At 54.5% G+C, this 127,338-nt stretch overlaps 11 protein-coding genes and 1 non-coding gene across 16 annotated transcripts; 8 read left to right on the forward strand and 4 right to left on the reverse strand.

Moving 5' to 3' along the window:
• Positions 1-1,981: 1,981 nt before the first annotated feature.
• PALD1 (phosphatase domain containing paladin 1) lies at positions 1,982-24,543 on the reverse strand. The gene is made up of 20 exons (XM_075423169.1): positions 24,436-24,543; positions 16,868-17,065; positions 16,630-16,732; positions 16,268-16,447; positions 16,030-16,194; positions 15,731-15,891; positions 15,490-15,565; positions 14,793-14,941; positions 14,612-14,708; positions 14,416-14,520; positions 11,323-11,418; positions 10,978-11,112; positions 10,219-10,335; positions 9,953-10,132; positions 9,033-9,230; positions 8,538-8,678; positions 8,008-8,079; positions 7,692-7,832; positions 4,328-4,483; positions 1,982-2,924 (listed from the first exon to the last, which is right to left on the reverse strand). Exons 2-20 carry the CDS (start codon positions 17,050-17,052, stop codon positions 2,775-2,777), a joined length of 2,607 nt encoding a protein of 868 aa, XP_075279284.1. The 5' UTR covers positions 17,053-17,065; positions 24,436-24,543; the 3' UTR covers positions 1,982-2,774.
• Positions 24,544-28,996: 4,453 nt separating this feature from the next.
• Positions 28,997-32,465, reverse strand: EIF4EBP2 (eukaryotic translation initiation factor 4E binding protein 2). Its single transcript, XM_075423170.1, has 3 exons — positions 32,272-32,465; positions 31,507-31,680; positions 28,997-31,427 (listed from the first exon to the last, which is right to left on the reverse strand). Exons 1-3 carry the CDS (start codon positions 32,408-32,410, stop codon positions 31,396-31,398), a joined length of 345 nt encoding a protein of 114 aa, XP_075279285.1. The 5' UTR covers positions 32,411-32,465; the 3' UTR covers positions 28,997-31,395.
• A 67-nt stretch (positions 32,466-32,532) lies between these two features.
• TRNAE-UUC (transfer RNA glutamic acid (anticodon UUC)) lies at positions 32,533-32,604 on the forward strand. The gene has a single exon. It is a non-coding gene; the product is annotated as a tRNA-Glu (tRNA).
• A 474-nt stretch (positions 32,605-33,078) lies between these two features.
• On the forward strand, positions 33,079-41,731 carry LRRC20 (leucine rich repeat containing 20). 2 transcript variants are annotated; one of them, XM_075423172.1, is made up of 5 exons: positions 33,079-33,264; positions 34,452-34,601; positions 36,242-36,409; positions 37,726-37,772; positions 41,145-41,218. In XM_075423172.1, the coding sequence occupies exons 1-4, from the start codon at positions 33,183-33,185 to the stop codon at positions 37,770-37,772; spliced, it is 447 nt and encodes a 148-aa protein (XP_075279287.1). In that variant the 5' UTR covers positions 33,079-33,182; the 3' UTR covers positions 41,145-41,218. The 2 variants fall into 2 exon arrangements, with proteins under 2 accessions (XP_075279287.1, XP_075279286.1); XM_075423171.1 differs by lacking the exon at positions 37,726-37,772 and having other exon boundaries at positions 41,145-41,731.
• Positions 41,732-42,857: 1,126 nt separating this feature from the next.
• Positions 42,858-47,767, forward strand: NPFFR1 (neuropeptide FF receptor 1). The gene is made up of 4 exons (XM_075424180.1): positions 42,858-42,973; positions 44,561-44,857; positions 45,688-45,787; positions 46,131-47,767. Exons 1-4 carry the CDS (start codon positions 42,931-42,933, stop codon positions 46,924-46,926), a joined length of 1,236 nt encoding a protein of 411 aa, XP_075280295.1. The 5' UTR covers positions 42,858-42,930; the 3' UTR covers positions 46,927-47,767.
• A 160-nt stretch (positions 47,768-47,927) lies between these two features.
• On the forward strand, positions 47,928-59,248 carry PPA1 (inorganic pyrophosphatase 1). The gene is made up of 11 exons (XM_075423174.1): positions 47,928-48,038; positions 48,228-48,292; positions 51,032-51,085; positions 51,530-51,649; positions 53,622-53,708; positions 54,019-54,145; positions 54,666-54,793; positions 56,330-56,415; positions 56,635-56,704; positions 57,852-57,891; positions 58,914-59,248. Exons 1-11 carry the CDS (start codon positions 47,975-47,977, stop codon positions 58,943-58,945), a joined length of 873 nt encoding a protein of 290 aa, XP_075279289.1. The 5' UTR covers positions 47,928-47,974; the 3' UTR covers positions 58,946-59,248.
• A 225-nt stretch (positions 59,249-59,473) lies between these two features.
• On the forward strand, positions 59,474-64,432 carry SAR1A (secretion associated Ras related GTPase 1A). The gene is made up of 7 exons (XM_075423179.1): positions 59,474-59,576; positions 59,780-59,854; positions 61,019-61,138; positions 61,682-61,747; positions 62,378-62,481; positions 62,989-63,120; positions 63,777-64,432. The coding sequence occupies exons 2-7, from the start codon at positions 59,797-59,799 to the stop codon at positions 63,891-63,893; spliced, it is 597 nt and encodes a 198-aa protein (XP_075279294.1). The 5' UTR covers positions 59,474-59,576; positions 59,780-59,796; the 3' UTR covers positions 63,894-64,432.
• A 677-nt stretch (positions 64,433-65,109) lies between these two features.
• TYSND1 (trypsin like peroxisomal matrix peptidase 1) lies at positions 65,110-67,055 on the forward strand. Its single transcript, XM_075424181.1, has 4 exons — positions 65,110-66,110; positions 66,188-66,315; positions 66,395-66,580; positions 66,671-67,055. Exons 1-4 carry the CDS (start codon positions 65,116-65,118, stop codon positions 66,880-66,882), a joined length of 1,521 nt encoding a protein of 506 aa, XP_075280296.1. The 5' UTR covers positions 65,110-65,115; the 3' UTR covers positions 66,883-67,055.
• Positions 67,056-67,564: 509 nt separating this feature from the next.
• On the reverse strand, positions 67,565-72,085 carry SPOCK2 (SPARC (osteonectin), cwcv and kazal like domains proteoglycan 2). 2 transcript variants are annotated; one of them, XM_075423175.1, is made up of 11 exons: positions 71,862-72,085; positions 70,377-70,451; positions 70,133-70,178; positions 69,749-69,863; positions 69,561-69,663; positions 69,372-69,480; positions 69,171-69,290; positions 68,866-69,084; positions 68,493-68,555; positions 68,246-68,383; positions 67,565-68,149 (listed from the first exon to the last, which is right to left on the reverse strand). In XM_075423175.1, the coding sequence occupies exons 1-11, from the start codon at positions 72,021-72,023 to the stop codon at positions 68,004-68,006; spliced, it is 1,296 nt and encodes a 431-aa protein (XP_075279290.1). In that variant the 5' UTR covers positions 72,024-72,085; the 3' UTR covers positions 67,565-68,003. The 2 variants fall into 2 exon arrangements, with proteins under 2 accessions (XP_075279290.1, XP_075279291.1); XM_075423176.1 differs by lacking the exon at positions 70,377-70,451 and having other exon boundaries at positions 71,862-72,084.
• A 1,743-nt stretch (positions 72,086-73,828) lies between these two features.
• Positions 73,829-113,513, reverse strand: ASCC1 (activating signal cointegrator 1 complex subunit 1). Of its 2 annotated transcripts, none has more exons than XM_075423178.1 (10): positions 113,460-113,513; positions 111,383-111,507; positions 110,001-110,100; positions 108,982-109,079; positions 107,344-107,522; positions 99,848-99,984; positions 97,510-97,629; positions 91,941-92,065; positions 89,996-90,075; positions 73,829-74,169 (listed from the first exon to the last, which is right to left on the reverse strand). In XM_075423178.1, the coding sequence occupies exons 2-10, from the start codon at positions 111,492-111,494 to the stop codon at positions 74,053-74,055; spliced, it is 1,068 nt and encodes a 355-aa protein (XP_075279293.1). In that variant the 5' UTR covers positions 111,495-111,507; positions 113,460-113,513; the 3' UTR covers positions 73,829-74,052. The 2 variants fall into 2 exon arrangements, with proteins under 2 accessions (XP_075279293.1, XP_075279292.1); XM_075423177.1 differs by lacking the exon at positions 113,460-113,513 and adding an exon at positions 112,803-113,116.
• Positions 113,258-120,154, forward strand: ANAPC16 (anaphase promoting complex subunit 16). 2 transcript variants are annotated; one of them, XM_075423180.1, is made up of 4 exons: positions 113,258-113,343; positions 115,027-115,184; positions 117,363-117,437; positions 119,301-120,154. In XM_075423180.1, the coding sequence occupies exons 1-4, from the start codon at positions 113,288-113,290 to the stop codon at positions 119,414-119,416; spliced, it is 405 nt and encodes a 134-aa protein (XP_075279295.1). In that variant the 5' UTR covers positions 113,258-113,287; the 3' UTR covers positions 119,417-120,154. The 2 variants fall into 2 exon arrangements, with proteins under 2 accessions (XP_075279295.1, XP_075279297.1); XM_075423182.1 differs by lacking the exon at positions 113,258-113,343 and adding an exon at positions 113,647-113,791.
• A 2,975-nt stretch (positions 120,155-123,129) lies between these two features.
• On the forward strand, positions 123,130-124,446 carry DDIT4 (DNA damage inducible transcript 4). The gene is made up of 2 exons (XM_075424182.1): positions 123,130-123,228; positions 123,326-124,446. The coding sequence occupies exons 1-2, from the start codon at positions 123,132-123,134 to the stop codon at positions 123,784-123,786; spliced, it is 558 nt and encodes a 185-aa protein (XP_075280297.1). The 5' UTR covers positions 123,130-123,131; the 3' UTR covers positions 123,787-124,446.
• The last annotated feature ends 2,892 nt before the right edge of the window (positions 124,447-127,338 follow it).

Here is a 127,338-nt window from a genome sequence, read left to right on the forward strand (position 1 = left end):
GAACAAGAAGATGGGGAGAGCAGAGTAACAGGAGTATAATGTGGTTAACCAAGGGTCAGAAACCTGCAGAAAAGCAGTTTTCATGAAAATCAATGAAATTAATCAATGAGCGCTCCTTCCCTGGGCTTTCCTCGGCCAAGAAAAGCCAGCTCTGAAAAAGCAGGGTAAATAGGAGTCAGAAGTAATAAAGAGGTGAAATAAATATCGAGGTGAAACAAATAAAGGATTGTTTTGCTCCCTGAACCTCAAGTCAAGCAATTTCCAGTGCAAAGGTCAGCTAGCAGACCCAGCCGCCAGAAAATAGCTTTTTTTTTAAATATAAAAACACCCTTTGAGTTTCTTTTTGGTATTTGTGTCTGCAGACCCCCTTGCTGATGCCTCCCTGGGGTGAAATGCTGCTCCTGGCAGGGAATATACACCAGCGAGGCTGGCAGTAAGCTCATTAACCCCCTCTTACTAACAGCTACTCTTTTAATATGTATTTTTATATATATATGTTCATGTATTATATAAAATTTACATTATATATTTGGTATATAGAATATACCTTATACATTATATATTATATAGAATAATTACAGAATGTATATTATATATTATTATATATACTATATATCATACATTGTATTTTATATATCATATATATATTATTTATTATATACTATATAGTATAGTATATAGATTTTTAATATAATTATACAATAATATATAATATACATCCTATAATTATTCTATATCTATAACATATGAGATATATATCCCCCTGTTTGCTTTGTCTCAGGCTGAATGCTTTCAAAATTGCCGATCTTTTCCTTGGAGCCGCCACTTCAGCAGGCAGGGCTGAGTGGCAGAGCTGGGGCAAGCACCGTGCTGGCACCCTCGGCGGCCCCACGAGCCTTTTGCCACTGGTGAACGGCAAAGCCATAGCTCGGAGGGGATGCACTGAGCCTGCGGAAAACGCTGAGCATAGGAAAGCCCTACGGGTCAGGATGGAGAAGCACGGCCAGGTATCTCAGCAGCACTTGACGGTGCAACCACGGCTGGTTGGAATGATGGGAAGCAGTGAAACCATGACCTGAATTTGCAGAAAATCAATTTCCTGCAGCAATCAGGATGGGAGAACTGATGGGACCAGGTCACCCAGCGTCATTGAGGATGCTGTGCCCAGTCTCCCAACCATTCCCCCCACACTGGGACCCCCCCAGGCTCCCCCTGCCTTACACTGAGAGCTTCGACTGGAGCAAACCCCTCCAAAACCCAGTCAGAGCCAGGTTTAACTTATCATCTGCGAGAGGGAGCTAGGCTTCTGCCTTCCCAGCCTCAGGAAAAGACAAAATAAATACGACACAGTTGATTTTTCATGTTCAAACACGTTCCCATCTCTAAGGCTTTTTTTTTTTTTTTCTTTTCCAGGCAACTGCTTTTGCCCCACATTGGAAATTGCTTGTTAGGATGGTGGGAAAGCAGAAAGCAGCCTTTGAGCCCCTTGTCCAGGTGATGCAAAGCTCCAGCCTTCATTACCAAGATTAAAGGGGTTGGGATTTCCTAAGCAATTAAAAACCCTGCCTAATTAAGGCAGGGTTATTAGGCAGGACTTCCAAGGGTTGCCGCCAAAGGCAGGAGAAGGGGATGGGTCTGCATCCTGGCTGAAAGCAAAGGAGCCTGCACGTAATTTCTTTAGTAAGGCAGAATAAATGGAGATATACTGTGGCTCTGGAAAGATGGAAGGCATGTGCTCTGTTAAGAAAAAGAGGAGGAAAAAAAAGCATGAACAATCTCCCGCAAATTGCTAAGTCAACTGTCCTACTTCATCAGTGGCAAATTATCCAAACAGTGAAATACCCGGTGAGGGACAAAATATTCAGGCAGATATTTCTGCATTAAAAAAAAAAATAATAATTGAAAAAATTAAACCCAAAATGCATTTCCCCATCGCCCCCTCGGCTGCCAGGCTCCTCTCTCCCGCTGCGAGGGAAAGGGGGCCATTGGAGACCTCATTTGCATCTTGTTTTGATTAACTTTATTTTTCACTCTTCCCCCTTTCTCTTTTCCTTTAAAAAAACAAAATCCTTACATTAATTATCCTTTTAAGTCTACTCTTTGATGAGCAGCAAAACCCCCCCCAGCATCACCTTAGCAATGAAAATGCAGCTTTCCCCAGCTGCATGCACGACTGAAAAAGTAGGGAAGAGCCAACAAAGATGCCCAAACCTTAAAAACACTCAGGTCTGCAGTGACCGGGATCACTGCAAGTCCTAATCAAAGCTACAAGTGTTTATGGCTCTATATATACATATATATGCACACATGGAGACATAAATACATATCTCTGTATATGTATATACACACACGTGCGTATATATACATCTATATATGCATATATTTGTGTATCTATGCACATATATACACATATGCATGTATATAAATATATATATTTGTGTGTGTATGCTGTATTGTTTTATGGAGAAAATTAGGATGGACTGGAAAAATCTGGCATGATTCCCTGCATCCACCAAATTCAAGCGACAGCACCCCAGCGTTTGAGAGCTGTTTTTCAAATCATACCCTGCTCGCAATTAAGCACCTGCCTAAAAGGACTGATTTTTAATTTACAATATTTTTATTGCGTCCAGAAGAACCCCAGAAATTCTCCCATTTAAAGGCAGTTTTGGGGCTCACCCCTCCCTCCCCACACCCCCAGATTTTTGGGAAAACAGTCTTTTTCCTCTCCCTCCCCAGGAGAAAACAGCGGGGGAGCCCCCCGCACCCCGACCCTACACAAAGTCCCCTCGGAAAGGGCGGGAGGTGCCCCCCTGCGCCTGCCAGCGGCCCCGCAGGGTGCACAGGCGCTTGCCCTCCAGGCTCTCCAGCTCGGGGAAGCCCAGCTGGTTCAGGACCTCGTAGACCCCAGCCACCGCCGCCACCTGAAAACAGAGGGAGAAGAGAGATTTAACTCCCCCGGCATCCTCCCGGGTGCAGAAGCGCGGGGAAGGGCCCCAGCATCGCCCCGCATCCCGCAGCCCCCCAGCTTTCCTCCAGCCACAGTTTATACATTTCACAAGCCGCTTCCTCGCTGCTGGGGTCAGCCATCGCAGGGTTTGTTGGCTTTGGCAACCCTTCTGCCAAAAAGCTACAATGGCGCCTTGTTTTTGCTAAAAATGCAGGGATTATGCAGAGGGAAGGGGCACTTCTGGGGTCAAAGGCTCCTTCTATCTGCAGGTTGGGTGTATTCGCCCCCCCGCCCCCAGCAAGCGGGGGGACAGGGGGCAGGCGTAAAGCCATGCATTAAGGATGCAGCATTAAGGACGCAGCGTTAAAGATGCAGCATTTAAACCCATGCATCCAGCCAACAGCAAGCATCGCGCATCTCCACTAAAAGACGGTCCGTGCCGCTGGGCAATGCAAACACCGGCATAACCGGGATGCCACGCCGGGGCGGGCACCGGCCACCCCCGCCTCCTCGCCGCGGCCCCTTCCAGCGAGATGGGGCGGGGGGACGGTGAGCGGCGCCGGCAGCCACCGCTTTCATCTCCCGCCCGGGGGATCAAACACGCCAATACGAATTAGCGGCGCTGGCGGAGGCAAGCGAAGGGACAAGGTTTTTCCCACAAAGGCAGGAGCTGCCCGCTTAGCAAACACAGGGAGAGAAAACCTGATCTCTGCATAATAAAAATAAATAAATAAATAAAAGCAGAAATACAGAGAATTTAGGGTCTCTCACCCACCCTCCATTTTTTCAGCTGGCTCCCAATTCTCTCGGATGCGCAGCACCCGCATCCCCATCATCCTGAGCCCTCCATCCCCTGTACCGCCCACCCCGGGCAGGCAAGGCAAAGCAGGGCTGCTTTTAATTATTCTTTCCTTTCACTCCCTGAACCCATTTGGCCAGGATATTGTATTTTTAATACACTGCAAAGAGACCAGAAGTGGGTCTGGGTGCAAGGAGAGCCAGCCAGGTGGAGGGGCCCGGGGCGGGGGGGAGATTGGCTGTGGGCCTCCCAACCCCGGATGCTGCAATCACAACCGGCAGGTTGAAATAAAACCCTGGGAAACTCAAAAGAGGAGAAAAGGGCAGGTTTGGGATGGGAGGAGCACCCCATCCATGCAGTGGGATGCCACCCATCTCCAGTGGCCTGCCTAGCTTTCCACGAGAACCACCAGCCCAGTGAGATGGGAGCTCACCTGCAGCAAAGGGACTGCATACAATGTCTGCAACCACCATTCGAAAATCATATATAAAATGAAAAACAGTGGTCTGCTTCCCAGCCCCCTGTACATACAAGGTGGAGCGAGGTCTTGCTGGTGGCTTAGGCAGAAGAAGCCTCACCTCGCACATCCAGAGGCTGAAGGGCCGCTGCCAGGAGTCCTTCTTCTCCAGGTGCAGGTAGGCATTGAAGAGGATCAGGTAGATGTAGCGTTCCAGGTACTGCAGGCTCCTCAGCTGCAGCATCCGTGTCTCCTTCTCATCCTTGCCCGACTTCCCCTAGAAGCAAGAAACTGGCTGAGGAGAGAGCATCCAAGAGGCAGCTCCTGCACCCAGTCCTCATCCACGGTCCTGCTCTCCATCCCACATGAGAAGTTTGGTGGTGAAGAACCCACAAGGACCTGTTGTGCTAGAGAAAAGCCATATATACTGCTGCACATCAGCTCTCCGACCCCGCTACCCTCCTAGGAGCCCAGCCCAGCCTGCAGACCCCCACCTGGCCTCCAGCCGAGGAGGGAGGACCCCTTCAGGGACCAAAATAAGCGCACCCTTCCAGGCCACTCCCACTGTGGCTTGGCAGCCCAGGCTCTCATTACCTTGTGGTTTCCAGCGTATAAAAACTTCCCCTTCACCATAAAGACCTCAAAAATAGATGAAGTATTGTTAAATGCGTGGGGTGTGTGCCCAGGAGCCAGGAACAGACGCCCAGGTGCAAACTGTACCCAAACACATGAGCGCCTGAACTGCAAAGCATTTCCCCAGGGAAAAACAAGGCCCTTTCCAGCGTCCCCCAGTTGGATTCAGCCTCCACCGCTGGAGAAGAGGTCATGGCAGCCACACAGCAACCCGCTCCAAGGCTGGTGGCCATTGCATCTCCAATTGCTACATTATTTTACCAATGTATATATATTATTTTATTATTATTATAGCTGTTATTTTAAAGAACAGATGAGCCCTGAAGTGATGCCCCTTCCAGGTAACCAGCAGGAATTAATAAATAAGGAATAAACAGCCAGCCAGTGTAAGAGCCCTAATCCCATAGTAAATCCCACTGCGATCCCCACTGCTGGGGATGAGCTCAGCACAGACACAGCCTCACATTTACATTTTTTACATTTTGAAGCAACAAATTAGCAGAATTTCAAAAGGATTCATGTAAACGCAGGCTCTGGTAAGGAGCCAGGCATTTATACGTGGCCAAAAAAAGGCCATATGAAGATGGCTAGGCTGAGCGAGTTTGCAGGTCCAGCTTCCAGCCCGGGTGGAAAATGGCATTTACAGAATCCCGAGCAACACGGAGGAAGGAAAACAGTTGCAAAGCAGACACCGAGCATCTCTACCTGCTTATTCGCCTTTTGCGTCCTGTGTCTCCTCCAGGTGTCAGCACCAACCCGCCCTCAGGGACAAGCCTGCTCTGCTTTCTCTCCATCCTTCCCCAGCTGCTCATTGCCAGGGCATGCAAACATTTCCACCCATGCACTTGGAAAAATCGGGCTTTGCTCAACCCATTTGCACCCCTATTCACAGCAGCACCAGGCAAGCGGCTCTGCCCTTGGAAAAGGCATCTCCTCCACCCATACCAGTGTTTGCAGAGAGCAGATCCCATTACCCTATTATTTATCATGTTATTATATCCTCCTATTTATTTTTATTCTATTATCCTATTATTTAGCATTTTATTACCCTATTATTTCTCTTTAGTCCTATTATTTTATTATATTCCCTGTTTTTTCCTCCCACTTAGGGGTGGGAAGGGATAGGAACAAACCCGAGGAAGTACCAGAGCACCTTTTCCTTCCCCCTCTTCACCCAAACGCCATGTTTCTCTAAAAACTAACCACAGCTTAATTAAAAGTCCATTAGGGCAATGCCTAGACTATAGAATTCCCATCATTCTCTTCTTCAAGCTGCCCATCAAGGGGGAAAAAACAAAGATAAATAAAAATTAAAGCATTTGCATGCGCATCCCCCCAGCCCCGCCAAATCCAACAGGATAGATGGAGCAGCCGAGAGGGAAATGCAAAACACAGGCGGTGACAAAAGGCTCTTCCCAGGGCAGAGGGTGGAGGGGGAGCGGATGACTCCCTCCTTATCTCGCTTTCCCACCGGGCTGCCAGAGCGAGTGGGATATGGCCAGTCCGGAAACAGGATACAGCCCAGGAACACCCACGTGCTGGTTCCTGACCACCAAGCACCGGGATGAGGGGCAAGGAGGTCGCGGGAATTGTCTCCAGGAAAAAAACCCCACACCAGGAGCAGCCGGGCGATGCTGCTCCACCAGAGTCTTCCTCTTGGGCCCCCCAAGGCTGAGCCTACAGACACAGCGAGCAGGAGCCAGCAGCAAGGTGGGCAATCATTCAGGGTCACCGGAGAGCATAATTAAATCCATAAGCAGGCAGTCGCTCGTTTAGCACGGGAGGTTTTTTCTCTGTAGCAGCAAAGCATGCAATAAAGTAGGTGAGACTTCCCACTGGCCACCTGGCCACCTCCCCATCATGCGTAAAGAGGGGGAGGGGGATAAAATAAAATTACTTGTGCCCAGTAATTTCACAGCAGCTGTTGCTGCAAATATTCAGTCCCCAGTGACTCATCCCACGCAGCTCAGGTTTTCCCCTCCCAGCCCCAAAAAAACCACAGAGGTCGCCACAAAACAAGAGGCAAAGCCCCAGGAAGCTGCAGATGTTACTGGGTGATTAAACGCTTCGGGTTTTCCTCCCCTGGTCAATGGTTCACAGCCGTTCATTGAAAACAAGGGTCGATGGCAGCTACGGGCAAGAGCATCGCTGGCAGGGACATGGCTCGAACCATCCCGGGCAGGGACGATGCCGAACCCTGAGCTCAGCCCTTCTGAGGCCCCACAAAATAGTTGCACAGCTTAAAAAAACCCACCCAATTCTAATAAAAATCATCCTTTCTCCCCTTCACCAGCTGCACAGAAGCTCCCACCTAAAAGCAAGCTGCGGCCCACGGGCTCGGCAGGTCACAGGATGCCTCCTGCGCGGGTGAGGATGGGTCCCCTCCCGAGGATGGGTCCCCTCCTAAACTCGGAGGAGCCGGAGCGGGGCTGGGAGCGGAGCGGGATGGACCGGCCCTGCCCTCTGCCGGCTGCGCGCCGCTGGACGGCCGGGATGCGGGATGGTGGGATGTGGGATGGTGGGGGATGCGGGATGGCACCGGCCAGGCGGGATGCTGGCCGGGATGCTGGGTGGGATGCGGGACGGCACCAGACAGGTGGGATGCAGGACAGGATGTGGGACAGCATGGGATGCAAGACAGCACTGACCAAAGACCAAAAGAGCCCTGGCACCTCTCTGGTGACATGCCAGAAAGCTTCGGCCCAAGAAACCATCCAGCTTCAACAGGGCTGGTCCCAGAGCCTGGCGGCACCCCCCAGAATCAGGTGCAACGGGGTCCAATGCAACGGGTGCAATGGGCTGATGCATCGGCCCCGCGCCAGTCGGGAAGAGGACACGGAGGCACTGCTCACCTGCCGGTAGGTGCAGATGATGATTTCTCGGAGGTGGTAATGCATGGGCGTCATGGTCTCGCTGACGGTGTCCAGGGCCATGTCCACTTCCTTCTTCATCCGGTGACCGTCAGGCAGGAGCTGGACCACCTTCATCACCACCTGGAGCATGGGTAGAAGGGGCAGAGGCTTCACTGGGTGCCTGCTCGCCTTGACCCAACTGCTCCATCCCTGCCTGGGAGAGGACCCGGCCCCTCCAAACAAGCAGCTGTGGCTAAAGTAGCAAGGAGTGGGTTCAGCGAGGGATCCCAAAACAGAGTCAGGCTCAAGGACTCACCTCGAACTCCCCTTTGGTGTACTTGGCGTCAGGCACACTCACGATTTCCTCCTCGCTCATCTCGGGGATGCCCTGGGGCAGTCAGAGAGGGCCAGGACGTTAGGGGCTGCGTGTCCCTGTTCCCACTGCCCAACAGCTAGGCAGAAATGCAGGCCCCAAACACAACCCACCAGAACCCAAGGCATCCTCCACGTCCCCTCTGCATAGGCAGAGAAGCTCAAATTTTGCGCCCATCTGCTCTGCAAGGGGGTCCATATCTCTCCTGCCCTTAACCCTTCGTCCTGGGGTGGGAGCTCTTGGGAATTGGGTAAAGGCTCACCAGGGATGCACCCACACTTCTCCTGGAGCTTGCTGGGGGCTAGGTACACCAAGAGGCCAACGAACGGGCATCCACACCCCACAGCCCACCCTGGCCCTTCCCACGCTCCTTTCAATCCTCCCATTGTGCCACGGCTGCTGTGGACTGTGCTGAGCTTCCCGGCAGCCCCTGCTCCAGCCTGACCCCCAGAGCTGCAGACCCTGGTACCCACGTTGAAGTGCCAGAGGGTGAGGACAGCGATGACCATGGCCGTGGTGGTCCTGCCTCGGCCGCTGGCGCAGTTGAACACGAAGGCTGCCTGCGAGTCCTCGGCCAGGGCACTCTTCATTGCGTCCAGCAGCCGGTCAAAATCCTGCCAGTAGCAAAGCCATGGGGTTTTATGGGTGCAGCCCGCCTCCCTCCCCTACCATGGGATCCCCCTTGTCCAGTAGCCTCCAGGCTAAAATCCCCAGCTCATCCGTCGCTGCACACGCTGGATCCAGCCCAGCAGCCTCCCCTTCATCCCCAGCTGGCTGAAGACACCCAGCATCTCCACACAGCATCTCCCATGGGACTCTCCCTGCCCCAGCAAGCACCCTGCACTGGGCCTGGGCACACCACCATAATCCTGGGGCTGGGTGGCACCAAGCATCCAAGTGACATCCACCCCACAGCAGCAGGGATAGCTTGGGAAGGAGGTGACAGCACCGTCCCATTCCCAGGGTACCTGCTCCTTAGGAGCGCAGAAGTCGGGGATGGGGATGCGGTGGTAGGTCAGCCCCTGGCAGGAGTTCTTCTGCTGGCTGAATATCTCCTGTGTGGTGAGGCAGCTCTTGAACATCTTCATCTGCTTCTCTGACTCCAGGTACACCTCCAGCCACTTCTGGCACTTCAGCAGGTCACCCTTTAGGGTAGCCTCTAGTTTCTGCAGAGGACAGAGAAACCCTCACCATAAGACCCGCTCCTCTTAGTTTTTTCAGGATTTTTATTGTTTTCTTTAGATGCAGGCTAACACCCCTCTCAAACGCCCTGCAGCCAATGCAAAACCCAACACCAGGTCCTGGCCACCACTTCTGCCCAGGAACATGGTCCCCAACGACGCTTGATGTGAGCCTCAGGAGCATCATCTCCCACCACTCTGGGCAGCTCCTCCACGCAGCCATGCTGCTGCTGGCAGCCAAGCTCCTCCACTGCTTATCTTCTCCAGAGACCCAGCTGGGAACATCTGCTCTCCTTTGCCCGCGTGTCTTTTACCCTTGCTTTCAAGCTGTGCTATAAATTCTTCGGGGGAGGATCTCTGCTTTGCTCTGCTTTTGCAAACTCTTACACAGTGACAGCGAAGTCAGGAGGACTCCTCTATTTTTGCAGTACAACAAAGAGTGGGTGGACCGGCTGCTTTGATATCAGCCGGGCTGTCCCCAGCCTCCAGCAGACACACAGGGCACGAGCCAAGCGTGGCACCTGATACGACCGCTGCTCCCCACTGCCAAATATAAAAAAAACCCAAAACAAGCAGCTCCAGGGGGTGAGGGACTATAAAAGCCTGTGGACCGCCCACGAGGGCTCCTGGGAGGGGGAGACCAGCCCTCCCTGGATGGTCAGGAACGCCCGCCGCCCCCAGCACCTCCCCAGTGGGCAGGAGCTCACCTCCAGCTGCTGGGGCGAGGTGGTGGGCACAGGGATCAGCTCCTCCAGGTACCCGGGCTCCCGCAGCGTATAGATCTGCTCATTCCCCTCCAGGACGGCTTCTTCCCGGAGGTTGATCCAAACGATGCGGGCGTGCTTCCTCTTGGCGTCCATCAGGTAGCGCAGGACACTTCCCAGGGTCTAGGGGAAGAGGTGGCCAAGGGTGACAGGAGGGCTGGGAGACCACTGCAGGCGACCCTGCCTGCCGCGGGGTGCATGTTGCTCACCTTGGAGCTGGGCTGTGCCGTCCCGTAGACGGGCATCTTGGGCACCCGTCGGAAGTTGGCCACGCTCATCTCCTTGGCAGTGCTCAGCACGTCCAGGCAGAAGCGAGTGTCTGCCACCTGCAGCGGAGCAAAGCCTGGGCGAGGGGTGTCCCTCCGGCATTGCAGCTACCCCCTCCCACCCACAGGTTTGCAGGGGGGTTCCTAACACACCACAACACCCATGGTGCCCACTCAGGAGAAGTCCCCAAACCTTTCCAACACCAGCCAGCCAGGGCTCAAAGCCACACAGCTGCATTTCAAAGGTGGGAGATGCTCTTCTTGCAGCAAGACTGTGCCAAAGCAGCAGTAAGCCACCAACAGCTCTGGCCTCCCTCACCCCACCACAGCCAAGAAGCACCAGGAACGGTGACGCTGCAGCTAGACTAGCAGCTTGGGCTCATGTTAACGGGGCACTGCAGCATCTCAGTACCCAGGGTCTGCGGGGCCATACACATCTGTGTGCACAGGGAGTCTCTGGCCACATGCCCACCCTTGCCGAGGATGCAGGCAGGACATGGACCCACGACCCCAACACGGAGCTAGAGATGTCAACATGGACCTGGACATCCCAAGACTCAGCACCTGCCCTACAGCAGGGAAACGCCTCACCTCTCCCACCCCACCGAACCTCTTTGAGGGCAAGCATCCCAGCAAGGTGCCATTCCCAGGGAACAATGAGGAGCCACCAGCCCCTTCCCTACATCCAGGACGGGTACTCACCAGCACTCGCATCCCCTTGGTGATGATATCCCCAGTGACAGTCAGCTCTGACGAGTTCATCTCCGCCTGCAGCCGGTAGAGCTCGGGGTGCCGGCACATCCACCTGCTGAAGCTGAGGGCAAAGCCCAGGGGGTACTGCCGGCGGGGGGCCGGGGAGGACGCGCCATCAGCCTGGGCTCACACCCCCTGCCCGGACACAACCCATGACCCCACCGAAGAAACCTATATTTGCTTGGGAAACTCAAAGGCGGAGACCCCTTCCCTCCCACTACACAGGGAAACAACAACAAAAAAAAAATAAGAGCAAAAGAGGGGTTTTTGGGTTGGTGGGGTTGTTTCTATTACCTGCTCATGAAGGTAGTAGTTGAAAGCAATCAAGTAGAAATAGCGTTCGAGGCTCTGCAAAGTCCTCTGGAGGAAATACTCTTTGGTGCTGCTCCCCTGAAAGCAGAGGCAGGTGGGATTCGTGATGCCCAGCGCCCACCGGTCCTGCCACCCCGAGCAGAGCGGGAGGCTGGGCAAAACGCACTAAACCAGCTTGTTTGTGGCTGGCTTACAAGAGAGAGAAACAAGCAGCAATCAAGCCTGAGGCATACTTTTTTTTTTTTTTACGCAGCAGATTTTGGGGGAAAAGGGGCAGAAATGGTGTTTAAGCTGCCCATTTTTTTTCATATTCATGCTAACTTCACTAAACTCTTTGGAAAGAAACCACTTCCAAATGAGAAGTGGGGGAGAAAAACCTACAAAACCTGATCTGGAATAGTTTTCTGATGCTTTTTTTTTTCTTTTTAATTTAAATGAAACATTTCAAGTTTTCTGTATTAAATGATGTTTAAAGACATAAGTTTGCATTTTGGCTCAAAGAAAACCTTCCCCTTAGCCCAAGGACACACCGGGAGTAGTTCCAACTGGACCCAGGAGGCGTTGCTGTCCCGGGGGAATACACTGTCCAGATGCTAACGGGAGACTCAAACCCAAGGCGAGGAGGCTGGTTAATGCCAGGTCCTGTCCCTGCCCCAGCCACCTCTGTGGCCTTCGGCCGGGATGCTCAGGCAGCAGAGAGGTCCCCATGCCAGCAATGCCATGGGTAGGGATGTGGGCAGCCTGCCAGAGACATCGCCCCCCAGCCCCGTGCTCCGGGTAACACAAGGCACTGCCAGGGACCTCTTGGGGACCTCCCATCTGCCTTCAGAGCCCAGCACGACTGGCTCCAGGGTCAGCATCTCACGAAGGGTGGCAGACCCCAGAATGAAGGGTAATGCGAAACAAACTCCAGTAAGAGCAAGACAAGCTTATTAACTAGAGACTAAGCCACACGCCCTGTAATATCTTCCATTTCCAAGTGTCTCCTCTTTCCCTTCATGCCCAGAAGCGCCCCAATGCCTATGTAGCTGGCTTCAGGCAAGCTCTCCACCTCCTCATCTTCATCATCACCTCCCCAAACCATGCAAGTGCCCCAGCACAGCCATCTCCTCCTGGGGAGGCAAGCTCAAACCTTTGGAATTTTCCACAATTCAGAAACAGCCCCATGCTGCCTCAGGGCAGGGGTTTGTACACCCGAGCATCCCATCCAACAAATTCACGTGCAATGCCAACCCAGCACGGGGTCTGCAAACATCCCTGGAGAGCCCGTTGGAACCCCCTCCCCAGGGCGCGATGGAAAATCCTGTAAGATAGGGCTGTATGTGTGCAGTGGTGGGCTTGGCAAGTGGGGTTTGTGCACCCTGACATTATGTGGTTGACTCATGAATATTTGCTTGCTCTCCACAAGAGAAATCCAGCCTGCTGTCATTTATCAGAGGCAGGGCAGCAGGCTTTGCTCTAGACACTCAAAACAAAGCCTGCGAGGATGGAGCCATGCCGGGTTTGCCAGAGGCACTGCCATCAGAGCAACGCTTCTCCCCAAGCTCTTGGGTTCCTGCTATAAAAACTAGCCCTGCGCTCTCACCCAAGGTAAATCTCTGAATATTCCCCTTAAATAGGGTTTTGATGAAAAGGGGGACAATCCGCTCGCGTTTCAGCCAGCTACCATGAGGTCCAGCTGCAGCTCAGCATCCGATGCCGGGATGCACCTACCCCTGCATCACCATCACTTGAGGACTTAAATCTCCACTTCTACCCCCAACACAGGGCAGAAACCCACAGTCCAGCCTGAGATCATTCCTCCAGGCCCGGAAAAGCCCTTCCTCTCCCCAAAAGCAAGCAGGGCTCCACCGGTTTACCCAGCAAAGCTCCCCAGTACCACCTGCAGCCCCTCAGCCCTACCAAGCCCAGGCTGTTTTTTTGATGGCTGAGCATCAGCCCCTCTTCCCTCCTCATCCTCATCCTCCCCCCCCAGCATATTTTCCTGGCCCCTCGCCATTGTTTAAACCTGCTCTCGCTCCATGCAGACTTCAAATAAACAGTCCTCACTGCCAATTTACGGCAGTCCCCCCGCCGTTTGTTTCCCCAGCGTCGAGGATGACACAGAGCAGCCTTCCTCAGGGGGGAAGAGCCAGGGAAAGGCTTTGAGGCAGTGGGAAAATCCCCAGCCCCTTGACCAAGCTTCCCCTGCTATACAAGAGAAAGTATCTGCCATTACACAAGTGGCACCAAATATACCCAAATCCACCAAATGTACCCTAAAGAGGGGGTAGAAATTGGGGTTTACCACTAAACACCAAAAAAGTGCCAGTAAATGCTTGCTTTCCCCCAGGCTTGATCATTTTCATGGTGCTTTTCTGCTCCAGCGTATTTGCTTTGCCTGCCCAGCGCCTGTTTTTCAGATTGCCCTTTACAACTGGCCCCGGCACTTCCACTCCACATTCAGCATGTAAATGGGAAAATTAATCTCCAAAGAGGCTGGGATCAGGGCAGCACTTCCATCTGGGCATCCTCCCTCTCTCTCTCCCTTCCTCCATCACCTGGTGAGGAGCTCCCCGGTCAGACAGGGGAAACTATAGCTTTCCAGCGTGGAAAACCACCTTGATGGCTTTTCAAAGGAAAGGGGGGAAAAAAAAATCTACAGATAGAAAAGCTTGACCTTGAGTGGCTATGTTTGCAGGAAAACCTCTAGGCAACACCCCCTCCCAGCTCCCGAGGACTTTTACCAGCCAGGCCTGTATGGCTTTTCCAGTTTTAGAGCTGACGAAACCAGGGCATGGGATGTTATTTGCCTCCAAGGTCATCTACCAGATGCAGTGGCAAAACCCAAAACAGCCAGCTTTCCCCCAAATCCCAGCCTGCTCCATGTTATGGCTCTTCAACAATTGGGGGAAAAAAAAAAAAAAAAGAGAAGATCCACAACCTTCCACGTTTCATGTCCCTGGGAAACTTCCAGCTCACAGGAAGCTTCAGATTTCCAGGATTTACATTCTTCTCCCCACACAAAAACAGCTCTATAAATTACTCCGCGGAGAGCAGGCGGCTTGCATCCAAGAGATCCTCTAATTAACATACCTGGATCTGATAGTCCTCCCCGATCCCTTCTAGCTTCTTCTTGTACTCGTAGATGGCTTCCTTCATGTCATGCATCTCTGAGCAGGAGGCGATGGCACTGTCCACCTTGTGAAGAGCAAGCAGAAAGCTGCTCAGCGAGCCCTCAGACTCACTCCCTCCCACTCACCCTGTCAGGGGTTTCACCAGCCCCCCTTACCTCCTCGACTATCTGCTGGCCTTTGGGGACCATCTCGATGAAGGTCTGGATGACCCGAAGCCTGTCCCTGGGAGATGTTTTAGATGGCAGGGGGAAGCTGGGGTGGGAGAAGAGTGAGATCAAACTGGCCCCAGGGCCACAGGCATCCCCCCCACCCCAGCTCCAGGGCTGCCCCGCTTACTCGGGCTTCTGGGTGGCTCCTCGGTGGTGGTGGAGGACGAGCGTGCCCATGGCCATAGCCAGGTTGGTCCTGCCCACGCCAGTCTGGCAGCCGAAGAGCAGCGCTGGGGGGGGTCTGCTGGGGTCCCGCAGCAGCAGGCTGGGGCTCTCCTAGGAGGGAGGGACAGAGGGATGGGGACCACAGGGGCATCCAGGAGAGCTGGCTCTGCCATTGCAATGGCCAGGGTGGAGGTGATGGGGTGGGCGGCATCTCCCCTTTGCGCAGGGGACAGCATGGATGGACCAGGACAGCACAACAGGCAGTTCATCCACTATGTCCCATGCTCTCCCCAGCTGCCGTTGGATGTTGGCCTGTCCAGCTCCCCAGAGACATTCCCACCACCAGTCCCCAAGCCGCTGAGATGAAAACTCCCAGGCTAAAAAAAGAGAAGTCCTGCCATCAAAAGCCTTTGCACCAAGTCCAGGTCACTTCTCCCAAATCTGTTTAGGGAAGAGCCACCTGCGCAGGGATGCTGGTAGGTGGTGAGGGATGGTCACCTCCAGCCAGGGGTAGGGACAAGCAGCTGGACAACGTGGACTTCTCCAGCAGGGTCTACAGCGATGGGAATGGGATGCAACCATGGGCACAGGCATCCTCGAACAGGAGCAAATCCCAACCCAACGTGGCCCCGCAGACCGCGTGCTTTTGCTTGGCTCACCCTGAGGAAGCGGATGAAAGCGTCGAACTGCTCCTCCAAAGGGGCTCCTTCAGCGGGCAGGGGCAGCCGGTGGTACCTGCCGGGCACGGGGTCGGCCCTCATTAGGAGGGCAGGGCAATGGGGGAGCTTCGTCCCGAGCGCAGTGGAAGACATGTGGCTTAAGAGTGTATCAAGAGCCTAGCTTGCAAAAGCAAAACCACCAACCACACATGAGGTGGAGGAGGAGGAGGAAGGGCAGCACCTGTAGGAGGGCAGAAGGAAGACGGGTCTGCGGTAGACCTCCTCCGTCACCTGGATATCCTCCTCACACTGCACCCGCACAGTGTGGGGCTCATCCCGCAAGCGCTCGATGTCATTGTAGACGTAGTAGACGCTCTCGCTCAGCTGCGCAAAGTCGTGGATCTAGCAGAGATGGGGACCACCATCAAAACCCGAGGGATGCCCGCTACCTCTGACAATCCCTCTGCTCATCTTCAAGCCGGGGGGACGCATGCACCCCGTTATTGCTGGGGTGACAACCCCCTTCCCATCCCACCTCACCTCCTTACGGATGGCCAGCTCCAGGCTCTCTGCCTGCAGCCTTTGCTGCAAGCACTGGAGGTTCTCATGAAGGTTCTCCTTGCCCCGGGGGGTGTAGGACACAAAGTCCCCCTCCAACCGCAGGAAGACCACGGGCTCCTCGCGGACACAGAAGAAGACGTACTCCTGCAAAGAGGGGGAGAGGTTGCCTGAAAGCTCTCCTGCCTTTTTCTATCCCATTTTCCACCCTCACACTAACCTTGTGGCCCTCTCTCTGCAGCTTCTGCAGCACGAGCTTGAAGCCACTGAGGCTGGGTTGCCCCATGCCGAACACGGCGTAACCTCCTTTGGCTTGTCGGAAATTGGGAGCGCCACAGCTGCCGGTAGTGTTCAAGACATCTAATTTGCCATATATATCCCTGACCATGAAATATTTCCCCTGCAAAACAAGATAGATGGAGAGAAGATGGGGAATAAGTGGATTTGAGCAAGCAGGCTTGAATGCAGCTGGGAAGAAAAGTGGCATTTTATTGGTGATCTTCAAAATTAGCCCCAAAAAACCATGAGGTCCCCAAAGCCCAGGCTGAAATGGGTTTGGCATGGGGTGGCAGTGATGCTCACCTGCACAAGGTAGTGTTCCAGCATGGCCTCAGAAATACGTCCCACCGCGTAGTTGGCCTTCAGCAGGTCATCGTGGATCTGAAACTCCTCCCTGCAGTTGTACCTGCAAAAGCCATGTGTGGACAGTTCAAGGCAAAAAAGAAACGGCGCAGGTAAAGATTTAAAAACCCACAATATTTAGGGGAGAAGGTGCAGAAAAATAGAGGTCTGGAGTTGCAAGAGGCTGCCAATGACTCACGTGATGACCACGGGCGCCACTTTGTTGGTGATGATGGACTTGGCCTTGCTGTTGTGGAGCCCCAGGGTGTGGAAGGAGTGGATGCTGAGGGAGTGCTGGTCCTCCATGCTGCCGTCGCCCGTCGCCCTGCTCTCCAGGGGGGATGCCGAGACTGCCTGCTGTGCCGCGCTGGCGGTCGTACCCATAATCCGCAGGCGGCTGTGCCGGGACAGGGAGGAAAACAAGGAGAGAGGGAGAGGGAGGAGGAATTTTTTTTTTCCATCCACTCCCGTTTTAGGAAAGGAAAATCCTGAGCAGGCGCAGGGGACCCCTCCGCCAACAGCCGGCAAGGAGAGGCCCACTGGGGAAGAAACGCTAACCCATCCCTTTCTATCCCGCTCCTGCAAAGGGCTTTCTTCCTCCCTGTCTGCCGAGCGGCTCCCTCCACCCAGGAGCATCCGTACCCGGAGCAGCTGAAAGTGGAGCTGAGGAGTGGGGAAAAAAAGAAAAGGCAACACACTGGATCTGACCCTCAAAATCTGCTGAGTCAGCAGGTGGCACTGCAGAGGGACACAGCGGCACAGCCCTGAGCCTCAACCTCCGCATTCCCAGCACCCATAAACCACTCCCGGGTCCCTCCCCAGGCAGAAAACACTTGAGCAGCAACTAAATATTGCTAAATATTTAGTAATTTAGGATTTAGGAGCTGCCCAGCATGCCTGGAGCAGAGAGCTCCCTGGTCCAGGCTGTGCATGCATGTGCGTGCACACACGCATGCCGATGCACATGCAAGCAGAGGAGTTGCTGGGAGGGTTGTGAAGTGCCCACACATGATTTCATGGCCTTGGAAGTTGCGGGAGGCAGCAAGAAGGAAAGGTGCCCCCTGTGCAGCAATAAATAATCCTGCAGTGCTGAAAAACCCTCTTGATGGTACCAGAGGCATCAGGAGCCTCGAGGCAGCGGGATGAGGGATTTCCTCCAGCTATTAATGAGCAAATCTGAAAGCTGACTTTAAAGCAGCCGTTTCCCAGAACTGGAGGAGCACCCTCTCCCCCAGGGTAGGTGAGGGACCCCGAAGCAGACCCTCCCCATCCCCAGGGAGCTCATCCCTAAACACGGATGAGAGCAGAAGGGCCAGCCTGGGGAGGGGCTGGCGGCAGCCAGGAGCATCCTGCCACACTCGACCGGTCCAGGACAATGCGCCGACTGTCTGCGCCAGCCAGGGCCAGATCCTGGTAACCAAATGGAGAGATGGCAAGGGGGTAGCCTGGGGAAAAAAAAAAAAAACAACAACAAAAAACCACAAACCACAACTGTCCACCTCTATCCAGGCAGTCCCTGATAAAATCTCCCTTGTACTGATGCTGCACAGGGAATAAGCCCGGCAGCAGCCAAATGGGGATGGTACCCGCTCGGTGGCGATGCACAGTGCTGGGAATGCCGGAGTGGCTTTAACCCAGTCCTACAAATGCTTTTGCAGCTGCTTCTGCTGCCTTGCAGTCAGTACAGGATCAGTCCCTTACTGCAGTCCCAGGGAACGCGATGCCCCCAGCAGCTGCAAATGCTTCAAGGAGGGGAAAAGCCTCCGGAAAATGTGCTATTTCGAGATGGCCGTGCCCCAGCACAGATTTTCCCCTCCTCCCCATCTTCATTCTCTTTCCCCACTCCGCAGAAAACTTGTTGCTCTACTGTGAATTTTCTGCCTCATTAGACAGCCTGGTTTCTTTTACATGGGAGAGAAGGGAAAAAAAAAACCCCAGCTGTTTCAGGCCGGTGCCATCTCTCCAAGTCCCCTCATGCTTTTCTTTCACGTAAACACTGCTGGGGCAAAAACAAAGCAAAAAATATATATATAGTAAGGTTTCAAGTGTTTCAGGGCAGGCATTCATGACTTTGGAAAGCTCAGCCAGCAAGCAGGAGGGAGGTGTTCAGCCAGGATGCCTTTTTTTCTTATTTTCCTCAGAATCGGTGCATCTTTTCAAAAGCAGCTGGCGCAGCCCGATGAGCTGTACCGATCCCTCTGGGTTTGCTCCAGTGTCCCTATGCCAGGGGACAGAGACTTACCCCCCAACCTGCACACAGACACAGGCAGCTTCTGTATTTCCTTCGTCCTTCTCCCCCCCACCGCAGGCATCCACCTTCACCGTAAATCCCCCAGGGATACATTTTTTGCCCGACAAACCACATCAGCAAAAAACAGACATAAAAGATGCCGGGCAGATTTGGAAATGGTCTTTCAAACCACAAAACGAATGGAGAGAGGAAGTCACATTTCAGTTTCTTTCCCCCTCCCTGGCTGGGCAGGCAAAAGCAAGCATCTTCTAGAAAGTACCAAAATTACTCACAATGGGTGCTCAGGGCAACCACGGGAACTGCTCTAAAAGGCCATGGGAAGAGGGAAGCACTGGTGTTATCCGTACAGGAGCAGATATTCACTGGTATCGCTGTATCCGGTGGGAGCAAGAGGGCTTACATCCTCCCAGCGCCCACACTGCAAGCTGGGACACAAAATGGGATGGGTGGAGAAGCAAAACCCTGTCCCAGGAAACCAGATCAAACGATCTGGCCTGAAAACCCTCCAAATATCACTAGTGGCTGCAACGAGAAGAGATGCAGCGGAGCCACCATCACAGGCCAGCCAAGGAGGGGGACCCAAGGAGTCCAGGGACCAGCCTGGGAGGGACCAGCCCTCCAAAGGGCTCTGGATTAGCCCAAATATCAGGGGGTTTTCCCCAATAGTTGAACACAGTTAGCAAACACTAAGCAGGTGCAAAGGCAGGCAACCTACCCTTAAGAAAAAAAAAAAGTAGTTTTATTATTTTACCTGTATTTAAAAGAACCCCACTGTATTCGACTTCTCAGCCCTCAAAAAAACCAGCCGAGCTGGTGGGGCTTTGCTCTGCTTTCATGCCACTACGAGAAGTTAGAATGCTTGGAAGCGATCCGCATGGATTTCAGGATGGCATTAACCATCAGCCAGGGAGAGCCAGTTGCACAATGCCGTATTTAGGGGTTTCCCCTGCATGATGCTGTATTTAGGGGTTTCCTTTCTAGGAGAGAGAGGATGCAAAGACAAAACCCCCTGTGCAGCATCCTTCCCTCCTGCCTGCATCTCCTCCCCAGGGCGAGGGGCGCAGGGACAAACCCCAGAAATACTCACCCAGCCAGCTCATCCCCTCATCGGCACTTGCAGTCCTGATCTCAGGGGCCTAAAAGCCAAGCCCGAGATAAATCATGGCGGTGGCTCATTAACAAAGAGTCCATTTTCTCCCCAGCCGCAAAAAGGACCAACACCCTACAAGAGGGCATCCCGCCTGAACAAACCGGCACTGTTCTTCTCCAGGTGTTTTGCCTAAATTCAAAGCTCCAGCAACCGCACGTTAATAATTCCTGCTGCCTAACGAGCAAGCAGAGCCTGTGGGTGTGCAATGTATAGATGCTTCTCTTTCCCTGCAGACCCCCTCCCAGCACAGCCAGCCCCACCAAGCCCAGGGTGGATGAGGAACACCGGAGGAGCTGCAGACGGTGCCAGGATGCTGCCTCAGCATTCCAAGAGACAGCACAGGCTCTGCGGCCTCTCCCACATCAGTCACTATGATGTACAGCACTAAGCCCCCCACTTTGCAGAGCCGCTCCTCTCCCCCACTGCCCAGCACAGGGGTTATTCCCGCGGCCGGGGACCTGGCAAGGACTCAAAGCCAGAGCAAACAATGGACTAAATATAGCCGGGGACAGCCGGGCTGCAGCTGCAGGATGCATCTGCCCCGGCCGCCGCGATGAGGAGGAAGCATGCACTTGTCCGGCCACCTCATTGTCAGCAGGAAATAAACCAAATAAATCGCCCTCCGTGCATCCCCAGGTTATTTTATATTTCGAAAAAATGAATGCAAAGCCCTTTGGGAAGCAGCAGCAATTGCAGCATCCTCCTAACACATCCATCCCTCCTCTGGGCGCGGGGCAGTCCCAGCACCTTTTCGGCACGGAGCCAGCGTTGATGCATCCACGAGGGACCAGGGGGCACCCAGCACCTCTGACCCAAGCTGGGAGGCAGGAAACACCGCGGCGGCCGGCAGGAAGCCCCAGCGCTGCTGAAGGGGCATCACCAAACCCCAGAGGAAGCGCTGGAGCCAAGCCCCCCGCCCCAGCATGCTCTTTAACCCTCTTTTTCAAAAAACAGTGAAAATAAAACAACACACAAACAGCAAAAGCCCTTTTTTCAGCAGAGCCCATGTGTGTCGGGAGATATCGCGGAGCAGAGGCTGCGTGGGAACTCGGCTCCTGTTGCTCCACGTGATGCCAGAAGGAAGCAGCTTGGCTTATTAAAAAAACATAATAAAACAAAAAGGAAAGGTGAGAAATAACATATTAAGCTGTGGTTTATTTGAAACGCATTGTTCACCCACCAAGCTGCAAAGGTGATATAAGGCAAGGAAGCAGCACGACCCAAAATGCCTTAAACCAACTCAAAAGCACTTTGCAATGTGGAGGAAAAGGCTCTGGAAAGCCAGCTTTGCAGCAGACAGCTCCGATTTTACAAGCCTCGATTGTTTCATTATTTTTAAACAACCACCCTCCATTCTCACGGGCTCCAGGTTCCTCAGAGTGCCAGCACCGACAGCCAAAAAATATAACTAAATCAGCAGCATTTCCTAGAAAGTACAGAGGTATTTCTTAATCGGGCCGAGACCAGCGCTGCCAACCACCCGCATGCCCTGCGCTCCACCGCCGGCATCTGCCAGGAAGGAGGTGAAGGCATCCCACGGACCCCGTTCCACTGAAGCATTAGTGGGATGCCTTCCCCCACATCCAAGCAGGAGCGCCAGGATAACGAGGACCCAGTGTTTCTCACCCCCTCCCCGACATGCTGCTGCCTTTTGGCAGAAAACCGAGCGCCACATCCCTGTCCTCCACGTGACCAACCTGCCTTTAGCTACTTGATTTAAAAGCCCTTACCCTGAGGTCAGGGAAAGCTGTTTGAGACAGGGAGCGGGGGAAGAAAAAGAAGGCATCCAGGCACGTCACACCAGAAACGTGGGTGCAATTCTGCACCCTACCACAGAGGCCGCCACTGATGGGGAGGATGCTGGTACCCCGTGGAAGGTACCGGGAGTGGTACCCAGGCTGCAGCCCCCGCTCCCAAACCTGGTTTACAGTGAATTATTAATCAGCAGTGTCCAAACTTCCTTGCTGAGCAAAGCCTCGGTGATGAATGGGAGGAATTGAGATGTAAACACGTCTCGGCAGCAGGACACAGCTTTTTTGGCTGAGCTGCCTCCGCTTTGCACAGAGCCCACCTGTAACAAGTAACAGCAGCCCAGGTGCAGGATGCCCTTTGGATCAGCAGTTACCACACGCACCCTGTCCCCTCCAAAAAAACCCTTTAATGCCCTTTCTAAAGACCCTCGGCGGGTCCCCTCGCACATCATGCCGGTCCCCAGGGTGCTGCTTCGCAGGACCAAGAGGCGAGAGGCAGCTCACAGACAGGCAGGGGATGCTCAAGGCTGCCTGCTACTGAAGTGAGGGGTTTTATCAATGAGCATCAGCGGAAAGAGGAACAAAGCCCTAATTTGCAAGCGCCAGTGCTGCCGGTTGTTGTGCCAGAGGTTTCAAGGTCTTCGAGCATGCTTACTGAAGAGTTTCTTTTCAATAGTCCGAAGGAAAAAAAAAAGCCATAGAGGATGGAGACAAAGGCCGGGGGCATCTCCAAAGAGACTATGGTCCTGCAGAGGAGCTTTCCTCTGACACCAAATACTCCTCAGGAAGCGCCACGGACCCACACCCAGACCAGCTCCGCCAAATTTTTTCACCCCGTGCTATTTCCACCTCCTCCCCGCAGGAGGTTTTGCGGTGTGATCCCGCGCCAGCTGACAGCGGAAGGGTCCCCAAGGGTGGGGACCCCAGGATGGCACCCACGGTACAGCACCCCGCTCCCCAGCCTGGGAGGCTCAGCGCCACGAGGAGTCCGGCCAGGGCGTTTCGGGAAAGCGAGGGCTATGATTTTGTGCTATTCATAGCTAACCACCGGCTCCCCTCCCGACTGGGGAAGGCTGGCGGAGCAACGGGACGGCTCCATTTACACGGGGGCCGCTTTTCAGAGCCAGGCTGCTGCAGACCACACCTTTCGCAAGACAAGCGGCACCTTATGCGCGCCCGCACCCGCCTTTGCACGCTCCGTGGGTTTGCATGCGGTAGCACACGGAGCTCGGTCTCCCGGGCTCTCTTCTCTGTCACCCCGCTCTCTTAAATAAAGCGAAATCAAGCAAATCCCAGGGGGTATTTGCGCACAACTGAGACCTGACGGTTATTTTTAGGCTCCGTGTCATTCGTGCAAAGATAAAATCACTTCCTGCCTTCCAGGAAGGAAATGTCCCCCCACTGCTGCCTGCCCGCCTGCCTGCTCTCTTCCCAGGCAATGCCTGCCCGCTCCCAGCACAGCCACCCAAAACCTGCTGCCCCCCAACCAGGGGGGTTTAACAATCAGGGCAGCAGCTTGGGATGTCACGAGTGCCACGGTCCTGAGCGCTGCAAAGAGGAGAGGTGGTGTTCATCCTCCCGGAGCCAAAGTGAGTGATGCACTGGGGAAAGGGTAGAGGAAAGGGTCCGGAAAAGTCCGGCAGCCATAACAAATGCAGCCTGGACGCAGTTTCTGGAAGTTTTCAGCCCCCACAGCTACAGATGCTGAGCAGGAGCCCAGCGAGAGCAGGCAGCCTGTCTTCCTAAGAGATCCTCTGCATCTCCACTCCGCCCAGGTGACCCGGCACTGAGGGTGACCCCGTCCTATGAGGGGGCAGGAGCCCACCGGGCTCTGCGACGTACCCTGAATTAATGTGCCAGTGGAAAACCTATCGCTGAGCCGTCCTGGGTTTCCTGCTCCTCCTGTGCTCCCCAAACAGGGGGCTGCGGAGCCAAAGCCCAGACCGGGGTGCTCCCCGAGCAGGAAAGGGACTGCGGTTACATCCACTCCTCTTCCATCTTCACCCTCCGCAGGTCCTCGTTTCAGAGTCTGCTCCCCGGACTGCTTTTGGGAGGCAGACAAGAGACGCAAACCCCAAAACTCACTTTGGGGCACTCCAGCCACAGCGGGCATGGCCGGCACTGGCAGATGGCCGCACCAGGCTCTCCTCCTGGGTCAGCCTCCTGTGGGGCTGGCTTCCAGGCAGCAAGAGGGAGAGAAAAGCCCCTTTTAAATAGCAAACGGGACTGCAAAGGCACAGGAGCTGGGAGGAGACCGCGGGGTGGATGTTGGGCCTCACAACCAGTTACCCATCTGTTTTCTAGAGGTTTGAAGCACAGCGTTGGCTGTGGATGAGCCTTCCTCGCCGGGGTTTGGGCACCCCACGCCCACGCTGCGGGGTTTGCCTTCCTGGGGCAAAACAAAGCTTCCTCCCATCGCCCCCCCATCCCCTTCCCCACACGCCCGGCTGGGAAATGAACACCCCACACACACACTCCGGGGAGGGGATGCGCAGGGGACCCGGCCGCGGGGAGGGGGATCCCGGGAGGGACGGGGGAGGATGCCCGGTCCCGGAGCGGGGCGATGCTCCGTCCCGAGGGGTGTCCGGTCCCGGAGGGGGTGCGGGGCGCGGTACCTGGCAGCGGCTCCGGGCTCAGCTCCCGCGCCGGGCGGGCGGCGCCGCCGGGAGCCCCATGGGGCGGCGGGAGCGGGTGGCGGGAGCGGAGCCCCGCGGCCGCCCCGACCGCCGGAGCCTCGGCGCGGGCAGGAGGAGGAGGAGGCGGCGGAGGCGGAGCAGCGCTGCCGCTCGGCCCCGAGCCGCGCCCGCCGAGCACCGCCCCCCGCCCCGGGACACCCCCACGGCCCGCCCCACCGCCTCGCAGCCCCGCGGGGACCGCCGGCCGCAGCACCGGCACCCTCAGGGACCCCCTGGCACGCAGCGTCCATCCCCCCGGACACCCCTTGGCATGCAGCACCCCCTCACCCACAGCACCCATCCCTTCAGCGACCCCCTGGCACGCAGTGTCCATCCCCCCAGAGACCCCCTGACACGCAGCACCCCCTCACTCACAGCACCCATCCCCTGGCACGCAGCATCCATCCCCCCGGACACCCCCTAGCACACAGCACCCCCTCACTCACAGCACCCATCCCTTGGCACGCAGCATCCATCCCCCCGGACACCCCCTAGCACACAGCACCCCCTCACCCACAGCACCCATCCCCTCAGCGACCCCCTGGCACGCAGCGTCCATCCCCCCGGAGACCCCCTGTCATGCAGCACCCCCTCACCCACAGCACCTCGGGACCCCCTGGCACACAGCATCCCCCAGCCACCCTCATCCTTCACATCCCTTCCCAGTGTCACCCCCCTGGGACAGAGAGGGGACCGGCGGATGCCACCACCCCAGCCAGGTTCATAAGGACAACAGCAGTTCTGGGAGCATCACGGCACTGCCTGCACCTCTCAAAGCCAAAATGTCCTTTTTCTTCCCAGAACTGGCAGAGGAGGGAGGGATGTGTGTGATAGGGGCCAGGGATGCAGCTGGATCCAGGCTGGGACTGGTGTGAGGTGGCCCGCAGGGAGCCCTCGCCCCCTGCTTTACCCTGCCAAGGGGGGATTGCTCCCCAAAACTCACACCAGGAAAGTAAAGGTCCAGCACTTGCTTCTGCAAGCGCTCAGCATAACTTTAAAAGCAGGCTGAGAGCTGAAGCCGACAGAGGAATCTGCACTTTCTGCTGGTTTTAAGCCTCCTTGCAGCCTGCTGGAGACTGAATCCCGCTGCCCAGCCCCAGCACATCTCCTCTCCCCCACGCTGTTGGACAGGCAGGTCCCACGGCTCTTAACCACAGGTAGGGTGGGAAACGGCTGCCCTGAGCTGAGCTGGATACGTAGTGTCCCCTTCACAGCCCCAAACGCAGCTGGCTACAGCAGCCTGGCCTAAGAAAAAGCTGCCTGCAGAGCCCCCCGACTCTTGGTCTTCCCACCTTGCGGGAGGCTTTCAGAGCAGGAGGGAGAGGGGGTAGACCTGGAGGCATCTTCTGAAACATCAGGGTGGCTCCAGGCTCCCAAGCCTCAGAGCAACCCCTCTTTGCTTGGGCCACTCAAATGCCCGTGGAATAAGGCTGCTGCCCACCCGGCTGCTCCCCAGCACGTACGGCCACCGTGGTGGGCTCCTGCGATGGAGCCGCCAGTACCAGCAAGGCCAGCATCAAGGTCTGCTCATCTTCTGCTGGTTTCCATCACAGCACAGAGTACAGCCATGAGATGACTTCAGGCTTCCCTCGTTGGCAGCAAGCACCGCATTTATTCTGCTGCCGCGGAAAGATGCTATTTTAGCTAATCCATTAAAACCCAATTCCTCAGCTCCTAGCTGGATTATCTCCTGCTTTCCCCCATTTCATCTGGGTTGACTCTGTGCCCTCAGAGGGTCCCATCCAGGAGAACCCCAACCCCACCTCCCTCAGAGACCCAAACACCTCAGAGCTACAGCCTTGCTCACACCCAGTGCCATTCACGCCACCACCAGATAAATGTTTATAGGACGCCAGCAGGCCGAAGGAAAAAGAAAAGCGGCATTAACACATTCACCGGTGCTGGGAAGGAGGGCCAGGAATGTAAACGGAGCCCAGAGGCAGTCCGAAAATGGTAACGGCTGGAAAGCAGGGCTGGAAAGTTTGTTAATCGGGATCCTAGATACTAGCCAGGCTCCCGGCCTTCGGCTTAGCCAAAATACCCTTTCCTGAGCTGCTCTGCTGAATTTCACAGCCAAATGCCACAGGGCAGACCCCAGCAGTCGCACATGCAGACAGCAACTGCTCCAGTTTAAAGCTCTGATCAAGAGCTATAAATCCAGCCGAGCTTTCATTCACCCTGCTGCACGTGAAGTTACCCTGGTTTAGTTCATTTACAGCTCGCTATGCATTAAGAGCTTCAGTCCTAGATTTCAGTTTTATCTTTTTTTTTTTTTTTTTTTTTTAATTATCCATTTTTAGACTGCATATCAGCACCTAGAAACTCCGCCTGCCCTAAGGAGTGCACCGAAAGCCAGGGCTCCACATGCACCTCGCTGCAGGGGCTTTGGAAGCCAGGATTGGGGCGGGGAAAAAAGCATCCAAAAAATTCATGAGGAAAGCAGTTGTCGCTCCCTTAAGCTTGGCATTGCACGGGCAGAGCTAAACCCGGAAGAGGGGAGCTCGCAAATGCCTCATCAGCATTTTTTTCATCTTGCTCCTCTCCTCCATACACGTGCTTCAAAATTTGCAAACATTTCAGGATTAACAAAGAGCAACCAACAATCCACCGCTTCAGTGGTGGAAGGAAAAATGTCTTCTTTTTATTTTCTTTCATTCTTTAATAAGCCTTGCTGCCAGTTTCCAAGCAACACAGCCTTCCTCTGGATTTTTTTGCCCAGACAGGCTTTAGGCACCCCTTTAATAGAGACTTCAGGTAAGAAACAACCTGCAGAGCCAGAATTTGGGGAGCCACAGCCGGAGGCAGCAGCGCCTGCTCCAAAGGAAGGGGTTTCCTGGCTGCCTTCTCCACCCCTCCTCCAACACCCCACTTTTTAACTCAGGATCAGGCTGGACAGGAGTGCAAGAAGCAAGAGTATAGTAATGAAGATAATTTAATAGTCATAATTTAATAACAGCCTGGGTAACTGCACAATGTGACAGCCCTTCCCCAGGGTCCCAGCGGAGCAGAGATGCTGCCGCTGCAATAAACGCCCGCATCCATGGGAGGTCACAGCAGGACCACGCTGGGTGCAGCCAAACTGGGGTGCATGAGGGGCCCCCCCAAACGCAGGCACCCTCCGCACTGCCCTCCTGGCTTCCCCCGTGGGACCCGAGCGGGTGCCAGTGGTTTAGGAATGCGGCATGCCGCTGCGGTATTTCACACACCGGGTCTGCATCCCGACGTGATGCAGTTTTAGGGGGGTGTCACAGCACTGTGGGAGGTGAGTGCTGGAAGTTTGCTGCAACACCCACAAAAATAAGGGGCCCTCATGATCTGGCTGCTGCAGCTGGAGGGATGGGACATCCTGCCTGTACGGGAGGGAAAGGATTTTGCGGCTCAGACCCCTCCCCATACAGAGTGGGTGGTATAAAAAAAGGCTGACTTTGCTGCTACTTGGTTTAAACTTAAAAAAATACATACATTATCAAAGGGACAATGGTCCTGGACCAGGACAACCCACCTGCATCAGCACGGCCCCCTACAAAGGCACGAGCCTGGGCTGGGTCCCTCCAGGAGCAGCAGAGAAGAGGCAGCCAAGGCTGAGGGATACAGCCAAGGCAGGGACAGGGCTGAAATGTGCTCCTGGGCACAGGGGAACCGCAGGTGGGGCTGCTCAGGTCCATCTGGGCCCTCAAAGATGAGCCTGGGTGGAGGTGGCTGTACCCCCACACTCTCCCCTTGGTCAGCCCTGATTTGCAAGACAGCTTTGGCTGTGCAACAGCCTTGCAGCCCTCGGCAGCTAAAAACCAGTTTGCACGACAGCCTCAGCACAGCAGCCGACATTTTGGGAACCTGCCCAGTGCTCCCAGGGCAGGGACAGGCGCTGTGCAGCGTCGGCTGGAAGGGGTCACCACAGGCGTACCCCCAGGCTGGCGCAAAGATGCATTTAGCAGCAAAGTGGGAAATTGCTGGGGGGTTGCAATTTAAGCTCAGCTTAAGTTCATGGGTTTCTTTGAACGTTTGGTGTCTGGGTTGGAGATGTCCCAGGTGGGACTTCCTTTGGCATCTCTCTAGTTTCATGCCCAGGTCTATGCAAGTTTTTGCACCCGGTGGCACAGGATAAATGACCAATTTGCAGCAATTTTGTAGGTGGGAGACCTTTCTATGGTAAAATCCAATTTTTCTGTACACGAAATTTTGCAATCAAGTTCCCCCTTAACCCTTGGCTGTTGGTTCTGGTTTTGACCCTCCCCTGCTCTTTGTAGCACTGAGTCATGCCCAGTGAAAGGCGAGGGCTCACTCCTGATTTACCGTCCTTGGCCTGGATCCGCTTTTTTCCAAATTGGAAATTTGGAAAGCAACTCACCTGAAGAATTTGGGAGAAAAACAAAAAAAAAAGCTAAAATAGAAAGGAAGGAGGGGTGACCTGCAAGGGGGGCAAAGCCCAGGCAGTGTTTGCTCCGAAGGGAAAACGCCCCCCTGCACCCCGACTCATTGACAGAAACCTCCAGCATCTCGATTTAATAGAACCAAGATCTTTATTGATCTCACTGTAACAGCAACCACTGGCAAGGTTTTCTCCTCCCAAACACCTGCTTGAAGAGACGGTAAAAAAATCCCAAACCTATACCCTGACTAGCACAGGAGCTGCCCCAGCAAGGCCAGGCACTCCCTCCCTGCTCTTCAGCCCCAAGCCCGGTTATAAAAGAGAACCGGGAGAAAGTTGCTGGGATGGGGAATGGAGACGAAAGGAGGTCAGGAAAGGGGGTGTTTAGAAAAAAAAAAGTGGTTTCCCTCCTGCTCCTGTCCATAAGTTATGTTGTCCTCGGATATTTTCTGGTTTTTTTTTGTTTTTTTTTTTTGGCTTGGAGAGCAGGTTTCCCGAAACAAGTGGCTGTGCCGACAGCGCGGGGTCCCTGCATCCGCAGTGGCCGTCCCCGCTCCGCAAAGGATGTCCTCGCCCCCTGCCCCTGCCGCTCCCTCAATCCGAGGGCCTAAGAGACCTCCTAGGATCTTTGCTTTAAGGAAAATATATTTATTTATATATAATATATATATTTGTGTGTGTCTTATCACCACCCACCCACACGCATATACATATTTCTACTTGCACTCACTCATTCGTGCGCCTACGACAGCCAGCTACATGTTCACGCCGCATCCCACCAAGCGCTACCCATGCAAGGGAAAGGATGGGAGAGGCATCCCATTCCCTCGGCCTTTTTTTTTCTCCTCCCCACCCCCCCCCCCCAAAACAAGTGGCAGCCCCCCCCCGGCAAGAAAGCCGCTAGAAGATGGGAGCTTGCAACAGCCGCTGCGCCGACCCGCACCAAACACACCTAGAGAAATAAATTACCGGACGGAAAGTGCACAAAGCCTGCAGCAGGGATGCCAGCGTGGGGTATACCCATCCCTGGCACGCAGAGCCACCACCCCAGCAGGCGACGGGTCCCCGGGGCTGGGTACCGGGAAGGGGGGACCCCAGCGAGGGAGGGAAGATGGATGGAGCAGGCACTCAGGTGGGGGGGGCTGATAAAATGGCACTTGAGAAGTTTGCAAAGCTGTTGAAGGGTCCCAACAGGCAGTAAAAAAACAAGGGGGGCTGGTGGGCTTGGGGAGCAAGGCACGGCACCGCCGCGGCGTCCCCCGCCACGCACGCCCTCAGCGAACACTGCTCTTCAAGGTGAGAGTCACACCGAGAGAGGATTAAAAAAAACAATCCCATCTCCAAGGGGTTTCAAAATGCTGGGCACAGGCAGGACGGCCACGACGTGCCTGGCTGGCAAAGCTGCCGGTGGCGGGGAGTTTAAGAGGGAAATCCTTTATCCACAGCAGCACGACCCGGGCGAGGGAAGCTCCGGTGCGGAAAGCCAGGGGAGAATGGCAGCGATGGCGGCACCCTGCAACTGGAGCACCCCCAGTGCAGCCACCATGCTCCTGGCCGCAGCATCACGTGCATCCCTGCGGCCTCTCACCCCGCGCACCCCCCAGGCGCCCAGCGGTTCCCGAGACATCCAGCGGCGCCGAGGGATTTCGCTCCTGTATTATTCACATTTTAAAGGGGGAGGGGGGGGGTGTTAAAAAAGAAAAGCACTAGAAAGCACTTTACCGGAGGCGCTCGTCCCCAGCCCACAAAATGAAGCATTGCCGGTAAAGTGCCTCTTTTTAGTACCAAAAAAATAAAAGCAAGGTTTTTTTTGTAACATATGGCTACGTTTCTCTGAGTCCTTGCTGGCAGGTCGGGGACGCAGCCCCTGGTTGCAGGGCCGAGACGGAAGATATCCGTGTAGGAGAGAGATGCGGGCGCGCTGCCCGATGCCGTTGGGGACTAACTCGGAGCCCCGGAGCACCAAAGGGAAGGGGCTGCCAACGCTGTCCTCCACCGAATGCCAGCAGGTCCCGGGGGAACTGGAAAAACCCCTCCCCAGGGTGCAAGCGGGTGCCTGGTTTTAGGAGCGATGCTCTTCCCCTCCTCCCAAGAGGCTGCCCAAATTTTCTGGGAGAAGGGGCAAAGAGGGTGACGCAGTTCTGGACTGCCAAGCTGCCAGCAACAGGAGGTTTGGGGTAATGGGAGGGTTTTTTTTTTTGGGGGGGGGGGGGGGGAGGGGAGCATGAGGCGGCAGAAGAGGCAACGGGAGATTTTAAAAAGCAGCCCGGTGGAGATCAGGCTGCCGGCGGGTGGAGGAGGAGGAACAGGGTCAGATCCGGAAGCGATGCTCCATCCGGCACATGCTGGGACCAGTCACCTGTAAAGGGGGTGCAGCCAGAGCTACGCTCCCCGGAAAGCGGGGGGGAGGCGGGCAGGGAGTGGGACACCGGCGGGGACTGCTGCCGCCTCCACCTCGCCGGGACGGATCCTGCTAAGCCGAATGGGGTATGCACGGGTCTGGGGAGGGGCTGCCTCTCCGTGGTTCCCGCTCAGATATCCATCTCGAACTGAGCGTCGTCCCCTGGCGAGAGGCAAGCAGAGAAGTGTTAGGGGGGGTCACCCCCCACCCCGAATCCCCCCCCACCCCGGGGGTCCCTCACCCATGGATGGCTTCCCGTCCTGGTGGTTGAGGCTGTTGGTGTCCGCTTTGGGCTCCTCGGCCGAGCCGGGGCTGGTGACGCCGGGAATGTTGGGGAGATGGCACGGCGGGGTCTGGGCCATGGGGGAGTTGCGGCGGTCCAGCAGGAACTTGCGGTCGTAGATGATCCGGGTGCCTGGAACGAGGGGGAAGCGAGGGGAGGATGAGGAGGGGGCCCGGCCGGCAGCGGGTGCGTGCGGGAGGAGTCTCCCGGCGGGACCAAGGGCCCCAGGAAAGGCAGGCAGGGCGCGGGGGTGCGCGCCGCCGCTCTGCCCGCGCTTATCTGGGCCCGGCGGGCGATAACTCGGCGCGGACAAACACCCCGGGCGGCACCTGGGCACCAGCTCCCCCGGGCCGCTCGCCGCCGGCCTGGCAAACCCACGGCAGCGGAGGGATCGCGTCCCGGGGAGCGGTGCCGACGGACGGTGTCCCCCCGGCCTGGCGACGAGGGATGCGGCGACCCCGGGGTGTCCAGGCGGGACGGGACAGAGCAGCCCCCCCACCCCCCGCCGGCCCCTCGCCGCCGACGCTGCCCGCGTCCCACCGGGGCCGGCTGCCACCCGCTCCGGGACGCCCCCCGCCACGCCCGGGACGGACACCGAGCCCTGCTCCCGGCGCTGGCTCAGGGGCGGGCGCTGCACGCACACGGCACACAGGCGGGGGGGCGGGCGGCGGGAGGGCTCCCCCGGGCCGCCGCCCCGCAGGCCCCGTCCGCCCCGGCGCTTACCTCCCGGCGTGGTGGAGAAGAGGGTGCCGCCGGGGGTGGTGCAGTAGTCCGGGGGGAGCTGCGCCGCGTCGCTGAGGGCCACGGTGCGGGTGGGGATGGCCCGGCTCTGGCTGGGCTGGCGGCCGCCGGCGGACGACATGGCCCCGCGCTATTGTCCCCGCGGAGGCGGCGCGCAGCGAGCGCCGCCCCCATCGCTCCCCCCCCCGCGCCACCGCCGCCGGCAGGGGGCAGGCGCGGGGGCGGGCGGCGCTGCCCGCGCCCTCCCACGTGGTCTAGCGGTGAGGATTCCTGGCTTTCACCCAGGCGGCCCGGGTTCGACTCCCGGCGTGGGAAGAGCGTTTTTAGGGGAGGGCTTGTCTTCCGCCGGCACTACCCCCACCCACTCCCCTCAAAGTGCAAGGCGGGTCGTCGTGTCCAGGGCTCCTTTTGCCGGAATATTTTGGCTGAGCCGAGCTGATCAAAGTCACCAGGAAAGGGGGTGCTTCCTCATATCCCAAATGTACCAACTCCAGAACTTGGGAATCCCGCTCTCCAAGGGCTACACCATCCCTAGATGGTCAGGAAAGCAGATGCATTCCCATATCTCTAAGTACCAACCCAGAAATTTGGGAATCCTGTGGCCCGAGGGTCACACCAGCCCCAGATCACCTGGAAAGGGGATGCATCCCCTTTCCTAGTTTGGGATACGGAGATGCATCCCCGTATCCCAAACATACCGCCGTGGAAAGCTGGGAATCTCATATGCTGAGGGCCATGCCAGCCGCAGCGCAGCCTCCCTCCCTCCCCTGGGAATGCTGATCCCGACGGTTATTTTTAGCATCCCTCTCCCGAGAGGCCAGAGTGGCTGATTTCTGCCTCCAGCAGTGGATCCCCCTGGCCAAAACGTGCCCCCAGCGGAACCGGGCACCCGCATGCAGAAGAAGATGGGCGAGGCAGTGGCCCGGGTGGCCAGGAAGGTGAACGACACGGTGGAGAACAAAACGGATTCCCTGGGTAAGCCCGGCGCTCCGGCTCGGCTCCCGCTTGGGGCCTGGAGGAGGATCGGGTATCCGGGAGCAGTGGTCTATTTTTTGCTGCCATGGTCTAAAAAAAGCTGTCTGGTGCTGCTTCTGGGTGCTGCACCCGAGGCTTCCACACCCCTGGGGAAGGGAAAGACTCCCCCAAAGGGCTCTCAGCCGCCCCGAAGTTTGAGTGGGTTCCCAGCCATGGCACTTAATCCTGTGGGACGTGCCCCAGGGATAAAGTCCTTTCTTGCCAGTGATGGTGGGAGCCAGACCTCTCTCCACATTGCTTTGTCAGGTTTGTGGTTTTCTGCAATTTCCCTGTTTCCAGCTAATATCTGAGACCTGTGCGCAGTGCATCAAAAGGAGGAGTTGAAAGCCACTCATTTCTATTCATGCTGGATTCCCAGCCCTGGGGTATAAACCAGCATACACTGAGAGTCAGAGCGTCGTCGCTCAGCCTCTCGACGTCCCCCTGAGCGAGACAGTAAACAGGGAAGGACTGAGCTTGTGCAGCCCCTGCCATGGCTTTGCGAAGAGGGCAGGCAGCAGAGCCCAGGCTGAGCGCCACAGGGCTGGGATACAGGGTTTCCATCCGCTGGCACCTCCCAGGAGGGGAAACAGAAACGATTCAGAGCAAAATAAGAACGCCAACAGGTGAGAAGTGCAGCCAAATCCTTTTCCCCTCCCCACTGCTTGCCATGGGGGCTTGCTGTGGGGCAAGCAGCCATCGCAATGAGAAACCCAGGCAGGAGATGCCCAGGGAAAGCCCTGCTCCATCCCCATCAGCAGCAGAGGAGGTAACTCTGTGATGCTCGACCTTCCCCGGGGGGTTAAGGACACAGAGAAGGGGGCTTACTGAAGTTATTCGACACGGACAGGCTTGCTGAGGGTTTGCAGAAGGACATTGCAGTGTGGAGGTAAATGTGATGCGATTTGGGGTTGAATACACCTAAGGCCAAACAGCCTTAGCATTGCTGATGGGAACAAACTATTGGTACTTGTAGAGGTGACTGCAACGATCCCTGCAATGGAGAGGAGTATTGGCAGGGGACATTACAGCATCCATGGGTGGCAGCACCCAGACAGGCAAATCGAGTGTTAAGGGGTAGAAAACAAGATGGAAAGCATTGCTCAGCTGGAGTGCATTATAAGGTGCCTGGGTCTCTCCCGGAGCAGATCTGGCCAACTGCAAACTGATGACCTTCCCTGTTGGCATCTACAAAGCCATGAGGAGTGTCACTGAGGGAATCCACCACATCTCCCTGGCAAACAATGAGCTGAAGTCCCTCACCAGCCGATTCGTCACCACCTTCAGCCAGCTGAGAGGTAAGGGACAGCCCTGTTTCTTCACAGCAGTCACTTCCATACCCCCGGGACCCAGCAAAGAGCCCCCTGGCTTCTGCAGAGGGGGCACAGGACTTGGGAGTTTCCCCACCACAGTTCTTGCTCCTCTGTGCTCACACCTCATTCCAAGCACTAGTTCAGCCCCCTAGAAATCCATTCTTCTTCACCCTTTCCAGCTCTTGCAGGAAGAGGACACTGGTTTTGCTCTCACCCACCCTCCCAAACTCATGCCCTGCCATCTTCCAGCCACTTTCAGCAGTGGCTGGGCTGCTGCAGGGTCACTCATCATCCTCCAGCTCCCTCCGAGGATGGGGCTGGAGTCAAAAGAGGACAGGAAGGCAGCCTGGGCATAACAGTGCATGGCAGAGATGGGGCATTTCAGGCTGCAGAAGGCACGCTGGCTTGCTGCTGGCTAATTAGCTTCCATTGTGAGACATCAGTGATAGTTGCTCACTCTCCGCTTTCTGCAGGAGATGGAGACGGTTGTCAGTTGTCAGCTGGTGCCATGGGGACATGTCCCTGCAGAGCCCAGAGAAAGCAGCAAGCAGCTAACCTGCTAAAACGCGGTCATGCAAGCATCCAGAGCCATGGTTTTGAACCCTGGAGACTGCACCGGGGCTTCGCCTGCCTGCAGCAGTGCCAGGGGCTCTGGCAGCTTTTGAAAGCAAATATTTTGCTCATATAATGTACTGCATGAGCACTACTGTGCTGGGTGTCTGGGGAGGCTTCTCGTGTTGTGCAGGAGCATCATCCATGAAAACTCCTGTAGGCTAGAGAAAAGCAGCACATTGAGCAAAGGAAACTAACTTTCATTTTCTAGAAAGCGCGGTGAGCCCCAAGGGGAAAAAAAGGTCTTGTTTCCAAGAAAGGGCTTTGCTCTACCAGTGAACAAATCACTCCAGTGATGAACATGCCAGGCCTCAGCAGGGCTGTTGCAGGAGGGAGATGCCCCAGGGCTGGGGACAGCTTTGCACCATCCTAAATAAGGCAGGACCTATAAATACCAGGTATTAGCAGGGCAGCTTGCATGGGTATTTATAGAGCAGAAGGCCCTGTGTCACTGGAGAAGGGCACTGGGACAGCAGGATTTGGGGTGTCTCTCCCCACAGCTAATGGCCTTTCATGCAGAAGTGCTGCTCCTGGCTCCACAGGAGCTCAGTTCTGGGGGGCAAGAAGCAACACTCGGTAGAATATATATCTATTTTTTGCATATGAATACATTTCTTCCATCACTCTGTTTATACCTCAAAGGGGTTCAGGCACATGAAGATAGAAAACTAGCCTTAGGCTATGACATATGTCCATCACAGGGGAATTTCTCCAACTTCATTAAGAAATATTGCTCATTTCTACAGCTGCTGCTTGCAAATGCTGGATGGGTTTCATTAGGAAAGCCCAAGGAAGCCAAGAAACTCCTAAAAGCAGTATTCACAACTGGCAGAAGTATGATGGCAAACCTTGGAGACGAGCAAAAAAATCACGTTTTCAGAGGAAATGGAAACCCATTGCCAGGCCTGGCAGCCTATGGGGAACAGAGGTTGTAAATTAAGCTATGCATTAATTATGTTTCCTGCCCTTTCCCTCCCTCCTAAATCCCACCGCCTCTCTCACCTGAATGGCAGAGCTCAACCTGGCAGGCAACTACCTGCACCGCCTGCCCGAGGAGGTCACCTCCCTGCTGCACCTGCGGGCCATCAACCTCTCCCGCAACAGATTTCGGCGCTTCCCTGAGCCCCTGGCCACCGTCACCACCCTGGAGACCATCGACCTGGAAGAGAACGAGATCACAGGTGAGAGGGTCCTTTTCCCGCTGGAGGTGAGGATGAGCATCACCCTGGAGCAACAGCAGTTCGCAGCAGTGATGCCGATACACATCCCCTGGCAGGGAGGAATGCTGGCTTGAAGATTTAACCGTGGTCCACCATCCCCTGCGGATGCAGCCAGGCCAAGGGATGGCTTAGTGATGCAGCAAAAGGAGCATGAGTTTGACAGAGGGAAGGGAACATGGAAGATGCCAAATAGACAGAGCCTCATTATCTGCTTGCTTGTGCTAGTGCTTGTGCTGTCTCCTGGGACCAGGCTGTTGCAGGCATAGAGGGAATCCAGCCCCATTCAGGCTGCCCTGTTCACTGGGCTGGGATATGGCTCTCAAAGGCAGTTTCAGCTGCAACTCAAAAATTGCCAGATTTAATAAAAAATAGACCTGCCTGCAGAAACCAGCCCAAAGGATGCTGGGCTGAGATGTTTGCCACCAGGCAAAGTAGGGGCACAAGGCCACCTGAACATTTCCCAGAGCAAACAGGAGCTGTAACACTACAAAATCTCCTAAAAAAATGAAATTAAAGGAATGGTAAGAGCTGCTCATCTCCTGACCCTGCAGTGGGAGGAAAAATCTTTCATGTGCAAAGCTGAAGCCTTTGGAGTCCTCAAAAGCTGGGCAAAAGTGGCAGCTGTTGCACGTAGATAAAAGGGGATTTATTTAGGAGCAAGCTTTCGAAGAGCCCAGGCTGGAGCATCCCACAGCCCACACAGCTCCCCAGGGAGGCAAATACTGAGTCAACTCAATTTTGCTGTTTTATCCGGGATGGCTTCAGCTGCTGCTGGGAAAGCTGCTCCCTGCAACATGAGTGTTAACAGCGTCAGCTGCTCCCTGCCCATGCCTGTAGAAATGCAAGACATTAAATACTGCTTTTAGGAGAGCCAGCAAAAGACATGGGTTTTCCTCACCCCTTTTTTCTCTCCTGCCTTCTGGAGAGAGCTGTCTCACTCTGTTCCCTCCATCACTTTTTGAGCTTACTTGGCCAACTTCAGTCAGACTGCATGCAGGAGCTGAGGTCTCCAAATTTAATTTCCTTTGCATTTTGTGCAAGCAGGCTGCTGCAAGAAGGGGATACAACTTTTTGTTGCATTTTTCCCTGCTTAAATGCAAGGAGGAAAGGATGCATCAAGGGTTGTACCCAGCAGGATTAACCCCGGGGGAGAGGGCAGCTAGAAAACCCAGCCGCCAGGCTTGGTCACCTCCCTTCAGGCTCCCTTCAACTGCTGTTATCAGATTCAGGGAAAATGACAGGGTAGAAATTAACAATTTCATACTAAAATGTTTCAGGGACATATCTTAGTAATGAGCACGATGCTGTCTGCCTGCAGAAATAGGTAAGATTAACCTATTTTATGCATTTTCTGGGAAGAGGTAGAGATTAGAAAGCCAGGGGTGTTGCAGCCAATTTTTGCCAAGGAAACAAAAGTTTGGGCAATTGCATCTGTCTTGGGTACCTTCTCCAATACCTCCTGATCTATTTCTCTTAATGGCCTGCCAGGGACCAGAGCATCCCAAGAGCTGCAGCAGCTCAAGTCCTTCACATCCAAGGAAAAGCATCTCAGTCCCAGTTTCACCACCTGGGACCATGGTGAAATCTCCTGAATTTGTCCTCTAGCCTTCAAGGCTGAGCTTCCTTGGGGCTGAGCTAGCATAAGGACCAAGCTCCTTCGGAGCTGTGGGATGAGCCTTGGTGCCAATTATCTGCTCATGAGTTTGCATTGATATATATTTGCATTTCTATATGCTAACACAGTTTTTATATTATTTATGAGCTTATATTTATGTATACACCTTTCATCCCACACTAGCCTGGCACAACAGGGTAATCGGAGACCATCAGCTTGAATTTAATCAGCAGAAATTTTTATTTTCCTTAACAGCCAAGCAGAATTTGATCCCTTCACATTCATTTCACCCCAGGAGATCTTAAGCCAGGCTGTAGAATCATAGAATCATTCAGGTTGGAAAAGAACTCTAAGAGCATCAAGTCCAACCATCAACCCACCACCACCATGCCTGCTAAACCATACCCCAAAGTGCCACATCTACATGCCTTTTGAACGCCTCCAGGGATGGTGACTTCACCACTCCACCCCAGGCAGCCTATTCGAATGCCTGACCACTCATTCAGTAAAGAAATTTTTTGTAATATCCAATATCCTAACCTCCCCTGATGCAACTTGAGGCCATTTCCTCTCATCCTGTCACTAGTTACTTGGGAGAGGAGACCAACATCCACCTCACTATGACTGCCTTTCAGGTAGTTGTAGAAAGTAATAAGGTTTCCCCTTCTCCAGACTAAACGACTCCAGTTCCCTCAGCTGCTTTTCATAAGAATTGTTTTCCAGACCTTTCACCAGCTTTATTGCTCTTCTCTGGACACAATGTAGGAGATGGTTTCTTCTCTTTCCTCCTCTGCGTGCATATACAGCTCACCCACCACAGCTAGCTAAGGACCTTGATTTGGCAGCCGAGTCTCAAGAGGAGCACCTGGCACATCCCTAAAGAAGCTGTTGAGGCACCTGAAAGTTCATCCAGGTGCTGTTTTCCAACCAGCCCAGCATTAGAAGGGGCTGCCCCAGCAGTGTAGAAAGGAGCATAGGCTGCATTTTGCTGCCTTTTGTAAGTTGTGATCCAGGCTGCACCGCTTAGCCCAATAACGAGCTGATGACCCTGCTCTGGATAAAAGACCATTAGGCAAGAGAAGGATGCTCTACAGACTGTGGGTGGAAGATAGAGTTTGGGGAGGGAGTGGGGCTTTCTCCAGTAACAAGAAGGTTGTAAATGGTTTGGGTTTTGGTGCTGCTGCAGCCATGCGCTCTGCCTGGTCCAGCTGGTCCTCCTCTGCTCTCTCAGTGATGCTGAAGGAGCTGATAGCAGGGCTGTAAACTAGATTAAAAGCACCTGCGGAAAGAGGGTTGAGTCATCTACTAAGACATTGAACCGGAGATAGTAGGTAATGTTTTCCAGCTAAAGGGAAGCAGGAATAAAAGGAGATTAATTAATGCTTGCCTGGAGTCTGTGGGCTCTGAAAATAGACATTTAGTGCTATGAACTGCCCTTTTCATCTCAACGAGCTCTTAATGCTGGAGTGTAATTATGTATGTATTAATGTCAGTGCTTTTAACTCTTTCCCTGAGTGATAGCAACTTCACATTTTCAGCTCCTAAGTCCATGGTGTTTTGTGGTGCTTGAAGCTTCAGTTTCTCTTTCCTTTATTCCTTGATTAATGGTTTGATGCAGATGTTGAAACAATAAAGAGGATGCTGGAGGACAACAGCAAAGCTGGGCAAGTTGCTGCTGAAGGAAACTATGGCTGATTTTCTCTTCCTGAAGCATCAGAGTGCCACTCTTCATTTGGGATAATGGCATGGAAAATGTGTTTTTGTTAATGGCCACAGAGGAGCCAGCGAGCAGGTTTTCATCAGCAGGTTTGGAGGAAGCTGGCAGGAGCTGGTGGTCACCAAAGGATGTGGGTAATGCTGAAATGTGACCAGGAAGCGGTTCTGCTGAGCTGAGAGGGGTTCTTCCCCCCTTCAGTTTGCAGCTGTTTGTGGCTGTGAGACCTCTGGGGCTGTTAATGTTCGCTACCAGCTCCTCGGGTGTCTCAGCAGCCCTTTCATACCCATCTCCTCGGATGCCTCCCAATGCCTTGGCAACCCCTTCATCTGAAGGAGCTGGGTTTTTCACTCGCTTATTATCATATTCTGATCTGTGAAAATTACTGTTTTCTTTAATCATGAAAAGCTTTTTTTTTTCTCCTTTTTTTGCTTAACTGGTGAAGCCAAGATGAATAATTCAGGCTCAAACGCGAGTGCCTTATCCATTGGGGAGCTGGCAAGAGATGCTTCAGGTTGCATGTGGAGGAGTTTGTGGCTCCCATGGCACAGCCGTATAGCTATAGGCTGCACTGGGTGCCCTGCCTGCCACTTCACGCCAGGAGTGAGTCACTGCTCCTTGCCTTCAAGTGTTGGCAGAAGAAATCAGCTGGGGATATAAAAGCCTATTGCCATTTTGGTGGCCAAATTAAAAAGAAGTTGTTCATGGTAAACTCAGGCAGGTGGGTTTTTCAAGCCAAAAATATTTTGATGCGTAACAAAAAGCTAAACCTGTAATCATTTAATGATCTTAATGGTTAGGTTTTCATACCAGTCTCGTTCCTCTGCTGTCAGTGGATTCACACTGTGACCATCCACAAGACCTGCACCTTTTTTTAATTTAAAAAGTTTCCTCTAGAAGCCCTTTCTAAAAGAAGTCACACGAATTCATGGAAATTGCAAAACAGGAGGGTGTCAGGCGATGGCTGAGAGCCATTTTGCAGCCTGTCCGACAAGGGCAAAGAGCGTGTGCTCTCCCGTTAGTCTGGTGAGGGCTCCTGGGCATTGCAACACTGGGAATAACCTAGGGGAATAAGTCTTTGAATAGCAGTTTAGCACCCCAGCAGGGTACGTTTAGAACTGGGAGAACTAGAGGGCAGTGTCCACATTTAATACAATGTTGTTTGCACCTTGCCAAGGCATTTGCTTGAGTAGTCATATAATTTAATATTTCATTGTGTTTCTGGTTTGATAAAAGCCTGGAGACCAGCAGGAGCAGGATTTACTCCAGGCTGCCGATCAAGTCAAAGCCTTTGCTACCTCTGCCGCTCCGAATTCTCTGGCAGCCGATGCTGGGATGGATGCTCACCCCGGTGCTGTCTTTTGCAGAGGTGCCAGTGGAGAAGCTAGCCACCATGGCATCGCTGCAGAGCCTCAACCTGCGGGCAAACCCTGTCGGCCCCGAGGTGCGGCTCCTGGTCCGGCCCCTTGTCCCCTTCGACCTGCTGCTGTCACCGGAGGAGCCCGTACCTGAAGCCTAAGAGGGTCTCGGGGTGCCCCAGCGAGCTCTCCAGAGGGACAACTGCCTGCGAGAGTGTTTGGGCTTAGGTCAGTCCCTGCTACGCCACTGCTTCTGTCCCAAACCTGCAGCGGGGCAGCCAGTCCCTCTTTTTTCCTTAATAAAAAGCAAAGAGCGGGCTCCTCTGCAAAAGGATGGCTCTGCCTGCTCCCAAGCCGGGGAATCTCCCGCTTTGTGTTTTGCCAGCGCTTGGGGAGACAGAGAAGCCACGTTGCTTGCTAAAATTGGGGGAGTTGGATGCTCGGCTGCATCCATCCTGCCTAGCTGGTGACAGGGAGCATCTGCTACCCTGTTCCAGGGCCGGGGTGGTGGGAGACATCCCTGTGGCCATCAGGGTTCCCCCTTGAATTGCTGATATGGCAATGTGCCAAATGCGTGATTAAATATTTTCTTGTTACATGGTGGATTATTTTATATCTGTCAAATTTGAGTTATCAGTCATCTTTTCCATAGAGAAGCTCCTTTGCAGACCCCTGCGGGTGCTTGCTGCAGCTCAGGCTGATGCCTCTGGCTGGATTTTGCCCAGACCTGAGCGGTATTTCCCTGGATTTTTCCAGGGAAATTTTTTTCCCTGTGGTTTTTCATGATGGAAATCAAAGCTACCCAGTGCCAGCGGGTCCCCACACGCTGTTCATCCCATGGGTGTCCCCACAAGCGTGCACCCACCTCTTGCATGGTGTGGGTCTTCAAGTTGTGCCACTTTCTTTCCAAGGAAGAAATGGGCCATGGGCCTCAGCATATGGCCCAGGGGAGGGTGGCTTCTTGCTGGTGGGGAGGCCACTGCCAGGCACACTGGTGTCCCTCAGCAGCTGGCTGCCTGCAGAAAATCTCCTGGGAGAAATTGCAGGCGTTATCTCACAATGCCTTGTTTAAACATCTCCTGTGTTTACTTCTTCGTGTTTTTAAGGGACAAATGCTTCCCAGTGCTGGGGGCTGCCAGGAATGGAAATATTTGACTTCTAGACTTGCCCAAACCCAACTCTGGTAAAAGACCACGGTAAGAGTGGGCTTGTTGATGTTGACAATGATGGAGGAGCTGGAGTCAAGCCGAGAAGCTTTGGACCAGGACCAGCATCCCTAAGGACCATGCTTTTCCCCACCGTGTGTGTGATTTACACAGGGTGGAGGATGGGGGTGCTTCCCACTCGTGTTGGGGCTCACAGCGTGTTTGGCCATCCCAGGATGGTCAGCAGTGCTGCTGGGGACACCAGCCATCAGCTGGAGGCGAGAGAGGCACCGAACGCCAGCATCAGCGTGGGGACCTCAGGGGTGGCAAGCGGGACACGGACCCCGACCCTCCCCAGGCAGCCAGCCTGCTCCGGCTTTCCCTTGCCTCCCTGGGCTGCCCCTCCGCGCTGCCTCGGGCGTGGGGGGGGGGGGTGTGTGCGGGTACCCCGGTATCCATGGCGATGGGAGGCTGTCCCCCCGCAGCCCCTCCCGCTCAGCTGCAGCCGGCGAGCAGCCGCAACCGGCGCGGCGGCACCGCGCTACCGGGGCTCAGCCCCGGGCGGGGGGGCCCGGGGGAGGGACGGGGACAATCACCCCACCAGACCCCGCTCTCCCGGCGCCAGACACCCCCCCCCCCCCCCCGCCCGCATGTCGGCGATGCAGCCCCCGGAGCCTGGCCGGGCCGGCGGAGGTGAGTACCGAGACCTGATTTATTTTATTTTATTTTATTTTATACGCAAAAGAGATGTCCAGACCCCTGTCCCACCAGCCCAGCCTTCCCCTGCGGTGCTTTCCTGCAGCCAGGCAGGCAGGCGGGTGGCCCTTCGACCTCCCGGCCGGTCCCTCCGCGTCCCCTTGTCACCACGCTCGAGATGTCTGCGCCAGCGGAGTACACCTCCATCCACCCGGCACCCACCCGCGCGCTCGCAGCCCCTGGTTTTCCGTTCCTTGTCTTCCACCTCGCTTCTGAAACCGCCTGTGATTCCCCATCCACAGGACACCCACCGCCCGCTAATGCTGCAAGGCACTGCAGCCCGAAGAGACAAAGTCCAGCAAAGTTTTGGGCTTAATATTGCAGGTTTTGGCCAACCTCATTACAGCCTTTGTTACCGCTTCTGCTAACGAAGGCAGTTCGTGCGGGTTCACCTGATGGCGTTCTCCCAGACGCTCCTTCTCCCATGCCTGCAGACCCTCCCGGCACCTTTCTAAAGCCCCGCTGGAAACGTGTTGGCCAAAATCTTGTGCCCAGGACAGGGCTGTCACGGCCAGGCAGGGCATCCCTGCGTGCCAGAGCCTCGAGGAAGCCGGTGGTCCCGGCGGCTGGGAAAAGCATCTTGGCTGGCAAGCTGAGCACTGGCACGGGGATGGGGGGATGATACGGCCGCCCACCATGCAGTGGCTTTGCAGTGCTTTCACGGAGCAGGACTGACCTGCACGCAGTTGGACTGAGCCTTAGAGAAAAAATATGCCTTTTTCTGCCTTAAAATTGCAGCCCAGGTTTGCCCAGAGTAAGTCCTGTCACTGCTGCAGGCAGCTGCTGCCTGCACCTGGCATCCTCCCGCGGCCCTGCCTGCACAAAGCTGGGGAAACCCGAGGGTGGGTGCTGCACAGACCTGCTCCCCCTGTTAAATCTGTAGTGACAAAATGCCATCCCCCCTCTATCAGCAGCTCTCGGGGTCCCAGACAATGATCACAATTATGTCTAATTGTGGCTTTATATGTAAGGGGAGGGCAGGGTCTCCTCTGCCCCAACACATCTCCCTCGGGTACTGCAGCTTTGCCAGGGAGAAAATTTTAGGGGATCTCAAACTGCAAACCTTGAGTGCAGGGAGAAGCAGCGGTGGACATCCAGGAGCAGGGATGCTGCCAGGCCGCTGTGCTGGGGACCACACAGACATGGCTCCTGCACAGCTGGAGATCTGTGGTCTTGGGACATGGATTTCTCTTCCTTGCATCACCCCTAAAAAAAGATCTCGTAAGACCAGGATGTCTTCCAGGGTGCTTTAATTCCTCATCAGAACAATGATATAAAATAATCATTAAATAAAATAACAATGATATAAAATAATAATTCAGCTGAGGTGCTACAGTACTTTGGGCTGCATAACTCAACCAGGAGGAGACTTGTTGGGGCACTGAGATGATCTCAGCAGGACACGCCCCGGCCAGGCTGGGCACTGGTATAAAAATGAAAACCCACCTCCGAGGGCATTAAGAAGTGAAGGGAATAATCGCTTTGTCCTCTCCCAGCTGCATTTTCCTGCCTTCCCTTCCCTAGGCCCTTCCAATAGCAGCTGTCCCAACTCCACCACAAGCGAGAGCCATCTCCTGAGGGAGAACTACACCTTCTCAGCATACTACCAGCACTCCTCCCCCGTGGCCGCCATGTTCATCCTGGCCTACACCTTCATCTTTCTCATGTGCATGATCGGCAACATCCTGGTGTGCTTCATCGTGGTGAAGAACCGCCAGATGCGGACAGTCACCAACATGTTTATCCTCAACCTGGCCATCAGCGACCTGCTGGTGGGCATCTTCTGCATGCCCACCACCTTGGTGGACAACATCATCACGGGTGAGTGGGGCAGTGGAGGGGCAAGACACAAGTGGGGGAGAGAAAGTGGTGGAGAACATCACCCACCTTCTGCTCCCCACACATGAGGCCACCCCAAGGGTGATTTTTTGGCTGAGGATAAGGGGGGCAGGTGATGGTCACCCAGCCACATGTGATTAAAGGTATAATTTCATTTAGAGCTACTATTTTGGGGGGTAAGTCCTTTTTTTTTGAGTTTTTGGACATTTTTGGCAAAATTAGTACGGCCTTAATGCTGCATTTACATTTTTATTTAAAGTTCACCTGTTCTCCATCAAGCAACACCAAAAAAACCCTCTTCTTGCATCAATCTTCTCCCATGCTGGCTCAGCTCTGCCTATTGGCCATTCCAAAGATAAAAGGTGACATTGGCATGGTTGGCGGAGTTTAGCTGCAGCGGTAGCTGGGGCACGGGGCAGAGTCTGTATTTATTTATTACTGGGTGTGATTTATTTATTGACAACGCCTTAGCGTTGGGGTCAACAAACAAGACGAAAGCCCATCTGATTGAGGATCCCAAGGTCGGTCCCTGTGATAACAGCTCAAGCCCTACGTAAGAGTAGGAAAAATGAAAACCACCATGCTCCTCGAGTTTCTAAGAAGTGTAATGTGCATATTTTAACAGTTTGTTTTCTCCAAGCATCTGTACTGCCAAAGGCCATCTCTGTATGAGCCAAAAATGTAGCCCCCCATTAGGAGCAGGATTTAGCATCCCCCAGCAACGACACGGTGGATGGGGACATCTAGAGTGAGCTGCTGATGGACCCAACTGAGCCAAAGGCACCTATAACCTCTGCCGTGTCCCTTCGCAGGTTGGCCCTTTGACAACGCCATGTGCAAAATGAGTGGCCTCGTGCAGGGCATGTCCGTCTCCGCCTCTGTTTTCACGCTGGTGGCCATTGCCGTGGAAAGGTATGTCAGTGTGGGGGACATGGGGATGGAGCCTCCCCGCAGCATGTTCGGGTCTCCTGTGCAGTTTTCCATCATGGGAAAGCTCCTGGGGACATCAGGAGTGTGTCCCAGCTCTCCAGGAGGACCACAAAGCTGTCCATGGGACATCCCAGCAAGGTGATCTTCCCCACCTTGGACTGAAAACACCAAAGCTGGAGAGACCCCAACCTATCTCTGCCATCAAAGCCATATGTAAAGAGCAACCCACCTTACACTCCCTTCCCACTCCCGAGTCCTGGCCACCCTCCTTCCCCAGGGTCATCACACTAGGTTCCCAAAGCCACGACCATCTGCTCTCCTGCAGGTTTCGCTGCATTGTCCACCCCTTCCAGCAGAAGTTAACACTGAGGAAAGCCCTGGTGACCATTGCCATCATCTGGGTGCTGGCCCTGCTCATCATGTGCCCCGCTGCCATCACCCTGACCGTCACCAGGGAGGAGCACCACTTCATGGTGGACACCTACAACAACTCCTATCCCCTCTACTCCTGCTGGGAGGCTTGGCCCGAGACAGGGATGAGGAGGATCTACACCACCGTCCTCTTCTCCCACATCTATGTGGCCCCCCTAGCCCTCATCGTCATCATGTATGCCCGCATTGCCTTCAAGCTCTTCAAGTCAGCGGCGCCTGACCATGGCCAAGGGGAGCCAGAGGGGAGGAAGGTCTCTCGGAAGAAGGCCAAGGTCATCAACATGCTCATCATCGTCGCACTCTTCTTCACCCTCTCCTGGCTGCCCCTCTGGACACTGATGCTGCTGATGGACTACGGGCGGCTGAGCGAGGACCAGCTCCACCTGGTCACTGTCTACATCTTCCCCTTTGCCCACTGGCTGGCCTTCTTTAACAGCAGCGCCAACCCCATCATCTACGGCTACTTCAACGAGAACTTCCGGCGGGGCTTCCAGGAGGCCTTCAGGGCTCCCTTCTGCTTGCGCCATCGCCACCGCGAGCCCTACGCCCCCAGGAGTCACGGCCGCGGGTTCCTCTTTGGTGCCCGCAACCGTGTCTTCACCCAGACGCGGGCCAGTGACTCGCCACCCGCCTCTGAATCGGGGCCATTGGCGCCACGCCACACCGGCGTCCCTGCGTGGGACGGCTGAGCGTCCACTGGGCACCTCCACACCAAGGGCTTGCAGGGTGGGGAACGGGGATTCACCGTGCTGCGGGGCGTCAGTCACTGAAATAAAGGCGCCGTCCTGCTGACGCCATGCCTCCTCCACTTCCCCCAGCAGTGCCGCCCCAGGGCGAGGGGCAGAGCAGGGCCACCACGTGCCCTTCGCCCATCCAGGGCACGGGGCCGGGCAGCACGGGGAGTGGAGGGAGCAGTCACAGAATCACAGAATCACACAATGGTAGGGGTTGGAAGGGACCTCTGTGGGTCATCTAGTCCAACCCCCCTGACGAAGCAGGGTCACCTACAGCAGGCTGCACAGGACCGCGTCCAGGCGGGTCTTGAATATCTCCAGAGAAGGAGACTCCACCACCTCCCTGGGCAGCCTGTTCCAGTGCTCCGTCACTCTCAGAGGGAAGAAATTCTTCCTCATGTTCAGACGGAACTTCCTGTGCTTCAGTTTGTGCCCGTTGACCCTTGTCCTGTCACTGGGCACCACTGAAAAGAGTCTGGCCCCATCCTCCTGACACCCAACCTTCAGATATTTGTAAGCATTTAGAAGGTCCCCTCGCAGCCTTCTCCAGGCTGAACAAGCCCAGTTCCCTCAACCTCTCCTCATAGGAGAGATGCTCCAGTCCCCTCACCATCCTCGTAGCCCTCCGCTGGACTCTCTCCAGTAGCTCCTCATCTTTCTTGAACTGGGGAGCCCAGAACTGGACACAGTACTCCAGATGAGGCCGTGTGGTGGACAACGTGTGCGAACGGGCTGGCCCACGCTGTGGAGAACCACGCAGGCCTTCGCCAGACCACAGCGTGCTGGGGCGGCCATGCCGGACCATGATGTCTTGGCCACGCTGGACCACGCCACACTGCGCCGGGCTACACAACACCGCCCCGCGCCACGCGGGGGCGCCCCCGCGTGGCGAGGGGCAGGTGGAGCGAGCTTGGCGCCTGCGCAGTGCCCACTCCACGAGCCGGGGGGGCGTGGCGTGTCGCGCCTGCGCAGTGCCGTAGCCGGCCGGCCTGCGCGGGGCACGATGGCTGGTTACAGCGTGGAGGAGCGCGCCGCGCCTCACAGCCTGGAGTACCGGCTCTTCTTCAGTGAGTGCCCGCCGCCTGTCTCCCCCTCCTCCTTCCCCTCATCCCCCTCATCCTCCCCGCCTGGGGGTTGGCGGCCTGAGCTCCTCTGGTGCAGCCCCCGAGGCCTGGGGTGCGGGGCCCAACCCCCCCCCGCCCCTCACCTGAGGCGTCCCCTCAGGCCGGGCCTGACTCGCCCCGCTTGCCTTACAGAGGACGCCGCCGGGCGCTACATCTCCCCCTTCCATGATATCCCCATCCACGCGGACGCCGGCAAGGTAAGAGGGGAGAGGGGCCGCCAAGCCTGGCGTGGCCTCGTTGGCTGGGGGCCGGTGACAAGCCCTGGGCCCCGGGGTTGAGTGTTTTGTCAGTGCTCGTCAGGGAGTGCGGTCCTGCAGGCCCGAAATACCGCAGGGAGGCTCCCGGTTCCTTATGCCGCTTCTCTGCAGGAGCGCCTAATGGAAGCGTCGCAAAGAATGGGTGCCCTTCTCTCACAGTCTCAGCCTTGGGTAGAGCAACGCAGGAGAAGAGAACGGATGATCTCATTCTCGTATTCGTGTCTGAGATATGAGCGGTTGTCTTGAACTTGCCCATGAGGTCACGTGAAAGCGTTTTGGGTTAAAAGAAGCAGTTTTCCATTCAGCTAAACATCTACATCCACTCCTATGGAGATACATGTTTATGCCACGTGGTATTTCAGGCTGGGGTTTTGACTGCAGTGAGGCCACTATATGCCTGCGGTATGATCAGCCACTGAAGAAGGTGAGGATGTTAAATTCTTGCTGTAGCAGCTCCTGGGGACCTCTCGCCTCACAAAAAGTGCAGGTGGGGAACCTGCTGCATGCAGTGCTGCTGGGCTTTTGCATCCCTCCGGCAGCCAGGCAAAGCAGGCTGTTCTGAATCACTGTCTGAAACACCCCAGCTCTAGAAAGCCAAAATGGCTGTGCTTCATTTTTCACTGAATGCTCTTTCAGTGGTAACTTGGGCCCTCTGACTGTGTTCCTTAGCTTTGTAGCCCGTTTTTTCCTTTAACGGGTACTAAAAAGCCATGCAGCTTGAGAAATGTAGTGGATGAACTGTTCTAGCGTTTGTGATAGAGAGGTGTAATTTGAAGGTAGAGAGTGGTTATGAGATAGGGAGAGTATACAGAATTGAGATGAACCTCTAAACAGTAGCTGATTGAGCTTTGAGGTGCAGGTATTGTCAGAATATGCTCTGGAAGATCTGAGGTGGCTTTTGCCTGCTCAGGAGGGAAAAGATGGATTGTAATCGTCAAGGACAGTGGCAAAGCAGTTTCTTTGGCCAACTTGGAAGGCAGATTTCAGACACGGGTGTCTGAAACGTAGCTTGGACAAGGAAAATCCAGGTAACACTACGCTTTGCAGATGCTCGCAGAACAGGGAAGCGAGTATAGGGGTGAGGAGGGTTTCCGCAAACTGGTAATGATTAACAAGGGAGACTGGACTGCTGGTGTGCCTTCAGGCACTTAGTGCTGCTTGCCAGTATCTCCATGCCAAATCATTGAGAGAAGCAAGTATCACTGAAGGTCACAGTCCCTGAAGTTACACAATAGCGCTGATCGCATTAGACTTCCTTCTGTTGCTGGAGTGCCTCTCCGCAGAGATTTTACTCGTTATTTAGCAGATTCATTACCAGCTGTAGTGGGGAGCCTAGCCTGGAGCAAAAGTTGTCTTCCTCTGTCTGGGCTCCTTGATCTTTATCTTTAGACTTCTAAGACACTGAGAGGATTGTGGGGTGGTTTTTTTTCAGTCTAGGGCTGGAATGCGCTGACCTTATCTGTACCTGTGTGTCTTGACATTGCGAGGGAATGACCTTGGGCTGCTCACTGGGTGTCTTAGACCAAGGCAGATCTATCAGTTGGACTGCAAGGTAACTGTGAGCCTAACAAAGATGCACCCCAAAGTCGTCATGTCTGCAGAGACGTAAGCACCCTGCCTAGCCAGTTCCAGTTGTCTCTTTCCTTTCCGTGACTTATTTATAAATAAAAATGGTATATACCTTTTTACTTTTAAGTTGCAAATGAGCAGTGACCCCCTGCAACGAAGGGGATGTAATAACCTTCTGTTATTGAAGGGAGTGGGCAAAGTCAATGATATAACAGCAGTCATTGCACAATAGCAATCTAATTATGGTGCAATACAGGTGCGAGGGATTTTGCAACCCTAATACTCCTTAACCTGGGGATTAGAGACCTTGTTGAAGCTAGGGAGCAAGGTCTGACTTTTTGTTAAAAGCCATAATATCTTCAAACAGCAAATGTTAAAGTTCAAGCATGGAAAAGCTTGTTTTCTTGAAGAGGAGACTCTGGCATTGAACTCTCAAGAGTCCTCTCAGCCCAGCTGGAGTCCACAGATGTTTTCAAGCACCACCTGATACTGCAAAATGTGGTTCTGTGTTTCTCCCCCACATCTTTATCATTGCACCATGCTGCTAACAAGGTCTGTTGGCTTGGAAGGGGTAGCTCAGGCATCTCTCCCTGGTTCAAGACAAACTGGAATATCTGGGAGTGACGTTCTTGGTCATTTAGGATAGTACATAGGTACCCACAGTGCTAAATAGATGGCTTACTCCTGTAAGCCTTGTCTCTTGCTGTAGCATTAAGGGCTTTGTATTTAATAAATATGCCTAAAACTTCATTTTATTATGCCCAGGATAGTTTGTATGCAGCTGTCTTTGATTCGTTTAAAGCTGCTATTCTGTAACCTAGGAACATGATGGAGATGTTCGTAGGTGGCAACTGATGGAGCATGCATGGGTAACCTCAGTCAGGCTTTTGCTTGTGTCTTTCTTGGGTTTCAGCTTTAAGTGATGACAGGTGACTGTCTGAACTGCGGGATTTCTATTGACTGTGTCAAAACTGGCACTGAAAAAAACAGAAAAAAAATTACGGTTTTCATGCGGACTGGCTGGCTTTCATGCTTACTTATTTGTGCGCCCTGGTTTAGAGTATGGTCTTGAGATTCCTTCCCATTCACTGATATTTTTGCTTTCTTCAGAATGTGTTCAACATGGTTGTGGAAGTACCTCGATGGACAAACGCTAAAATGGAGGTAACCATATTACAGTTCTTAGCTGAAGTGCTTGACCTGGCTAGTCTATTAATCTTTGGCTTTGTTGATTCTCTACTTCTCAATTCCACCTCTTGAATCAGAGTGGTTTCTAACTCGTCATGTAATTACTTGCTTAACGCTAGATGTCTAGTGTGGAGGCTGAGACTTGCAGAAGTTGGAATAACTTTGTATTCTTTTGTGGCTTCTGATTAAAGCAGCATCTTATGGCTCTCAACGTGGTTCTGATGTTTCTAAGTCTGCTGGAAACTGTATCCCAGGAGGTGGCAACGCAACAGGAAATGGAGTTGTCCTGTATCTGCTGTTGGCTTCAGGGACAGCTCCTGGTCTCTTGGCTTGTCCATTAGCAGCCAGCTTCATTAAAAAAAAATAGCTTGTTTTTACTTAGAGAGCGAAGTAGAGAGATTTATATAATTTTTCTTCCAGATTGCAACAAAGGATCCCTTAAACCCAATTAAGCAGGATGTGAAGAAAGGAAAACTGCGCTACGTAGCTAACGTGTTTCCCCATAAGGGTTACATCTGGAATTACGGTGCTATCCCACAGGTACTGTTACTTATCTCATCCTTTCTGGTGGGGAGGAGGGAGGATGCCTGTGTGTGTGTCTGACTACCACTGTATTAATGAGCAAAAGGTCAGCTGAGAGTCTGATCTGGAAGAGAGCATTTCCAGCTGCATATACAATCCTGCTAATGAAGAGAACCTGTCGAGAAAGTGGGTGTACTTTTAAACAGAAATCTCAAGAGGCAGGCTTGTAGCTAATGCTGTAAACAAGCTATCTGAGCATAAGCGGCTGCTGCTAGCAAGGTACCTGCTGTGTCGCTTCTCTCCTTGGCCACTCAGCAGTTCAGCTGGATGGTAGCTGGCAGATCCTTGTCTTTGGATGAAGGAAGCTGTTACTACACAAGGAACTGGGCATCTGGCAATGCAATGCCCTCAGTTCCTGCCTGGTGAAGCATAAAGAGTTGAAGTTTTAAGCTAATGGTACAGGATCTTAGAGTATAGCCCCCACGCTGAATCTTTACAAAAGATTCTTGTTGCAGTGAATTAGCTGATTGTTTTAGACTCTGGGTGTGGACAACGAAAATCTAAATATATCTGAAGGCTGTGTCTTTCCTGTTTCTGCCCCCCTTATTGTTCAGGGTCTAAAACACACAGCTAGACTGACATATTCGTCTGCTGGATGGTAGTAGATGCTGTGTTCTCAGTGCTGGATCTGAGAAAGGCACTTAGCAGTCCAGAGACTGTGTGATGTCTAGAGATGTCCGCAGCCACACAAATGCTTTCTCTGAAACAGCTGGCAAGGGGGGGTCAACAGATGGCGACACCTGGGCATGCACTCTTAACTGGCTGGTGACTGCTAGATAAAGAGGAACTTTGAGCAAGGCTGTTTGCCTCTGATGGTCTCTAAGGTTTGAGTTTTCTTTAGAAAATAAATTGGAAGTGGCAGATCACAAGGAAATGTACTGAATTTTGTAATTCTAGTCTTGATAGCAGTGCACGTCAAGTGTTTTCTCCTAGTGGCTTAAGATGATGTTTCAAAGTTGAATTGTTTTCTATTCTGATGGATTCTGGAGCCAGTTCCTCTGTACTGAATTACGTCTTTTGAAGTATTCACTCAGTCACATGTTAGTGGATCAAAGATGTTTATGCATCAAGGGTAAGGGACTGAACTTCACACTTCCGAGTAGAGCAGTGCAATGGTGACTGTGAAGAGTCCTTCAGCACCATCCAGGTTTCAGTACATCTCCCTGGATGCGCTGCATGCATCACGAGGTCTTGACTATACTGGTCATGTCCTGGCATGGAGAGAGTTGGGAAGAGCATTCCTTCTTTCTATATCTCAACAGTCTTAGAGGTAGGTTCTCTTTGTGATGCGAGTAGGCATGGTGTCCTTTCACTCCTGATCAGCAGTGTGTGTTTTAAGCAGCTATTATTTTTGGAGGCATAGCTCAAATGCCTTCTGGAGTCCTGTCTTCCAACTCGCACTCACTGCTTTAGGTGAGATGCACTAGGACACTGAGTAGCAGAGGGTATGGGACTCCACGTTCTTTTCACTGCCCTAGTGTAATAGCGTGTCTTTAGTTGGCTAATCAAAAGGAAGCAATACACCCTGTCTGTCTTCCTTCTCTGTTGGACTGCTATCTGGAGCTCAGGAAACTTCTGTTAAGAAATGAATAGGGAGAGGAACAGGCAGGCAGCCAAATCAGTGACTGTTCTTTATAAGTGTGAACTTCACCTTTACGTGGCTGTGGAATGGGGGGGAAAGTCTGGAAAGTGGGTGAAAAAAGTTTTGTCAGTGGGAGGGAGCAGCTTACCCTTGGCGAGGTAAGACCTTTTAACTTGGATTCAAACTGTAGTTGCAGTGATGTGTGAAATAGTAGCCCAACCACTAGACCTGAAGGCAAGTGTGAAGTACGCCTGTATTTTCCAGGCAGTTGCATGCCTGAAATAAACCTGCTTTTGGTTTCCTCTTGAAACCTGAGAGGTCTTACTCGTGCCTGTGGGTTTTTTGCAGACTTGGGAAGACCCGGGTCATAAAGATGAAAATACTGGCTGCTGTGGAGATAACGATCCAATTGATGTGTGCGAAATTGGAAGCAAGGTAATGCATTCTAAAGGGTAACTGTCTTTTGAAATGTGTAATAAATGTTTCTGAAGTTAATTATCCAGAGACATTATTCAGTTCCTACCTCCTCTGCCTCAAGAATATGATGTTTCCCTCCGCTGCCTCTGGAGATTGTTGATGAGATCATACAGCGTGAGCCTTGTGAGCCAGGCCTCATGAACCACTGATAAGCAACAGCTAATTTTGTGGTGCCCGACTGCTTGCTGAACTCTCATAGCTTGCACAGTCTCCTGTTGTGCATTCCTTGGATGAATCAATACAGACAGTGAGGTCTTTGTCCTTGCAGGTCTGCTCTCGAGGAGAAGTCATCAAAGTGAAGGTGCTGGGCACACTGGCAATGATTGATGAGGGAGAGACAGACTGGAAGATAATTGCTATCGATGTTGAAGACCCTGAAGCAGACAACTATAATGGTAAGTAACAGGAGGGAGGAGCAGGCTTAGTACTTCCCTTTCCCTGTTGAGAGCATGCAGGAAACTTTGAAGTCAGGACACAGGCTTGCTCCTTCTGTGCCACAGTATTGATCAGATGTGATACTGGAACAACGGCAGAACAGGATGTTATCAATCCTATAGCAAAACATTTTACAGCTGTTTATTACAAATTGTCAGTCCTCTGCACAGCCTGGCATCTCGAGGAAGAGGGCGGCTGTACCGCCTGTCCTCTGAGTGTAAGGAAAGGGCTTGTCCAATAAGTCTCTAATCAAAGCTGTTTAAAAGTGTCTATGGTCCTGGGGCAATCAGGGTGTGATGTGAGATGAAACACTAACTTTCCTGCGCAGATATCCACTCTCTGTCTTTACTGTAACCTGTCTGAAATGTTGCTAAGGCTACTTGAGGAGGGCCTGAAAGAAAAGCAGCTCAGAAGAGTGGAGTAGTAGCTAAGTAACTTCTGTCTCTAGATCTGGCTAGCAATCCTTTTCTCCCTGCCTAGATATCAATGATGTCAGAAGGATGAAACCTGGATACTTAGAAGCTACCGTGGACTGGTTCAGAAGATACAAAGTACCTGATGGAAAGCCAGAAAACCAGTTTGCTTTTAATGGTGAATTTAAAGACAAGGTAGGATGGCCTTTCTTTGTCACTGTGACCGTGCAAAGGCACGCTGTCCGAAACCTGAGCTGAAGGTGCGTGGGGACACGAATGAGTAGTCGCTGAGAGAATGGATTTCTAGGGGACTGCTGATTGCTGACTTTGTTCTTCCTGCTGTTTTTCCAGCCTACTGTTCTGCTTGTTTCCAGCTCAGTGCTTGCAGGAATACTGGCAGAAAAAGGTTTTTTGAATTGTTTTCACCCTGCTGCTGTTGGATATTATCAGTTTTTCTTCTAGATGACGTTCATGTGGGATCACTTCAGGGCTGAGAGCCTACATGTCAGAACCAGGATGGAAAACACCAGGTTTATCTTCTCCTGCTCTGGAGCAAAGAGTGCCTGACATCACCCTTTGCCTCCCTTGCTTACTGGCTTTGTTCCTTTGCAGCCTGGTGCAAGTTGAAGTGAACTCAGGAGTTAAAATGCTTCTTCCTTCAGGCATAAAGTGTTCCCTCACGCCCTTTGAGTAAGGCTGTGCCTTGGCAGCGTTACTTCTCTGCCTCTTCTCTGGGTTGGGTCAGATAACTTACTGCTCCTGAAAGGGAGACAGCCTGCTTCTGCGCCCTCCCTCCTGCCGGTACTGGTGTGCGTTGAGTGGGTTAGTGAGGTGACTCAGCTCCAGAGCTGGTGCAGAGAAGGGGAGGGCCTGCAAAGCCTGGTGTGGGAAGGGGAGGAAGGCGTTGGGGGGACAAAGATGGAAGTCACGTGGGAGTGGGCTTGTCCCCTTTGACTGTAGCATGGCGCTAGGTTGGGTGGGCTGCGTCATCTCACTGCCCCTCAGGATGGGTGAAACCAGAATCACGGCCAAGGCGGAAAATAGGGACAAAGAGCCTCGCACATGTTCCTGCAGTGTTTTATTTGGCTCTGTGTGGTATCAGACCGGGATATTTATTGCTGGTGTTCGTGCTAACAAAGAATTGTGTGTACTTCCTTCTCCAGCTGACAGGTTAATGCTTGAGCATATGCTACTATTTTTTTTTTTTGAAGGATAAAAGCTGTGATATGCTTGGAAGCAGATTCATTTTTAAATAGTTGCAAAGCTAGATGAGGTGCGTGTCTCTTCCTGCTGATCGGCACAGCAGTTGAATGATTTGCCTGGAGTGGAAGAGAGCTCACAGACAGGTCGGGATCAGCTAGCTGCTGGAGACAAACTGAGTGGGAAGAGCAGCAGGGTGGAGATGCTTTTATAGTATAGCACTGGCCCGAGACTAAAGTATCTGTGTTCGGTTTCTTTTGGCCTCAAGCTCACGAGGCGACCTTGGCATATTCTCCCATCTTGAAAGTAAAACAATTCATATTGTAAAATACCTGTTGTTCAGCTGTTGCACGCTGGGAGGCTGCTGTTGTTTCTCAAAGGCGCAGTAACGAAAGCAGTCTCTTTGAGTCCCTTCCAGAGTCAGGAGTCAGCCTATAAGTACTGGCCTCTCATTGCATGTAACTGATAGTCTGGAGAAGGCGGTCTAGTGCTTACACATAATGTGATGTTTGTTCTCATCTCCAATTTTAGGATTTCGCCTTGAACGTCATCAGATGTACTCATGAACACTGGAAAGCTTTAATAGCGAAGAAAACTGACGGAGGGGAGATCAGCTGGTAGGTTAATACTTGTGGTACTGTGAGTGTTCCTTTCCCCTGAACAAATAACCCTGAAACTTCCTTTCCTGAGTGCTGCCGTGCTTTCTGCTAGCTGTCTCTGTAGGCCTTGCCCTTCAACTTGGCGACTTTAACAGTGATTCTTAGCGTTCCATTATTTAATGCTCTTGGGGGAGAGACTTGGCTTTCACGTTCTCACAAGCAGCCTTTCTCTTCTAGCACAAATCTGACGGTGTCTGACAGCCCGTTCTGCTGTAGTCAAGAGTGTGCAAAAGCTACTGTGGATGCCGTAAGTACAAATCTCAGTGTCCTACCCCCAACTTCAGTGTCAGGCAAAACGATGCGATTTGTGTGGTACCGTAAACTGTCCTCGCTGTGTGACTAGTGCTTTGTATGCTCAGAATTTTTTGGATGACTGAACGTAGCACCTGTTTCTGGTTAAATAAGATGGGTGTGGAGCAAACCAGACGTTCCTCCAGAGGCTTCTCCTTGCCCATAGTCATCTGGGAGATGGAATCCAAAACAGAGTTTGCGTGAGGAGCTAAACTTCTGAACCGTAGCTTGACTGTCAGCTGTTCAGGGAGTGTTTAAATATTTGGCCTTCCAGGAGCTTCAAAGTACAGGTGCCCCTTTGAGAAAAGACAATCTAATTTCTGAGAGCCTTGCAGCCAGGGACCTTGCACCCTTTGCAGTGAAAAGCTTGAAGTTCCCAGTGTAGTGCTCCTGTCCAGTTTCAGGACTTAACTGCATCTCCCCAGGCTTGTGAAGTACTGCTCTCGGCAACTTGAAAGTGCTTAGAGGAATGGGACAGGAAAATCAAAATGCAAATGTTGCCTCAGTGTATGGAAATGTGACTGGAAAGCAGAGTCTCTCCATAGCCCTCTGTCATCATCTTGGTTTTAAAAGAGCTTGTATCCTCTGGTGGTATCTGAATTACTGTGTAAGTTTTTGAAAGCGTAAGCCTCATGGAGGATGTGTCACCAGCTAGGGACCCTTGTTTGTCTTTGGTTGCTAAAATGTCGGGTGAAAGCTCTGCAGAGAAGTTTTTTGAGAGTCCTTTGTACTTCTATTCCACCATCACATTGTAGGTTTAAAAAAAAGCAGACTGCCTGCAACTGTGTAGACGCTGGAGCGGTAGCTGCTTGTGGTGAGAAGCAGATGGCACTGCAGCCTGCGCTTTGAGCAGAGCACCTTCGGCATGTAGGACATCTACGGCATGAGGAGGCTGTGGGCATGACAGGACTCACGCCGCACGTGAGCTCATTTATGCCCTCACAGCTGACCAGCCCTGGCTGCCTCAGACCAACTCATGCTGCCTAGATCTTAAACTGTGCTCAGTAAGGACTTGTGCAGCTCTCGGTGATGTCTGGTGAGCCTCAGGTGTAAGGTCATCCTCCATCAGCAGTTGCTATCTGCTAATACACTTCTCCTTTCAGGCACCACCGTGTAAAGCTGCCAACCCGATCCCACCCGAAGGTAAGTCTCAAAACCCACGCTTATGTTCTGATGTGGAGCAGAGGCTTCCTCAAAGGAATTACCGATAGGAAAATGAGGGTCTTAACTGGTGGCTGGGTACGGCTCTGGCACTAGGAGAAACGAAGGGCCTTGCTGAACCTCGCTTGTGTCAGTAATGCTGTTGAGTTCCTGAAGAACTTCTGCTGTTGCCTTAGCTCCTTGTTTGGGTATGTGAGTGGTAAGTAGGAGACCTGAAGTGCCTTAGTTTGCTCCAGAAGAGATCTGATTTATAGCAGGTGCTCAAAGAAGAGGACTGAAGAGCAGTGACAGCGGGAGAGCGGTTTCATTAGTTCCTGCAGAACGGGGGTTTCTGTAGTACCCTCGGTGCAGGCGAGCAGAGGAAGGGAATTGCCCCCTGCCCGCACGGAGCAGAGGCAGAAATTCATTGTGCGTTCAGTGCTGCAGTTGCTGCTGAGCCCACTGATCAGAGATCGGTCACTGAGCGAGTGTCCGCTGCGAGCTGGTAACGAGCCTGTTGATGCCTCGGGACACGACTGTAAGAAAACAACAGCTGTGGGACGAATCCTCGCTCGGCTGTTGCCTCTTGCTTCCACGCGAGGTGGTGACAGGTGCCTTGCACGCGAAGCCTGGATGTCTCTGTAGCAGGGACAAGACCTGGGGGCAGGCGCGAGTGTTGAGAGCCCACAGCTGTGCGGCAGGGAGAGGAGCTAGGCTGTCCTTCCAGCCTCTTCGTGGGTGATAAACCTGCAAAGAAACCGGTGTCTTCTGTGTGGGTGTGGAAGTTTGGGGTAAAATGACTTTACCTCCCTGAGCCAGCTCTGCCCTGCTGTCCCCACCTGGACCAAGCAAGGGTGACTTCTTCAGAACAAATACACACACCCGGGTGTGTGGTGGAGCTGTTGGCGGGAGCTGGAGGAAGCCCACGCGCTGGAGGTCGCACCTGCAGTGCCCTGTGGCTCCGTAGTGAGTGGGTGGCTGACAGACGACTAACCCCCTCTTCTATTTTTTCCTGCCCCACGCAGTTGACAAGTGGTTCTACTACCAGAAGAACTAAGGGCTGAGGGCGGGTGACGAGGCAGCTGTGTCCGTCCCACCGAGGAGTCACCACGTGCAGGATTAGGCCAGAAAAATAGCTTCAGTGTCACCGAGGAGACCTTGCCTGTAACTTTGCTGATTAGAATCACATACCTAGCAGTGATGCGTCTGCTGCTTCGAGGTCTTGTGGAGGCTAGAAGATGTAACTTATAAAGTCAAACCACCCTGCTCGTGCGTGGTCGTGCCGTGTGCTTTGTAAATGGCGACAGATCGCTCACCTGGTACGCGTACGCATGCTGGAAATAAAGCCACGGGAACTGGGCGCTGCGGCCTCCCTCTGCTTTCCATCCCCTGCGAAGCCTGGAGCCCGGGGGTGCTGCGGCTTCGGGGGGGGTTGGGGGAGGGTGCGTCGGGTCATGCGGCGCCGGGGCCGGGGGCGGCAGGACCCGCCGGGCGCCGGCCCCGAACCCGGGTCCTCGCGGGGCGGGGCGCCGCGTCGCGTTACGTCACCGGCGTGGGGTCGGCCGCGCGGCCGACGTGGGGAGCCAGCGCGGCGAGGCGGAAGCGGGCGGTGCGCCGGGAGCGACGCAGTTCCGCCGGGGAGCTGGCGGCTGCCGAGGAGGGGAGGCGGCGGCGCGGGGCAGCCGGGGGTGAGCGGCGGCGGGGGCGGCCGGGCGGGCCCGGGGGGGAGGCGGGCGCGGCGGCAGGGGCCGGGCCGGGCGCGGCGGCGGGGGGTGACACGCAGGCAGGGTGGGGGCTGGGCCGCCCGCCCTTGAGGCCGCCTCCCCCCCGGCGCCCCGGCCGCCGTCAGGCGGTGACGCCGCTCGCCGCGGCCGCGGCTCTGTCCCCGCAGGCGACTGATCTCCAGCCATGTCGTTCATCTTCGAGTGGCTCTACAACGGCTTTAGCAGCGTCCTGCAGTTCCTCGGTAAGGCCCGGCGCGTCGGCTCCCCGCGGGCCCCGGGACCGGCTGGCGGCGGGCGAGGCGCCTGGCGGGAAGGCCGCCCGCCCGCCAAGGGCCTGTTACGCTCGGGGGGAGGAACGTGGGGAGCGATTCGGAGGCGTTCGGCTCCCGCTCGGGCTTCCTCCTGCCTCTTGGCAGCCGAGGGACCGGTTAGCCCGGCGCCCTTCCCCGGGTAGACGTGCTGCCTGCCCAGGGAGGGGACCCCCCCTCCGCTCCTCCTCCTCCTCCTCCTCCTCCTCCTCCTCCTCCTCCTCCTCCTCCTCCTCCCCCCCCCGATGTCCGAGCTCACCGGTGCTGCAAGAGCTCGCCCTGATTCCTGGCTGCTGCGGCTGGCTGGCTTGCCTCTCCTCGGACGCTCGCTGCCTGCACCGAGCTGCCTGCCGCGGCGTGCCCGGGGAGCTGCTGGCCGGCCCAGTGCTGTCCGGCTGGAAGGCTGCTCTGCGGAGGTGCTGGCAGAGGCGCTGCCCGGTCTGGGCGAGCTGGGCCGGCTGCCTCGCGAGCAGCCCTTCCCAGAGGCGAGGGCAAAGCATCTGCTGCCAGAGCCGTGAGTTCCGGGGGAGGACGGGGTGCTCGCTGTCCAGAGGGAGGGATGAGGAAGAGCCCTGTTGGAAACGTAAGGGAACTTGCCTATGTGAGATGCACACGTGGAAGTGGAAAGAAAAAAAACAGTTAATCTGAAGAAGATGATGCGTTGTTTCACACTTTGCGCTTTTTCTTCAACAGCTTGCTGCTGTCTTTCACGAGTTTATTCAATTTTCACAATTAAATACCCTTTTGGGGCAGCAGACTGATCCATAACCCACTGCACATAAGTAGCGCTGTGCCGCACGCGCTTCTGCTGGGGTGTATCTGAGGAAAGAACACGTTACTCATAGAAACAGGAGCGCAGAAAATGTCCGTGGTTGTAGACATGACCTTGCGTTGCCGTGGTAAAAGCCGGCTCAAGCTGTCCGGTGATTTCCCTGCCGCCGTGTGTCCATCCATGCTGGCCATGCTGTGAATGCGCGGGTGGTGGCACGGCTCTGGGAGTAGAGTTCGCATCACCCGCAGCAGCGCGCGTCGCAGAGCTCCTGCTCCTGCCGGGATGAGCCTGCTGGAATTTTTCTTGCTTGTTTGTTTCGCTTCCAGGTTTGTACAAGAAGTCTGGAAAACTTGTCTTCCTGGGCTTGGATAACGCAGGCAAAACTACTCTGCTGCACATGCTGAAGGACGACAGGCTGGGCCAGCACGTCCCGACACTACATCCCAGTAAGTCTGCCAGCGACGGAGCCCCGCCTGCCTTGGGGGTGCTCTTTCCTCCTTAGTTTTGGGGACACGGTGTTGAAAGGTGCCTCGGTGATAGCTCTGCATTCGGGCAACAGACTGCAAGAGTCTTCAGACTGCCCCTGGGGCTGCAGGTGGACTTTGGTTGCCCAGGCTGAAGTGAATTTGCGTTTTCCACTGAAGTATAAAACGGAGAGCCCGAGAATTGGTGTGGTTCAGCTAACGCGAGGTGCCTCTCTTCGGGAGGGAGTGGGTTTCTAATGAAAAGTGTCATAAAGTATAATAATTGCAGATTAATTCAGCATGTGCTTAAGTGGGGAGGTAGAAGAAATTGTTTTCTCTCACTTGTGATTTTGTGAAACGACTCCATTTTGGTGACTGAGTTCTACAGGAAGCTCAGGGAATTCCTGAATTCTACGGGATATCTTGTATGAGGAGCCTGGTGATGTTAACTCGAGTCCCCAAGAAATTCCATCCTGGACAGCTTCTTTATTTTCCTGAAACAAAGCCTGTATTTTTGCTTTTCAGCATCAGAGGAGCTGACGATTGCTGGAATGACTTTCACGACTTTCGATCTGGGTGGACATGAACAAGGTAACTGAAGTTGTTGAGCAGGAGGCGCTGAGTGAGGTCAGCCTTCTGATTTCCGCGATGTTCTCCAGCCGCCTTAAGAAAAATCTACCAAAAAGTGATACTGATAGCAATTCGCAGTGCCTGATTATTTGTTGCCTTATGGTCGTGGCAACGACCTCCTGGCTCCAGCATACCAGTGGTTCGATACTTCTGCCCAATCCTGGCATTTTGAAAAAAAAAAAATGCTACCGGTTCATGCTCTGCTGCCTGAAATATCTTTAGCCATGGAAGGCTTGAATGTCACAGGCTTCTCATTCTTGTGAATAATTGCTGCTGAATTTTTTAGACTTTCTAGAAGTTCTAAGAGAAGTTTTTCTGCCTTTTTTTGTTGTTGTTTTTAAATACACGAAAATATTGGAAGAAAGACACTGCGGCTAAAAATCAGCCTTGGCTGCCGAGGCTCGCTTCTGAAAGGAGAGGAGCTGGCTCTCCGAACTGCCTGGCTTGCGGCCTTGGCCAGTCCCTCCCCAGAAGGTCTTCACTGCCTCAAGGGGATCGTAATGGGGAGGGGGCTCCCGCTTTTGGGTGTAGTTTTCCTGTCGCTGCAGGTCCCGTTTTGATGGGGCGGTGTTGGTCGCTTCTGTGTTCCAGCTCGCCGGGTCTGGAAGAACTACCTGCCGGCCATCAACGGCATCGTCTTCCTGGTGGACTGCGCAGATCACTCGCGTCTCATGGAATCCAAAGTTGAGCTCAATGTAAATATACCTTTTTTTTTTTTTTCCCTTTCCTGGGACCTTGGAATAGCTAAATTATAAATAATGTTCTTCTTTTTTCATCTGGAACTTGTGCACGGCGCGTTTTGAGAGTCTGGTGCTCTGGATTTGCATTTCCAGTGCACCTTTTGTGCCAGCGGTGCAGTGTCCAAAGCGTGTGCTTCTAGGAATTTGCACGTTGCTTTATGCAGGGAGCGGATCGGTATGGGTTTGCAAGCGTGCTCTCCCAGAGCTGGGGAAGCCTGGATGCCCTTACTGTGGGTCGACGGTGGGCTCCTGAGCAGCCTTTGAAGAATTTTTGAAGTAGGCGGTGGCTTTAGATGGGAGCTGCTTCTGAGAAACCTTTCCAGAGAGACTCCTCTTCTGCGGGAATACTGGGCCATGCACCAAGAAACAGCCCTCGCTGGTCACAGAGTTGAAACAGAAAGCTCTTCTTCCCGCTGCGAATGTTTGTCCTGCCTCTGCCTAACCCCTCCATCTTGCTTGCAGGCGCTAATGACAGATGAAACAATATCCAACGTGCCAATCCTTATCTTGGGTAACAAAATCGACAGACCAGAGGCCATCAGCGAGGAGAAGCTGCGGGAGATCTTCGGGCTTTACGGACAGACCACGGGAAAGGTAGGGCGGCATCCAAATTTGGGATCGCCTGCGAGCGAGGGAGGGCTTGCATGTTTCGTTGCGGATGAGGCTCCGTCTAGAAACCGATGGAGGTGTTACTGTGAATTTGTCCACAATATTGACCAAGCTGAATTTTTAAGAAGAGTAATAAGGCCCTCGGGCAAGTTTTGAAACTGTCAGAATCGTGCGTAACGCAGTGCCTGTGCAGCGATGGGGGAATTAGGTGTTGAGCTGGGATTTGAACACGTCGTCCGGCTCCTCTGGTTGCGTTACTCTGCGTTTCCACCCAGTTACCCATCTCGTCACTTTTTCGGTGTTTGGAAGCAGTTCAGTTAGAGAGCACCACTGGGCAGCGCTGGGGGATGGCAGTGACAGACCGCAGGGCTGCGCTTGGCGCTGGCTCACCTGCGTGCCCCTGGTGTCGCTCAGTCCTCAGACTGCGCCTGGCGTGCCGCGGCGCTCCCAGCGCCTGCTCTCCCGCGCTGCTGGCTCCAGAAGTCCCACGGGCAGGTCCCTCTGGCGAAGGGGCGGCGCGCGGCCAGGAGAGGGGAGATGCCCTGGGCGCAGAGGGGTTTTGCCTCGGTGGCGGAGGCTCAGTCACCGCTTCTTGGCGGGCAGCGGGGGTGCGGTTCTGACCCCGCTTTGGATTTCCCTAGGGAAACGTGCCACTGAAGGACCTGAACGCGCGGCCCATGGAGGTGTTCATGTGCAGCGTGCTCAAGAGGCAAGGCTACGGCGAAGGCTTCCGCTGGCTATCGCAGTACATTGACTGACGCGTGGGCGGACGTGAAGAGTTTTACTCCTCTGGACTGATCCTGTTCACAGCTTCCTGTGGACTTTTCTATTAGAACACAGAAGGCTTTCCAACCGCGTACTGGCATCAACCAAGAGACTCCTGGTTTTCGGCTGCCCTATCGCACAGTGGTGACACAACTCTTTTCCACGTGACGGGGAGACAGCACCGTTCCGCACGTGGGTGCGCGTTGTCGCTTTCAGTTCGGTTACAGCGGGGCTGGTGTGGTCTGGGGAGCAAAACTCTGTGCACCGCACTGCAACAGCTGAGAAAGAGGGCGCGTCTCACCACTGTGGCTAATTGACTTAAAAAAGAAAAAAGCGATTATATTTTTTAAAGAAAGTGTTAATGTAAACAGCGTCCCTTCTAACTTTTTAGTTTAACGTTCACCTTGTTTAGTCCAGAGTCCGGTTAGGGTTTTTTAAAAATATATTTAACGATATTTAGATATTTTGCAAGTTACTGAACCAAGGTATCACGATATTAGAAGTCCTCAATAAACATAGCATTTGGGCCGAACTGCGCCGCAGCATGGCTGTGCTGTGTCACGCTGACCGATGACGGAGAGGGGGCCGTGGGGCCTGACGCGTGCAGTCCGAGCTGCTTCAGCGGCCGGGGAGTGTTTGTGGCTGGCGAGGAGCACGCCTGTTCCGGGTGCTGGGACGCAGTGGCCGGCGCTCACTGCCGGTGGGACGGGCTGCCCGGTCCCCCCGCAGTCGGGCCGAGCTCCGGGCCCCTGGGCGGAGGGCATCGAGCCCTCCCGGTGCGCCGGCGCGGTGGGAAGGGCGAAGCCGTGGCGGGGGTTGCAGCACGGGAGCGCTGGACGTTTGCGCACCGCGAGGCCGTCGATGTAGACCAAGCCAGCTCGCTTCGCACCGGCGGGGCTGTGTTGTCTGAGGCTCCGTTGCTGCCCAGCGCTCGTTTTCGGGCGAATAAAGACGCGTCTTTCTGCGCCCAGGGGCCGGCGCTCCTCCGCCCGCCCGGCGCTGCCCGCCCCGCCTTCCGCCGGCAGCCGCTCCCGGCGGGGGGACGCTGTGCGGGAACGGAGCGGGCTGCGGGACCCTGGGGGGGCGGGGCGGGAGAGGGGGGCGTGGCTTCCCCGCCCCGGGCGCGGCAGGCTCTGCCGGCACCGCCACGTCGCGGGCCCCGCCCCGCGCCCGCCTCCAGCGGGGGGTGTGGCCGCCCCGCCCCGCGCCGCCGCCATGGCGGAGGAGCAGGTCTGCTGCGCTGTCAGCGTCTGCGGCCCGCCCGGGGCCCCCGAGCCGGCCGGCGGCCCCTGGAGCTGCAGCGGGGTGATCCTGAGCCGCGGGCCCGGCCTGGTGCTGTGCCAGGGCGCCGTCTTCGCCCCCTTCCTGCCGGACGGCCCCGCCGCCTGGGCGCGGCCCCGCGCCCTCCCGCCCGCCGCCCTCCGGCCCCGCCCGCGCCTCCGCGTCCTCCGGCCCTCGGCCCCCGGCGCCGGCCCGCGGGAGCACGGGGCCCGGCTGCTGGCCCTGGTGCCGTGCGAGGCCTTCGGACGGGCGCTGGCGCAGGCCTTCGGCCCGGCAGAGCGGTGGCGCTTTGGCGGGGAGGCGGCGGGCAACGACGGGCCGGCCGCGCTGCGCTGGTTCGCCTGGCTGCGGGTGCCCGGCCTCGACCTCCCCGGTGGCGGCTGGACGGCGTGGGCCAGCGCCGCGGGCCTGCGTAAGGGCGAGGGGCTGCTGGCCTGCGGGTCCCCCTTTGGCGCCCTCTGCCCCGACCTCTTCCTCAACACCCTCAGCCGGGGGGTGGTCAGCAACCTGGCCGGGGAGGGGAACGCGCTGCTGCTGACCGACGCGCGCTGCCTGCCCGGCACCGAGGGCGGCGGCGCCTTCCTGCCCGCGCCTGCCGGGCCCCGCGTCGTGGCCGTCATCGCCGCCGCCTTCTGCTGGAGGGGCGCCGAGTGGGTCGGCCTCACGCTGCTCTGCTCCCTCGCCGCCATCCTGCGCAGCAGCGCCTGCGCGCTGGCCGAGGCTGGGCTGGCGGTGCCGCCGGCGCCGGGGTGGGCGGCCGTGGGGCCGGCCGGGGGCCGGCGGGACGCGCTGGGCCTGGCGGCGCTGGTGGAGCGCGGGGCGGCCTGGGGCTCGGGCGTGCTGCTGACCCCGCGCCTGCTGCTCACCTGCCGGCACGTGGTGGGGGCGGGGGGCCCGCTCCGCGTGACACCGGCACCCGGCCCCGGCAGGTGAGCGCGGCCCCGCCCCGCCCCACGCCCCGCGGCCCCGCCCCCGCCGCGTGACACCGCGCGTGCCGCCCCCTCAGGGCCGCCGTCGAGGGCCGCGTGGTGTTCGCTACCGAGGAGTCGTCCCCGTTCGACGTGGCCGTGGTGGAGCTGGAGCGCAGCGTGCCGGGCCTGGCGGCCCCAAGCCCGGCGGACGCCTTCCTGCCAGGTGAGCGCCGGGCGCGCAGGGGCCGGGCGGGCGGAAGGGCGGTCGCCCCCGGCCCACCTCCCGCCTCCCCCCCCCCCAGGAGAGGAGGTGAGCGTAGTGGGCTACGGGGCACTGGGGCAGGCGTGCGGCCCCTCGGTGACGGCGGGGGTCCTCTCGGCCGTGGTGGCGGTGGCCGGGCGCCCCGTCATGCTGCAGACCACCTGCGCCGTCCACGGGGGCTCCAGCGGCGGCCCCCTCCTCTCCTCCCGCAGCGGACGCCTGCTGGGTAAGCCGAGGGGGGGGGGTGTCTCCCGTGGGTGGGGGGTGGTCCACAGGTGTCCCCCGGCGACGCGGGCATCGCTCCTCTCCCCGCCAGGGATTGTGGCCAGCAACACGCGGGACACCAGTGCGGGGGCCACCTACCCCCACCTCAACTTCTGCGTCCCCATCACCGTCCTGCAGCCCCCCGTCGCGCGGTACCACCGCACCGGCGACCCCGCTGCCTTCGCCGTGCTCAACCGGGCAGGCGAGGGGGTGCGGGCGGCGTGGCGGCTCCAGCAGCAGCCAGGGCCCCCCAGCAAGCTCTGACACCCCCACCCAGGGGGGCTCGTGCCGCAGACGGAGCTGCCCCGTCCCCTCTTTGGCCCCGGTGGGGGGAGGGAGACACGGCCCAGTGCCTTTGCCAGCGGCTGGTGACCCCAGATCGGGGAGTTTGGGGGCTGCTGTGTTTTATTTTCTCCCTGGAGCCATAAATGCTGTGAGTTGAGGCCGTGGTGTCCCGTAGTGCTGGGTGTCGGGGGGGGGGGGGGGGGGGGGTGGTGACAGGGCTGGGGTGGGTTTGGATTTGGGGGTGGGGAGTCCTGTAAGGCATGCTCTGGGTCGGGGTCCCGGTTGGGGGATGCAGGGTGTCGGCTGGGGTCCGGGCTGGGGAGGGACAGCAGTCCTGGGTCCTGCTGGGGCTGAGGGCCCTGGGCAGGGGGAGGGGGGTTAGTTTGGGGCTGGGGTCCTGGAGAGGGTCAGGGGCTGGGGGGGCATATTTGGAGCCAGGACTCTGCCCCGGGAGGCCGGTCCCAGCCCCACATCAGCTGCGTGCAGGGACCAAGCCCGGGGGCATCCCCACCTCCCCCGCCCCCCACACCTACCCAGGGGAGAGCAGCAGGGCCCGCCAGCAGCCCTGGCCCCCCAGGGGTGGGGGAGGGACCCCCCCAGCACCCCGAGTGGGGCCGCTGGGGCGTGGGGGGTCGAGGGGGGAGGAACGGGCGGGCGAGTGTTTGACACAGCACGGGGAATTTATTTCACAGCCGCTACACAACGCCAGGGGCTGGGGCGGCTGCGCAAGCACAGCACGCGGGGGGAGGCGGGCGGGGGGCAGCTTATCGATGGGGTTTGTATGTTTGGGTTTTTTTCCTTTTTTTCCCCACTTTTATTAGTGCCGTTTGCCCGGTTGAAGACCACGCAGCAGCACACTAGGCCTACAAGGCTTTACACCCCCCCACCCCCCCACCCCAAAAAAAAGCTCAAATTTGCACAATCGCGGCCCGCTCGCCCCGCTCGCCCTCTCCCCGGGCGAGCACCCCAAGGCCCCCTCCCACACAGGGCCGGGGGGCTGCACCCAGCCCACCCCACAGCGGCAGTGGGGGGGGTCACGGGGACCCCCCAGCTGGGGGGCTGCCACCGGGTCATGCCACCCGCCGGGCTCTCCTGCTCCTCTACCAGATGTAGCCGCCATCGTCGCCCTCGCCCGCTTCGCCCTCCTCTTCCTCGCCTTCCTCGCCCGCTTCCTCCGGCTCCTTCTCCTCCTCATCCTCCCAGCCAACGCTGCTCCCGAAGTCGCCCGAAAACCCCACCGCCTCCTCTGCGGGGGCGAGGGGCAGAGGCTGGTGGCCGGGTCCCGGGGCTGCGGCCCCCTCCGCGGGCGGGGGGCTCCCTCCCGGCTCCCCCCGGGGCTCACCGCAGTCGGGGCTGCCGCGGGCACGGGTGCCCGTCAGCTCGACGCCGTGCTGGTCCACGCACCAGCACTCCCCGCCGCCTGGCTCACACTGCGCCCGCCGGTAGTACCCGTCCTCGTCACAGCTGGGGATGAAGGTGCCTGCAGGGAAGCGGTGACCCCCCCCAAACACGTGCAGTGGGAGAGCCCCCCAGCCCGGCCCTGCGGGGCCCCGCTGGGGAAGAGCGGCCCCGGGACCCCCCCAACTCACCTGGCTTTTTTTTGGCCGCTTCTTGGATCTGAATCTTCTCCAGCTCCCTGAGACAGGGCGGCTCTGCAGCAGCCCCACGCGCCGCTCTTAGGGTGGGCCTGCAGCCCCCAACAGCAGGCAGCCCCCAGCCCCGTGGTGTGCCTCCACTGGCCCCACGGCATGCACCCCCCACCCCCCCCGTTACTGCAGCGTCCATGCCCCACGGTGTGCATCCCTCTGACCCCACCGCGTGCACCCCCACAGTCCCCATGGCAGGCATCCCCCCCCACGGTCCCCATGGCAGGCATTCCCCCCAGCGCCGCGGTGTGCCCCTCCCAGACCCCACAGCACCCCGCCCCGCAGCGTGCCCCCGCCCCGGTGCGACGTGACGCACTTTCCCTCCAGAAGCAGAAGCACCACTCGGGAGCGGAGACACGGCCATCCTTGGAGGTGTCGCAGGAGTTGAAGAAGGCGCGGATGCACACCTCGTACTTGTCCAGGTTGATGGCGGCCAGTTCGGCCGCCTCCAGGAAGAGATCCCCGCTGGTGTCCAGCCGGGCGAACATCCACCCCACCGCCTCCTTGCAGCTGGCCGCCACGCTCCTCTCCAGCGCTGTGGGGCGGGGTGAGGCCCGTGGGTGCCCGGAACCCCCGGGGACAGCACCCCGCGTCCCCTCTTCCTGTGGTGGGGGCACCTACCGGTGGCGGGGCTGGCGGGGAGCCCGCCGGAGCCGTTCTGCTTGGCGTTCTCCCGCAGGAGCTGGAACCAGTCACGCAGGCGGTCACCCAGGTCAGCCAGGTCCTGCCCGGTGCACGGCTCTGGGGGGGGCGATCCAGGGGAGCGGCGTCAGGCCGGGCAGGGCTCAGGGACTCCCCCCGGGTGCCCCCCATCCCACTCACCCTGCTTGCCGTCGCCGGCGGGGCCGTGTGGGGTCGGGCAGGGGCACTGCCCCTCGCACCGCACCGTCAGCTGCTTGCTGGCCAGGCACGCCTGCTGCTCCAGCTTGCACTGCGGGGCGGCAGCGGGGCGTCGGCGAGGGGGTCCCGGCCCGGCGTCCCCCTCCCACGGCGAGGTGCCGCCGTACTCACCGCAGAGCTGTAGGTGTGGCCGTCGGAGCCGCAGACGGCGGCGAGCGGGGCGGCGTGGCAGGGCTTGCAGCCCCCGCGCCCCTTGGCACCTGGTGGCTTGATCCTGCGCGGTGAGGGGGGACACGGTGCTGAGCCCCCTGCTCGGTTTGTCCGCCACCAGCGGGGCCCCAGCCCCGCCACCCCCCTACCTGTGCTCCAGCTTCTTGCGGCTGATGCACATGGCGCGCTGGTAGCCCTGCGCCACGCACACCTTGTGCCGGCTGCACTTCACCTTCTGGCAGGGGTCCTTGGTGGTGTCCAGGGCTGGGGGCAGAGAGGGGGTGGGCAGGGACCCCCAGGGAGCCCCGGCAGCGCTGGCCGCCAGCCGGCCCGGCACAGAGCTCCATTCAGGCTGCAGCTGGGCAGCCGCCTCGGCACCAGCTGCCGCTTCCCGGCACGCACCGGCCCCGCCGCCGCTCCCGGCCGGAAGGGAGAAGCCCGGGGGATGCGGGCAGAAAGTGTCCCCTGCCCCAGGCCAGCTGTCACCAAGCCCCCTGCGCCCCAAACCTGTCCCAGCTCTGTCCCAGCGGTACCTTCGTCCCCGGGCTGCTTGTCCTCCCAGCTCTTGATGTAGTCATCCTGCACGGAGGGAGAGCCTGGATGAGCGCAGGCGGCGGGAGAGGTGGCACCGGGCCAGGCGTGCCACCACCTCGCACGGTGGCACCGGGCCGGCGAGAGTCCCCCTGCACGCGCGGACAGAGCCCCGGGGCTCCCCGTGCCGGGAGGTGAGCAAGCAGGGGGGGAGCAGCCTCCCCCTGCCCAGCCCTCGGTGCTCACCTCCACCTCCTGGCAGCGCGGCGGCGAGACGGCCCGGGCGACACCGGAAAAGAGAGAAGGAGAGAGCGAGGGTGTCTGCCGTCAGCCCCGGGGCAGCCTGAAGCCCCCGGCCCTGCCCGCAGCACTGGGCACCCCGTGCCGGCCGGGCACCCCGACTTTCCGAGCTGCCCAGTGCTCACATCGCCAGCCCCAGACGCCACCGGTGCCCGCCGCCGCAATGCTCCCGCACCTCCAGCTCTGGGCCTGTAACCCTGGGGAGCCTTCGCATGGGACAAAACCTTTCCCCGTCACCCTTCGGCCGGCCGGGACAGGCAGGGAGCAGGGATGGAAGCAGCACGGGGTGGAGGAAGCCCTGGGAACCCGGCAAGGCCCCGCCGGGATCCTCGCAGGGTGACGGTCCTGGTGCCGCCACCCCGGGTTTCAATAGCGAGCCCGAAGGGAGCGGGCGAAGATGGCTGTCGCTGCCTGGGGAGGCAGAGCTGCTCCCCCGGGGCCCCGAGAGCATCCCGGGGGTGGGGGGGGGCGAGGGGGACTCGAACCCTCCCGGCAGGCAGCGTCGCTCGCCCCGCGGGATGCTCTGGGGTGGGTGCGGTGATGAGGAGAAGGGGGCATCGCTGCCGCGGGCAGGGGGCAGCTCCTCAGGGGACGGCTGTCTCCCGGCTGTCTGTCTCTCGCTCCGGCGCGGCGACGTTCGCGCCGCAGTCGCTGGCCCGCGTCCCCGCGCCGTGACCAGCAGCGCTGCGGCGCCCGGCAGCTCGCTGCGGTGCGGCCTCGGCCGCTGGGCCCAAAACCCCGCAAATCCTCGGGATTCGGCGGTGGGTCCGCGCTAACCGCTGGCGGGCCCGCAGCCCCCCGGCCCGCAGCCCTGGTGGCAGCGGCGCGGCGGGGTGCTGCCAGCGCCCGGGGAGTGGGGTCTCTCGGACCGAACCCCCCCGGGGGTGCCCGGAGAGACCAGGGCGCTTCCCCTGTGCCCCCCCCCGAGCACCCGCAGCCGGCCGAGGCCCCGCGGCGGGGGTCTCCAGGGGGGCGTTCGCCCCCTCCCTCGCACCTCGCCCGTGCCCGTCTCCCCCCCCCGGTTTATCGGGGGGTGGCGGTGCCCCCCGCGCCCCCCCCCCCCCCCGGCCCGGCGGGGCCCGTCTCCGGCGGCGCAGCCCGGCTGCCAAGGTGAACCCGAGCGGGGGGGAGGGGAGGGGGGCTCGGCGTGTGCCCGCTCCCCGCTCGGCTGCCGCGGGTCCCCCGGACCCCCCGAGGCGGCGAGCTGCGGGTAACGGCGGCGGGGGCGTCAGGCGAGCCCAGGACAAACCCCCGGCTGCCCCGTGAGACGCGGGCTCGGAGCCCGACGCCGTCGGGGCCACCGCTGCGGGCTGCGCAAGAGCCGGGGGCGACGGGAGCGGGAGCTGAGCGCAGCGGGGTGCGGGGAGGGGGCTCCCGGTGCGCGGTACCGACTCCCACCCCCCCCCCCCCCCCCCCCCGCCGCGGACTCACGTCTCGGAAGCGGTTCCAGTGCTTGATCCTGCCGCCGTACTGGGAGATGGAGGAGAGCCACTGCTCGTCCTCCATGAAATTGCCGGGGCTCTCCCCCGCCGCGGCGGGCAGGAGCAGGGCCAGCAGCGCCAGCAGGGCGCGGCCCCCGCCGCAGCCCCGCATGCTGCCGCAGCGCCGGGGGGGGAAAGCGGGAGCGGCGCGGTGGCGGTGCGGGGAGGCGCCGGCGGCGAGTGCGGCCGCGGGGCGGGGAGGGGCGGGGCCTGCGCCGCGCCCGCCGCACCTGCGCGCCGGCACCCCCGGGGACGATGCTGAGCCCCGCACCCCCTCCCCGGGCGAGGGAGGACGGGGACCGCCGGCCCCGGCTGCAGCTGCAGAGGAGCAGCTGCAGCCGCGGAGATGCGCGGCTTTGCTTCTCCAGCCTTGGTTTCCCCCAAACCCCTGAAAAGCAGCATCCCCGTTCCCGGCCCTTCGTTCCGCCCGGGACGGAGGTGTGAAACGAATTTAGCCACGCCGGGCTAGAGCAGGGGGATGAGCCGCTTATGGCTGAAACTCCACCAGCTCCCAAACGGTGACCGAAGTCGCTGTCAGTAAAACGCGCCTACGTTAGCAGGAAGCGGAGAAGTATCCTCACATGGGTGCTTCTGTGTAGAAAAGCCCTGTTTGCCTCCATGCTGAGATGCTGCTTGCAAGGTCAAACCTGCTCTTGCGTTAGCGAAGTGGGAAAACTTAAGCCCACCTCAGTGAAGAAGAGGAGGAATCGCCAGTACTAGGTGACAACGGAGGAAAGCAGGTGTGACAGAAATGCCACCAACGCCATATTAAGGAAAACCAGAGTGCAAACAGCACCCTCTGTCCTGTAGCACTCAGCTTCTCGGTGAGAGTTGTGAAAAACCCAGCAGGCAGCAGCCTTCCGTGGCGCATCTCCCCTTCCCACGGCAGCAGCACAGCTGGCGGCTCCGCGAGCAGCTCCCAGGTCTGTTCTCCGGGTGGCTGACGAGATTTGCCAAGTACCTCTTCAGGCTGGCGGAAAGATGACAGCAGCCGGAGTGAAGTGCTCTCAGCACCTCCCTGCAGCGGGCTGCTAAGCGAGCGCGCCGGTGCTCTGCTTGCCGAGGGAACGGCTTCCTCCTCCGCTGGGAGAGCACAAAGGCGTTCGGCTGTAAGGAAAAGCAGAGACAAAAAGCCCAAGGGTCGTAACCGGGTACAAGCGTGGGCTCCAGGGTAAAGGGCAACTGGGAAAACCACAAATGGAAACCTCTCAGCCACTAGCAGGAGCGGGTGCTGCCGGAGCAGCCCTGTCCCTAGCGAACGCGCTCTGCCTCGACGACAGCGCAACCCCACATTCATGGCAGCAGCCAGGGACGGGCAGCAGCCGCCACCGCCAGTTTGTTGCAAAACAACCAAAACTACCAGCTTCTTCCATTTTCCAAAGCGTTCGTCCTCAGGTGAGTTGAAAGCCTGTATTGCTCTCCTTGCCGAATGGGGAGATTTACACGAAAAACCAGTCATCTTCAGATCTCTGAAGGATTCACAACGGTATCAAAGAGTTTTGCGCTTCTTTTGATGGAGAAACCACCTACCAGGCATATGTTTTTTTTGACACGCTCCGAAACGGTCACTGGAAAGAGCTCTTACCAGAAATGCTTTCTCAGTAACGTAGTTGTGTGCTGGAAGTTTAATTACAGAAACTATCAGTGCAACAGGAGATAAACACTTTGCTTTTGAAGGGAATTAATTTATTTGGAGATCTACATCACACAGACACGCTGCTGGAGATCCAAGCAATGCCTAACCTCGATATCGTCAAATCATGCTCTGGGGAGCTCTCTTGGATTTTAAATACTTATTTTAAGAACCAACTTCCCTCCTTTGAAATAAAGCTATGCTCAAACGTCACAGATTCCCCAAAAGCCACCTGCACCAGTTTTTCTAGTTGTTTTCCTTGAAAACAAGCAGGCAACGGGGTGGCATTTTGGTTACCCATAGGGAAAGGAGGCGGAAGGACCCCCGTTTCTCTTGAAGGGAGGGCAGGCAACACGCATAGAAAAAGCTGCAGGGAAACGCCATGGTTCCTGGCTGCCATGTGCTGTCGAGGAGTCACGAGGCATCCCCGCCTGGAGTTCCCAGGTTCCTGTTCAAAATCCATGTCCTATAAAACCACCTCTCGCCGACGAGCGGACGCGCTGCTGCTTCAGGAGAAGGTCAGCTGCCCAGACGTCGCGTAGTAGCCAGAGGCGTCTGAGGAGAACCTCTGGGAAAGACGCACCGCATCCAGCTGCACCTCTCCGAAGTAGAAGTTCTCGAAGAGCTGAAAGAGAAGAGACAAAACATTCAAGGGGCACCTAGAGAAATGCAGCCTGCAGCTGGTCCACAGATTTTCTGCAAGAGCTAGCCCTGCAAAAAGCCTCTACTCATCAACTTGTTTTGCCTTTGACAAAGCTATTCTTTTAATCATTTTTTCCCCTAGAGACTGCACTTAGCCTTTAAAGCAAACAGGGTATGAAATGATCACCTCTTTTTATCTACAGCAGCACTTGCTCAAAACGTCCCTACCTCGCCTTCTGACTTTGTCTCATTCAGGGAGCTCGGGGAGGCTCTTTCCCGCCCCGAAGGCCACCACCTCAGGATGGCTCTCGAGGTCGCATGCTCGACAGGAGCAAGGATTGAGGCCAGGACGTTTTTACCAATCCAGGCCACAGGACGTACGATTCACAGTTACGGCTCGGTCCTAATTCAAACTAGCAGGCTAGAGGCGCACGGCTCTTCATCCCAGCACTGACCCCGCTTTGTTCAACAAATCCTTCTTTGTTCAGCAAAGACCTCAGCGCAAATTAATGAAAGCAAGCCAACTCTGCGACCCGGAGGGCGTGTCTCTGCTGATTAATCCAATCTATGAAGCAGACCAAAAAAATGACATCAGAATTTCTTACGGGGAAGTTCAGCAATATTGCTGGAAAGGCATCGTGTCCAAGCGTAAAGTGCTCCGCCAGTTCCATTAAGATGCAGGAAATTGCTCTACCTGAAACATCGGTCGTGCTTTAGGAAAAGCTCTTCAGGGGAGATGCTAATTTCAAAACTCTGCTAACGGGAGCACTGTGAGTCACTGAGGGCCAGAGCAGTGACACCTCCCCGCTGCGGAGATCTCTGAAATGCCCATTCCATCTGTCTCCGACTGAATTTTCTGTCTGTCCTGCAGGCGTCTGCTCAAGACAGACAGTCACACACCCCTTCCTGCCATCACAGAAAGCACTAGCGCTAATGGCCAGTGAAAGCCCCGCGGATTAATTACAACCCATCCTCTGGAGCCAATGGTGCATCAATTCCTCCATCTAGCTAATGATCTAAACCCGGAATATCTAGTTAGCATCTGAAAGTCTGCACTTGTCCACCTCCAAACAGGAATTTGGCTCTGCCTGGCACTGATTTGGGCACGACTGCTCTTTTGTTGGTTCTCCCAAGGGTATTCTACTTTGCAAATACCCCTTTTTGCAAGGGGACCAACTATGTTTCTTTCAGGACAACTCCTGGTGTTGCTGTCACTCCTGCACAAAGAAAAACTGCCTCAGGGAAAGTGACTCCCTGCCCATCTTCAGGGCAGAGCGAGCAGGTCTTCAGCCAGGGAGCACCACGGTGGTACACGGACCGCAGACCAGACGCCAGGCGCCATGCTGAATCCAGCCCCTGCTCCAGACTGCCAGCTCACCCGGACAGCTCTCCACTCAGGATTTGGCTGAGGCCAGCAATTCCTCATCGACACACGACAGTCAGAACGGCATCTCTGAAGAGAAGGGGTATTTATGCGTGCCGAGCCAGCTCTCAGTGACTGCTAAGCCCCTGCTTCGGTTTGAAACGGCTGCAGCTGCAGTCAGTCGTGTCGCAGAATTCTTGCTGCCAGCAGCCCACCTGCCAGGGACCACCTCCTTCTCCCCGGACCTGCCTGCATGGCAGCACAGGCAGTCGACCCTCAAGCTGCTTCTGCAAAACACGCCTGGGTTAGCACAACCGCCGCAGGGAACTGGGTTTCTCTGCGCCGGACCGTTTAGTCACAGCATGCCTGCCTAGGAGAGGCGGTGGGCAGCCTCAGGCTCACCTGCACCTCCCTGCAGCTCACCCTGCCTCTGGGGTGACGCTTGTCCCTTAAGACCCCAGCACAAGGACGTACTTTGCACAGGGCCCAAAGTAATTCGCCGCTAATCACTCAGACTCATATTAAGCCGCAACTTGCTGCCGGTCCTTCCGAGCATGTACTTGGCAGGAGCCAGGCACCCCGCCACGGGGGTCACGCAGGTCCCCGTCCCAGCAAGAGGCCCCACCGCAGCAGCCTGGCTTCAAGGGACACTGCACGCACGGCTCCATGCGGCCACTGCCCTAAAGCGGGGCACCCTGTTGAAAAGAAGTTGTGCTAAGGGAGCGTCTCAGGCAGGGAGAGGTGGAAAAGAGGGAAGAGAAATGACTACAGCCATACAAACTCCATTTTATACAATTAAAGATTTATACAATTAAAGATTAATTATGTTCCTAAAAGCCCGCGTAGTTCATGTTAGAGGACTTAGGATAAAATGTCTCATTAATAAGAGATGGTAGTCAAGAGGGGCTGGTCTCCTTTCTCTTTTTGCTTTGGCTGATCTGAGGAGGAAGGGTGATTTCCAGCTCTCCAGGGCTTGCTGCACTGCTTGCCACCAGTGTGCCCACTCACCCCAAACCTTAACGCCCGACTCTGTCAAAACAGTCGTTCACATTGACGCTCCTTTCCTTCACGGAATGCTCTCCACCCAGGAAAAGTGGACATAACTTCTCTTCATTCCTAACAGAGGGATCTGTAGGTGTGCCGGCAAGCAAGAAGATACTAGGATCTGAAAATGATTTTTTGAAAAGGGAAGGCAGACAAGACGCATTTATTTCTGTAGAATGAAGTCTTTGCAAACACGAAGAAAACAGACAAAATACTAGGATGTGCGGGTCCCATCAGCAGCCCTGGAAGTCAAACCTTTACACAAAACAGCCAAAGGAAGAGTCTTTCAAATACTTGTTTATACTATCTCTGCACGCCACAACCTGTTTTTCTTACAAAACACATGTACTTCAAAGCAAAAATTAGTTAATGAGACAAACCCTGCCCCCAGCCCCCAGCCCCCAGCCTCTCTTCCCTGGCACAGCCTCAGGCACAGCGGAGCAGAAGGACAATCAGAAAGCCCCAGAAGACACTGCCCAGGTCGAGGGCCCTCCATTTGTACGCTGCTAAAAGTGAGGCAAAACCCTTGTACCAAAGCACTTTGTATTCCCTTGGCTTTTCTAAGACCTACCACCTCTTGTGTGTCCGAGCGTGTGTGTGTTTCCCAGGGAGCATGCTGCTAGAACTATTGATTTTTGGTAATGTAGCTGTACTTTCTGAGAGTAAACATGCTACAAGATTTAGAGGACAAGCACAGACATTTTTTTCTGCTCTCGTTTCAAGCCGGCTTCTCACTGATGCTTCTTTGCTCCCTGAGGCTTCCCACGACAGCAGCCGCTGGATGCCAGGCGTGGGGATCACAGCTGAGCCATCGTACGGCCGAGATCTGCCGTGGGAAGCGGTGAGGGAGGCTCCTCAAACATCACCCTCTGAGACCCCCGAAACACCAAGAGCTGGCTTCCCGCCATGAAAGCATCCCACGCTCCGGTCCCCAGGGTCTCAGGAAGAGATTTCAGAAGGCCAAGCCTCTACTTTTGACTTTCACTTCTATTTATCTTGGGGAGAAGCCAAGCAGAGCCAAGAAAGATATTTATATCTCCCCCCTCTCCCCAGCCACCACGGAAACGCTCTGGTTTCAGAGGAGGCCTGTAGCACAGCTGAGGAAATGCCTCCTATAAAAGCATTTTAGCATCTTTTATTCTGGGCCGGGAAAGAAGATACCTGGAGGTCGTTATGCTTCATGCGCAAATGCTGATAACCCTAAGACTTGCCTAGTCCCCCTCCGGTCCCTTCCCACGGGTGCCAAGGGCCCACCTTTCCCCAGAGAGGCTGCGGGGAGCAGGAGGAGGCGCGGATCAGCAGCAGCTAGCAGGGAGGCGGGGCGGGGGGGGGGGAACGCAATCACCCGCACGGTTACCGAAAGCCGTGTCATTGGATTGGAGTGGGACGTCAGGCTCAGCAAAAGCGCAGTGATTCTATAAATCCAAACACACGGAAGGATTTATGTCCTCACTGCCTAAAGAACAAATAAGAGGTTGGGATTTTTTTTTTTTTTTAATATTATAAATTAAAATGAACCTGATGGAGGTAAAGGTCAGCTAACGAGGTCAACACCATGCATGCCGTGCAAGCTACTAACTCCCATCAAGGGAATAGCACTTACCAGACTAAGTGCCCTCTGCCTCCCTGCTGCCTTCCCAAATTATATTAGGACCGAATAAGGAAAGAGCATTGTTAACTTTTAACCCCAGACCCACCACTTCTAAGCAAACGTGCTAGAGACGTGCCCTGCCTTTCCAACCACAGCCAAAGGCTCAGAAACCACACGGCGAGGGTGCCTTGAAGGACACGGCATCTCCCCTGGGGAGGAAGCGGGTGCCTAGAGAACGGCACCGCATCTTCCCGGGAACAGCACCCCAGGACCCACAGAGCACGGCAGGGACTGCGGCCACGCCACCTTCCCTGAAAGCCATGAGCCCCTGAGAAAGGGAGCGTACTGGTCCGTGGATAACCTGTATTTCACATGTCTGCCTGCAAACTACCGTAGGCCTACATGTGCGAGCGCTCCTCCTTCTCCCTTCTGGGGGGCCGGGTGCAAGGACACAACCGTGCAGGTAACGATGAAAGGCAGGCAGCCCTGTGGTAGCTCCCAGAAAGCAAGCTTTTCTCCATTTCTGCCCCAAAGCCACTTCTGCAGAGCCAGGAAGCGCCAGCAGCACATCTGTCATTTCCAACACGCCCATTTCTCTCACTTCAGACAGTTCCTTCCAGACGTTGGAAACCCTTCTCCCTCCGAGGTCCGTTCCCCTCTATTACCCACAAATTACACCGCAGGGCTCCCTTTGGGTGTGGCAATAATTTTCTGAAGGAAGACAGGGGCTGACGGCTTGTTTTGGGATGGAAAGCATCACACATCAAACCGCTCACTCCTTGCAAACCTGAGCCAAAAATGTGAGTACAAACTGCAGCCCCCAAACCACAGCAACTTCCTTGTCAAAGGCAGAGCAACAGGTCACAGCCAGGATGCCTCTTTTCCGCGTTTTTTTCCCCCTTTTGCCTAAGCCTGTCACGTAGGTTTTGCTGAAGCCCTGTAGAAACAAATGCAAAGGCGGACGATTCCTCGATAAAGCAGTTAACACATGTGTCTAGATGATGCTGTGCTCCCGAGCGCAGGTATTTGTCAAGCAGCCATCCTCGGGGGCTCGCTTCCCGCAGACAACCCTCCCAGAATGAGACAGCACCTTTGTGTTCAAACCTGGAAACAACAGTAATAAATCACAGTGCTAATCCACGTAAGGACAGCAGCGATGCGTTTCAGCTCCAGTTATGAAGAGCGGAGATGCCAACACAAACTGGTGCTTTTAAATCACCTGTCACGGGCTCAACAAGCACGAGAAATACTAATGGATTCGCCTGGAGAGGCACTGGGCAGCGGGAGGACAAAGTAAGTCCAGACAAGGGGAGGGAGTAAGAGGTATTTAAAACTTCCTTCACGTAATCTCTGGCTTGCACTAACACCGCCTGGCCTGGATTTTGCTGCTACCATCAGGATTATTGATCAGCTTGTACAGCCTTACGTCGTCTACGGTAGTCAGCCAAAAAGGACCTATCCAGAATTAATAAAAAGTCCAAGCAGCTCTGCCGAGAGCCTCAGCGCTCAGGAATGCCGAGGGAACAACGATTCGCTGCAATGCCTTGCAATTAAAACCTACCACCAAAGAGCAGCATTATCACAGGATAAAATGCAAACACACACACACACATAACCCCCCAGACTGCGGGGAGCTCGCTTTGTTGCGAACGCCAGCCACAGAAAGCAGTGCTTTAGGGTAAGGGTATTACAGATTAACAGTACAAAACTGTCCCCGGTGAATCAGCGCTGCGGGCGAGCAGAGGCATGTAATGTCATTAGCCTGTGACCAACCAGCCTAAGAAACTCAGCTGACCTCAGCAGGGAGATGAGGTGGGTGGGGGGTCCCGTTTTCCATATCTGGCACAAGCAGCACAGAAATCAGCAACTTCTGACACGCAGGAAGGAAGAGGCTCGCACCTCTGGGAACCTAGGGCTGCAGACAAGCTCACTGCTGTTCCTGCTGCATGGTCCATGCTGAGGATGGGGCGCCAGCAATCCCTTCTCCTCTGTTTTGCCCAGGTTGACAGGTGTTTATCCACCCAAAGATCCCTTCCATGAAGGCACGCGAACAGGCTGAGCACCACTCGTCTCTGCCCCCATGGGAGAACACATGCAGGAGCATCGCTTCTGACAGGCAACCCAGTGCTGTGGCCATGCAAGATCGCGCTGGGAATCAGGGTCCAGCAGCAGACAGCAGCATGGAGAGAGCTCAAACCAGCAGATTAAACTCAAGCTTCAGAGGAGCCGCAGGCTTAACAGCTTCATCTGCTCCGCACAGAGTGACAACAGCCACCAGCTCGCCCGGCGGCAGCCACTACCCCCGGCATGTCCTGATCGGGAGCAGCAGCGAGTGAAGGAATGAACTCGGAACGCTGGGAGGGATGGGAGGTTGCCTTCCGTCAAAAGCAGCATGCTGCGGTGCTGTTGTCCCCTTCGGGGAAGGGAAGCAGCAAACAAAATCCCAGGCACCTGCTGATGAGCATGAAGAAAAACTAAGCAGCGTTTCTGAAGAGGTGCCTCAGCACAGAGCAACGAAACCTGTTTGTTTGCTGACTCTCTGCACCCTCCCCTGGACATTCCCAGCGGTACTCACAGCATAGCATGACCCCAGCACCCCAAACCCTTCCTGCACTATCTCACAATACAAGGGAGGGGAAAGACCCAGACAGGATCAGACCGTGGCCTGCGACCTGCCCAAATAAACGTTCTTCCATCTCATAAGGGATGATACATTTGAATTCACACTTGTATAATGTGTCCACAGCTTGGGACAGAAAACACTGCAGAAGAGCAGAGAACAATTGCTCTTCCAAATCATCTGGCTAAAGCACTACTGCGGTACCCGTGCCAGCTACAGCAGGGAAGGCGCTGACTCTCCGGCTAACTGCTGTGTTACAGAGCTGATACCAGCATTAAGCAAAAAGGATTGACAGAGGAAAAGTTGCTGATGGCAAAAAACATGGATGGACTAAAAATAATAACAAAAAAAATATTTAGAAATGTGAAAGTAACACTCAGAAACTTTGATGGACTCTAAGAAGAGTCCACTGAACTCCAGCAAACTCTATCCATCGGGCCTCTTCTGATTAACCTCCTCTGTCGCATGTACCGCAGCCGCCTATGCCGCTTTTGGGATCCCACCTACCTGGTTAACGTGCCTCACTCCTGCGACCTCCCACGCAGACCTGTCAGGGCCTCTCAGGTCTCAGCAGCACCTCTGTCACTCCTCAGCAGGCTGACTCGTGAGCACAGTTCAGAGATGGAAAGTTGTTGGTAACAGAGGGACCTCAAGGGCCAGCCTGCCTGTGCCCTGTTTCGGCTTTGTGGATTTATGCTACCAACACCTCCCTGTTGACCACCCCAATGGTCTACGGAAGGCTGTCACCCCCACAGCACGGGACGGCAGAAGCTGCCCCAGTTCCTGGGCTGCAGTACTCTCTGGCACAGCTCCCTCTTCCTCGCCCTGAGAAATGCACCAAAACCCCTTCCACCTGTGACGTAAACTCCCCCAAACTACAACAGACAAACCCCAAACCAAATCCCCTGTCGGCTCCCAGAAGATGAGACACAACCGGACAACGTGTCAAGATCTCGGGTGTTCGTTCAATTAATAGATTATTTTTCTTCTACTTTCAACTTTCAAAACATGTTTTCTGGAGCAGTTGTATTAGTCACTCTGGACACCACTCCGCCAATGATTATCTGTCAGAGGTTTAATTGTGCTTGGAAGCTTGCCAGCAATAATGCACGAGCAGTGTGGGAAAAGCAGGTAGACAGGCACTCAACCGGACGAGGCGGCTCTTCCCAGCGTTCCCCACCTCCTCTCCAAATCAGCAACTGCTTCCTTTCCATGGCTTTTTAAAGGACCACAGGCCGGGCTTCCAACAACTTCCGTTACTGCACAGGTGTTACAGGGTTAAGAGGTCGCAAGGTGAGGGTGGAAGAGAGGGCTAGGAAGGGCAGAGAGGGAAGGCGGCTGTCATCTGAGCGGTCACCACGAGCACGCTGCCTGCGCCAAGGCCTCCAAGCACCAGCCACAAAGCTCGGCGGGCATATGCAGATCGTGTGTTTTGTTCTGCAAGTGTGCAGCTGGCTCTGGAGTGTCTCTCCATCACCAGAATAGCATCGAGTCCTTCCACCCAGATAACGCAAGCAACAGCCCTTCCCCTCTCATTTTCTCTCAACCTCTGGCAGGTTTTAAAAGGTGGCAGCAGAGACCCTTTCACCTCATCTCCCTCAGGAAGAATAAAGCATGCAGACTTCAGGAGGGAGAAAACCTGGCCATGGAAGTCCCAGCGGCTTATCTTCTGGGAGTGCAGCTGATCTGTAGCATTAGCAAAGCACGAACTCCTTTATCGTTCGCATTCAGCTTGCTACTTCTCAAATCATTTCTATCCGCAATCTCTGCCATGAACCACCAAGACCTGAAATTACAAACAAGTGAGCATCTTGGGTTAGCACAAGCCCAACACGGGATGCAAGCCAGGGGTATCTCCCCTGCGACACAGGAAAAGCCCTTCCCATTAAATCACTGGTGCCGTCCCTTAGAAAGCAGTAACAATACAACCATCTCTATCTGAAAAAGCACCACCAACGCAGGAGCAAGAAGCATGCATGGAGTTCACAGAGAAAGATACTAGGCTTATATGATGCGAGATTTCTTTTTTTATATTTTTATTTTACTGAGCCAAAGTAAATGCCATGTAAATGCCAAGAAGCTGTTGGTATGTTTACAAATGCCATCTCAAGGGTGTTTTGCATGTATTTCACGGAGTAATAATAAAGCAACAAGATGAAGAAAGGACCAAAAGAGGTCATCCGCTCCACTGTCCTCTCCTTCCCCAAGGCAGCAGGAGCTCATTGATGGCAGATCCTGGACTAACATGTCTGCTCCCTCCAAACAACCCAGACTCCCATTTCTCCTGCTCCTCTAGGTCAGTGTTTCATTCTCCTTCCCATTACAAAGATCTTCCTAACATCTGTTTTGAACCTCTTGCTGCAGTTTAAGCCCACTATTTCTTGCCCTACCACCAGAGCATGGAGGATAGAGCATCCACTGCTGGCAAAAGTTTTCACATGCTTCGAAGAGTTTTTCCTAGTGTTGTCTTCCTCCTTCTCTTCACTAGCCTCAAAACAGCTCAAAGTCTTTCTGTCTCAGCTTGCAGATGACATTTTCTACCCCTCCGACTATCATACTGTTGCCTTCTGGACTCTTAGCACGCGTTCAAAGTGCCCAAAACCGGACAAGTACTTCAGCTGGGGGCTGAGTGCTAAGCATAGTCAGAGGTTTACTCTACAGACATTTTCCTCTTTCTTTTATTTCCACAGACCCACTCAGCTGGCTTGTGCTCTGGAGCAGTCCCCCGTAATCCAAACCCGGTCCATGGGGCTGGTATTGAGACCGTTCTCCACCCTGTGCCAATGCCGCCCTTCCCTCCTGGACCTGCCTTTGTTCACAGCAGCCCATTTGTTCCTGCCCAATTTCTCAAGATCATTTGGAGCTCTGTTCCCTCCTACTCAAGTGTGCAATTTTCCTGCCTCGCCCCAGCTGCCAGACGGTGATGTTCTCTGCGAACATGGAAGCAGCCGATCCTTCTCCTCTGACTGCTGCCACGCAAAACCTCAGCTCTTCATAAAACTGGAGCAAAGCCACCTCATCTGCCAGAGGGTGATGCAGCAGTGACATTCAGCAATAATCTAAATTAATTTGTCAGGCCTGATTTCTTGCAAATAGAACTATTTGGGGCCAGGCGCAGGCCTTTGTTCTGCTGAGATCCTCTCCCTCCAGGGTCCCCCCTCCTTCAGAAGCCAAATCTGGAGATGCTCCCGCCACTGCCATGCTGCAAAACCTTTGCTCTAGCTCAGGGGTTTGGGTCTGTTCCCCCCCCTTGCCACAAATCCATGAAAATTCATGCACTTGAGGAAATCAAACCCTAGTTGCTATGGTGAAAGACATTCTGCAAACTAAGAAACAAATACAAGTGGGACATTTGGAGGTTACCAGATTTTTGCACTTACAGACAAGAATAAAAAAACCTCCAGCACATTAAAGGCTCCGCTAACTTCCCAGACCCTGCTATGCTTCAAACATGAGGGATTTACAGGACAACTAGTTTAAGGAAATTAATAATCAAGCACTGCGTTTTTCCAAAGCAGCCCCACCCCCATGGCTCCTAGCACTGCCTATTATAGTGAAGGCAGCAACAGTTCTTAAGAGCTGGGCTTTGGCTTTGCTGCAGAGATGCCAAGAGGCTTGAGATGCATCCGGGAATACCAGGACAAGGGGCTCCCATCAATGTGACCTACTCGCTACGCTCACCGAAATACTAAGAGGAGGAGCCCAGCTACGGGGCCAGTAAATTAATTCAGACAGAGCCGGGAAATTCTCCAGCAGAAGGGTCACGGCACTTTTGGGATGATCTGCCTACTTTCGCTAATCAATGTCTTCTTTCTTTTTTTCGCACTTAATGTGCTGGGTCCCTGTCCTCTATTAAGGCATCGCTGTAATTCAACCCCTGCCAGCTCCACTGAGAAAAATTGTCCTCTTCAGATCAAAGAGGTGACGCTGTCCCAGCTGGCTGGTGGCAGAACAGCGGTCTCGGGGAAAATGAGGAGGTGGGATGCCTGCTGGGAGGGAGGCAGAGGCACCCACAGCGCGACCTCCAAAGACAGAGGCACCCACAGCACCCGCAGAACGGCTGACCTGAGGGGCACAGAGCAGCACGCCGGTTTGCTCCCCTACGGCACACTGCAGGCAGTCCTGCCCGGAAGGGCCAAGGGGATTCAGAAACTATAACCCTCTCAGCAAACCCTCCCTCTTGCAGCACTCACGGTTCTCGCTAAAATTAAATTCAAGAGGTGCCTAGCACCTCTGAAACAAACGAGGCTTCTCCCCTTTATGCTAAGGTCACCAAACGAATCTGTCACACGCGAGCAAGGTAGCACAAACCTGCTGCACTTCCCGCACCGCGTTCTCCTCAGTGCGGCGTCTCAGCCTTCTCTCAACGCCTCCAACGCCGCCTCATCGCTCTGCTCCAAGGCCCAAACACTCCAACAAAGATACTTTCCCTCTATTGTCTAGTCTGGTTTTTCAAATGCCACTTCAGATTCCCGTTTCACCGAATGCAAATAATGTGAATAAGCCTTTTTTTTCCTGAAGAATATAATTCAGAGGAGAGCATTATCATGGCAACCCCAATTTAATCTCCTTTTTTCCCCAGATCATACAAACGTTTATCTCCAGTCTCATCTGATGAACTGTCACATCCTCATCCCACTGTTGCTCTAATTGCACACTGCTGAGCCCCCTCGATCGTTTCAGTATCCCTTGATAATGGCAGGATCAGAACTGAAGGCAAAAATCCTCTCCTCTGCAAAGCAGCATTACAGCCTTTCATTTCTGCTTTTGATTCTCCTGTAAAACTGAGGCGAGGAAAGCACTGCCTTATTTCCGATACAGCGATGTTGCACCACAATCTCTTCTTCAGTCTGTTCTCACCCCAGTGGATTTTTGTTTGGTATTTTTAACTCTAAACTTTCCAAGCAGCCACCTCCCATTAGGTACTTGTTCCAACTGCTGGTCCAACGTAGCGTATATACCTTTATCACCCCACTGAGGGTAACAAGATGTTCTTACCCTTTCCGAATACTGGGCAGTCTTCATCCTCACCTAACGCTGGTTCTTCGGCCCTCCGATTTCACCTCAGCTTAAAAATACACCAGGAAAAGACTCTGTCTCCTTAAATTCACTAAATAAAAGTTACACAGGCCTGGATACTGATGGCTGCAGAACACAAGATGCACTCCTCACCTGCAAGCAGAGTTGGTAACGGTGGCTCTACACAGGGGCAGATGTTAATCTGTTTAGCGCTTGGAGGGTCTGGGGTATTCTGAGGGGTTAGGGGGTTTATCCAGGACACGATTCTTCTTTTTCATTGTATCTCGCTATACAGCATTGCATAAAATGCCTTAAACTGAACTACTGCACACCACAGCCACTGCACTATTCTCTCCCAGCACGACAGAAATGATAACAGAGAACACCACCAGGTTTGTTTGCTACGACCAGCTCTCCACTAGCCCCGGTACATCAGTCAGTAAATGCACTTTCACCCTGCTCCAAGTGAAAGCAGATACGGCCCCATAGTCTAATACCCTGTACGCAGGCTTCAGAAGAGAAGGAGCCTCATCGAGTTACACCTTGTCCAACCCAGACACCCCCCCCCCCCCAACAGTCCTGCAGCCCGGACGCCCAGCTCCCGCTGCTGGACCAGGGCACGGCAACATGTGTCCCTGCCTCGACTGATCCAGTTCCCAGTCTGGCATCCCAGCTTCAAGTCTCCCCTAATGCCCTAAGACATAAGATGGGAAGCTTTCCGCTGTTGTACCTCAGGAGCTGTTCCCTCAATATTTAATCTTGTAAGCCGCTAATGCACAGATCCGTGCTAAGCAGCGGGGTTCATCTTTTTCTGTACTCAAAATTTGCTTTCCTCTTGTCTGAATACAGCAAAGACCACCCTTTTACTCCTCAGACCTCAATCCAAAAATCATTTCATTTTAACTCGGTGAGGGTCCAGGTGGTTTTCTTCTACTGTAAGCCTTCCTTTCCTTTAAAAGTGTAATAGAAAATTTTGGCCACATTTCTTTGCATTTTTATTTATTGACCACAGCCTTAGTTTTTTTTCACTAAACAAAATAAATAAAAGCCTGGACGCAGCCAAGCCTCATCTCCGGAGATGCAGGCAGCTGCCCTGGCTGCCTCTGTGCCAGGGCTGTGCCGCCCGGCCAGCTGTGACGCAGGGCACGCAGCCACCGCCCGAGAGGACACAAGAGGAGGCAACACAGAGGGGCTGTCAGACCGGCATCTCCCCGAGGCCCAGCCTTCTCTCACAGGGAAGGAGCTGTCGCTGTCTTTCAGCTGTGAATTGCTGCCCCTTCCCTCCGCTCTCCAAGAGATGATCCACTTTGTTTCCGGCGGAGCAAGATTTCGGTACGTGACTCGGATGTTCAAAGGGGTCCATCAGCTAGCCACTAGCCACCCTAGAAGAAATACATATCGCTTCGCATGAAGCGGTTCATAAAGCATCCCCAGCTTCTCGGGACTGGACCAGACAAGCACGATGCTAAAGCATCTGGTGCTTCTGTGGGAGACACAGATCACCCAGCTGCTGGGTCACACAATCCTCCTGGGCTTTCAGCACCAGCTAGGCGATGGAGCCTTTTTCATGACAGTAGTAATTTAGACTCACAAACGCAACTCATCCTACACGATCTATTTTCTGAGCAGTGTGGGAAGGTACTGGCCTGCACAACCATTTATTAGCATGAATAGGAGTGCATGTTTAACTCTGTGGAATGGGTAGAACAAAGGATTATTAAATAAAACTCCGATTAGTTCTGCTGAAAGCAAAATACCAGCTGGAGCCTGGGGTAACGCAGGCATGCTATCAGCAAACATGTGCTGCCAGCGCATCTGCACACACACGCACCAGCTCTGACCACGGGGGAGCCCCGGGCTGGAGCAGCAGGACCAAGGCGTCCCCGTTGTGCTCCGACAGCTCCGGTCCTGCCCTCTGCTAGGCAAAGCCTTTGGCTCGACAGTGCCGGGCGTAGCTGCGCAATGGGAACGAGAGTGACGAAACCCAAGTTTTCCGACTTGATGCCCTCCTACCAGCAGCCGTGCTTTGTTGGCTTTCCAGGTGGGAACATTGCCACCCAACACAGCTATCGCAGAGTCCCACCGCCTGGAAACACGCGCACGGCACACGTACGAGGGGACGGCACCCACAAGCCAGCCTGCCTAACTGCAGCCACATTCATTAACTGCCCATCATTTAGATCCTATTGCAAAAGTTAATGAAGCCACTTTGCGAGAGGACAGCCTCCCTGAGCAGAAGATAAATAATGTATATAAAAGGGGGCTGTGAGGGAACTGGCGCATCCTTGCAAGGTCATGCTAGAATGCATCAGTGGCTGGCTGAGGCTGGGCTCCTCTGGTAAGAAGCCTGGAGCTATTTATGACTCATGTAATTAATTAATGCCAACGGGCGTTCTGCTGCAGGCACGTGGGAGACCAAAGGGAAATACGAAGCGAGCAGGTTAGGAAATGTAGTGGAGGTGGGGGAGAAGGATGACATTTCTTGCGGCAAGACATGCTTTGAAGTAATTATCAACAGTCCAAACAGCCAGCAGCTCTTTTGGCTACATCAGAACAAAATCAATTAGGAGCTTTAAAAATGCATCGGCTCGTATTTCGGAGAGCAGCAAGAATCAGAAGTAGCCACTTGAGGTAGGGCAGTTGCATTTCTACGCGGCGCACACCACCAGACCCACAGATCCTCACACCCCGCAGTGCGGTCCACAAATGGTGTGACCAGTAGAGGGAGCACCGTTAATGGCTTTCAAATGGTAAATGTTTTTGGATGAGGAGCATTAAGGAAGACTGACAGTTTGATTTCACGTCTCTCTGAAGTCCGAGAAGTTTAGCAGACAGAAGAGAAAGGAGCAAGGGGCAAGGCGTATGCCTTGAAAGCTGAGTCCCTGCCGGCACTCGGGGCTCCCGACACACAGCACCTTTGCTTTCTTGGAGCCAGCTCTCAGACACCAAGAGCTAACCAAATCTCGGAGGTCACACTAAGAAAGGGACCACATCGGTGGCTTTCCTGCTTCAGTTTGCAATACTGCAGTCTTGCACCGAACACTCAGCATGTGGTGATGCTGAGTCACGATACCACGCTTGCACAGACCGTTCTAGGACAATGAGAGCTTAACCTAATTTTGTCCCTTTGTCCTCTGTGCAGAGGAGACCAATCAGTTCCACTCCCTCCCTTCAGATCCCCATGTATCCAGTGCCTAATACATTATACGGCAAAACTGTAAACGCAAATAAAATACATCCTTTTCCTCCTCTGGTGCCTTAAAGTCCTCCTGAGCTGCCCAACTGCCACCCAGGCTACATCTTCTCTCACGTCTCTTTGTTGCCAGAATATCTTCTATCAGTTCCCAAATGTATTCATGCATTGTCCCATCTCCCTCTTATCATAGCTGCCTGCAACAAATCCCCTCACACAATGAGGACTGCAAATTTGCTTACAACCCAGTGTTGTTTTCCATTTCTGTTTCTCTGTGCTTGTTTTTTCTCTCTGGACACTTGCAGGGGCCAAGCACAACAGCATCAGTCTGACACTGCCATCTGGATGAGCAGCAGAGGCTGCTTGCAGCCTCATCCCTGGCTAGCAAAGTCTGGGAGGCTGCAGATGCTCCCCTGTGAGTCTTACCCATCTCCACGGTCTGGGGGATCTTGCTTTCTACCCTCTGATCACTGCCAAAGCCCTCAGATCCCGGCTGGTGGGACTCCCTACTGCTATCTACTATTTTTCTAGAGCAAAACCATGCAAATCAATAGCAGAGATTAAACAAAAGAAGAAAAGAGTAAGTGAAATGGCAGTTGGTTTTAGTTTCATAAATATATATGAGTGAGTAGAACAAGAGCAACAAAGTACTCCTTTCTGGTGGGCTGAGAATCGACATGAGCCTGAGTCTCCAGAGTAAAGCACGAGCAAAGTAAACGACAACACGAACACCCACTTAGAATTCGTGCTACACACTCCTGATCTGAGCCTCACCAGCTTTAAGAACGCTTCTGTTAAATACTGTAATGCTCCCAATTACGAGTGATCTGGATTGTTTATTTTCTAAACAGATTTCCCCCCTCCCCCCCGGGAAATCCCATAAGCCTAGGACAAAAGCAGTCTTGCAGAGGTGTTTCAACCTCTTTTGGCTGTACAATATCCACAGCTGGCTTGATTTCCCTAATTGTTTCATACTGACCTTGAGGATATTTTGGCCATTAAATGACTCCCGTTCCTTGAAAGATGATTTACCAGTCACTGCATTGTTTCGCTCTTCAGCTGTGAAGAGAAAAGCCACCACCAGAATGAGCTTCAGAAGGGACAACTGTGTCTGCTATACTTCACCCCCTCTCTTTCCCTCCTCAAAATCCGCTGCCAGCTAATAAACCATCTTTGCCCAGTTCTTCGTGCAAAAACACTTCCACTTCGATTTTAAAAAGAACAAGGCTGAATACGCAGGAATTGGTGCCTCTATCGGGATCACCCACATTACCTGGAGGAAAGACCCTAAATCATAGCTACTGCTAGGGCAGTTCTGTAGGGCTGATGGCTCAGTGCAACACATCTGCTTCTCTCTGGCTGATTTTAATCCCACGGCCTGCCAGGGTGAGAGTCAGCACTGTAAGCGCTTGCATCGCCTGGAACAGCACCAAACACCAGACTGAGCACACGAGCACAATGCCAGGCACGGTCTGGACAGCACCTATACAAACCTCCGCCGCCCGCTCCGGGAAGCACATACGTGTGGTGTGTATGTTTCTGCGGGGTGGGCACGCAGCCACACACACAGACACCAAGAACAGCAACCTAGGCCTACAGCAACTGCCAAATGCTTACGTCTTAGATCCATTTCCCCAGAGCATGTCTGGATTTTTATATAATCCCTAAGTATATGACCTGTTCTTTCCACAGTACCTCTGCCTCACTCAGTGAATATATTCAATATTTCTCTTTCATCTCCAGCATTAACTATGAAGTCCCACTCACACCTAGCACGCTATTCAAATCCTGTATTGAATACAAAGCGACCTCTATGGCTATCTGTGTAACGCTCTCACCATTGTGTCTGAATGCCTCACACGCCTCATGGGGTTGTTCAGAATACAGACTCATAACGCCAGACCCAGCTGCCCATCTGCCTTCCCTAACAGCGAGCCACACCAGCTCACATTTTTCACCAATTTTCAAGGCTCAATTTGAGAGAGCTAAGCCCCGTCTTTTCAGGGTTTCTACTGCCTGAGTATGCTTTATGACTTTAGTAGCAGTCATCCCCACAGTCTGCTGCTGGGTGCACAGAAAACTGTGACACAAACCACCCGCTGTTATCATTGGCCATAGAGAGACTCACAGCAGCGGTAACTGGAGAATCCTCTACATAACCTATTGGCACGACACAGAGGCCACTGCGCCAGAGAAAGCTACAAAAAGCTTTAGTGCAGTGCTGTTAAGGCTTGCAAACTACACACCAGTGCCAGAGCATATGCATGTTTGCACATGGAGAACAAGGCCCCTCCCGAAACGCCATGCAACTGAGGCTGCTTTAGAAAGTACCGCGATAACAATGATGCTACTGACTGCTAGAGCAGACAACCTTTTGGCAGAGACAGCAGACACTATACTCTCAACAACAGCTCATATTTGGCCTCATAGCCATCTGAATCTGATTTAACGAGAACGACACTGGAATCATGTTCCTACGCCAACAGGCAATCTTTAACTTGACCAGAGGACCATGTTTTTGTCTCGTTTAAAGGTCACCACAGCACGTCGAGTTGTTACTGAATTCCAACTTCATGTTGGGGTACAGAGCGCTCAAGACCTCACATGGTACATGAATGCATTCCTCTCTGGGCCAGATCTTGTGAGTGCGATTGGGGAACAGTGTTTTTGAAGCTATGACAAAGAATCTTAGAAAAGATCCAGAAAGCGCTCAAAGCATGCCTGCCTTCTCCAGCTCTGCTGACTGCCTTTTCATTTTCTTCTGGGTTTTATTTAGTGACATCTCCCCACAACCTTGTAGGTATTTTTGAGATTAAGAAAAACCACAAAATTTAAAAAAACGAAACATAAAAGCCAACAAAAGTACTTCCCGTTCAGAGGTACTACTTTAAATGTATTTATCAGTAAGGATGAGGGATACGCACCACTTGGATCTTTCCTGAAGAGAGTGTTCATGACTGTAGCATGCAGTTTCACCCTATCCCATTCTTTAAGCATCAGGCCGGAGGCCACGAACCTTTCCATGAGTTGATCAGCGATCACCTGCAGTCTGGGAAGGCAAAACCAGAAAGAACAAAGCAGTATAAATCAAGAAAAACCCCCTGCTTCATCAGCTTTTTGCTCTTCAGCCTGGGAGGGCAGCATGTGTGAGATGAAGTCTCTGCACACACATGAGGAGAGCGAGCTAGTCTCTGATGGAAAGCTATAACAGAGCCATCGGGATTCATCCAGTTCTATGCAAAAAGATTCAGCTGTTTCACAAAGCTTCCTCGATGATCACTTCTGCTGCAAACACTTCACGAAGAAGGGCAGATTTAGCACAGCAGAGAGCTTGTTCGCAGTGACAGATGTTACTGTGACTTGAGGGACACATCTTTCTACTGCCAGGAAACACAACATGACCCTCCTTACAAACACTAAGACCTACAGACCCCTAGGGAGCTTAGGCACCTTGAGTCCTGGAGGACCTTGTCTGCTCAGTGACTGCGACCTGTACAGTGCACCAGGCTGGAGCTCCGACCCTCTCCGTGCCAAACAAGCCACCCAGTCACTGGACTTACTTTCTGGGAGAGCCCAGAATGTGGTGACAGAGGGCACAAGCCCAGACAGCCCACCCTGGTGAATGCTCCAGCTTTCAAGCTACTGAGCAAGCAGAATCAAAAGACTTCTTGCCACCTTCTTTTCTAGCCTTGGTCGGGGATGAAAGCAGCTGTGGCTGCCAGGATCTGCAGACAGACGTGTCCGAGGACAGGCAGCAGGAGCAGGCAGGTGGTCAGAGCAGTGAGCTCACATATCCTTAAAGAGCTGAAGGAACTTCCACGCTGCTGCTGTCCCCCACAAAACCTCTGCAGTGCCCCAGCCTTACCAAAAGCAGCTAGCATGTGCTAGAAGAACAACCTCCCGTCCCCGAAAACAAGGCGAGAGGATATTACTTTATGCAGAAGAATTTGGGCTTCTCTCACCACATCCAAGGGATCAAACAGCGTTCTGCTCCACCAGGTCCCATCACTTTGGCGTCTCAGCTGCTGTGCCAGAGGCAGTGTGGCCTCTCTGAGGCTGGCCCCCAGAGCCCGGGGCTGCCACCATCCGGGTGCCAGCTCCTACCCCACCACCGGTTTTGTACTGCCCCTCACGGGCTGCCAGTCCCCGTGTGACAATTCCAGGACTCTCAAACTACCAATTTTCATGGTTTTCTACCACTTTCTGGCTTTACATCAGTGATTTTTAAAATTAGCAATGACAAAGATTAAATGAATATCATTACAGACAATACTAAAACAAATTAACAGAGAATAGCTCAAGTGAAAATGGCACTTTACTGCATTATAAAGTTAATCAAGGAAATAAGACAAATTAGAATGAATTATAATGGAAATTATTTGCCATGTGGGAGGCATCAGAGCATGATCCCTCTCTCAGTCCGAGCCATTATATGTGCAGAAAGGCTTGCCAACCCATAATTCTGTCTGCAGTTATGCAAGCTAAGTCAGAGTAAATCAAATCTCCTGCTTTATAGCTTAAGCTGATCAAGATCATCCAAAGATCAGGAAGGAACTCCACCCCTCAGACATGCCAGGAACTACACAGAGCTAGCAAGACATCTTGCATGAGACAGGAAGGCACACACCTCTCTCAAACATGTGCTGCAGCAGTCTGACCCAGCACAGCAAACCATGTGGCTGCCACTCTCCTCTAGTATTGGCCTTGCAGCTGAGAAACTCTGCTTTCTGCCTGCTTTCTCCATTTCCCTGAGCAAAGCACAGCAGGTTTTAGCAGGCAAGAGGTGCACGGAGCCGCTCAGCAATGATCCATCTCGCAGAACAGAAAACGAAGAAGAGTTTCCTGGAGGGATCACCATTTGTCCCCTCTTTAAAATCACCAATTGTCCAACTCTGTCTCTGCTGGAATCTCAAAGGAAGCAGAAGCAGCTTTCACTGCTCTCCAACACAAAAATACCTTCTTTCCCCTCTGTAAAGGTAAGTGTTTTCTGGATGCTTGCTAACGGTTAAGGAACTATATTAGTTGAGAAGTGCCAGCAAGACCGGTAATAACAGACGAGGAGCAGGCTGCGGTACTGTACGACATTTTTGGCTCAGTCTTCAGTGGCAACCTCTCTTCCCAGACCTCTCGAGTGGGTGGGCTGCAAGGTGGGGACTTGGGCAGCAAAGTCCCTCCCGCTGTAAGAGAAGATCAGTTTCAGGACCACCTGAGAAACCTCTATATATATAAGTCTATGGGACTGATGAGATGCATCCCAGAGTCCTGAGGGAATTGGCTGATGTCATGGCCAAGCCACTCCCCGTGATATTTGAAAAGTCATGCCAGTCAGGTGAAGTCCCTGGTGACTGGAAGAAGGGAAACATTGTGCCCATTTTTAAAAAGGGTAGGAAGGAGGACCCTGGAGACTACCGACCTGTCAGCCTCACCTCTGTGCCTGGGAAGATCATGGAACAGATCCCCCTAGAAGCTATGCTAAGGCACGTGGAGGGCAGGGAGGTGATTCGAGACAGCCAGCATGGCTCACCAAGGGCAAGTCCTGCCTGACCAACCTAGTGGCCTCTGTGGTGGAGTGACTGCATCAGTGGACAAAGGAAGAGCTACAGATATCATCTATCTGGACTTCTGTAAAGCCTTGAACACAGTACCCCCAACATCCTTCTCTCTAAACTGGAGAGAGATGGATTTGATGGGTGGACTATCTGGTAGATGAGGAACTGGTTGGATGGTCATATCCAGAAGGTAGAGGTCAATGGCTTAATGTCCAGACAGGGGCTGGTGACAAGTGGTGTCCCTCAGCGGTCCATACGGGGACCGGTACTGTTTAACATCTTCATCAATGACACAGGTAGCAGGATCGAGTGCACCCTCAGCAAGTTTGCAGAAGACACCAAGCTGAGTGGTGCAATCGACATGCCAGAAGGACAGGATGCCATCCAGAGGGACCTGGACAAGCTGGAGAGGTGGGCCTGTGTGAACCTCATGAGGTTCAACAAGGCCAAGTGCAAGGTCCTGCACCTGAGTTGGGGCAACTCCCGCTATCGATACAGGCTGGAGGATGAAGGGATTGAGAGCAGCCCTGCTGAGAAGGACTTGGGGGTACTGGTGGCTGAAAAGCTAGACAGGAGCCACCAATGTGCACTCAGAGCCCAGAAGGCCAGCCATATCCTGGGCTGCATCAAGAGAAGCATGGCCAGCAGGTTGAGGAAGGTGATTCTGCCCCTCTACCTCGCTCTGATGAGAACCCCCCTGGAGTCCTGTGTCCAGCTCCAGAGCCTTCAGCACAGGACAGACATGGACCTGTTGGAGCAGGTCCAGAGGAGGCCACAGAAATGATCAAAGGGCTGGGACACATCTCCTAGGAGGAAAGGCTGGGAGAGTTGGGGCTGGTCAGCCTGCAGAAGAGAAGGCTGCGGGGAGACCTTATAGCAGCCTTCCAGTACTTAAAAGAGGCCTATAAGAAAGATGAGAACAGGGTTTTTAGCAGGGTCTGTTGCAACAGGACAAAGAGTAATGGCTTTACACTAAAGGAGGGTAGATTTAGACTGGATATAAGGAAGAAATTCTTTACAATGAGGGTGGTGAAATACTGGCACAGGTTGCCCATAGAGGTGGTAGATGCCCCATCCCTGGAAACATTCAAGGTCAGGTCAGACAGGGCTCTGAGCAACCTGATCTAGTTGCAGATGTTCCTGCTCACTGCAGGGGGCATTGGGCTAGATGACCTTTAAAGGTCCCTTCCAACCTCAATTATTCTATGATTCTATGACTCTATGGTTCTAATTAACTTGCAGGTGAGGCCAGGACCAGCCTGGGCTGAGGATAAACTTACAACTGCTTGGCCCTCTCTAAGCACGCTGCTATGCAAAAAGCAAAAAAGGAGTGCAGAAGAGAAGTCTAGCAGGCTCCGAGTGCCATGCAAAGCACAAGATCTGGGTTGGGCCAGACCTCAGCTAATAGACTTCCGTGAAAGACATCTGAAGCAGATCGCAGTGTTAGTACCAACAATTCAAGCTGTTCCCAGATGCAGGCACAAATCACTGCCTCACCTTAGGCCCTACTTACGCTCTACAGGACTTCTCTGCCAGCTCCTCGGGTCGCAGACTTAATTGCGCAAACAGACTCGTAAGCACCTCAGAGACGATCCAGAGCTTGGTGACTCAGGAGAACAGACACCCATACCTCAGCTCTCAGAGCTGACACTTCAGACACTGTCTACAGCAAACCAACCGTAGGGCATTTGGGTCATCCAGTGCCTGCCTCCGTCTCATCTTTCTGAGTGCTTCTGCCTTGTTTCTATCTGTACTTGTGTCTCCTGGATGATCTCTAGCTTGTCCTCGTTCTCCACCTGCCCCATTTGTTTTATCTTACCTCTTTCAGGGTAGAACAGACTTCAAAGTGGAAGAGCGGAGAAAAGGAAAAGATTTCAATTCCTACTGCCTCTCAGCAATTCTTACATTTTCATTTTCCCACCCATTTTCTTATCCCACTTCCGATCTCTTACTTCAACACAGCCTCCAAAGAGCAGTTTTAAGTAGGGGGGCCCCCCTTGTCTCCTCAGCCCTTGGGCAAAGGAGATGCCAGAACATGTCCTTTCTTCCCTGAGCCTGCTCCCAGCCTCCTTCCTCCAGCTGCACTGCTTCGTTCTCCTCTGCTAGCTCCTGCTGTCCTCCAGCAACGGGAGCAGAAAACAACAGGGCAGCACTGCCAGAAAGAGAGAAGGCTAAAGCTCTTTTGGCTAGTCCCCTACCCTCTTTCCCACCCACCTCACAACTGGCAGCACAGAGCACAACAGCTCTTATGTTTCCCCAGTCTTCCAGAAAGCACGAGAAGACGGTGCTGGCACAGGTGACGTACTCGTGAGAAACGAGATGGAGGCAGGTTGTGTGACACCCTGGGCAGCACTGTTTGTGGAGCTAAAGCCATCAGCCACAGTGGCGAACAGCACAAACACACGCACTGACACCAGCAGCTCAGAAGACAGGCGTTTCGCACCCAGCACCTCTTCCAGGCTCCTTACAGATGCAATAACCAACTCTTTAACCAAGTCATGCTTTTCTGAGGACCTTCTGGTGTAACTGGGCTTTAAGAATAATTAAGTGCTGCAGAACACGCCAGACTGTCCATATTAATCTAGACGGCAGGGTGCGAACTAGACAGCAGAGGCCAAGTTGTCCTGCTTTCTAAGTCATCTCAGGAGTATCTCCTTGGCCATCTTATCACTGTGCAAGCCACGACACCATTATTCAATCTGACAGACTGCTACGGAAACAAATGACATCCTTCAGCTACACCACCAGAGACTGATTTAAAGAGCAAACACATCACTGCCTTAACCCGTTTAGGAAGCCAGAATGACTTCATCTTCCTGACTGCTGGCCCAAGGACTGCTCGCAGCACCCACGAGCTTCAGACAGCAGGGGTTTCTCTGGCACACCGCTACTGCTGTCGCGGCACATCGAGGAGGAATGACAGAAAGGAGCGTGGGGAACTCACCTGTCCGAGCCATCCTTCATGTGGACTTTGGCATAAAGGACGTCCGTCATGGCAGGGTCATCGTTCATGTACTCCACTCCAGCCACCTCCACAGTCAGGGGTTTGCCTCCAGCAATTTGGCTAACAAGCAAGAAATCCCTTATGTTAAAAAGCAAAACATGACATCTGCTTTGGAAATACAACACGGAGTGCCCCTCATGCACACATTAAGTATTTCGTTTTATGGAGGGAATGATATAAAGTACTTTTTTTGCTACTGTTAAACACAAATTTGAACTCAAGTGGGATTTAAATGTTACATAGACAGTATGGGACAGTGAACTCCACTGAGGAGGAGTTCTCTTTCCCATATCTTTCAGGATGTTTGCACTGAAAAAACTCGGACACAAAAAAGGCTCCCTAGTTTCTAAAGCTCGAAAGGCTACAGCTGCTATTGTCTCATCATCTCAAGAAATACTGTAAAAACATTTGAATTCACACATTCGGTGTTTTAGACACACATTAAGTCAACATGTCAGTGTTCACAGGCCATCTCCATGTAGAGATCTCCATTTACATTTCACAAAACCCGTCAGCAATAAAACGGTGCAAGTCCTCACTCCAGAGAAGCTCCTGCCTTCCCTGTGAAGAGAGCGATCGTGACACAAAGTCTCCAGCTCGTTCATTTTCACTGAGAAAAGTACTAACATGGTTTTTAAGTACATTTCAACATCCACTTACAAATGCTGGAAGTAAACAGAGCTGTTTTAAAATCAGCTCCAGCTACTCTTGCAGGAAGGCGAAACCGAAAATGTGTGCAGGATATAATATGCACTCCCACACCTGCAAACACACTGTGAAGCGTCTCTGCTTCCAAACACGCCGCCTCCTTGCCTTTACCACCAGAACATCACAGCAAGGCAGGGTGCCGCAGCGCAAAGCTCCCTGTGAGTAAATGCCCTTGTCTCGTTTAACGCCGAGGTCTCGTGGAAAGTACAGGGAGTGTCTGGGCAGGCAGAAGTAATAAACACGAGTTAACAATGGGAGCGTGACTTTGCTCTAACCTTGCCCACTTCTGTTCAGTCTGCCCGAGAGACTGCCTTTCAGATTCTCGGCAAAGCTTTCCAGGTGGAATAAGGAGAGCGCGACTTCCCCTTCCAGTATGTTTACTGGGAGGAAAACAGCACAACTGTACTGGTGTGCACATCACAGAGAGCACTTAAGGCCGCGTATTCTAAAAAGGCTCAAAAAGGGCGCATCTACCTTCACATGGCACTGCCTGCATTTAGAAAAGTAAATAAATGCTAATGAAGGTTTACACGTATTCAAATTATATTTATTTGCGTGTGGCAGGGGAAATAAGCTAAAGGATACATTCAAGTGTTGATTCCCCCTCCACTGACGGAAATGGAGAGTAAAGATTTTCTCTGCCTCAGTTCCGCTTACGAGGAAGCTTGCACTTTCCAAACACTGCGGGCAGAGCCTTCCCCTGGAAACGCACTTCCATTTCTGTTCAACAGCTGAACAACTGGAGCTGCCACTTTAAAGGTATGAATTTTGGCCATGCATTAATTCCCACAGATATTAGCTGGCACAGCATGGCTAATTCTTTGTGCACTGAGGCAGCAATAAATAAATAAATAAATAAATAAATAGACAGATAAATAAATAAATAAATACCAAGGATCCGTGCGCAATGGACATGGGCTTTGCAGAAATAAATAAATAAACCAATCCCTCAGGCCATCTCCAATTTCTAAGCTGAACAGAGATAAGCTTATTACAGTGTCATTCAACCACAGTTACAGTTAAAGCCCTAACATCTGCAGCTCAGTGTTAACAGGCAGTGAGAAAGCCCTGGTCCTGGAGCAGCACTGAACACTTCAGGCTGATTACTCACGCAGCTCATGCTGGCTTCCCTGCACACAGCTCCTCGCATCGACAAATGCATGTCAAGGACACCTCAGCATCTGCTCTGAGGCGGGAGGCAAGCAGCGTGCCAGAGCCCACTGCAGGCAACGCGTGAAGGTAATGGAGCTCGTCCCTCCCTCCACAGCAGGCAGCGGACAACAGCAAAACCTGCTCACACAAAAATAACGGGGAGGCACGTGAGAAAAAGTATAGCAGGTTTTCAGGGAATGCCGAGGGTCCGAGCTGAGCTGCACAATGCTGTTCGACTCTTTGTGACTGCTTGGTGATTTCTGCTGCTCCCATTTGAAATGTTTCAGCCTTTTTCTAAACTTTTAGAGTTGAAATAGACTATTGAGCTGCTTTCCTCTTCACTGTCCCTTGTCAAAGACAGCTTGCTGCTTTTCCCCCACTCATACCCTTGGTGACGACATCCCGTTTTATCACTTACTCCACAAAGTCCTCTTTGCATCGCTGTAGGAGGTCACACGCTTTCCGGATCTCTTGCTCGTTCAGAAGTACCAGCGTCCCAAGAGTCAAGTGAAGCTTTGCAGGGTTCTGGAACAGGCTGCTGCTGACCCCATGATCCTACAAATCAGTCAATCAATCATACATAGGTGTCTCATCTCACAGATACAAACTTTCCCCCCTCCATCAGAGGGATAAACACTACAGAGAACAGGTACCAAGCCACTGGCATCAAACCTTTTCTCTCTGCATCACTGGTCGGGTTGGTAGTGACTCGAAGTTGAAACGAGAAACAACATTTCACAGGCTTTGCGAGCAAGCGAGCTCAGCCTGGCAGACAAGGCATGGTCCCCCCTCCGCACGCACGCTCCCTGCCTGGTTCTTTGTCGGAGCTGCTGAACAGCAGCCTGGCAGCTCCTGACAACAGGCTCCAACTCAGGACCCGGGAACAGCAGCACTCACTCATACGGGGTTTCGAGAGGAGACTTCCACAGTCGTCAAAGCGGCAGCTGCCACCAGCAACGAACCCAATACAAGTCAGCACAGATTTAAAACTCGAGTTAAGTCCATTTTCTGAGCAATAAAGCTGGAACCAGCTGTACTGACAAGCTTTAAATGGTCTCTAAATCCTATCTAAACACAGGTTGCACCCCACAACACAAGCACAGCTAATACCAGCTCTGATAATCACATTTTTCTTTTTCCCATGTGCCCTATAGTTTGCCGAGATGAATTAAGATTAAGAATGAATTATGACATTCCCTTTATAAGAAGAGTTATGTGTTGTTGCTGGGGAAGAACTGTTCCCAGGTGGAGCACTGGTTACATTCAGCTTTAAAAAACACACTCTTTTGTTCGTGGTTATTTATAAAAATACCTTGAGGATGGTTAACACACCCATATTAAAACCATTATTTCCACTTAGTGGCCATTTCCCATCAGTGCATTAAATAACCTTCACTTTTAACTTCACAAGAAGCCAACACCACTTGCCAGGCCTCTTGAAGCCTTTCTCTGTCTGAAAAAAAATCCAGCGACTGAGAATGACAGCTTTGAATTTTCTAGCTGTGCTTCAGAGTTTGAAATAAAACCTTTCAGATGTTTAAACACTGCAGTATCTCAGCCCGTCAGAGTTTAATGCCCCACAACTCACTCAGCATTTTTCAAGTCTAATGACAACATCCATACTCTTCTTTACAGCGGTGCTTACAGGCTCGACTAGAGACGAGCCAGCCTGCAACATGGAGTCCAGTGGCTTGCTCCAGCAGCCACAGGCTGGCAAAGCGTGGTAGACCCCAGGAGAGAGCACGTACACACCTTCCACTGCTGCTAATTACTTTATTGCTGACTGAAACCCCAAATCGTACCATGCTGGTAGTGGCAAAGCATGTTGCAAACCTCAGCACTGTGCAGCAGCCTGAAACAAGCACAGACTAACAACGTCAGGCGCATCAGGAGCAGAGGAAAGAGGGATGGCTCCATCTCACTTCTCCCCACCTTCCCTTCTCTGCGGTAAAAGCCTTTCGGCTTCCTTTAATTCACACTGCTGTTAACATGCATGACAGGACATGATTTCTCTCGCCAGCCTTTTTTCTCCAATGGTATCTATAGCCAGAGGGTATTTGGCTGATCACAAAACAATAGCTCAGGTAACAGAAACTGGGAGAAAGTTCGATTTATCCTTGCCATGGACAACCAGCTGATGTCACTCCCACAGAATGCACAGATGATGTACAGTAATGAGAAAGTAGTTTGCAGATCAGAAAGCAAAAGCCCTATCCTCCTTTTCTGCCCCAGCATGATTTGTACTGTAAACATCAACCTGCCCCAGAAGCAGCACTTTCCCTTGAGCTTTTCGACACCTGAGTGTGGGCTGACAGCTAACAAAGTGATGGCATGTCACCTCCACAGGCCACGCTACCGCTGCTGGGGAGATTAGCAGGGAAGAGCAGCGCACAGTGAGCAGGCCACGACCTAGATAATCTTCCTGGTTTACTCCCCAGTGTTTCAGGCAGCTCCTAAAAACCCTGCTTACACCCCTGCTCTTTCACAGGCCAGCAGATCCCACTTCTCCCACGCACAAAATTGATGCTACGTCAGAGGTAGCTCTCCCTGGAACAGGCAATGTTTCTGCGGGCGTCTTAGCAGCCCTTCACGGCTAGATGCTGCTCGTCAAGATGCAAAAAAGCCTCAACCCACTTATTTTGATCCCAGAGTACAATATGCTATCAGCAACCACTGTGTTACCTCACGGGAAGCCGCCCTGTCCAGTGGCACCAGTCCCTTGCAACCTGACCAGCAGGGCCAGCCAACAGCAATGCAGAGCCTATAAATATGCATTCGTAACTACTGCTAAGGAAAAATGATGTCCTCCTCCACGGAGAAGGAGCCCAAGAGACGTGATCCTGTCAACGTTGTGATTTTGGGGCTTTACGGACATCTTCGAAATACCTAAGGAACCCTCTCAAAGGTAAGTTACAACCACAAAAGCAGGAGTGAGGAGTGAGATTCAGCATCAGAGATGGGCAGAGGGATCCACCGGGATGGGCTCTAAGCCATGCTCTCCGAGTGCCTCTGGGCGACAAGCTCCTCTTTCACCAGTTTCCTCCCCTGTGCAGTCGAAGGTGGGCACCCCCCACAGCACAAGTCGCAGTGGCTTGTGACAAGCAGTGGCTTCCAGTCTTTATGAAAGCAGAGCAACAGCTTAGGGGAGGCGAGGTGTCACAGCAGAGAATCCCCATGTTCTGCAGGGGAATCTGAAAGCAGCGCATTTGCAGGAACTCGCTGGCAGATACAAACACATAAAACAGACTCTATTGTCTCTCTAGAAACTTACTGTTCAAACTTGGGTTGTCTAAGGATGTACAGAGAGGCAGGAAGAATATCCCCTTTATGCACCATCCGTATGTGATGCTTGTCCATTTTACCTTATGCGCCTCCCTGACACTGCCCTGTCACGGTCAAAAAAGCAACAACTCATTTCCACTCAGCCTTAAAAATTCATTTTTTAACTCCCTCATGCTACTTAGATTTCTACCTTTGCTCTCCTCCTTTAGAAGGAACATAGACAGGGTTTTCTCTGGAGTCTTCACCCGTCCTTGCAAAGCCCAAGCATGTTGTTCCTCCAAATCTAAGGCCCTGTAGTAGGGAAACCATAGAGCACAACACACTTCAGGCCTTCTACACAACAAGGCAAAGGATCAGACTCCTTGGGTCTTCCTCCCTGGCTGCATCCTCTCTACTGTCTTAAGAGCTTCCAATGTTTGCAGACAGCTTTATGGTTTTGCTTTTTTCTTAATAACAGGATACTGCATGCCAGCTCTATGCCCTCTCCCACCACCCTGATCCACAAAGGAGAGAGCCAGAAACACAGCATTTCCTCAGAACTGACTGAAGAGCTGCAGGCTGAATGACCCCTCCCATTTTCTGTCCCTTCAACTCTGAGATATAATATCTCATTAGCAATGTTTGATATTTACAGGTTGCCATATATTACAGCAATCGTATTTCTTTTCCATGCTACATATGCAGCCTGTTAAGACTGCAAATGCTGCATTTGCACAGCTGTGAAAGACCCAACTGTGATTTTTCACGGCATTATTACTGCAAAGTCTCTTCCCTTTTCCACATGCATAATCAGACAGACATTTCAGTTCTCCTCACTCCGACACCTACATGACTGTGCGAGGAGACTTCCAAGGTCATCCAGCCATCCTGACCTCCCACTGCACCACATCAGCCTGTCCAGGTGAGCCACCTCCCCATACTTACATTAAATTAGCCTCAAAAGAGCCTCCCCTCGGCCCTGCTTCATTGCCTGGCAGCTCTGACCACACAATAGCGTGAATGACACCTGAAGTGTTCCATATCTCAGTGTAAGATTCATCTTACAAAAGGTCTTCAAGACAGGAAAAAAAAAAGATAGAAAGCATATACACACAAACATAACCCTATGCTATAAAATATAAATGAATGGTTGTCATGGTAACTGCTTCAGAGAGAGACAGAGTCCCTCAGAAATGCTCAATGGCCAGAAGAAATCCTCACACACGCACACCTGGTCCTTTCCCTTCCTTACTATTATTACCGTGCTTCATTCAAAGACTGGAGTTTACCTAATTCTGCAATGTTTTGCACCAGCAAATTGCAACAGGAAGAGAAGCACGCCACTTCTGCCACTGAAACCTGTTAGGATTTCTCCAAGTATCCTGAGAAATCCTGTTGCTTTGGACAAATCTATAAGCTCTCTTATTGCTCTGTGAGGCACCGTTTTGAATTACTGTTTTTCATTACTGATGTGCTTTCTAGCAGACCCTGCTGTGAGATAAAGTGGTATTAGAGTGGCATTACCAGCTGGCGGAGTGATTGAGACACATACAGGGCTGCAATATACTCCTTGAACAAACAGGCAGCAATATATCCAGAAACCGTTTTGCTAATACCAGGAGAAGGAAGGGCAGAAAAATAAAGCACCATGTATTCCTAGGTTAACATATGCAAACCCCATATACCTGCCACTGACCAAATTCCACATTTCAAATTAAAAATGGAAACTCCAGAGCTCATGTAAGCAGTACCGGAACGTTTCAGGCCCTCCTGAGAAGCTCAGGGCATTGAGCAGTGCTAACATGATGCTGCAGCTCCCAGGCCAGGGCACCTTGTGCCTACACAGCATACAGAGCAGGAACTACAGCCCCAGATCTTTTGCCTGCACCCATACAGACGTGTCCTGCTGTAGGGCAGCTTCAGCTGCCACCATTTTAGGAGATTCTCAAAAGCACCTTCATGACTCGGCAGCAGCCAAAGGCACGCAATGTCTTGAGCGTCACACTTCTCAGAGATATTGCTATTACTGGTGTTAGGAGCATTCATGCCCGGGTGCTGGTTCTGAGTTCAGCTGGAAGTCCAAGGCCACTGAAAGCCAGAGGTAGCTGTTCAGCTGAAACGTGTTCCCACGTGCACACCCATGCTGCAGGATCCCTGACCATGAAGCAGAACCTTGCAGGACTCAGTGCCGTCCAGATACAGAACAAAAACACTGCAGGAGAGACAGAAGGTCAGGCAAGAGGAGGAAAAATTAACATGACTAGCCTGGTCAGCAGTGATCTTAGCATTCCTATGACCAAGCCTTGGTTTCTGCAGCTTTCTAGGACAAGAAGCACACAAAGGTTTGCAGACTTTCCCAGGCAGCTCCTTCTGAATGTGACTGACAACATGGGAAAGCCCCAAGATAAATTCATGAATGTGTTTCTAAGTGGATGGCAGACCTCCCTGCCTACCCAGGGATGCAAACTGCTACTTAGGAGTGAGCAAGAGACAAACAATGTGACAGCCGCAGATCGGGAGGGGTCTGGAGAGCAAGTAAGACCACCAGCAGAGGCTGGGCCAAAGGAGGGCTGCAGAGATCGAAGCAGCAGGCAGGAAAAGTGAGTGCTATGCAAGGAGAAGAACGAGTATTGCAGAGTGTTGCAGGAATAAAAGCAGAGGATGAGAGCATGGATAACAGCATGAGCTGCAAAGATGAATATGAGGCTACACCGTAGAGATGTGACACTGAAAGACTTCACCTGACATCGACACAGCCTGGAAACCAGAACCCAGCAAGACGTACGGGATGACCCTGAGGTTACTGACCTGTGCAGCAGGCAGCTCTGGGCTTGCTGTCCACGGGGAGGGACAAGAGAGATCCACAGGACCTACTGGCAGACAGCTAGAGGGAAGAGGAGGATCAGATAAACGGAGTCCAGGACGCCAGTGCTTCAGGCAGAGCAGGGCCAGTCATGTCTGAAAGGACTGACAGGTTGAGGGAGATCAAGTGAAAGGACTGTAACAACCACAAGCCCAGTCAGAAGGGGCTAAAGGGCAAGAGAAACACCAGATTGAAAGCAGCAGTCTCAGTCCAGGGCCAACAGCGTGAACAGCCGCTACCAGAGCCCTGTGCTGCAGTTGCCAGCCCCCAAAGAGCCGCTTCTCTCCCTGTAACTTTGGTGTGTGCCCCCACAAGGACTGGAACTAGAAACCAACAGAGGGAGCCAGGCCACCGCTGATGCCAGCCAGATGTCTGTCACTCTCTGTCCAGTTAACACTTTCTCAGGCTGTTTCCATTCCCCTGTCTTCAAGGCTTTCCTTTAATAAAGATAAGCTTTAAAAAAGGTAGCTGCTGCTGCCTAATGGGGAAAGACAATCGAGACAGTGATATCTTCCCAGCCCGAGGAAAGGGTGCTCATGGCATTGCACTGGTTGGTAATCCCTGCATGTATTGGCCAATTTCAGCTGTATTTAACACCAGGTAGAAACCTGAGTGATAAAAACTCCTGAGATGTCACTGAAATAGGCAGCCAGGTGGAGAAGAGGGACTTAAATGAGAACAGCCAGGAAAGACAAGACTGCAAAGCCAGCTCAGTTCTGCTCTCAGAGATGAGACAATTGACATGCAAGTGAGCGTGAAAACTTGAGCAAGAACTCCTTTCTCCCCAGATACCAGATAATTCACACCAACAGCATGAAGCCATAGGAAACTAAACTTCTTCAGCTGTGCTACCCGCGAGATTCTATTTTCCTTTGAAAGGCACAAGCAGAAGTGACATATGCGAAGGCAATAATATCAGCCCACAAAACCCTGCTGCGTGTATGCAATCTAACCTGCAGCGGCCACACAAAGGAACTCTTCTCTCCTTCCTAGAGACGTCCTCCCAGCACTCCAGAGGACACGGCAACTTAATACCACCATTCCCTCTCCTCAGCCTGGCCCTGCGCACTGACACACCACTTCTGCCAAACCAGAACCATGCTAAAATAAACCAGGGAATACACAGCTTTCCCTTCATTCTGCTCCTCATTTCCCTATGCCTAACTATTTCCTGCTGCTCTCAATGCAAGATCTGAAGGCAAGCAGGAGGGACTGTCAGCACAAAGTCTCATGGGGAAGAAGGGAAGCGATTAGATTTGCAGGATGGCGTGTGCTACAGAGTCACTTCTTGCTCGGCTCCAGTAATGACACCCATCTTCCTTCACTGTCAGTAACCAAAAGAAAAGTGAAATAGAAGCAGCAGCAAACTTGTGAATTCCTACCTGGTTTCACAGTTATGTAGAAATCATATAAAATGTAGAAAGGTCAACTACATTATTTAGTGGCTTTCCTCTTAAAAAAACAAAAACAAACAAACAAAAAAAAAAACACAAAAAACCAACCCTCTTCTGAACCTTAGATATCCTCCCACCCAGGAAAATCTCTAAGGAGAATAAGATATTTTACTAACAATTTACTAAGTAAGCCATTGCACATTCCAGAAGATTTCACAACAGCACTCAACAAATTCACAGCAGACCCACCAACTTGAGTAAAAGGCCTGTTAAAAATACATTCCTAGGAAACAGAAAAGAATAAGGCCTTCAGGGTAAACACCAAAAAGGAAATAAATGAATTGGCACTCCGCCGAAGGGCTTGCACTTCATTTTAATTCCCACGTGGACACTTACCTTCGAGCACTTCTCCAACACTTCCTGCTTGAACTGCAGGAACTTCTCCTGGATGGCGGGCTGGTTGAGAGCGAAGGACAGGAAGTGTGTGAAGGGCTGCTTCTTACGGAAGCTGTCCAGGAGAACATCGACCCGTGTCCGGGCAGAGATGACACCGCTGCGATGCTGCCCTGTAATCACTAGAAGGGAACAAAGCAGGACCTGTCTGGTTTCTGCAAAGCTATGGTGAGACTACTGACACCCATGCCCATGCTAATTAAAGAGTAATTGAATGGATCATGATTTTAGACGATATTTATCCGTGCAATTTAAAATATTGAAGGACATTGTGAAGGTAAGAACATTTCACCCAGGAGACGCCAGGACGGAATTAGAAAAACCTGCACAACAGCACCTCTCTGCTGTTAGCCCCAGGCTCACTGAAGAAGCGACAGAAATTAAAACCCCCAAACATCCACAGAGAAATCTCGCCAGGCTCCCTGCTTGACTTGAAATACTTGACATGGCTGTGCTTTTCCCTGTAAAGACAGGATGATGCCATTGAAAGTGTCCCTCTGCTCTCAAGAAAGTCAGCTCTGAGTGCCTGAAAAACAATAACTAAGTCTATCACTTCAGCGGCTCTTCAGATTTCTAGAGCATTTTTTCAAGTTTTCATAAAGGCAGCCAAAGTGTAAAAGCAAATCTATCAAAGATCAAGATGGCCTATATAGTTTGTGTGTGCACTTCAAGGCACCAAACAGAGAACACTTGAGCTTGAAAAGCAAGAACTGCAAGGAGCAAAATTTTCTTGGCTTCCTATTATTACATGTTTTCAGCATCTCTCAACCTTTCTAATAGTCCTTCACTGTTCTCAGGAAGAAGTCAAGACCCACTTCTCGAGAAGTGCTGCCATGTTCCTGTGCAGTGTGACAGTCAGATCCCCCTGCCACTTACTCCTCACAGCTCTGCCACGAACGTAGCTGTACACCGTGCCGATTACCACCAGAGTGTGTATACAGGGCCCTCCAGACACCCACTCAGGCAGAAACCCACAGAGGCCAGCCCTTATGAGCAACGCTTCCTTTCTGTTTAAGTCACTGGAAGTGATGAGAAGGAACATACGGTGCAATAAAGCCTGCTCTCACTATCAGGATCAAGTGACAACACCAGAAAGGCAGCAGCGTCATCAAAACACTTCTCATATTAAAGCAGATGCTAAAGTTTATTTCATGCATAAATGTACAACATGGCAACTTTTTCTGGATGTACATTAGAGCTCCTCACTAATGGAAATGGTATTAATTTACAAAAAACAAACAACAAAACCAAAAAACCTCCCCAACACATTCAAGCCTAAAGTCCTCAAGGCAGTCGTATAAGGCCTAGAAGTGACTTCAGTGAGACCATCCATTGACTAAAAATAGATACTTCTTTTTTTCCCCCCAAAAAACCCCTTATACCGCTTTATAAGGATTTATAGACAGGGAAAATAAACTCAGAAGAAAAGTGAATTGATTTTTCAAAGGCCATAGAGTGAGTCAGTGCCATGTCAAAAGCAGGAATGCAAGGAAAAATGCCTCCTATGCTCCCTCCCTGCTCAAACTGCGTCTGCGCAAGCGCCGACAAGAGAACACTCATTCTGTGCATGTTAAAGCTCACCAATTTCTCCTTCCACTCCAGGCTTGGGAATGCTGATGGAGGTTCGAGTCTCTGTTTCTAGTCTCTTTTTGGTTTCCCCTTTCTTCCCAATGATGTACCTGGAGGCATGAAAGTGCAAGAGGGTCACTCACACAGTGTCGCTGGGCCACTCTCCATCAAGCCTGCCCAGCCAGCAGATTAACGATGCCACAGGCAGCTGGAACGCCCCAGACTCGGTATCTCCGTGCTAGAGGGATGCACACACTCAGCCTTGTGGGCAGGACCTGGTCCAGGCACAGAGGCTTCTCCTGGGACTCCGCCGTGACCAGCCTAGGAGCACAGGATTATGCTGAGCTGTGGCTCACAATCGGCTTAAGCTAAAACAAGTCAGTTGGGCCACGACAGCTCTGCCCAGCACACCCTGCCACAGCCTGTTTGTCAGCTGGGTTATCCCTTTGTCCCGTTACCCCAGCTGATGAAGAACTAAGGGCTCTCCGCCTGTTTTTTGATTCGGTGAAGGTAGCCATTTGCCGGCATCCAAATACACAACAGAACGTTTCTCCCTCTCTACATTTCAGTAAAACTATTCGACCAATAAAACTGTCAAAAATCACTAGATAAAGCTTCGAACGCTACATGCTTCCCAGTAAACACCAGATTGGAGTCAATAGTCAATTCCAGCCGCGTGTGCTTTCTCTCAAAGCTTTCACAAACTCCCCTGCCAGGCTGCTCGCCCCAGTTCTTCCTCCCCTTCTCCCACCCTCCCTGATGCTTTTATGTTCAAGGGAAGAGACGCTCAAAAACTCTCCTGCCAGCAAGAAAGCACCACCTGCTGCCTCTGTCACAGGGCAGGCTAGGAGTCAAGCATGGCACAACTGCACTAAAAAGGCATTGTCAATTTTCCCTTCCCAAACGTTAAAATCCACATCCACAAAACAGAATACATTTCCGAGATCTGGCGCTTACCCCGACCTCAAAAAACCCACTCTGCTCTCAACCGCTTCCCAGCAGCACCTCCAACCAGAAACACATAGGCTTACTTGTATAATGGGCTGGGAACCTCCACTCTGCACTGGAAGCCTTTCTCAGTCTCTTCCACCACAAAGGCATCACAGGGCTCGTCTGTGCAGTCACCACGGCCTAGCAGAAAAACAACAGACCTTGTACAACCTCTGTATAGTCTGGCAGTGCTCTATGTAGGACAAGAGTCTCACCACCGCCTTCTCCCAAGGTTAAATAAAGGAAGAAATGGAATCCCCTCTGTTGCGGCTAACTGCTTTTTATTTCACCTTACTATCAGCTCCCAAAAACATAATGACTGCTTCTAAATTCGCTGGGCTGGGAGGCATAGGAAAGTAGTAACTACTGCTTTCCTGTTTGTTTTTTTTTTTTTCCTGGCTGTAACTACAGCCCAGGTTTTCTCTCAGCTGGAAGCTGCGCACCTACCACTCAGCGGGAATGGTCTCTTCTCCTGGCAGGGTGGAAGCCACCAGCCCATTCAGAGACCCAAGCAGGAATTTAGAGTCGTCGAAGGATACCAATAAAGGTGAGGACAGTTTTGGTTCAAAGGTTCAGGCACAGTGTTTTGGAAAACAGAAAAATCCTCACACCCTCATCACGGAGGAACAGAAGCACCTTTCATCCATGGGCCATTCAGTCGTGCCTGTTAGGACCAAACGTGACTCCCAGAAAGAGGCCGTGGTTTCTACCTCCTCTCCAACACATACAGTGATGAATCTGGGTGGCAAACAGCTTGTCAAAGCTTTGTTCAATCCACTGAAAGGCAGAGTGGAGGGAGAAACAGGACACAACGGCCACAAACCCTTTCCATTTGACAAACAGCAGCTGAGTTTTTCTGCGACCACAACAACTCACACAGAACTACAACAAACATATAGGCAGAAAGGTAAAGTACAGCACATTGGAACAGGAAGAATTTTGCCCCCAAAACAGGTAAAACCTTCCAAAAGCCACATTACAAGAGGTCTCTTCTTCAAGGGGCAAACACTGCAAGGACAGAGGATCTTTGGCAAGCAGCTTCCACTCCTGTCACATCTGCAAAGCAGCACACTATTGAAAAGAAAGGCACTTCAGGAACCTGGGGAAAATAGAGCTGATTTGTTTTCCGCTTTTACTGGAGACCTTTCATGGCCAGCAAGCAGACTGACTGACAGCAGCAGTGTCACCCACACCCACATCAGGTAACTGGGATTACGTCCACTCTTCGGTCAGCAGGATCATCAGGGACCAACACAAAGCATTTTTCTCCCTCTTGAACACCTCACTCCACCACACAGGCAGGCCCTCGTGCACATGAAGACACTGGAGACAACACCCAGAGCTCCCTGCATCCCCAGTGTCAATGCTTTCACCTGTAGCACGTCCTGACAGCGCTGCAGTCGCCCCTTGCGCAGCACTCTACCTGCACAGAAGTCCTCCTCCTCCTCCTCGTGCTGGTAGGCCTGCTCTTGAATGAGATTCTTCCTGTATACTCGCCCCCCAATCCTTATCAGGGTGGGCCGCAGAACGTCCATCCTGCTCCTCCTCCTAATGCAAAAACAAAGGCAGCTTTGCTAACTTATGCCAAGGAAAGGTACCTTTCAATGTTTCCTCACGGACAATTCATACGAGGCATCGGGGGAGCCCCCAGGGGCTCAGCAGTAAAGAGCGAGGTCTGTATCTCCAGTAGAGCAGTAACTCCTTCTATCCATACGTACAAGAGGCTTCAGAAAGGCAACACCTCAAACCTTACATCACTCATTCGAAGACCAATTTCATGAGAGCTTACAAGTATACTGTTTGTCAGATCGTAAAGCACAATCAAGTGAAAACGGGAAACCTACACCATGTAAGGTATGTAACGAAGCATCAGGATCTTCACCCCTGCAAGGTGGTTGGCAACTGATCATGGCTGCCCCTAAAACTCACAGGTTTTAGATAAGACTCACTGCGGCCTCGGTCACTGTGCCGTTTCAGGATTCTGAACGGTTTCACCTCATTATTTTCCATAGCTGGAGACCAAAGAGACCCTCGCCAATTGCAAGGAATCCCCTGCAAAACTGAGCTCTCTCAAAACACCTGCCATCCTCTGCTGGTTTCTCAGAGGCCTAAGGAGCTTCCCAAAAGCAAACCCAGTTGCCTGGATCTGCTCTGGAGGCGGCTGCAGAAGGGAAATGAAGTGCTCCAAGGGGTCGGTGTAAGTGGTTGCACCTCCTGCCCTCCACCTCAGAGCGCTGTGGTAAGTCTTATAGAGTCTTACACTACCCTGCATTGTTCCAAACAGCATTAGAAACACAGGGCACCGAGCTAAACTTCTCACGGCGGAGAACATTTAACAGTGTAAAAGCAAGAGAGCGATCCAAACAACTGGCAGTCATCTGTCAGAGACCACATCTTCAGCACTTCAATTTCTGTGTTTGCTGAAATTGTTAGTGTTGGGTATCTCAGCTCGTCTTGTTTTTAAAACAGAAATTTCTGTTACGTAGGAAAACAATGTCTCCACCAAAAATCTCGCCCTCATCAGAAGGCTCACCTGTCCTCTACAACAGAACCTGACAAGGAAGAATGAAGAGCCTGCCTTTGAAGACAAATTTATCCTAAAGGGGATTTACTGTATGTCGTGACATCAGGTTCAGAAGTTTAGTGCTTTTCCTCCCAATTAATGCCCCACCTTCTGAAACGACTTACAGCCCCCCGGACAGTCATCTAGACAGAGAGCCATTCCTGTAGCTCACGCACGTGAGCCACGTGCAGAGGAAGGCAGAATCACAGAATGGTAGGGGCTGGAAGGGACCTCTGGGGATTATCTAGTCCAACCCTCCCACCGAAGCAGGGTCACCTACAGCAGGCTGCACAGGACCGCGTCCAGGCGGGTCTTGAATATCTCCAGAGAAGGAGACTCCACCACCTCCCTGGGCAGCCTGTTCCAGTGCTCCGTCACCCTCAGAGGGAAGAAGTTCTTCCTCATGTTCAAACGGAACTTCCTCTGCTTCAGTTTGTGCCCGTTGCCCCTTGTCCTCTCGCTGGGCACCGCTGAGCAGAGTCTGGCCCCATGCTCCTGACACCCGCCCTTCAGATATCCGTGGCCATTTATCAGGCCCCCCCTCAGCCTTCTCCAGGCTGAACAAGCCCGGCTCCCTCCGCCCTTCCTCGCAGCAGAGATGCTCCAGACCCCTCACTACCTCCGCGGCCCTGACCGCGCAGAGCGGCCGCCCCCGCCCTCACCCCGCGTGACCCCCGCCCCGCCCCGGCCGCTGCCCACGGCTACCGGCCCCGCCGGAAGTGGGAAGGGGCCGCGCGCGGCGCGCGCCCGCCTGCCCGCCCCAGCATGCACCACGAGCGCGATCACGCGCGCCGCCTGCGCCAAGCCGGCCGGGCGCCCAGGTGAGGTTCGGAGGGACCGGCGCGGCCCCGGAGCGGGAGCGGGGCGGCCCGGGAAGAGGCGGGCGCTCGGCTGAACGGGAGCGGGGGAAGAGGCTGGCGCCGGGGGCCCCACTCACCGGGAAGCAGCTCGCGGCGGAAGCCGGGGAGGGGCCACGGGGCGAGGGGGCGGGGCGGGGCCTGGGCTGGCGGTGCGCGTGCGCGGGGCGGGGCGTGCGACGCAGGCGCCGTGGCGCAGCCGAGGCTGCTGCCCCCGCTCGGCGGAGTGAGCGCGCGCGCCCCCGCGCACCTGCTCCCCCCCAAGATGGCCGGCGCCTGGGGCGTGAGGCGGTGCGGGCCCCGTCCGGCCTAGCCCTCCCGCCCCGCTGTGTGTGCCTCAGCCTGTTTGAAATAAAAACCCAGCAGCTGCACCTAGGAGCCCGCCAGCTCTGCGAGCCCCGGTCGGCATCAGGTCAGCGCAAACCGTTGTCCTGCTTCCCTCGGGAGCAGGGAGCTGGGCCTGCCCGGGTTTGCGGAGGAAGGTGTTGCTGGATGTATCGCAGCCGTATTAAGGGTTTCTTTTATCCGAGCATTTTCCTTCACAGCCCGTAAGCCCTTAGCCTGCTGCAAGCTGCTGCGCTGTTTGCTGTTACACACAGTAAATGAAACGACCTTGAGCTTAACTATGAATGAACACACAATTCCTAGTTGTGTCAGCCTTTCAAAAACCCATTTTCTCCACTAAACCCGTGAGAGCTTTCCAAAGGCACTGTCTGCATAGCCGAAAGAGTCTGCAGAGGTGCATTAAATAGGTAGGATAATAGAAATATATTAAATGGGCAGAATAATTGGGAAATGCTTATACGTGGCTTGGAGGAGTACCAAGTGCTGTTGCTTCTAAGTGCCAAGTGACAGCTTTCTTACTATCAGAGAGGTACGTGACGATTTTTAAGTACTCCATCATGACAAGCGTACAGCAAATGCCTTTTAAAAACAAGGCTGAGAAAAGGGTGTGCAAGAGGCAACCGGGCTTGGGCTGAACGGGCAGGCGGATGCTCAGCTGCTGCCAGTTCAGGCCAAACACAGTGTTTGAAAAGCAAAAGCACATCTGGAGTGATGCAGAGCACAGTTGCTGCAAATCAGGCACAGCGTGGCTTCGTGCAGGATGCTGCGCTGGAACTGGCAGTCCTGCATGCTTCCAGCTTTTATGAGGCAGCAGGACTTTTTCCGTGTTTGTGCTCCTGGAAACAAGGCAAAAAGAGAAAAGGAAAAAAAAAAAAGAAGTCTTTTTATGACCCTGGGGAGTGGGAAAAGTGCCAGGCAGCTGAAGGCCAGTGAATTCAGGCCAGTGACCTCTGCCAAGTTATTTTTGTGCACGCTCCAATCATCCCACTGAATTCCCAGGCCCCCTTATCCGAGAGGTCAAAGGGTGGGTTGCCTTCAGTTTCTGGGTACCACCGCCCGGTGCGACAGCTAGCGGCACCCGTCCCCGCAGTGGGCACGGGCAGCGGCCTCTCCCACGCGTGCAGGGCAGCCCCGAATCACCAGTGCTTTGGGGCTGAGGATCACGGAGTGGGGGCAGCAGCCCATAGCTGTGCTCACCGCCCTCATCTGCCGTCAGATACGTGCGCGGTCGCTGGCTTCGTGCCCTGGGAAACTCCGAGACGCCCTTCCTAACTACGCTTTGCTCCCTTTTTGTTCTTTCAGGCTGGGACGGGGTGAAATGGCAGCCTCTTCCTCATCCTCTTCAGCCGGCGGAGTCAGCGGCAGCTCTGTAACGGGATCAGGGTTCAGCGTCTCGGACCTGACGCCGCCCCGAAAAGCCCTCTTCACTTACCCCAAAGGAGCCGGGGAGATGCTGGAAGGTGATTGCCCCTGCCCTTCTCCTTCCCCGCTCCTCCTGGTGCACAGGCAGCCCTGCAAGGGAGTTTCCGAGCTTGGCACCCCGCCGCCTTTTTGGTCTTTAGCTGGCAAAAGCTGGAGGGAGGAAGGAAGCACCGGGCTCAGCTAGGTCCCGAGCAGCCTCGGCTCTCCCACAAGTTGTTCATGAGGAAGTGATTTTTCTGGCAGTCACCTGCTTTTTAGCTCCATGACAACACTTCAGATGAGGAAGCGATCTACCTGAAAGGGAACATGACAGTGTTAATTGCTCATTGTTAGCTAAACCTTTGATGTCAGGCAGGAACTACTGTAAAGATAGCTGAGGCAGGAGTATTTTTCTTGGCAAAACACGTTCTGGGGTTGGATTTGACTGGGCTGTTACAGGAGGCAGCTTGTATCCTTGCTGGCCAGGAAACGTAGGGCTTGCTTTTGCCCTCGACCCACGTTAAAACCTCACTGCAGAGGTCTGCGAGAGGATAAATCAGGACTAGACCTCTCTTTTAATCCTTCGAGGCTGCGCGTGTTCCCCTTCTGGGCTCAGTTTTGTCAGGGCATTTCTCCAGGGCCGCCTGGAGAGGGTTGGGGCTCTGATCCAGTGTGGCATCTTGCGTTTGGGTGCCCGAGCCCTGCCATCCGCTTCGTCGGCGCTGCCTGAAGGAGGACCCGGGCACGTCGCAGCTGCACGTCCCTGCCCCTGCTCTGGGTGAGGGAGGAAGGGCAGGTCCTCCAGATGACAGGGTTAAGCCAAGGTCGGTTGGTCGGTCTGTCTGCCTGTCTGCCCCTCTTGAACTTGCCGTGTCACCGTGCCACACATGTGACTGCGTAAGCCTGAAGTTCACTGGGGTGGCCCTGCAGCTCAGAAGTGACTGCACTCCGGTAGAGACGAACACGGCAGTGCAGGGCAGCTGGGAACTGATCGCTACGTCATTTAAGGAGTGTTTTTATTATGCATTAGAGCCCATATGCCAGTCTATTGAAGTAATTACGACTAAAGGCTTGCTCATAGAACTTAACGAGCCCTCAAAACAAATTAAAATAATGAAGCACTTCATGTTACCAAATAGACAGACAGCTGTTCCTCCCAACAGCCACTCGGGCAGGATGGCTGGGCTGGGGAGTCGGAGGAGAGGGAAGGGTATGTTTGGAAATAGCACAGGGTAGCATGAACACAGCATTTCGGCAGCTTGCGAGAGGATGCTCTGAGCATGGCAAAACTCTGATTCTTCCCTCTTACCTGGGGTTCAGCTCTGGATTAGATTTTCCAGGGCCAGGGGCCTGTTACTACCCTTAGTCTTTGAAATTGCGTCTCTTCCTCGTTCTTACGGCGTGGAGCTTTTACTTCATTTTGCTTTGGGCTGACCTGTTTACCAGTAACACAGCAGTGCATCTGCTCTGGGTGGCAGCAACAACTAAACTGTCCCTGTCGCAGAAAGCTTTAAGTTAGCTTTTTAATTTCTGAGGTAAAAGGTGATACACCCATTCTTCCATCAGGCAGGTGCTGGTGGGGTAGCTGCGTACCAGTTTCCCCTTCAAAAGTCCCCACCAGCTGACTGATTTTTATTGTTACTTTAACTATCTGTCTCGCTTGGTTTTAAATAAACCCATAGGTTTTGGGGGCTTTTTTACAAGGAAGTAAACTGTGTCAGTACTTGGCACACGATTAGCTCTGTATTCTAGACTGATTTATTTCTGAGACGCTTATGTGATCAGTTACTGACTTAGATGGCAAGATGCACATTATTGGAAATCCTTTATGCAGGGTTATGGTCTAAGCTGGTGAGAAATCATAAAGCATTATAAGCACACAAGTGCCTGAGCCCTGGCGGAATCGGAGACTGCTGTAATATCAGCTGGCTTCTCCTTAGCTTACCTTCTAGTTAAATGGACTAAAATTGCTGGACAGAGGGGTTGTGACAGCATATCAGCCGGGATGGCTCCCAGGTAGCACAGCCGTTCGCATGCCCCAGCGGCCCCGGGAGCCAGCCGAAGGGTTTGAGCACGGGGCCGTACAGGCAAGGAACCAGAGTGCTGCACGCTCGGCGCAGGGGAAAGTGTTGGAACAGGAAAATGGGGAAACCCACAGCTCAAACATAAAAATGGGAGGTCAGCGGCACTCGGTTAAGGCTGCCCAGTCTTAGAACTCTCCGATTTTCTGTTTACAGATGGCTCCGAAAGATTCCTCTGTGAGTCTGTCTTCAGCTATCAGGTTGCATCTACATTAAAGCAAGTGAAACATGGTAAGCACCGAAGCGCTGTCTATTTTAACTGCATGTCGATCGGGGAAGATGGCAGGGGAGCACACAGAGAAGGCTGACATGTTCTCGGGTGCCAACCACAAAAAAGCAGAATAGCCTTTTAAGTTGGTGAATGAATGCTAAGTCAGACCATCATTGAGTCCTGTTGCAAGCGCTATGCAAAACGACGGGAACCACACAGCCCGGGTGGGAACAGGCTGTGCCTTTCGAAGCTTGTTTTTCCATCGCTGTGTGCTGCGCTGCCTGCACGAGAGGTGAGGCCAGAAGAGGAGGTTATGGGCAGGAAACGCCCACGCTCTGATCTTGGCCCAGTGCTGACTGTCTCTTCGGCCTCGGGCAAAGAGACACTCAATTCCACCTTTGTTTCTCTGCCGAGCCCTTGAGCCCTCGTGACACCGGCAGGGTCAAGCAAGGTTTCCAAAGGTGCTCGGGAGACAGACGCGGAGGTGCCTGGCATGGCGTGATGGGGCTGACTCTGCTCCCTGCCTCCCAGAAAAAGAGCCTTACATCTTGTTTCAACTTCTGCTTCCCTCTGGGGCCTTCGCCCACCGCCCAGGTGCCTGTAACTGAATGACGGGCTTGACTGCACGGCAGCTTGCGTTCTCAAGAGGTTGGGCAGAGCTCGGCACCAGACCGCGTCTGCTGCTTGAGGGTCACATCCTTTCTGGTCCCCGCCTCTTGTCAGCTAGAACGGGTACTTCCACGTGTTGTCTCAGACCGAAGCGGCTTCCTGTCCTCCGCCGGCGAGGGTTGCCAGGAGGAGGTCTCGGGGCGTGCAGCAGCTTGCAAGGCCGTCATCCTGTATTGCTGAACCGAAAAGCAAAGCGCAGCTTCAGAGCCATTGTCTCCACGGCTCCGGCACCACTGCGGCTGTAGCTACTGGGGGCTGCTGCCCGGACTGGCACCCTGATAAGCACCAGCCTTTGAAACTAGTTGGCGGAGCACCGGTCGCCTCCCTGTAAGAAAGGGGAAAGGCTTAAAAAGATGGAGGTCATCGTTTTCTGGCTTGCTTGTCCAACAGTTCCCAAAAGCACTCGGCTGCAGGAGGTGGAGTGAGAATGGGCCCTCTTAAGAGCACCCACTGCTGCAGTCAGCATAAATCATGCACATTTTATGTTATGCCTCCTGGTAGTACGTCGGCTCGTACTGCGCCATTTTTCCAAGAGGCCGCTGCGCTGTTAAACTTGTAGCAGAGCCAAAAGAAGGGCTGTTCTCATCTCCGTACCGCTGCAGCCAATTTACTTGAAAACTGAGCCTGCCTGCCCAACTCACGACCGGTTTTAAATAAGGCTGAGAGGAACAAGTTGTGCTGGGGATCCCGAGGGAGGCAGCCCGTCTCTGTGCGGGGGGGACCTTCGTGTCATGTTGCAGAGCCTTTCTGCCACAGCCAGCCAGGTCCTCCTCAAAGGACTTTCATTAAAACCAGGAGCTCCTCACGCTGCACCCGGCTCTACCGTGGGCTGACCAAGCGCTCTCTGAACTTCTCTGTTCTTTTGCACTATAAATATTTATGCTAAAGAAATGAGCTTCATCCTGTTTTCAGCCCAGTACACTAATCGGCTTCGTGTTGCCTTGTTAGGACTTGAATTGACACGGCACGGGCAGGGGTGGGTAAATACGTGTTCAGCGCCGGGCGAGGCAGAGAAGCCTGTCCCTGCTTTCCGCTGTGGTCTAGCAAGGCCTCGCCGTTTGCACGGGGCGTCGTGTAGACGGGGTTTGTATTAAAATCGGCTCGGTGGGTTTTATTCTACTCTGTTCCCCACTGACAGCTTGGAATTTGCATCTGATTGAAAGGTTTAATTGCGATGTCACTGCAAACCACAGTTACCTTTGAACTTCTCGCAGATCAACAAGTCGCGCGGATGGAGAAACTAGCCGGTCTGGTGGAGGAGCTGGAGGCAGACGAGTGGAGGTACAAGCCAATAGAGCAGCTCCTGGGATTCACTTCCTCCTCGGGCTGAGCGTGGCTGGATCGCTGCTGTCAGGGAGCAGAAGAAAAACATTCTCTGGCCTGGCTTCAGAACACGCCCCCATTTATCAGGATGCCGACAGCTGCATCGGCAGGATGGGCCGCTTTTCTTTTTTCTTTTTTTTTAAAGTTGACAGTGGGGATCCCCCGTAAAGCTGCCAGTAAATGGAAATGACAGGATTCTTTAAGTCATCTGCAGCGTTGCAGGCTGGCAGGGCTCAGTTTCTGTAACTTAGAAGGTAGGATCAGTTTTATAGAACTCGGAGAATCGCCTCGTTGTTTGCAGAGGAGGGAAGACTTACCGTGTGGTGGCGGGGAAAGCACCCCGCTCACTCGGTCTGGCCGTGCCCCGGCACGCGGGCGAAGGGCCGGGTAATCCGCGGGCTGGGAGGGCCGCGTCTTTGCTGCTGGAGCCGGGCTTCTGTAGGGCAGAGGTACAACGCCCTGCCAGAAGCGCTCCGCGGCCCCAGCTGCTTTCTGGGGGATGAACAGGAGAACTGTCCGGGGTCGGCTGAGAGGGGGCAGGCGGCGATGCCTTCTCCAGAGGTACCTGGGGTGTCGCCGAAGCTGCCTTCTCTCCATTGCTGTTTCTCTTGTGCCCGCACAGCAGGTGCTGGTAGGACACTTCTCTCTAGTGCAGAAGCTGTATCCTTAATACCCTGAAACTCTTTTTTCCTCTTTATTATGTATTAGATTGCTCTGTGATAATAAAATAATTATGTATTTGAAACTGCTTCTCTCTTCAAAGCTTGGTGCCGGGGGGGGTCTGATGAAAGAAGCAAGCAGCAGTCCGGTGGGTAACAGGAGGTTTACTGAAGCTCAGAGGCAGCTCGGCTGTTACGATGGCCAACTTCAGTTCAATTTAAAAAAGCCCTCTGAGAGGAACCAAACCACACTTGCTTTACGCTCGAAAGTGGATTGATTTAAAACAAGTTTTGATCCTGGCTTAACTCTGCCAGCAGAAAACCCTTATTTAAATCCATCCATTTTAATCATCTTGTTTTTCGTTCGTACTTCACTTGTGTTCTTGAGGGGAACTGGATTTCCATTTTCTGGCATAACCATTCCAACATGTGAATTTTCCATTGATTAGAGCCCTGACGCCACGTTCCCCCTGGCCAGCCGGGGAACAGGCTTAGCACTGTATTTAAGCAATTGTACTACTTACTGCTCCAGATGCCCCATTCTTCCATTTTCAGCATCTTAATTATGAGATGATTTTATTTTTACTCGCTGTTTTAGTCCAGCCGCATCTGGATTGGAAGAGGTCCATTTAAATCCACCCCCATCTTAGTTATACCACCAGCAATTTGTGTTTGCTGACACAAAGAGGGGAAAGTATGGGGGCACGTTCCGTGTTTGTTGCTGTTTGTAAACCAGTTCTGGCATCAGGGTCAGCTTTCCATGACCCGAGCCGCATGCCGCCCAGAAGCCAGCCCCGATCTGCAGATGAAGCCCCAGTTCCAGCCCTGCACCTGTGGAAATTCACGGTTCGGTTCCCGGGGCTGTGTACGGGTGCTCTCGCGTGAGGCCGCAGCTCAGCTGGGACGGGTCCCACGCGCCTGCCCAGTGTCGCCCGACGCGGGATGGTGTTTGGCGTTAAAAATCCATCCCAGGTGGGGCTATCTGGAAAAGAAGGGAGCGTTTCAGTCGTCAGCTTGTTTGTTTGTTTTATATCCTCTATTTTTAATCCCGCTTACCGCAGCCACCTCAATGTACTCAGAACGCCCCCGCAGCAGGCCCCTCGCCCCCGCTTGCCGACCGTGCGTGCCGCACCCCGCGTCACAGGCGCGGACAGGGCCCTACTTACCACTGCGCACCGTGGGGCTTCGGGGATGCCCCTGCATCGCCCGCACCTCCGCGACAACCTGCTCTGACAGGCCGAAACGCGGCAGCGGGGCTGAGGTTTCCCCGCGCAGCCCCCCATCCCGTCCTGTTTTCCAGCTGATTCCCGGTGCGGCGCTGGGCTCGGTGCCGTACGCGGCCCGTTTGTGCGCACGCAGCACCGAAATAGCCCCCATGTGCGAGGGCCACTGGAAGGAAGCGGAAAGTTCACCCCGTGCAGCTCCACAAATGCGAAAACATGTTGGCAGCTGCCCACTCGGTCAACACCCTGCGTGAGGCAGCAAACCCCGGGGGGTCGCGGCACGGAAGCCCCCCGCAGCCCACAGCCGGTCCCAGCTGGGAGCCAGCATGGAGCCGGGGGCTGCCCCGGGGGGCAGGAATTTAGCCTCCCCCATACGCGGGGCAGGGCTGGCAGCCGACGTGCGCCCAGGCACTCGCTGAGCCCCGTGCATCCCCTCCCCCGCCCCGCAGAACCGCTGAGCTCAGCAGATCCCAGACCCTCGGCCCCCGCTTAACCCTTCCCCAACCCGGCCGGGCGGGGAGCCCAGCCGACCGGGGGCTCACCTGGCAGCCCGAGGCCCCTCTGCTCTCCCCGGGAAGGACGGCCGCACCGCAGCCGCCTGCTCCCACGCCCACCAGGCGACGTTACGGCGAGAGAAAGAAAAATATTTACGCTCGGCTTCAGAACTCACGCTTATTTTTAGCGAGGCGCCTTCCCTCTAGTCCTTTACCTCCTTTTTGTTTGCTTGCCGGTTTCCCCCCGTTCTGACCCCAAAGCCAGCAGTTCCCCATCTACGTTCAGCCTCGCCCAGCGAACGTTCCCTCTGAGGACTTGGAGGTCGTGGGGAGACAAACCCCCGGAGCTGCCGTTTGCCAAAAGCAGGACCCCAGGCGCCATCCCACCGTTGCCAAGCGCGGCATGGCGCGGCGAGTGCGGGGTGTCGGGGCGTGTTTCCAGCAGCGGCGATCGGGTTTTGTTCGGGTGTCGTCCCGCAAAGCACAGCGGTGGCCCTGTGCGCCGCGGCCGCAAGCCCGGGCTCGTCGCTAGCTCCCCGCACACCCCCGCGCCCCGCGACGCTCCCGGCTCGGGCCTTCCACTCCCAGAACGGCGGCGGATTCAGGCCCCGCTTCTGCTGTAACCCCTGAACGCCACTTCCCCGCCGCCGCAGCTGCTGGTGGGGCGCCCGGGCCCCGCGCGCCCGCAGCTCCCGGCGGAAGGATTCGTCCCGGACCCCGCCGGCGCGGAGGCTGCCGGCGGCGGGCGCGACGCCGGCGTGGGGCCCTGTGCCTGAGCGGGGTCAGCCCGCCCCGCCCGGCCGCGCCCCGCTCCCGCCGCCCTTGGCCCCCTCCGGTTTTCATCGCCTTTCCCTCCGGCAGCCGCCACCGTCTCCGGCAGCCCGGCCTGCGGGTCCGGCTTGCGGCCTCGCACACGGCGGGCCCGCGCCCTGCCGGCGGCGGGCGCGCCAGGAACAGCGGGCACCGGGACCCCGCGGCCCCGCCACCCCGGTCGGGGCGGGGAGGGGCCGGGGAACGCCGTGCCCGAGGCCCGGCAGCCGGGCCCGCGGCGCGGTGGGCCCGGGGGTGCCCGCGGGGGGCAGGGGTGCGGCCGGGCCCCGAGGGGCTGCACCGGCCCTGCGCGGGCGGCGGGCGCCGGGCGCAGGGCCCGGCCCGACCCCCCTGACGCAACCCCCGGCGCCGTTTGCAGCGCCCGGGCGGGCGGAGCCTCCCGCTGTCACCGGGCAGGAGAGACGCGGCGGACGTGCCCCGCGCTCCTATTGGCGGGCACGGGATGCGGGGGCGGGGCCTCCCGCGCCGCCCCTATATAGCGCGGCCGGCGGGCGGCCGGGCAGCGGAGCGCGGCCATGCCCGGGCTGTGGAAGCGGTTGGCGGGCGGTGAGCGGGGCGGCCTGGAGAGCTCGGACTGCGAGTCGCTGGGCAGCGCCTCCGGCTCGGAGGGAGGTGAGTGGGGGCGGGTGGGGCGGGGGTCCCCGGCAGCGCCCCGGCCCTCCCCGCGGCCCCGGCCCTGGCCCTGAGCGGGCTCCCTTCCCCCCTGCAGACGCCGAGGAGGTCTCGGAGCTGGAGCTGCTGGACGACCCCGAGGACGAGCTGCTGTGCGCCCGCCTGATGGAGGCGGTGCGGGCTGTGCTGGGCAGAGCCCCGCCGGGCGCCCGGCGCGGCTCCCGGCTGCTGGCGCCAGCGCAGCTGCTGGCTCAGGTGCGGAGGGAGCTGCTGCGGTTGGCCCGGAGCGAGCCGTGCGGGCTGCGCGGGGCCCTGCTCGACCTCTGCCTGGAGCGCGGCAGGGCCTGCCACGCCGTGGGGCACATCGCCGTGGACCCCGCCGTGGTGCCCACCTTCCAGCTCACCCTGGTGCTCCGGCCGGACTCCCGCCTCTGGCCCAAGATCCAGGGGCTCTTCGCTTCGGCGCCCGCCTTTGCGCCGCTGCAGCTGAGCACGGGCTTCAGGGTGATGAAGAAGAAGCTGTACAGCTCTGAGCAGCTGCTCGTCGAGGAGTGCTGACGGGCCGCGCCCGCCCGGGGAGCGGCTCGCCGAGGGGCTCCGATGGAGCGCGGCGGCTCCCGGCAGCTGCTGCGGCTTAGGCCAGGCTGGAGAGGAGCCGCGGGTGGCAGCGGTGCGGGCAGGCGGAGATGCATCCCCAGAGCAGGCCGAGGTTGCTTCACGCCGTCAGTGATCGTGGGATGGCTGCGGCGAGGCGCTCCCGGACGCGGCAGCGGGGCTGCTGGGGCGGGCGGATGGTCTCCTGTGGGCCGATCGATCGTGGGGGTTTTCTGTACCAAGGATTGTAATCAGTGGGGTCTCTGGGGGAGGGCGTGTGTGGGGCTGAGCGCTGGCTGGGCTGTGGGTCTGGGCCTGAGACCCAGCCCCGCTGCCGGCCCCAGGGTGGCTCTGTGCGGGCCCCCGGGAAGGCGGGAGGGGTCCGAAGTCGCGTTGCGCCTTTGGTCACGATGCGCCTTTGGTCACGAGTGGAGAGAGCGGTGGGAGAGGGCGTGCGAGGTGGCGCGGGGATGGAGGGCAGGGCCCCTCGCTGTGACACGCCACGGGCGCTTCATTGGTTACAGTTTACACTCATACACTTGATGTTCAAGTGCAAGACTTCCTATGCAACCGTGTTGGGGTGGGTTTTTTTACTTTTCTAATAAAAGCTGCCTTAATTGATGATCTGCTGTCTCCCTGTTGTCACCTGGGGGCTGGAGAGGGATGATGCAGCCACTTCCCCAGAGGTCCAAAATTCCTGCTGGCATCTGTGGGAAACCTTTTACTGGCAGGGTGGCCCCAGCAGTGGGAGCGGAAGGTTTTGGGAATGGGGGGGAAATCCCCCTGCTCCTACCTGCAGGCCACGGGGCTGTGACTCAGGGGGGGCTGAGTCAGGCCCCTGAGCCAGCCGGGTGCCTGTCAGACCCCTGGAGAGGGAGCCCTGGCGAGGGGCTGCTGCTCTTTGCTGGGGAGTGATGGGGACTTTGGGCAGAGAGCCGGAAGGATTGGCTAAAATGGTGAGGGAGGGGGCCGGGGGGGTCACACCTGCCAGGGGCAGTGCTCCCCACTCCAAAAGCATGCTGCCAAAAGGAGACCAATTACCCAAGCCTGCAATTAGAGCCACTCGGAGAAAAGGCTTTCACTAAAGTGTAATTAAGCTGCTTGGCAAATGAAGAGCCTGGCGGAAGGTGTGGGGGGTAAAACTAGCTCAAAAAAAAAAAAAAATTTCCATTCAAATATGAGTTTATTCTGGCTTGAGCTGCTGTTGGTTTGTTTAGTTCTTGCCTCACCCCCGTGGACAGACACTGACTTTTTAATGAAAATTGTCACCAAAGAAGTTGTTTCCGAAAAGGGCAGCCCCACAGCTGGAGTATTTCAAGCTGAGGTTGCTCACCCATGTAAATACCACCTAGCAGCAATGGGAGCAACAGGCAGGGCTGGGTGGGTGCAGCACCTTCACGGACCCACACGGTGCGAGGGGCGGGGGGTTCCTCCTAAAATTTTGAGGAGTGAGGTGTTTCTCAGAGGGTCATGTGCTGGAGCATCCCCCTGCCACGCGAGGGGTGTCCCTGTGCCAGGTGACGTTGTGCCCTGCCGGCTTGTCCAGTTGCAAAACCACCACCAAACCCGCCCAGGAGATGCCAAGGCAGCTGGAAAGGAAACTCCAAACTCAAAGCTTTTTTGAAAAATGGCAAAAGGAGCAGGTTTTGGCACCGCCAGCACGGGATGGAAATGGCATGTTGCTGCCCAGCTGCGGTGAGAGATTTACAGCGCAGTGATGGCAGCGACACCGGCAGCACAGCCTGTGCCGGCATCCCCTGCTGAGACATGCCGTGTCTTCAAGGGATATATATAGCTCCGTAAATATATGTGTTTTTAAGTATCGAGCTGCTAAGCACGCGGAGGGGATCACCCCGTGTCTTGCTGTGCTGCCAGCAGCAGCACGGCCTCGGCTTGTCCCCGGGGATGGGTGGGGGACTCTGCATCACATGCTTTTAAATTATTATTACTACTACAAGGAGTAATCAGGGCTTTGCAGAAAATGCTGAGAAAACAAAAACAAAACCCCACCAAACCTCACAAAAACAAATGCAGAGCAACAGGACAGCCTCTTCGCTGGGGGGGGTGCCCAGCAAAACCCTTTGTGCGGGTCCACGTGTCCCCAAAATGCGCAGTGGTCACCCGGCACCCCGGGCACAGCTCCAGCCACGGGCAATGGCAGGTGAAGCTTTGCTTCTGTTTTAGGCGAAATGGCCTTTCCGTGACAGATTTCGGGGGGCTATCAAGGTCCCCAGGGTTTGGCAGCTCCCAGCGAGGTGCCAGGCACTTCCAGTGAGGCCGTATTTAGCCTCTCCTGGGGTGGGGGGGCCGGGCAGAGGGATATTTTGGGGCCTGGGAGGCAGTAGCGGGGCTCTGTGTGGCACCAGCACTGGCCTGGCGCTGCGGAGTGCCATCGTGGTGGCGGGGAAAGGCAGGGGTTTGGGGCACCGGCAGGAAGAAGGCAAATGAGGCTTTAAACCCCAGGGTAATAACAAACCCCCATACTTTGCTGCCAAACATGACGGTGGCCAGAAGTGGGGCCATGTTCGCTACCCACCTGCCAGAGGATGATGCTCGTGGGGCACCTGCCTTCCCCTGCTGCCTCCCTCCTGGCTGCTGCCCCAATTAGAAGCTCAGGTTAATGAGCGGCTGGGTGAGGAAGGAGCTAATGGGCAGCCCAGGTTGCCCGCACCTTTGGTGAGTAGGCAGGGACCAGCACACCAAAACGCAGAGCATCACCCATGGCACCGGGCTAGGAATGACCTGAAATGCAGAAAAACCACCCCAGAAAGTGGGGCGTGGTTCTGACTCCAGAATTAAAAAAAAAAAAAAAAAAAAGCGGAGCGGGGTCCGTGCCGGTGGCACCGGGGGGTTGTGCCCGGTGGTGGCATTGGTTGGTGCCGGACTCTCCCAGCTGGCCTGAAGGCACAGGCGTTGCGAGAGGCTGGCGGGGCTGACTCACCGCTGCTGCGGGAACGTGGCGCCGAGGGGAAATGGAAGTGACGTGACCTCTGGCCTCTGAAAGAGGAGGAATAAAAAAGGAAAAGAGAGGGGAATCCCCCCAAATCTCCAGCCCTTTGGTGCGTGGGGCTGGGGAGGAGGAGGGGAGTGCCGGTGGGGTCAAGCCTGCCCCAGGCGCTACAGGAAAAGCCTTTTGCTGCCCTGGGGAGGGGGGATTTTGGAAAAAGAGACCCATTTGGGAGCATGGACCCCAAATTCGACCCCGGGGGCAGGTGGTCCTCCCTGTTTCGGGGCAGCAGGTGGCAGTTTCTGAGCCGCCACCATCGGGAAGCCCATCTGAGCCAGTGTTTCTGCCCAGGACAACAGCAGCCTGAGCCCTCCTGCCCACCGACCTCCCCGACAGGGAGCCATCCACAGGGCACCTTCAAACAGCAGGCCACCGCTGCCAGGATGGTGACAATAGCGCAGCCCCCAAAAGAGCTCGGCCATAGGCATGCTGCTGGGAGTACCCCAGTGGAACCAGTCTGAAGCAAAGACATCCCGCTGAGCGTTCGCCATCACCTTGCCAGCGTCCAC

This window comes from Opisthocomus hoazin, chromosome 6 (assembly GCF_030867145.1).
Source record: "Opisthocomus hoazin isolate bOpiHoa1 chromosome 6, bOpiHoa1.hap1, whole genome shotgun sequence".
Taxonomy (NCBI): Eukaryota; Metazoa; Chordata; class Aves; order Opisthocomiformes; family Opisthocomidae; genus Opisthocomus; species Opisthocomus hoazin.

Bases quoted from the DNA above. Each gene is read 5' to 3' on its own strand.
- PALD1 (XM_075423169.1), bottom strand. From the start codon at position 17,052: ATGGGTACGACCGCCAGCGCGGCACAGCAGGCAGTCTCGGCATCCCCC. The intron at 15,892-16,029 runs GTGAGGTGGGAT...CATCTCTGCTAG, and splicing joins AGCTGGCCATCCGTAAGGAG to ATCCACGACTTTGCGCAGCT. The intron at 7,833-8,007 runs GTGAGTCCTTGA...CCCATGCTCCAG, and splicing joins ACACCAAAGGGGAGTTCGAG to GTGGTGATGAAGGTGGTCCA.
- EIF4EBP2 (XM_075423170.1), bottom strand. From the start codon at position 32,410: ATGTCGTCCGCCGGCGGCCGCCAGCCCAGCCAGAGCCGGGCCATCCCC. The intron at 31,681-32,271 runs GTAAGCGCCGGG...CCCTCGTTCCAG, and splicing joins CTTCTCCACCACGCCGGGAG to GCACCCGGATCATCTACGAC. The intron at 31,428-31,506 runs GTGAGGGACCCC...GCCTCTCGCCAG, and splicing joins GGACGGGAAGCCATCCATGG to GGGACGACGCTCAGTTCGAG.
- LRRC20 (XM_075423171.1), top strand. From the start codon at position 33,183: ATGCAGAAGAAGATGGGCGAGGCAGTGGCCCGGGTGGCCAGGAAGGTG. The intron at 33,265-34,451 runs GTAAGCCCGGCG...CTCCCGGAGCAG, and splicing joins GAACAAAACGGATTCCCTGG to ATCTGGCCAACTGCAAACTG. The intron at 36,410-41,144 runs GTGAGAGGGTCC...TGTCTTTTGCAG, and splicing joins GGAAGAGAACGAGATCACAG to AGGTGCCAGTGGAGAAGCTA.
- NPFFR1 (XM_075424180.1), top strand. From the start codon at position 42,931: ATGTCGGCGATGCAGCCCCCGGAGCCTGGCCGGGCCGGCGGAG. The intron at 42,974-44,560 runs GTGAGTACCGAG...TCCCTTCCCTAG, and splicing joins GCCTGGCCGGGCCGGCGGAG to GCCCTTCCAATAGCAGCTGT. The intron at 45,788-46,130 runs GTATGTCAGTGT...GCTCTCCTGCAG, and splicing joins GTGGCCATTGCCGTGGAAAG to GTTTCGCTGCATTGTCCACC.
- PPA1 (XM_075423174.1), top strand. From the start codon at position 47,975: ATGGCTGGTTACAGCGTGGAGGAGCGCGCCGCGCCTCACAGCCTGGAG. The intron at 54,146-54,665 runs GTAAGTAACAGG...CTCCCTGCCTAG, and splicing joins TGAAGCAGACAACTATAATG to ATATCAATGATGTCAGAAGG. The intron at 54,794-56,329 runs GTAGGATGGCCT...CTCCAATTTTAG, and splicing joins ATGGTGAATTTAAAGACAAG to GATTTCGCCTTGAACGTCAT.
- SAR1A (XM_075423179.1), top strand. From the start codon at position 59,797: ATGTCGTTCATCTTCGAGTGGCTCTACAACGGCTTTAGCAGCGTCCTG. The intron at 59,855-61,018 runs GTAAGGCCCGGC...TTTCGCTTCCAG, and splicing joins CAGCGTCCTGCAGTTCCTCG to GTTTGTACAAGAAGTCTGGA. The intron at 61,748-62,377 runs GTAACTGAAGTT...TCTGTGTTCCAG, and splicing joins TCTGGGTGGACATGAACAAG to CTCGCCGGGTCTGGAAGAAC.
- TYSND1 (XM_075424181.1), top strand. From the start codon at position 65,116: ATGGCGGAGGAGCAGGTCTGCTGCGCTGTCAGCGTCTGCGGCCCGCCC. The intron at 66,111-66,187 runs GTGAGCGCGGCC...CCGCCCCCTCAG, and splicing joins CCGGCACCCGGCCCCGGCAG to GGCCGCCGTCGAGGGCCGCG. The intron at 66,581-66,670 runs GTAAGCCGAGGG...TCTCCCCGCCAG, and splicing joins CCGCAGCGGACGCCTGCTGG to GGATTGTGGCCAGCAACACG.
- SPOCK2 (XM_075423175.1), bottom strand. From the start codon at position 72,023: ATGCGGGGCTGCGGCGGGGGCCGCGCCCTGCTGGCGCTGCTGGCCCTG. The intron at 69,864-70,132 runs GTACCGCTGGGA...CTCTGCCCCCAG, and splicing joins CAAGCAGCCCGGGGACGAAG to CCCTGGACACCACCAAGGAC. The intron at 69,291-69,371 runs GTGAGTGGGATG...CGCCCCCCCCAG, and splicing joins CGCCGGCGACGGCAAGCAGG to AGCCGTGCACCGGGCAGGAC.
- ASCC1 (XM_075423177.1), bottom strand. From the start codon at position 112,927: ATGAGGAAGAACTTCTTCCCTCTGAGGGTGACGGAGCACTGGAACAGG. The intron at 109,080-110,000 runs GTAAGCCTATGT...TCATGCCTCCAG, and splicing joins GTTCCCAGCCCATTATACAA to GTACATCATTGGGAAGAAAG. The intron at 99,985-107,343 runs GTAAGTGTCCAC...ACTGATTTGTAG, and splicing joins TGTTGGAGAAGTGCTCGAAG to GATCATGGGGTCAGCAGCAG.
- ANAPC16 (XM_075423180.1), top strand. From the start codon at position 113,288: ATGCACCACGAGCGCGATCACGCGCGCCGCCTGCGCCAAGCCGGCCGG. The intron at 113,344-115,026 runs GTGAGGTTCGGA...TTGTTCTTTCAG, and splicing joins CAAGCCGGCCGGGCGCCCAG to GCTGGGACGGGGTGAAATGG. The intron at 115,185-117,362 runs GTGATTGCCCCT...TTCTGTTTACAG, and splicing joins AGCCGGGGAGATGCTGGAAG to ATGGCTCCGAAAGATTCCTC.
- DDIT4 (XM_075424182.1), top strand. From the start codon at position 123,132: ATGCCCGGGCTGTGGAAGCGGTTGGCGGGCGGTGAGCGGGGCGGCCTG. The intron at 123,229-123,325 runs GTGAGTGGGGGC...TCCCCCCTGCAG, and splicing joins CGCCTCCGGCTCGGAGGGAG to ACGCCGAGGAGGTCTCGGAG.